This window comes from Phocoena sinus, chromosome 4, assembly GCF_008692025.1.
Source record: "Phocoena sinus isolate mPhoSin1 chromosome 4, mPhoSin1.pri, whole genome shotgun sequence".
In the NCBI taxonomy this organism is placed as follows: Eukaryota; Metazoa; Chordata; class Mammalia; order Artiodactyla; family Phocoenidae; genus Phocoena; species Phocoena sinus.
The window spans coordinates 143,120,720-143,261,121 of NC_045766.1; the positions used below are offsets into that span (position 1 = coordinate 143,120,720).

At 52.0% G+C, this 140,402-nt stretch overlaps 3 protein-coding genes and 1 long non-coding RNA gene across 20 annotated transcripts in view; 1 reads left to right on the plus strand and 3 right to left on the minus strand.

The window, feature by feature from the left end:
* Positions 1-8,247: 8,247 nt before the first annotated feature.
* On the minus strand, positions 8,248-28,255 carry LOC116753691. 5 transcript variants are annotated; one of them, XR_004349793.1, is made up of 10 exons: positions 27,848-28,255; positions 27,571-27,664; positions 26,892-26,945; positions 18,963-19,075; positions 12,708-12,837; positions 11,996-12,306; positions 11,654-11,770; positions 9,683-9,825; positions 8,416-8,547; positions 8,268-8,315 (listed from the first exon to the last, which is right to left on the minus strand). It is a non-coding gene; the product is annotated as an uncharacterized LOC116753691 (long non-coding RNA). The 5 variants fall into 5 exon arrangements; XR_004349796.1 differs by having other exon boundaries at positions 8,248-8,547; positions 27,562-27,664; XR_004349792.1 differs by having other exon boundaries at positions 8,248-8,547; positions 27,848-28,254.
* A 287-nt stretch (positions 28,256-28,542) lies between these two features.
* PKNOX1 (PBX/knotted 1 homeobox 1) lies at positions 28,543-78,465 on the plus strand. 7 transcript variants are annotated; one of them, XM_032630050.1, is made up of 12 exons: positions 28,556-28,694; positions 47,354-47,422; positions 48,377-48,483; positions 51,964-52,091; positions 54,110-54,281; positions 56,024-56,194; positions 59,956-60,055; positions 60,948-61,045; positions 66,715-66,843; positions 70,511-70,587; positions 72,745-72,917; positions 75,244-78,465. In XM_032630050.1, the coding sequence occupies exons 3-12, from the start codon at positions 48,433-48,435 to the stop codon at positions 75,453-75,455; spliced, it is 1,311 nt and encodes a 436-aa protein (XP_032485941.1). In that variant the 5' UTR covers positions 28,556-28,694; positions 47,354-47,422; positions 48,377-48,432; the 3' UTR covers positions 75,456-78,465. The 7 variants fall into 7 exon arrangements, with proteins under 7 accessions (XP_032485944.1, XP_032485941.1, XP_032485940.1 ...); XM_032630049.1 differs by lacking the exon at positions 47,354-47,422 and having other exon boundaries at positions 28,582-28,694; positions 75,244-75,335; positions 77,498-78,465; XM_032630054.1 differs by lacking the exon at positions 28,556-28,694 and adding an exon at positions 29,169-31,017 and having other exon boundaries at positions 45,999-47,422; positions 59,959-60,055.
* A 14,128-nt stretch (positions 78,466-92,593) lies between these two features.
* Positions 92,594-123,129, minus strand: CBS (cystathionine beta-synthase). Of its 4 annotated transcripts, none has more exons than XM_032631219.1 (16): positions 123,032-123,129; positions 119,204-119,411; positions 115,874-115,971; positions 113,799-113,933; positions 112,353-112,432; positions 112,139-112,273; positions 111,531-111,600; positions 110,176-110,267; positions 109,295-109,420; positions 108,550-108,634; positions 108,117-108,222; positions 100,334-100,411; positions 100,038-100,172; positions 99,218-99,326; positions 95,325-95,409; positions 92,594-93,410 (listed from the first exon to the last, which is right to left on the minus strand). In XM_032631219.1, the coding sequence occupies exons 2-16, from the start codon at positions 119,401-119,403 to the stop codon at positions 93,265-93,267; spliced, it is 1,680 nt and encodes a 559-aa protein (XP_032487110.1). In that variant the 5' UTR covers positions 119,404-119,411; positions 123,032-123,129; the 3' UTR covers positions 92,594-93,264. The 4 variants fall into 4 exon arrangements, with proteins under 4 accessions (XP_032487110.1, XP_032487108.1, XP_032487112.1 ...); XM_032631217.1 differs by having other exon boundaries at positions 115,865-115,971; XM_032631221.1 differs by lacking the exon at positions 100,334-100,411.
* A 15,848-nt stretch (positions 123,130-138,977) lies between these two features.
* Positions 138,978-140,402, minus strand: part of U2AF1 (U2 small nuclear RNA auxiliary factor 1) — a 12,953-nt gene continuing 11,528 nt past the window's right edge. For all 4 annotated transcript variants that reach the window (XM_032630740.1, XM_032630737.1, XM_032630739.1 and 1 more), the window contains 2 exons: positions 140,279-140,371; positions 138,978-139,258 (listed from right to left, as the gene is read on the minus strand). In XM_032630740.1, the coding sequence (XP_032486631.1) occupies positions 139,120-139,258; positions 140,279-140,371 (232 nt within the window). In that variant the 3' untranslated portion in view covers positions 138,978-139,119. The remainder of the gene's footprint in view (positions 139,259-140,278; positions 140,372-140,402) is intronic.

A 140,402-nucleotide genomic window follows, 5' to 3' on the forward strand; every position in this document is an offset into this window, starting at 1 on the left:
CGGGAGAGGCCACAGTGGTGAGAGGCCCGCGTACCACAAAAAAAAAAGAAAAAAAGAAAGAAAATGGAAAATATTAAGATTACCTAAAATCCCCTCTGCTAACCCAACCATTATTAACACTGAACAGGTTTTCCTGGTGGTGGTGGTGGTTTTGTTTAGATATGACCATATAATGTATGTACAGTTTTCTATCCTTCTGGGGCTTTTTTTCATTGGATAGCTTGCTTCTCACACTGGCCCACAGAACCCCTGTGCTCTGTGGTGCTGTGAGGGGGGGCCATGGACTCTGATGCCACGGAGTGTGTTTCCCTGGGCTGTTAACACCACGGAGAGTTGAAGTTCTTTTTACATAAAAACCAGTCCAAATATATTTTAAGTTGCATGAAGCTCTCCCTTGGAACCAGTGCTGTTGGGCTCATCTCTCAGTGTCTCTGGGAGTTTGGTTCCCTCTGCCCCGCCCCCTGGAAGGGCTTCCCGCGGCCACGATAAACAGCACCAGGTGTGGCTCTGTCTTCAGACCCCCGGTCCTCCATCTGGGGCCAGCACCGTGCTTCCCCGCCACGTGCAGCGTTTTGGATTTGTGTAATTTCCCGTGTTCTCCTTTAAAGAGCGCTACCAGAAACATCTTTGTGAATGTAACGCATTTTGTATTTTGTATTGTTTCTTGAAGATGAATTTCCAGAAGCCGAGCTGATGAGTATATTCAGGAAAAAACGCATATAATCACACCATAAGTGATTCATGAACACAAGTATTGCTCTCATTTCTGTGAGATTTTTAAACCGGCTTAATATGTTTTTGAGTTCAATAAGGTAATGATTCTACCTCCTTCTATATTTTTCCCATCACGTCACCTGAACTCTGACATCTTCCTAGATGTTGGTTCTCTTACACCTGTTACAACACATACCCTGGGACCGCAGGAGGCTGTACAGAGACCCTAAGTCCAGGCCCTGCTTATTGTGGACCCTGGTTCTGATGCTTACTGGCCGCTGCTTAACCTGAAACTCAGCAGGTTATCGTGTGGCTTTTCTGATGCTGCTTCCAAGCCCGAGGTTTGTGTTTTGATAGTTTGTACGTTCTATTTGTCTCCCACCCCAAGAAAGTGCTCAGCGGCTTCCTGGCTCAGCCCCAGCGCTGGGTGACCGTGGCCCCGTTCCCTGCGCGCTGGATGCAGGGAAAGGTTTGTAACGTGAGTTCGCCAACGGCACGATGTGCCTCACCCTGCAGGGAGGCTGCATGAGACAGAAACGATGCACACCGACTCAGTCTGTTAAAGCAGGGGGTGGCACGCTTTTCCAGAAATGGGCCGGATGGTAAATATTTTTGGCTTTGACACATACAGTCAGTGCGGCTCTCATTCTTTTTTTTCAACCCTTTAAAGATGTTAAAAACCATTCTTGCTGTGGGCCTTACAGAAAGAGGCAGAGAGCCGGGTTGGTCTGAGGGCCGCAGTTTTAAGTGTTAATACCCCAGTGTTATGAGGCGGCCACAGATCATTTGATTCAGTGAAAGGCCAGCTAAGTGGTGTTCTCCAGTGCTCAGCGCCCCAGCTCTACTGCCCTCTCCCCTGCCCTCCTTCCCTCCGCCCTCCTCTGGCCTTTATTCTAGAAGGGTCTGAAACAGAGACTAAGATGTAAAATATTAACCACCGAAGTGATGCTCCTTTGGGAGTAGTTTTCTCTCTTGCCGGCCTGGAATCAACATCAGTCTAAATGTCTGCTCCATGTTGGGCTCGGGTCTGGGCCTTGGGTTCACAGATGGTAAAGGCCGCCGGCCTCTCCCGAGTTCACAGCCTGAGAGAGAAAGGAGGCATGTGAGGCACATTGTAGGCCACGTGCCGAGTCTCATGATATGAGTCAGCTGTCTGGAGAAGAGGTGAGGGCGGGCGTTCATCAGAGGAGGCTCTGTGGGGCGTGATGTCTCACCTGAACGCTGGAAGGGGGCCAGGGACTCACCGGTGCAGGTGTAGCTGGTGGAGGGAGCCCTGAAGGTCGGTCTCCGAGGCACGGGGGATGGGGGGTGTGATGCACGGGCCTGGATGCTGGAAGAGCGTTGTGTTTTCAGGAAGCTGTAAGTCCTTTGGCATTGCTAATGTGGTAAGTGCTGGTGCTGAACCAGGCAGCCAGGCCTCCGCCTGCCACGGCAAAATGCAGCAGGTTCAGTGGCTAAACCACGCCCATTTACTGTCTCACAGTTCTGGAGGCTGGACGTCCAAGATCAAGAGATCTTGGTGCCGGCTGATTCAACGTCTGGTGAGAGCCCTCCTCCTGGCTTGCATGTGTCTGCCTTCTCCCTGTGTCCTCACATGGCAGAGTCAGAGAGTAAGATTTCTGGTGTCTCTTTTTATAAGGGCACTAATCCCATCTTGGGCCCCCTACCCTCCTGGCCTCTCTAGTCCTAATTCCTCCCATCACATCCGGGGTTAGGGCTTCAACATATGAATTTGAGGGGGACACAAACATTCAGTCCACAACAGGCTCTGTCCTGTAGGAGAAGAATTTCACCATCTGGTTTTATATTTTTTTTTAACTGGTAATTTGTTTGAAATATTCTGACAAAAAGTATGGGAAAGGCTGAGCTGCAGAGATGATAAAAGAATGGGAAAATGATAATTGCTGAGCCTGGGTGATTGACGATTCTGTTCTCTGCAACTTATTAAGTCCTTGGGAACTTTCATAATAAAAAGACTTTTACAGGGCTTCCCTGGTGGCGCAGTGGTTAAGAATCTGCCTGCCAAGGCAGGGGAGACGGGTTCGAGCCCTGGTCCGGGAAGATCCCACATGCCGCGGAGCAACTAAGCCCATGTGCCACAACTACTGAAGCCCACGCGCCTAGAGCCCGTGCTCCGCAACAAGAGAAGCCACCGCAGTGAGAAGCCCGCACGCCGCAACAAAGAGTAGCCCCTGCTCGCCGCAAATAGAGAAAAGCCCGCACGCAGCAATGAAGACCCAACACAGCCACAGATAAATAAATAGATTTATTAAAAAATAAATAAATACATTTCCTTTTCTCTTTCTTTTCCATGTGTTTGGACATCTAGCCTTCGGTGATAGCACTTCCGTCTGTCCCCACATCTACCATCTTCTAACTCCTTTCTCCAGACAGCATATCACCCCGCGCCCTTGGTGGGAAAAAAACTAGGCAGTGAAATCCAGGCGCTCGGAGATGAATGAGCTTGCTTCTGACCCAGGGATTGGAGAGCGCAGAGGGGGCCGGGCTGAACACACAGCCCCAATGCACAGAGCTAGGACAGAGCACGCGGTCAGGTTGGCAAGACAACGGAACTGTCAGGAACCCCGACTAAGGAAGAATCAAACAAGCCAAGGGGTCTGGAGGAGGCAGGGGGGTCGGGGGGAAGCCTGAGAGGGTGACTCAGCTGGACCTTCAGAGCAAGTTAGCTGGGGCCTAGAGCAGAAACTTGGAGAACAGCCACCGGGCTCTGCAGGGCTCGCATGGGCTGTTTCTTGATTCAGTGGGATTTTTAGGAACCAGTGTGTCTTGAAAAAAAATGTGTTTCTGAAAAAAAAAAAAAAATGTGTTTCTGACGTTTAGGAACTCCTCTTTTACTTCAATTTCTTTCCATCTGTTAAAATTTAATGCTTTTTATTTTTGAAAGTGTCAGATGAGTTCTTTTATGTCTGACAGATTCTTGTACAGAAGAGACTTTTTAAATTAATATTAAATTTTTTAAAAAAATATTTTAAAATTTAAACAATTTTTTGAAAACATTAAAGTTTTTAAAATACAGTATTCTTAATAAAAACCTAATTTTTCTTAAAGCATTTTTTTACAAGTCTCAGTAACTTACTTATAAAGTCCAATTTTAACAAACATTTCTAAACTTATAAAGTAAGTTTTTACTGGATATGTATTTCTTAGTGATTTGTATTGAAACTATTTTTTTCAATTAGTTCCTATATCCATGAATGACTAATACTTAAGGCTAGAAGAGGTTCAATGAAAATTAATAGAAAAAAAAAAAGAGAAAGTATAGCGCACTCTTGAGGATTGATTCAGGTTTTGTGGGGCCTAAATCTGACAGAATATGGAGCGCTCTTAAATAAAAATAATGCACAATTATGAATTCAAAATTAGGTATGAAAGTGATATTATTTAGAATGAGGAAAAACTAGCTTACAAATTTTAAAATTTGGTAGATACCGTAAACCTCGCAAAATCCAGAAAAATAACATATTTTGATAATGGCTTGACATACCTCTTTATGTGTCAAGCAGTTAATAAATAATTTTTGGTTGCATACTTTTTGAATCCTTCTTCACATGGCATTTTTATAGTACTATTTTGATAGAAGAGAAAGATAACTCAGTCTTTCCACCTGCAGGGTTGATCAAAATTTGTTTTTAGTCTGGACACATAAAAATTGTGACGGCACACAGACATCCTCGCTGTTTGTAGCACTGCTTCAAGCACAGGAATTCTGATCAATATAATTTCACATGATTCCCATCAAAAAAGAGAAAGCGGGCTTCCCTGGTGGCGCAGTGGTTGAGAGTCTGCCTGCCGATGCAGGGAACACAGGTTTGTGCCCCGGTCCGGGAAGATCCCACATGCCGCGGAGCGGCTGGGCCCGTGAGCCATGGCCGCTGAGCCTGCGCGTCCGGAGCCTGTGCTCCACAAAGGGAGAGGCCACAACAGTGAGAGGCCCGGGTACCGTAAAAAAAAAAAAAAAAAAGAGAAAGCAAGGCCTATGTTTGATTGCATGTACTGTATTATGGAGTTTGTTTCCCACAGAGAGAAGTTCTGTTTGTCTAGGTATGGAGGGGAATCAAATCTGATGCCATATTTCATGATTTAAAGAATTTTCCATGACTAGTTTCTGGCTCCCTGCATTTCAAAATTTTGCTTCTCAGGACTTCCTTGGTGGTCCAGTGGTTGAGGCTCTGCCTTCCAAAGCAGGGGACTCGGGTTCAATCCCTGATCCGGGAACTAGGATCCCACACACCTGTGGGGCAACTAACCTGTGCGCTGCAATTACTGAGCCCACATGCTCCAGAGCCCATGGGCCACAACTGGAGAGAAGCCTGTGCGCCACAAGGGAAGATCATGTGTGCCGCAACTAAGACCCGATGCAGCCCAAAATAAATAAATAAATAAACGTTTAAAAAGACAAAAACAAAAACTTGCTTCTCCTCCTTCCCCACCTACCACTGCTGCCAAACCTCGCAGGACGTGGTCACAGCTCACGTTCACATCACATGTTTGTAAGCATGCTACATGTTCACGGTCATGGGACATGGTCATAGCACGTGTCCGTGACGCTCCCACTGCAATCTCCCCTCTGGTCACCACCTTCACATCCGCGTGCCTGGCGAGTTGGCTCGGTGGGAAGCAGGAGTGTCCCCGGAGGCCGTGCCCACGGCAGACAGCTCTCAGTAGCTCGGCCACACCGGAAGTCGGTGTGAACCCATAGACATGTCTCTAAACCCAGACAAAGTGTGCCCCGACAGCCACTCCAAGCCGGCCAGGAGGGGAAAGTGATGGAGGACCCTGGAGTGGAAAGAGGCTGTGGTTTGGTTTTGTTTTTTTTGGCACATGGGATCTTAGTTCCCTGATCAGGGATCGAACCCGTGCCCCCTGCAGTGGGAGTGCAGAGCCCTAACCACTGGACCTCCAGGGAAGTCCCAAGAGCCTGTGGTCTTAAGTGATTGTGGTCAAATACCCTCCTTTTGCAAGTCTGACGCCACCTGACTGTGTGAAGCCTTGGCCGGCCCCTCCACTACTCCCGGGAGGGTCCTGAGGCTTGTCCCCTTAGCCATGGGAGAGCCGCCCCTGGGCTGGGGTCAGCGTCCAGCTTGCACACGTGCCATGATGATGGCCGAGTGCATCTTCACACAAAAGCCTCAGCACTTCCCATTAAGCTCATTTAAATATAACACACACTTTCGTGCAGGCAGGAGTGAGTGAGAGTAGGCAAGATTGCCCCATGTCAAAAAGAAAAAAGAGTGTGGATTTATAGTAACCAGTTACCTTTCGGCAAAAATCAGTGAATGTTTTCCCAAGTCTGGAGAACACGTGAAACATTCAGTTTTCTCCGGTATCTGTTTCTTTTACTTGAGGATGTTACCTTGATCTGTCAGAAGTGAGGACTTCTCCCCGCCTCCTTGAAATCATGAAAACTGTGCAGCTGAACCCCAGTTAGTGAGAGCACTCACCACACACTTCCTTGTGGGAAACGTGCAGCAGGTGCCCCAGCATCCCACAAATCGATCTCCGACCTGCCAAAGGTTATCGCCTGGTTATCGCCTGGAGTCGTACCCTTGAGCCAGGGGAGGGGGTCTGACTTTGAGTCTGCTCTGCTGTCTGAGGACCCTCGTCCTTCTTCCCTAATCGGAGGTGGAAGGGGCACAGCTACATGGGACCACTGCTTTCAAGCCCACCCCCCCCCCAAATACCCAACGTCGTGACACAGGCCATAATGTCTGTGTCTAATGCTACATTTTGTTCATAACAGAAATACACATATAAGCCCAGGGAAGATGGGAGCCCCACTCTGCGGTCCTAGGGCCTTGATTAGTGGGGCGTCCTCTGACATTGCGAGTTGTTTCTTTGAGGGGTGCCCCGGAGATTTCTTTTTTTTTTAACATCTCTGGGATGATGTATCCGAGCAGTCTCCCAGATAAGTGAGAAGCCAGCCTTTCTTCTGTGGGGGGAACAGGGCGCTGGTGAAAGGGGAGATGGACAGGGCAGGCACCCACCACAGGCTTCTCCAGACATCAGGGCACAGGAAGACCCAGGGGAAGGTGAGGGGTGCAGACTCTGCCCTCCAAACCACCCATGCCCTGTGCCCCGAGCAGTCCCTGCTGCCCAGCGCATATTAAAATACCTTCCATTTATACCGGGTTTGACACTTACAAATCAAGTATTAACCTAAGTAATATTGGAAATGAAACAGTAAAACCAAATCAGCTCCTCGGCCACTGCGGGGCTGGGTGGTGGGGTACCTCGGCCGGGCAGAGGGTGAGGACGGAAATGGGTGTCCCAGAAAGTGGGCTGCTCGGGACCTGGTTAAGCAAGGTCTACCCACACTCAAGGAGAGGACCTTCCACAAAACAGATACTAGGGCAGCATGAATGATTAGGTCCATGTTAGAACTATGCCTGTGACAGATGGAGACGTGGGTTGGAACACAAATTCTCCACGTATGTTCCTTTCATCCATTTGGATTTTTGAAGTATGTGAACTTATTACATACTCAAAAATAAAATTTTAAATCTTTGGAAAAAAATTTTTAAAGAAAGAAAGAAAGAAGCAACTCTTTTTGCCAGTTGAGGTTGAAGCTGTTTCTTCTGTTGACCCCGCCTGCTGAATCCCCAGCTGAGCAGGGATGTAATGGGTGCAACAAATCAGGGACAGGATATGGATGGCCAGGCATAGCCGTGCCCGTCGAACGTCTAAAACAGGCAACCCGGCAAACACATTAAGGGGGCAAACTTGGGCAGCCTGGAGAGAAGCTTCTTTGCACTTTCTTAGGTGGTCGAGGCCAACCGACCACCTGCATCCCCTTGGCAAGGGCTGCCTCCAGGCTCTGAGGGCCACGGAGCGGCTTCCTGGACCACCACGCTCTGTCCTGGGATGCCAGCCCCGCCCCGGAGCGGGACCAGCCCTCGAGGGATGGAGTCCGACCTGTCGCCTGGGCTCCCCCAGTCCTTTTTTCTCTCTTTTAAGCACTGGTGTTAAAACCTTACAAAATCCAAACTACTCGGAGGCCAGGTTACAAGTATATCTTGATGTCTTTAGTTCATCAGAAGCCTTGCCAAGGTTTTTAAAGCGTGGGGCTTAAAATACATCATCCTCTGCTCCGAGCCAGCTGGGGGAAGCCAAAGGAAAACACCGTCTCCCTCGGAGCATATGGCCAGTCGCTGCTGCCAGCATAGGGAGAAATCAGAAAAGAAAGGATGCTCTGGCATGAAATTAAAATGTGGGTTTATTGCATGGAAATAGACAAAGCTTCATGCCACCAAACGCTGTTTTCAGAGCGAATTTTTTTTTTTTTAAGCTGAGATTTCTTTTTTTTAAATTTATTTATTTTTGTCTACACTGGGTCTTCGTTGCTCCACGTGGGCTCTCTCTAGTTGCGGCGAGCGGGGGCTACTCTTCGTTGCGGTGCAGGGGTCTCTCATTGTGGTGGCTTTTCTTGTTGCGGAGCACGGGCTCTAGGCGCGTGGGCTCAGTAGTTGTGACTCACGGACTTAGTTGCTCCGTGACATGTGGGATCTTCCTGGTTCAGGACTCGAACCCGTGGCCCCTGCATTGGCACGCGGACTCTTAACCACTGCGCCACCAGGGAAGCCCTTCAGAGTGAATTGTTAAATGACAGAGTTAACGAGAAACGGAAAGGGGGAAAGGCATTGCTGAAACCTCACTTGGGCGCTGGCGACCTGACCGTCCTACCTGAGATGGCGACCGGGAAGGGAAGGAGATGGATCTGGATAGAGTCAACGTGTGCACACTGCACAGAGAGGTTTGTGGGCAGGACGAGCTCCAGCCTGGGCCTCGTGGTCCTCCAGGGAGATCCTTTTCTTTCTTTTTTTAAAAAATTTATTTCATTGAAGTATAGTTGATTTAAAATGTTGTGTTAATTTCTGTTGTACAGCAAAGTGACTCAGTTACACTTATATACACATCCCTTTTCACATTCTTTTCCATGACGGTTTATCCCAGGAGACTGGATATAGTTCCCTGTGCTCTAAAGCAGGACCTTGTTGCTTATCCATTTGAAATGTAATAGTTAAGCAGGTCCTTCTCTGGCTCGTGGCTTTCAGGTCCCACCTTCCCCGTTCTCACTGTGCCACCGGGTCCTTTAAAGCATCGTGATGGCATCACCAGGTGTACTGCTGCAAACGAAGGTCACCTGCACACAGGGGACAGCTTAAAGAGCTTGAGGTGCTTGAACCATATTTAAGGTTAATTTTTCAGCATCCTTTGACCCTGTATTTCTGCTCAGTCTTTTGGTTATTTAATCTAAAACGCATAATTCTCTTTTCCACACTTTTAGCATTCCTGGGGTTCCCACCTCGCTCTCCTCCTTTCACTGAATGTTAGACTTGTCATTGTTATTAAGGATTTGACAACACAGAAGGAGGAAATTTTATGTAGTGTCACTGGATAGTCAACGTTTTACTATTGGAGTTGGAGCGTCCTTAGGAAAATATGTGTGCAACAAAAGACTGTTGGTGGTGTAATTGTAGAGGTATTAGGCTAATATATAATGCATAAGTCTGTGTCATGGATCGTTTTTATTCATCATAAAATTTTCAAATGGCTCGAGGAGGCGTGGCCCTCGCAGCTGTTCCCCAGCGCTAACGGCCTCGGGCTCTGACTCAGAGAGGAATCTGTGCCAAAGCACCTGGCGGCCAGCACAGTCCTTGGGATACTCCCAGGGAGATCACTCGTTGTCAGCAGGGGTGATGATAACAAACCAATAAAAGGCTGCATGGGGAGGACCTAGTGGGGAGAGACGTCTGGGTCCCTGGGGAGTGAAGAGGCTGTTTTGACCCCAAAATGCTTACCGTTGATTTACTTACTGAAATCAGTTTCTATTTACAAAGTCTGATCTTTGCCCCCTGGAGCAGATCAGAGAGGCCTGTGAACACGAGTCCGAGGACAGACCTGCATCTGGAGAGCGGACCCCCCAGCCGGATGCTCGCGTGCCCCTCACCTGGCCGTGCAGTGTCTGTCTGAGGTCGGACCGTGTAGCCCTCAAGATGCTCTGATGCTGCTGCCTCTAGGGCTGAACTGCTCAAACTTGACCCCGTAGTAATCGCCCAAGGGCGCCGGTGACTCCTGGGCCCAGGGTGGGAGCTGCGGGGACAAAACAAACGAGAGTGGAAATCGATTTTATTCAGGCTGCTGAGGTAAGGGGACGCCCGAGATCAGAGCTTCTCAGCGGAGGGGGCCTGCCTTGGGCTTTACAGGCAGGGCCATCAAGAGACGGCTCAGTTCGCTGAACAGAAATGTTGGTCTCTGTGTCCAGCTGGTTTCACAGGGACAATTCTAATCTCAGCCCACCCTTCACAAGACAGAGAATGGGACATTGGACGGCCTGTGTGTAAAAGGGCATCTTCTAGAAAAAAAAAGGGGCATCTTCTGCGAGTCCTACGGGGGTCGTGAGGAAGCGCGGACTTATCTAAGTCGTGTGGGGCAGGGGGGTTTCCTGGGGCTCAGCACCAACGGTCCGCACTTTAGACAAATGCTCAGTGACTGAGAGGCAGGTGGGACTGGACCAGACGTTGAGAAACTCCGCTCTGGAGCATCCAAGAGAGGGTGGAGGGCCCGTGTTGCCCTGGTAGCACCTTCGCCATCTCCTGGTCCTGTGACAACCTGAGACACCGGGGTGCAGGTATCCCGGCCTCTCCAGCGTTTGCTGCTGTCGGCCCATGAGGCGGGTCTCCCACGTCTGACACTGGGGAGACCCCAGGCCCACGATGGAGGAGGGGCCTCCCCGTCCCCGCCGCACAGAGGGTCTGCCAGCCTAGGGTATCTGCCCTCTGCCCTCTGTGCTCAGTGACCTTTGCAGGCCTGCCCCCTCTCACCCCAACCTGGTCGGACCAGAACCACCCGGGCTTCCCCACCATGACCCTCAGTGCTGGGCGGATGGCGGCTGCTCCCACGGGGCGTAGGCTGCTTTCTGCTGCCCCCTCCCTGTTCCCAGCGGGACACAGTCCCAGTCATCTGAGGACACTTCCTGCGGGCACTGGCTGCGAGCTGGGGCCAAGGGACGAGGCACCGCTGGTTCCTCACATGGGGTTGGTTATCGAGAGTTGAGAGCCCCCAGAGGGAGGCCAGGGGAGGGGCGGTCCCAGAACCGGGGAGGCAGGCGGATGCCTGGGGCTGTGACAGCGGTCGAGGACCCTGCACCCACGGTGACCCAGGCATGACCGCGCGCTTTCTGCCGACCCTCTGCCTTCTGAAGGTGGCCACATCGGCCAGCCCACCCGGGAGCCAGCGGAGGATCCTGGGGGCAGCCAGTGCAATGGCCCCTCAGGGCACAGAGCAGGAGGGGGCAGGGGGAGGGTTGGGGGCGGGTACAGCATCCCCGCCTTCCCTGCGGGAACCGGGCCGGCTTCCCCCTTCTCCCCTGAAAAGGGCACCTCTTCCAGGGCACGGCGACAGCCCATGGGGACACTGGGGGTATTTTCATTTATCGGCGTCTATATTTTTGTTTGCTTCTATATTTGAGCTATCAACGACGTGTGTTATTCGATAACAAAATCTACTACAACTGGTCCGTTCCCAAACGTACACGAAGCGGCGACTGGGGGGAAACGTTAGGGCAGCTGGCCCTTCCCCGCGCTCGCGGTGAGGCTGGAGGTACTGCCTCCTCTTAGGGCGTGGCCCCCAGGCCCCCGGGGTGCCATGTTGAGATCTGGGGGTGGTCGCAGGACAGATCTGGACCAGGCGCCTGGGCCCAAGGCGAGTGCGCTGGGGTGAGCGGTACGACTCTGACACCAGCTCCGGGCTCAGCACAGACCCTGCAGGTTGAGGACACGGCCCCCCACAAGACCGTCCTCACTCCGGACACCAGCTGCACTTCGGGGGTTCCAGGCCCCTCGTGCTTCTGACCAACTGGCTACAAATTTGGGGGTTCCCGGCACCCCCTCCAGTTCCATCGCTCGCCAGAATGACTCACAGAACTCAGGAAAGCAGGTCCCGATGACTACAGGTGAAGTCCGGGAGGGCCCTTGGGTGCGCCCTCCGCCCATCAGCACAGCCACGTGATCCAGACGCCCATCTGAGTTTCCAGCGCCTGGAGTTATTAGGGGTTTGTTACATACGCATGATTGAACTCTGATCTTGTGATTGAATCCAGTTTCCAGCCCCCCCCACCCGCCCTCCCTGGAGGTCAGAGGTCAGCCTGATGTCACTCGACACCAGGTCCTCACCCTCTAAACCCAGGTCTTTCTGGCACGATGGGCCCCCCCCCCCCCCCCCCCCGCCCACCTGAAGCTTTCAAGGGGCCACGGTTAGTCACCTCATTAGCATAAACTCAGGTGTGGTCTGAGGGGTTGAGCCGGAACCGGAGACAAAGACGGCTAAATTCTTGTTGTACAACAGCTGCCCAGGGGGTGCCTCGAGGCGCCAAGGAAACTCCTGAACTGGCCTTCTCGCCTCTGGGAGCTGCCCCGGAAGCCCCACCCTTGTGGGGAGGCCGGAGGGGGTGACGCGTCTGGCAAAGATTCCTCGATGCGGCGGCATCCAAAGCTCAACAGAAAACCCCAGACACTCAAGATGTCTTGGCGGGAGATGGTGTTTGCTGTCATTCTCCTCGCAGGAACGTTGGAGCTGCCAGTGCAACAACAAAAATAAGTATTTTTAGGGTTGCAGTTAAACAAAAGGTCACACATTTATTCTTTATGGCTCCATATGTTTGGATTTTAAATAACATTCTTCTGAGTAAATGTAATTTGGGGCGTTTAGCTTCCTAGTTATTCTTTAGAGGGACTCCGATTTTTACTTTCTGGAAGTAAGCTCTTAATTTATTTAAATAGTTGTGGGCTGAGATAAATCTCTCCATGTGATGGATCTGGTTGAAGACCTCTGTCCCAGCTGACACTGTGTCGTGGGTGACATGCTCTCTCCATGTCCGAGTCAATCTGTGTGTGGGATGGCTGCGTCAGTTTTCAGGAGCACAGTTAGGACAGGGGGAAGTTGAGGACCGGGGGAAGTTGGCTTCTGGTACCTACCTTCCCCCACAGACTCAGTGTATCATTCTGGGCGATACTTTTCAGTGCTTCTATTTTCCCATAAAGTGGAATTATTAACACTTGCATCCTACTGCAGTGAGATAGCACGATCTCTGGGATTTGCTTTAAACTATGTAAGGGGAAGAAAGGATGGGAAATAGGTGAAACAAGATTGGCAAAGTATCGACAGATGAATGGATAAAGAAGATGTGGTGTATATATACAATGGAATACTACTCAGCCATAAAAAAGAATGAGATGATGCCATTTGCGGCAACATGGATGAACCTAGAGATTATCACACTAAGTGAAGTAAGTCAGAAAAAGAAGGACAAATACCATATGCTATCGCTTATACGTGGAATCTAAAAAAATGATACAAGTGAACTTCTTTACAAAACAGAAATAGACTCACAGACATAGAAAACAAACTTATGGTTACCAAAGGGGAAAGGGTGGGGAAGGGATAAATTAGGAGGCTGGGATTAACATATACACACTATTATATAAAACAGATAAACAACAAGGACCTGCTATACAGCACAGGGAACTATATTCAATAACCTGTGATAAACCATAATGGAAAAGAATCTGAAAGAGAATATATATATATACGTATAACTGACTCACTTTGCTGTACACCAGAAACTAACACAACATTGTAAATCAACTATACTTCAGGGAATTCCCTGGTAGTTGGTCCAGTGGTTAACACTCCACGCTTCCACTACAGGGGGCACGGGTTCGATCCCTGGTTGGGGAACTAAGATCCTGCAAACTGCATGGAGCGGCCAGAGAAAAAGAAAAGAAAAAAACCCTGCAATATGGGCTTCCCTGGTGGCGCAGTGGTTGAGAACCTGCCTGCTAATGCAGGGGACACGGGTTCGAGCCCTGGTCTGGGAAGATCCCACATGCCATGGAGCAACTAGGCCCATGAGCCACAACTACTGAGCCTGTGCGTCTGGAGCCTGTGCTCCGCAACTAGAGGCCGCGATAGTGAGAGGCCCGCGCACCGCGATGAAGAGTGGCTCCCGCTTGCAACAACTAGAGAAAGCCCTCACACAGAAACGAAGACAGCCCAAAAAATAAAGAAACAAATGTGGGATTAAAAAAAAAAAAAAAAAAAACCTGCAATAAAGGGTTGTTTGTTTGGGGGAAAAAAAAGAAAGTCTTAAAAAAAGATTGGCAAAATGTTGGTAATCTTACAGCTGAATGATGAGTCCACACAGGTTCACGATACTCTTCCCTCTACTTCTGTGCATGCAAAAAATTTCGTGAATTTTTGTGAAATTTTCCAAAATGAAAAGGTTAAAAGATAACAGTAATACCTGCCCCTGTGTACGGCACATGAGCTGTCCTTAGAGCACCTTGCTTCCCTGGGAGAAGGATGCCTCGTGAATACAAGACCGAGTTACTACTCCGTGGCCCTCAAATTATTGCATCACACCTTGAGGTGTTGTTGACAAGGAGACAGAAAATAGATTAGACCCCACGGGAAGCATGGCCATGAAAGAGGAAGGTAAACTTTCAAAGCATCGGATGCTACAAGGAAAGAGCTCATCTTCAATTGACAAACTGGAGGGCCATCTGGGCAAATGGTTGACGTGGGAAGTACATTTGCAATACATCAAAAATATGTTTCCTGGTCGCTGACAGTTTATTTCTGGAGTTCCATAAATGTAACATTTCCGATCTTGTAAATAATAAATGTTTATTTATAAATCACTGGTTCCCAGAGGCGGATGAGTACACAGAATAAAGACAAGCTGCGGCAGCTGGTTACTTCCCACCAGCCTGACTCACGGTGGGGATTCATGAGCCCGCGGGAGAGGCCAATACGTCCAGGAAACCGTGCTCATCTCAACACCAAGGCTACCAAGCGTGGTCGGCGACACACAGAGCATGAGCGTGCGAGCAGCAGAGGAACGCATGTCCTTGCAGATCAACAAACCTGCCCCTGCTTGGAAAGATGCGGACCGGGGCACGAAGCCGTGTCCGCCGCATCGGCAGGCGGACTCTCTCAACCACCGCGCCACCAGGGAAGCCCCCTAACTTTTAAAAACAGCTAACGTGCCTTTGGGAATGCAGGAGGGCTGAGGATTGGAACAAGGCAGGAGTGAAAGCTAATCTTGGTTAGCAAACCTTTTGGCCAGTGAGATAATAAGATGGTGTAGATAAGCCTATAGTGGAATCAGAATAAGTAAGAAATGCTTCATTAAAGGCTTTGAGAACTTTTACATACAATTGGCAAAAGCTTAGCTGATTTTAAGTGATTCCACCCCACTGCTAAACAAGCCTTCTGAATCCTTACTAGGGAAGCGTTTGTATTCTTTGTTCACTCTGAAGGCAGTTAGTTAAGCCCGGGATGAGGGCCCAGCCCGGCTTCATGGCCCTTCGGGACTGCTGGGAGCCCTCAACTTGTCCAGTTTTCTTCCCATAAAAGGACCCAGGGTTTCCTTCCAGGTCTCTAATTACATGAGCACTTTCTGTTCTCGGGTAACAAATCTATTCTTTAATCTTTCCACTGATCCTGACTAATATTTGCACGGAAGAAAAGTGCATTTACATAGCACAGGGAGATCAGCTCAGTGACCACCTAGAGGGGTGGGATAGGGAGGAGGGAGGGAGACCCAAGAGGGAGGAGATATGGGGATATATGTATATGTGTGGCTGATTCACTTTGTTATAAAGCAGAAACTAACACCATTGTAAAGCAATTATACTCCAACAAAGATGTTAAAAAAATAAAGTAAAAAAAAATAAAAGTGCATTTAGATAATGTCATACATGGTGACGCAGCCAAACAAGGGGCCACCCAGCCCAATGGGCAGTGAGAGGGCGGCCCAGCCCACCACCCAGCCAGGCTTGGTTCTTTCTTTTCTTCTCATTGAAAATATGTTGTGGAAGCAGCAGCTCTGTTCTCTGACGTCTCAAGAGATGGTAAACATTAATTTCGGCAAGATCAGGAAGACAGCCAAGAATGAGGCGGCAGGAAGAAAGAGAAACGTTTTTTTCATTTTCATGCTCCTTTCTGTGCTAATTTCGTGCCGTCCCGGGGGCAGGAGGACAGCGTGCCAGCTCCGCCTCCCTCTCCCCTTGGGCCTCCATCATCAGCCTCCCCGATGAGCCACAGAGACGCCAGGCCCTGCAAAGGCCAGTGCAGCCAGCCGGTGGGCAGGGGTGGGAGAGGGGCCCGCAGCTAGGCCACCATCTCTCTGTCCCCCCTCATCCTCTCTACCCACCCCCGCTCCTCCTCAGGCAGGAGGGCACCCTTCCCAAGGACACGGATGGCTGTGGGCAGAGAGGAAGCAGGACTTGAAAGCACGTCTTCTGAGGCCGAGCCTCGGCTGTATCACTCCTGTAGGAAGAACCTGGAGCTGAGCCTCCCAGGGTCCTCCCACGGCCACCTTGCCATCCACGGTAGGGAAGGACGAAATGGTGCAGCAAGTAAATGGAGCCTGCCCGCTCTCGTGGTGGCCTCAATGTGCCATTCTCAGGGCCTAACTAGAGACAGAAAGGGGTACTGTCTTACTCAGGGGTCTCCAGAGAATCAGAACCAGTAGGATGGAGAGACAGACAGATAGATAGATACAGACACACACATAGAGAGAGACAGACACAGAGACAGAGGGAGATTGATTTTAAGGAAGTGGCTCATGCCACGTGGGTACTGGCAAGCCTGAAGTCTGCAGGCAGGTTGGCAGGCTAGAAATTCTGGTAAGCAGTCGGCTGGGAGAATTCCTTCCTCCTCAGGGAAGCTCAGTCTTCTCTCTAAAGGCCTTCAACTGGTCGGATGAGGTCCACCGCGTTACGAGGGTGCTCGGCTTTACTCCAAGTCAGCTGATTCAAACGTTAATCACATCTGAAAAATACCTTCACAGCAATATCTAGACGGGTATGTGACCACACAACTGGGCACCCCAGCACGGCCACGCTGACACAGGAAACTAACCATCCCAGGTGCCGAAGCCCAGGAAATCCTGTCCTGACCCAATGCAGCTGAGCCCATGCCCAGTGCCAGCTGCATACACTGGGTCATCTCACAGCTCTCGCCTCTGTCTTTCTCCAGCCTGAGGGCGTTGTCTCTCTTTTAAAATGAAGCACAATTGGGATTCCCTGGTGGCGCGGTGGTTAAGAGTCCGCCTGCCAATGCAGGGGACACTGGTTCGAGCCTTAGTCCGGGAAGATCCCACATGCCGCGGAGCAACTAAGCCCGTGCGCCACAACTACTGAGTCTGCGCTCTAGAGCCCGCGAGCCACAACTACTGAGCCCACGTGCTGCAACTACTGAGACCGCGCACCTACAGCCCGTGCTCTGCAACAAGAGAAGCCACCGCAATGAGAAGCCCGCGCACCGCAACAAAGAGTAGCCCCTGCTCGCCACAACTAGAGAAAGCCCGTGCGTAGCAACGAAGACCTAACGCAGCTAAAGATAAATTTAAAAAAAATAAAGCAAAAGTATTATTCAGCCTTACAAGGGAAGGAAATTCTGACCCATGCCGCAACACAGATGAACCCTGAGGACACCGTGCCCAGTGACATAAACCAGTCAGCAAAAGATGAGTCCACTCAGATGAGGCCCCCGAGAGGCAGAGACAGAAGGCAGAACTGTGACCCCCAGGGGCTGGGGGGTGTGCGGGGAGCTGCCCTTCCAGGGCCCAGCGCCTCAGCTTTGCAAGACGACAGAGCGCTCTGGATGCGCGGTGATGGCAGGACTACAGCGCGTGTGCGCCAGGCCACTGACCTGGACGCCTGCAAACAGTCGGAAAGGCAAACCTTGTGTTCTGCGTATTCTACCCAAGTGTGTAATACGGTTTCCAAATATTGGGGGTTTCCCATTATCTCTCTGTTACTGATCTGTAGTGTAGTTCCATTGTGGTGGGAGGACGGGCTTTGTACGACTGGAATCCGTTTAAATTCCCGGACACCTGAGCGCACTTGCTGGCTTGCTCCGTCCTGCTGTTGTTGCCACGTTTCCACTGCTCAGTGACCTCCTCAGCAAAGGGTCTCTTACAGGATTACAGAATCGAGTGACACGCAGAACAATTGGAGCGGACACGATATGACGATATTTGTACGGTTCCCGGCGTGTGGAGGGAGAGGCCCTGGAGGGGTGTATGAAACGTGGGCTCCGCTCAGAATAAAAAGAGGGAGCGTCACACCGATCACTGAAGACCCGCACGGGACCTCACACCCCGTGGGCTCTCAATTATAGGACAATAGCAGGTGAACGATGGAAAGGAGGAAAAGACGACGCTGAAGAGGTCCTGCGGGGAACTAACTAGTCTTCCGTGCGGCACGCACGTCTAACCAGCTTCTCTCAATGTGTGGCCCATGGGCCCCAAGTGCCCCCAGACCCGTTCAGGGTTCAGCAGTTCAGGGTCAAAGCTACTTTTTTTTTTTTTTTTTGCAGTACGCGGGCCTCTCACTGCTGTGGCCTCTCCCGTTGCGGAGCACAGGCTCCGGACGCGCAGGCTCAGCGGCCGTGGCTCACGGGCCCAGCCGCTCCACGGCATGTGGGATCTTCCCAGACCGGGCCACGAACCCGCGTCCCCTAGCATCGGCAGGCGGACGCTCAACCACTGCGCCACAAGGGAAGCCCATAGCTACTTTTAAAAATTAGGAGTTTGGGATTAACATACACACTACTATATATAAAATAGGTAAACAACAAGGACCTACTGTATAGCACAAGGGACTATAAATAACTTATAATGGCAAAGAATCTGAGAAAGAGTAGATATTTGTATAACTGAATCACTTTGCTGTACACCTGCAACTAACACAACAGTGTAAATCAACTATACTTCAATTAAAAGATAACTGGTATTAAAGAAAACTGCTTTTCTAATAATACTAAGACAGTCCTTGCCTTCTTGTGGGGACACAATGGTATATATATATATATATATCGCCATCTTTATCCATTCATCTGTTGATGGATACCTAGGTTGTTTTCACATCTTGGCTATCATAAATTATGCTACCATGAACATTGAGGTGCATCTATCTTTTGAAATTAGTGTTTTTGTATTCCTTGGATAAGTACTCAGATATGGACTAGCTGGATCATATATGGTAGTTCTAGTCTTAATTTTTTGAGGCGTCTCCTTACTGTTTTCCATACTGGCTGCTCCGATTTACATTCCGCACAACTGTGATTTTTAATATTGTCTAGTGAAATGGGTCAACATTTGGAATAACTGCACAGTTCAGTGAATTAATATTTTCCAAATGACCAAATGGCCATGTTACCAAATCATGTGTGGGTAATAGATCCATCCAAAGTGCCAGAGAGACCAGTGGGTTTTAGTCTAACAGCAGGAAAGGTCCATTGCAGTGCTGCTGGAGTCCACATTGCAATGAACCTGTAAGGAACATTCACGTGTCAGTTTTGGTGGAGAACCTATATAAACGCTCCTCCATTTTCCTGCTACACATCCCTGCGAGGTCAACTTTTCTTCACAGACATCAACTAAAACAATATATTACAAGAGACTGAACACAGAAGCAGCTATGAGGATCCAGCTGTCTTTTATCAAGCTAGACATTAAAGAGATCTGCAAAAATATGGAACAAGTCCCTTGTTCTCACTAATCATTTTTTGAAAATAATGATTTTCCATAAAATGTTATTTATTGTTGAGTAACATGGAATCGGTTTCTTATTGTAGGTTTAAATGAATGAATAGAAATCTTTTAAAAACAATCTTTTAGTCTTAATTTCTAATATTGTATATGTTTTCATGAACCCAAAGCCAGCTGTGAAGTGAGACAGGGCAGGCTCTGGCTGGGAGAATTCAGGGTGGTAAAAAGGGACTTATTCCAATCCCTCTGGGAAATGTAAGTCTAAACCTCCCAATTCTTCATTTTTAGGAATTTCCTTATCTTATACATTTAACCTCTTAAGTATTTCATAAGGTAGGAGGGGAGAGAAATTGGGAAGCAAAGGAGTCTTAAAAATCACCGATACCGCCTCACGCCCAAGAGGGTATAGACCCAAAAGAACTGAAAGCAGGAACTCAAACAGATATTTGTACATCCATGTTCAGAGCAGCCTTACTCACACTAACCAAGGGGTGGAAACAACCCAAGTGTCCACTGAAAGGTGAATGGATGAACAGGATGTGGTCTATCCAGACTATGGAATATTATTCAACCTTAAAAGAGAAGGAAGTCCTGTCACCTGCTACAATGTGGAGGAAAGTTGAGGACATTGTGCTTGGTAAGATAAGCAGGGGTCTTCGAGTAATGTTTAAATCAGATCCCTCTTCACAGCAAACAATAAAGAGAAGTTGTTTTCTGCTTATTAGTTCCATTTCTCAGACCAGGAAGTGGATGCACAGCCTGGCTGGATGCTTCGGGCAGAGGTAGGCTTCACCCACCCACCACCCTGGACCCCCTACCCCGGTGGCAGCGATCAGAACAAAGTGAGCTCGGCCCTGCGAAAGCTCGTGTTGCCATTACTTTTGTAACTTCAACGAGAAACAGATTTTTACATACGTGACATCACAGACCATGCCTCTTGACCGTTACCCGATTTAGAAACTGGCCCGATCACAAAGGAAGCAGCTGCTGGTTTGGGAAAGTCGCCGGCTGCAAGCGAGCAGCTGGGTCTCTGTGCCACTTGCAGCTGCACGGCCCGAGGAGGCCTGTTCTGGTCCCGCTCAAAAAAGTCGCCACCCGGCTCTCCTCGGGAGCAGTCAACTCCAGAACCTGTGGTCCGTCTGAGGGGTGGGCAGCCATCATGGTGTGACCCACAACGAGGCCAGGGAGAGGGACCGCTGGGAAATAGGAGCTGCGGAACGAAGCGTCGTGCCATTGGCACAGCTGCACTGGGGCAGGTGGTTGGAACAAAGCTTTCACTGGCAAAGTTGTCCAAAGGCTGTGCAGTCAGGGGAGAGCCAGGAATCGTCCTCTACCACGGTGTTTCGTACTTTGTTTTTTTAACTGGACAATATAGTTTAATGTAGCAAAAATCTAGGGAACGAGCCGGTATTTCAGTTAAGGCTCTGGGTGCCTGAAAATGATCAACAGAAAATTGGTTTCACGGCCTAAAAACAAGAGGTTGCATCAGGGAACGTGTTTATGTAAATAAGACTTAGTTTAAAACCTTGGTTAATAAAAGGTCAGGATAAAACCAAGAGGAAGTTGGCTTTTCACTGTAGCATCTGCTGTTTGTTTTGACTGGTATCTTGTATCCTTGGCTTCATCTCAGGGGAGCATGCCTGGCCAGGAGGCAAGCCTGGGAGACAAGGACCACTGCAGCGTCCCTGCCCCCAGAATGCCTCAGGAAACATTTTCCTGATGAGCAGATTTTCAGTTAGTGACAGAGAGTCACCCCAAGCCGAGTCATTCTGGTGCCAGGGCTGAAGCCCACTGGCCAGGAGAGGCCTTGGTTTGGAGGTGTGGTGACCAATCATAAAACGGCCACGGGACCACGCTGACCTATGGGTGGGGAAGGGACCCACACGGCACGGACCTGGTGCGATTTGATGCTGTGACCAGAGCTCAGGCCCTAGTCCCCCTCACGATTCTGCCTGGCCAGCTGTGTTTCCAGGGTAGGATTTCCTGGTGTGAGGGTTGGATTGTGTCCCCCCAAAATTCATATGGTGAGTCCTAACCCTCAGGACCTCAGAATGTGACTGTATTTGGAGATACAGGGTCTTTATCAAGTTACAGTGAGGTCACTGGGGTAGGCCCTAGTCTAATATGACTGATATCCTTACAAAAGGGGGGAAACTGGGCACCCAGAGGCACACAGGGAGAACACCACGAAGGCAGAAATCAGGGTGATACTTCTACAAGCCAAGGAATGACACAGCTTGCCAGCAAGCTACCAGAAGCTGGGGGAGAGCTTGGGACAGATTCTCCCTCTCAGCTTCAGAAGGAACCAACCCTGCTGACGCCTTTATCTCGGACTTCTGGCCTCCAAACTGAGAGAGAATATAACTCTCTGTTGTTTAAACCACTCAGTCTGTGGCACTTTCTTACGGCCGCCCTAGCAAAGTAATACACCTGGTGTAAGGACACCTGGAATAAGCAAAAACGTTGGCTGGGCGTCTCCAGTGGGCAACTACGCATTCTTTAGAGCTCACCCTTCTGGGTTATCTGATTCTAGCTTTTCCTTGCATTTGAGCTATCTTATGGTTGTAGAGAACGAGTGATGATGCAAATTATTTTCGTCTATGGACTCTGTGATGGAGGGACAGCCCTCACCCCACGGTCCCCAAATCCTCCCACCCAAAGCCAGATTTGCACAATTTGCAAGTTCCCGCCAATATTCCTGCCTATATAGGTGTGTGTTCTTTGCATTTTCCTTTGAACTGGCTGGAACGTCTTACCAGTTCCCTCACTCAACTAACAAGCTCAGGAAGCTGCTGGCCACCTGCTGATTACATGTCTGCCTGAGAGTCACAATTCCTTCTTTGGTCAACACTATCTTTTAACATTGGCCATGGCTGCCATGTCCCTGTTGCGTTGTGCTGGGATCCTTGAGGAGGAACCGTCACAGCTGGGGGCAGTGTTTCCCACCCTGATCTTTTAGGGACTTAATTGTTGGAATTGTCCTCTTTAGAAAACCGGGGCTCCGGGGGGTGTTGGTGGGATGAACTGAGAGACTGGGATTGACATATATACAACTAATATGTATGAAATAGATAACTAATAAGAGCCTGCTGTATAAAGTAAACAAATAAATAAAATAACCAGTGGCAAAAAACTCCCCCCAAAACAAACAAACAAAAAAAACCCAAATTGCTGACACAGGTGAAAGTAAACAAATAAAATTATTGTTAATTTTTTAAAAATTTAAAAATAAAATAAATAAAAACAAAACCACGAGCCATGAAATAGAGAGAGACAGAGAGAGAGATAAGTAGATAGATAGAAAGATAGGAACGCACATCTTTCTACAGCATTCTAGTGACTGATTCCTCTCCCTTTCCCTTCAGCCTAGGAGTTCACAGTGGTTTGTTGTTAATTAGTCCCCTGGATACTTAAGTATCTTTTTAAAATAGTACTTTCATGAAACCGCTCTTGAAATCTTCCTGATTGATACAACTCCCAAACTTGTATCTCTACCTATAACCTCTCTCACAAACTCCAGATTTGTTTACAAAACACTCACTTGTTATTCTCAGAAGTCATTTTGAAAATACCTCAAAATCAGCATGCACAAAACTGAACTTTTGCATTTCCCCCAAATACCATCTCTGCCAGAGCCTTCCCCATGTTATTTAATGGCAACTTCATCTGGGAGTTGCTTTAGCCACTCATTATATCTTATGATCCAACAATTCTTTTTTTTTTTTTTTTTTTTTTTTTTTTTTTTTTTGCGGTACGCGGGCCTCTCACTGCTGTGGCCTCTCCCGTTGCGGAGCACAGGCTCCGGACGCGCAGGCTCAGCGGCCATGGCTCACGGGCTTAGCCGCTCCGCGGCACGTGGGATCCTCCCGGACCGGGGCACGAACACACGTCCCCCGCATCGGCAGGCGGACTCTCAACCACTGCGCCACCAGGGAAGCCCCCAACAATTCTTTATTAGATGCACACCCCTGAGGAGTTCTTGCACGTGTACCCCAGGAGACATGCAAAAGAATATTAATATCATGTCTATAATCCTTGCAAAGAACAGTCTAAATCTCATTAAGAGTAGATTGGATAAAATGCTGGAGAGGGTGTAGAGAAAAGGGAACCCTGTTGCATTGCTGGTGGAAATGTAAATTTGTACAGCCAGTATGAAGCTTCCTTAAAAAACTAAAAATAGAACTACCATATGACCCAGCAATCCCACTACTGGGCATATACCCTGAGAAAACCATAATTCAAAAAAATTCATGTACCAAAATGTTCACTGCAGCTCTATTTACAATAGCCAGGAGATGGAAACAACCTAAGTGCCCATCATCGGATGAATGGATAAAGAAGATGTGGCACATATATACCCTGGAATATTACTCAGCCATAAAAAGAAATGAAATTGAGTTATTTGTAGTGAGGTGGATGGACCTAGAGTCTGTCATACAGAGTGAAGTCAGTCAGAGAGAAAAAAACAAATACTGTATGCTAACACATATATATGGAATCTAAAAAAAAAAAAAAAAAAAAAGGTCCTGATGAACCTAGAGGCAGGACAGGAATAAAGACGCAGATGTAGATAATGGACTTGAGGACACAGGGAGGGGGAAAGGTAAGCTGGGAGAAGTGAGAGAGTGGCATGGACACATATACACTACCAAATGTAAAATAGACAGCTAGTGGGAAGCAGCCGCATAGCACAGGGAGATCAGCTCGGTGCCTTGTGACCACCTAGAGGGGTGGGATAGGGAGGGTGGGAGGGAGATGCAAGAGAGAGGGGATATGGGGACATATGTATACATATAGCTGATTCACTTCGTTATACAGCAGAAACTAACACAACATTGGAAAGTAATTATACGCCAATAAAAGTGTCAAAAAAAAAAAGGGTAGATTGGATAAACAGTGGTTATACAGATGGAATAGTATACAGCCCTGAAAACGAGTGAACCTCAGTACTGTGCACTCATAAATGGATGTCTCAAACCAAAGATTAGGTTAAAAGAACAAGACTCAACAAAATTCAAATATTGTTTTAAAACAGTGAAAAGTAAAATATATATATATTATTTGAGATTTCAAATCTAGATGGTAAAACTATAAGGAAGGGCAAAGGAATTACAAAACAAAAAACAGAAGTCAGGATATGTTTATTTCTGGTTAGAGAAAAAGAAAAGCATTTAAGAAAGGGGACAGTGGGTTTGAAAGGTAATGGCAGTGTTCTATTTCCCAAGATTGATAAGTGTATTTATATTCCTTTTATTATTATATAAATGTACGTATATGCTATCTGCTCCCTTGCAGATAGATAATGTTTCATAATAAAAAAGTTACACAATTAAAAAAAAACGGGGCTCAGGCATGAAGAACCGTGGTTCCTCCAGTCTCGGCCCTGGGCACCCACTGTGTGCTGGGAGCCTTCCACACGCAGCTCATTGCCTCCTCTGCAGAATCCCCTGAGAGATGTACGAAGTCCCCACTGAAGGCAGGGAGCTGGATCTCAGGGAGGTTAAGTGCCCTCATCCACATTCACACGGCAAGTGGCAAAGCCAGACTCCACCCCCAGCACTGTGGACTGCAAGCCCAGGGCTCTTCTGACTACACCACAGTGCTCTCTTTTACACAGAAAAAGAAATACCACTTGGGTGGGCCCTAAGATGGCCCCGGGGCATCCTCTCTTCCTGTGACCCCCTCCCCTTGTGTGTGGGCAGGACCTGAGACTTGCTTCTAACCAAAAGACTAGACAAGGGTGATGGGAAGATGCTTCTGGGATTACTTTACATAACAGTGCAACTTCTGTCTGCCTAGCAGACTCTGTTCCTTGCTGGCTTGGATGAAGCAAGCTGCTGTTTTCCCCTCTGGACAGGTCCACGTGGCAAGAAACCGAAGGAGCCTCCAGCCAAGAGCCAGCAAGGACCAGAGGCCCTCAGTCCATCTGCCACAACGATGTGTGCTTGGACGTGGATCCTTCCCCAGTGAAGCCTTCAAATGAGACCCCAGCCCTGACGGCCACTCGTGACAGGCCCTGAGGCAGAGGACCCAGTCAAGACACGCCCAGATCCCTGACCCACAGAAATTTGAGATAATGTATGTTGTTTTCAGACACTAAGTTTGGGATAATTTGTTATGAAGCAATAGCTAACCAATACACCATGCCTCAGAAGCACTCGTTCACGCATTCAACAAATATCTCCTTGCCAGGCACTAGTACAGGTGCTCGGTATACATCAGTGAACAAAACAGAGTAAAATTCTTGTTCTCCTGGAGAGTAGATTCTAGTGTTTATGTGTGTGTGTGTTGGGGGTGGGAGTGTTGGATGATAGGCATAATAAACAAGTTACATGGTTACATAGTTACATCATATGTTACATGTACCTACACGAGTACCACAGAGGAGGAAGCAGGGTGAGGATAGGGAATGGGTTGGGAGTTTGCAATTTTAAACCTCTTCTGAGAAAGTGATGTTGAGAAAGATTTCAGGGAGTGAGGGAGAAAGCCATGCAGATATCTTTGGGAAGAGTGCTTCAAGCATAGGGAATAGGCAGTGCAAAGGCCCTGAGGCTGAATCATGCTTGCAGAGAGCAAGGAGCCACAAGGTGGCAGACTGGAACAGAGTGGGTGACGGGAAGGGTGGTGGGAGCTGAGGTCAGAAGTGCAGAGGGGAGAGAGATCCGGGAGACCCTCAGGGGCTCTGCATGGACTTTGCCTTTGCTCTGAATGAGATGGGTAACACTCGGAGGGGTTGAGCACAGCAGTGATGAGGTCTGACATATTTTTAAAAGGATCATCCCCTACTCGTCGCTGGTGACTTCCTGCTCATCTATGCAAGCTGAAGCAGCTTACATACATCAGCCACACTGGCCACCATAACAAGCCAAGAGACTTGCCCTTATTTTTAGGTGTTTTTCTCACTCGTTTTTCTTACCAAAGCCCCAGATCCCAGCCATCCTCTGAGGATGGCCCAAGCCCTGCCTGCCCCCGTCACCTCCTCCAGCCTTTACCCCGTAATCTCCCACACACAGTGCAGCTCCCTGCACCCCATCCAGGCTGCCACAGGCTTTGTGCACTGGCTCATAAGCTCTGCCAGGCAGGGCCCAAGGCTCGCCTTTCTCCTACATTCTCCCCAACCCGCTCCAGCTTGAGACAGCGCTGCACAGAGCGGGGCTCTGTCAGGCTGGCCGGCGCCTTGGCAGAGTTCTTTCTGCCTTTCCTGTGGGTCCCTCAAAGCGTTCCTCCACCTCCCTGCCTGCGCCCACCTATTGTGCCCTCCCCTCCTGGCCTCACAGCACCTACTGTCATCTGGACAGCTCTATAAACAATTATATGAGGCTTTTCATTTCACACACCTAGACGTGGTCCTTGGGAAAATAGTAGCAAATCTTTATAAAAAAAGAAATTGGAAGGAAAGTACTCAGAAGAGCTGCTTGTGCACAAACGTTCCTTTACTGTTAGTAAACCACCCTGGTGCCAATACTAGGGGGCAGGCTGTGGAGGGAGGCAAATGGAAGCAAAGGAAGCCTTGCCCTCCGTGACCCCACTTCTACCTCATTTTGAATTATTTTTCCTAAAGAGGGCCCCCAAATGTGTGAGCCTTAGAGCCGCAAACCTGGAGGGGATCACCGACGGCACTTGCAGCTCTTCCTCTTTTCTGGAGATGGCCCTGTAGAGAGAAGGAAAGAAAGAGCAGGCAGATCATGGGGGGCACAGGTAGAGGAGACCAGGCGCAGAGGCCAGACTGGGGTGCAGGGCCTGGGCCTCATCTGCCTGGTGACTTGTACCTGGCTATCAGGGGGCTGCACACCCCCAGGTCTTCCTGGTCCGAGACCCCTGCTGCCTCACACACTTGATGGGAACCAGGTGAAAGCTTCAGCCCTGGGCCAGCACTAGGATGAAGCCAGTGAGGCCAGGGCTGCTGCACCGCACCTGTGACCAGTGCAGACGGTTGGGCCCGAGCTTCGTATAATGCTCTGCTGTCCCTGCCTTAAAATTCTTAATATCCTTTGAACAAGGGACCTGTATTTCCATTTTGCACTGGGCCCTGCACATATAGGTAGCCGGTCTGCATCGCTGAGATTCTGGGGTCCCCCTCCCTCCAACTTTCCACTTGTCAGTGGCTCACTGGCCTCCCCTGAGCCCAAGCGCTGCTACAACCTACTCTCTGGAAAACAGAGCCGTTCTGCAGGGCCACACAGACTGTCTGTGGCTTCCTGGTGTTGGTGGAACCCTGAAGACTTAGAGGAGGGATGTCCTGACGAGCTGTTCACAACTGAACCCACCCCAGGCACCTTTCAGCCACGTGTTCCCGTCCTGGGTCTGCTTCTTCCCGGAGCAGCGCGGAAGCCCTTCTCCAGACAGCGATCCCACACAGGAGGAAGGTTTCTGCAAAAATGGACAGTCAGCCAAGCCCCGTGCCTCTGCACTAGGGAAGGCCTGCCCTTCCCTTAACGTCTTGGAGCGCATGGCCACCGGCGGGGCCCGCGGGCGCAAGGCAGCACCGCCTTTGAAAGTCCACCTTGAAATACGACCACACTTTCCGGGTCGCTCTAAGGGAGGCCACTTCACCTGCAGACTGGGCCTTGCGTGGATCACCGGGGGACAGGTGCCTGAGGGCAGAGCGCGAGACCAGAGGCGAGCGTGCTGCGGTGGCTGGAGCCCGGACCAGGGCTAAGGGCGCCCGGGGTCAGGCGGGTCTCCGAGAACAGCCGCCGCACTCGGGACGCACGTGCGCGTCCGCGGGGAAGAAAGCGGGGGGATACCGCGGGCCTGTACACAAAAAGGGCGCTGCGCAGAGTAGGGGCCTGGGCGCCAAACGCCCGCGCGGCCCGGCCTCCGAGGGCAGCCCGGGGCTGGCCGGGCCCCGCGGCGCCCTGGCGCGCGAAGAGGACCCGAGGCTCCTCCCGCGGATGGTACAGCCCGCCCTCCCCGCCGGACCGTCGCGAATGGTCTCGCCCACCCGAGCCCCCACACACACCTCCCCCGGCCGCTGAGGAGCGAGCGGAGGGGGCGTGGCGAGATCAGGCCACGCCCCCATCTGCGTAGTAGTGAGGCGGGGCTCGCGGCCAGTGGGGTGGGCCTCTCCTCGCGCCGCGGCGCGGCGGTCGTGGGCGGGGCCCGACTGGGGAGCGAGGCGGGGGTGGGGCCGGCCGCCGCCAGCCCCCGGCTCACTCTCCGCCCCCGGCGCCAGGCCCCGCCCCCGGCCGCCGCGGCGCCGGGACGGGGCGGGGCCCGAGCCCGGAAGGCCCCGCCCTCTCTGTGAATATTGATGCGGCGCGCGTCGGCGTCGCCCTCCTCCCATTGAGCGAGGCTGTGTCGCGTGGCCCAGCGTCGGCGTGACGGTTGGACGCGGGCGCGGCACTGCGGGTCCCGATTGCTGCAGCCGCTTGTCAGTGTGATGAAGATTGGCACCCAGGTAAGCTGTCACTCAACCGCTCTGCCGCCGCCGCCGCTCCGCCGCCCCGTCACTATCAATCACGCCGGCCTGCAGGCGCCGCGGCCACCGCCCCGCCGCCGCCGCCCGGGTCTCCGCGGGTTGCCGCCGCCCGGGAGGGCCGCGCCAGACCCGCCGCCCGGGGCAGGGGGCGGGGAGGGGGCTCGGGTGGGGGAGGGGAGCCGCGGGGAGGGGCGCTGTCCGCCGGGCCGGCGCGGGGGCGCGCCCCGCTTGTTTTTCGGTGTGGGCTTAGGGACGCGGAAATTTCTGGAAGGCTCCGCCGCCGCCGCCGCGCGGGGCCCGCGGTGAGGCGCGCGCTCCTAACCGTCCCTCTCGGAGCGCGGCGCGCGCCCCTGCGCGGGCGGGGCGGGGGGCGCGGGGGCGCGCGGCGGGGGCGGGGCCCAGGCTGAGGAGGCGCGCGGGGGCGGGGCCAGGAGCGGGCGCGCGCGGGAGCGGGGCCGGCGTCGCGGGGGCGGTGGCGGCGGAGGGGGTGCTTCGGGGGGTCACCGAAGCCCTGCGTTGGCCGTCGCCGAGTCCGAGGCTGGGAGGGAGCCGGGTGCCCGGTGTCTGGAATGAGTGACAAATGCGTCGCGAGTAATAAACAGCCGATGTGAAGTAGAGGCCTGGGCGCGTCGGGCACGGTCCGGCCACTCGCTGGAATTCCACATTCCTTTAGAAAGAGATCGTGAGTCACTTCAGAAAAGGCAGGGAGCGTTAGTCTGCTTTATATCATCGTCAGGGCTGTTGAAACGCCGTTTTGTTAGCGGTTCCAGGCCTCGGCCAGCCAGGTTCTCCTTCTTGAAGTTTGACTCCTAGAATGCGTCTCACCGCGTGCTGCTGGGGTCGGAGTCCCGGACGGGGGCGGCGCGGGGCGGGGCGGACTGGGGGCGCGAGTAAGGGCAGAAGGCAGATCCTTGCGGGGGGGATACCTATACATGCGCGAATATGCATTTGGTAAATTTGATCGCACACCTGCAACCATCCAGGATAGATTTGCCATTCGCAAGAGGGTTGAAATTAATTTTGATCCCAAGACTTAGGTTTTTTTGTTTTTGTTTTTGTTTTTTTGCGGTACGCGGGCCTCCCACTGTTGTGGCCTCTCCCGTTGCGGAGCACAGGCTCCGGACGCGCAGGCTCAGCGGCCATGGCTCACGGGCCCAGCCGCTCCGTGGCATGTGGGATCTTCCCGGACCGGGGCACGAACCCGCGTCCCCTGCATCGGCCGGTGGACTCTCAACCACTGCGCCACCAGGGAAGCCCCAAGACTTAGTTTTTAATAGAAACTACTGGTTTTTCCTTAGGAAGGGAGTGCTTTCTACTTTATGGTAAATGAAACCCTCAGCTTTCGTTGGGTATACTTGTATGATTTTTCCTGACATGTTGGAAAGGGATTTATGTATTTATATAATACATAATTTTATATAAAGTATTTTGAATATTGTATGGAAGAATCGAAGTGAAATGTAAAAATTTTGCCAGTACAGTTATTGGTGATACTCTCAAATCTAGTTGTACATGCGTTTGGAAGATGGCTCACTGACTCAGATCTGCCTTGCATCATTTTTTTTCTTAATTTACCGAGCGTGGAGAGTGGTATGTAGATCGTTTAGTTACAGTATTTGGTTGAATCAGCGATGCACGGCTGTGTGATATTGACTGACACACGGCTTTCCGAAGGCAGCAGTGGAAGGACTCTTCCTGCTTCAGAGATTTACAAGTGGGAATTGAAATATGGTAGGTGAAGTACGACTCGGAAGATTAACGTTCTATGCTGAGGATTTAAGTGTCAGCACTGATGGAATTGGGTGTAAACAGCTGTCCTCAGTGTACTACATTTACATTTCCGTATCAGTGTGTTGTAACTTTAGGACAGTATTACTTAGGATTAGTGAAAGGTAACGTTCTGGTTATAACTTTCGCTTTTGTTTCAAACTAATTGAAACTGTTTGGAAGAAAACCTTGAAACTTCTGGACTGATGCAAATCATGCGCCCCAGAGGACCTTTCCCTGCGCTCTGCTGGTCTCCAGACTCCTCCTCTCCTCCTACAAACGGTTTAGAAAAAATAAGAGAGGATCAAGAAGAGAACCGATTACACTGAAATACAGTTATCAAAATACTGAACCAAACTGGTGATAAATTTCTTTCCATGCTTTGTAGTAGCTCACTTAGTAACAGATTGAACACTGGCTCTAATCATTTCTTCTTGAGTATGTGATGCTAATGCTTTGTGCAGATACCTGCAGTTTCTGTTGGTGAAGAAGTCACAGGTGCTCTCCAGGATTTCACGTCTGCCGGTGGAATTGAGTGAGTGTTAAATTTCAGCCAGATGTTATTGCAAATAAAGATGTGATTTTTTTTCTCATTCAGGTTCACAGAGACCAAGTTAAGAACCTCTGCACTGGAAGGCTGTTTGCTCTCAGCCCATCCCTTAGTAGGAATATGGATGTGCCTCCTTTTTCCTTCTTCAAATGCTTATACCGATGGCAAGGGTGACGAGGAAGTAAAAACAGTGCAGCCGAGGGAACCCAAAGCTTCACAGTATGGGGTCATAGTGGGGTGAGGCCACGTGGGTTTACTGCCTGACACCAGTTGTGATGACTCACAACTGTGGTGGGTTACTGTTCTGTCTTGTACAATCTGTTTAGGAAGACGTGGAAAGTGAAATATAGTGTAGAAAAGGTTCAGTTTGGAAATTGTTAGAATAAACATTCAAGGGCTGGGAGGCATGGTTGTTTGGTTGGAAAGGCCTGGCTGCAAAGGGCCCCATCAAATGAGGCCCCTCCGGCCGTGTTGTCTGCCCTCCAGCGAGTGGACAGGGTGCCTAGCTGCTGGGTGCCCTCGCCAGCAGCCGTGCCTCGTGTCGGTGTGTCAGCCCCACTGGTCTAGTCACTGTTTCTGGGAGTTTCACTCACAGAGGGCCTGGTACTGACCCAGCAGACCTGCTGTCTGACGAGGTGGTTTCAGACTCCTGATGCAGAAGCACTGTGGCTCTGAGGACGTGTCTGGGGGACTTGGGGAGGGGACAGAGCAGCTGCTTCTTTCCATGTAGGATTCCTTGGGCAAAGGGTCCTACAGCTTTGTCAGAATCTTGGAAAGTACTGATCAGTCACGTTGCAGGGTTGAGGGCCAGTGAGTTGGTGAACCCTTCAGATGCCCTTTGTCTTGAGTCTTCCCTTCAGTGTTGGCGTGTGCTCGTCCTGGCGGGTCCAGCAGAGGCCTTGTCATCCCTCCGCTCAGGGGGAGCTGCTCAGTATGGGGTGATGCGCTCCTGTCTGGGGGGTTATTTCTGTTCAGGGCGACCCTGCCACCCAAACAGTGTGTGTCATTTGGTGTAACCTCTGGCCTAGCAGAGCCTTGCTGGTGGCAGGCTGCAGGGCACGTGGTGGGAGTTGCCTTTATCGTTTGTGTCTGTCTTTGATGGACGCCTGGCTGTTGCAGTCAGGCCCCAGGACGGCAGGGAGCGGGCCGACTTCAAGTCCAGGGGTTTAGGGTCACACAGGAATAAGGAAAAAAGGAATCTAGCGGGGTCCAGGGACCAAGGTAGTGCTGGGCCTTGGGGCTGATGGAACTGCGGCTTGGGCCCTGGCGGGATCCGGCTTCCACCCTGCTCTTGACCTTCCCCGTTGACGTCCACTGTTGCTCTTAACCACTGACTGCTTCTGCACACTGTCTGCTGCATGTTCTCCGTTTCCCAGCTCTGCCCACCTCATCCTCTTCCTGTTTCCCAGCGGACATCCTGGAGACAGGGTGACAGCTCTGTCGCCTTCCACCGTGTCCCCCAGGTGCTGACCTGGGCGCCAGGGGCTCCTGGTCCCCGAGCTTTCCCCAGGGACGGGTGGGCTCCTTTCAGCAGGGTCTGCAGTGGTGGGTGGGGTCACTCGGAAGGGACTGTGGATGGTAGGAATTGTGATCGCAGCTTCCTGAACAGTCTGATCAGACTTGCAGAGGTAATGCCTTCACGAGAGTTTGGCAAGCCCTCACTATATGTCACATGTTGTCTGAGACGTTTTACCAAAGTTTGTATTTTTTTTTTTTTTTTTTTGCGGTACGCGGGCCTCTCACTGTCATGGCCTCTCCCGTTGCGGAGCCCAGGCTCTGGACGCGCAGGCTCAGCGGCCATGGCTCACGGGCCCAGCCGCTCCACGGCATGTGGGATCTTCCCGGACCCGGGCACAAACCCATGTCCCCTGCGTCCGCAGGCGGACTCTCAACCACTGCGCCACCAGGGAAGCCCCCAAAGTTTGTATTTTTTTTGCATTAAAAATCAGGAATTTAACTTTGCGATAGTCTAAGTTCAGTTATGTGTTTGTGCACAGTTTTTTTAAAAAACAAATACGTGGGCTTCCCTGGTGGCGCAGTGGTTAAGAATACGCCTGCCAATGCAGGGGACACGGGTTCGAGCCCTGGTCCGGGAAGATCCCACATGCTGCAGAGCAACTAAGCCCGTGTGCTGCAACTACTGAGCCTGCGCTCTGGAGCCCGCGAGCCACAACTACTGAGCCCACGTGCCACAACTACTGAAGCCCGTGTGCCTAGAGCCCGTGCTCTGCAACAAGAGAAGCCACCACAATGAGAAATGAGAAGCCCGCGCATCACAACGAAGAGTAGCCCCCTGCTTGCCACAACTGGAGAAAGCCCGCGCGCAGCAACGAAGACCCAACGCAGCCAAAAATAAATAAATAAAAAAGAACCCTATAAAACAAATATTTATTTCAGTACGATTTATTGCAGCCTAAGTGAAACACCCCTGTGATCCTTTACGGCAGGCGTTCAAAGCTGGGGCCCCGCTGACATTTGGGGCTGGGTACTTCGTGTCCTGTGTGTTGTGGGATTTTAGCAGACACCAGAGGGACCCCCACCCCCAGTTGTGACGACCAAAAATGTCTTCAGATATCGCCAAGTGTTTTCTGGGGGACAAAAATCCCCCCTGGTCGAGAAGTACTGACCTAGAACGGCATTTCCCAAAATGCCTTGTGTGGAACCTGAGTTTAATGGGATAGGCATAAATTTTTACAAATTCATCAGTTCAGCTCCTTTGAATTGTGTTTTTAGTCAGTGTTATTACATATGTTTTCATGTATTTACATAATTGACACATTTCTCATTTTAAATATTTGCCTACAGTCTCTTTATTTTCTGGCCGTGCCCGGTATTGTGAAGCCTTTCAAGCATTTAGGTCTTGTTGTTTCCCATGTTTATTTGATCATCCTCTGGGCTGCCAAGCTGAGCGCCAGCCCGATCAGGATAGGGATGGTGCTGCCAGGCCGACATCCACGGTGCTCTGTCCCTGAGCTCAGACGGTGCCCTAGGGAAAAGACGGTCCCAAGGAAGAGCCCTTGCCTTGGAGGGTTGGGGTTCCTGTTTTTCCTACAACATATTCATTGACCGTCAGTAGCAAGTATGTCATGAAAGTTTTAAATGGCAGTGTTTAGTGATGCTGGTGATAGTCATGGCCCTAAAGACAAAGCTGTGGTGTGAATCGAAATTCTATCAGCTGTGAAAGGCCGTTCAGCCCAGAATTTACTGAAATGGGTTCTGAAACCATTAAACACCTTTGTTGTTAGAATTTTGCTGTGTCTCTTGAGGACGTAGGTGGTTGGCTTGGAAATATTTTGGGGGGATAGATTTTAACAGGATTTAACGTCTGATTTTATTTGAATATTAAACTTCAAGTGGTACCTCCCAAAATCTTGCTTGAAAAATAAAGTGATATCTTGATAAATGTTTTCCTCAGAATGAGTTCTTGACTGAACACCTCCCTGGGATGGGACATGGAGCCTGGACAGAAGGCAGGGGACATTTGGCTGGTGTTCTCGAGTGGCAGTCACCTCAACCCTCCCACACACACAAGGAAAATTGATTGCACTGGAGTGACGTACAACTGGTGTCCTGCAAGGTGTCTTGGAAAGGATCTGGTTTTTTGAATATAGAATTTTGAGAGTCTTGGGTTCCTTGACAGCTTTCTTAGCTTTATTAGTACACAGGTTTGGTTTAGAAAAGGATCATCAATTAAATGTTTTGGGAAAGATAAGTAACTGCCCCCTAAAATCTAGAGATATAGTTTGTATTGTCTCCCAGCCCTTTTCTGGCTTCATAACCGGCTCTCACAGCCACTAAGACTGAAATTACCCCAGAATTTCCTGTGTTTCTCGGTTAGTGGAATTGGTGGAACTCTTAGAGCAGCTTCCGAGAGCAGCTGGGGAGGTGCCCTGCTGGGAAACTGAAGCCTAGCTGGGTGGGCGTGGCAGCCTGGGAGGGAGGGAGCTGCCTGGACGCACCAGCATGTGTGTGGATTAAATGAAAAGTGCAAGAGACTTGACATCACCGAAACTGAGTTAGAGAGTGCGCTGTAGCTGGGGTTATATTTGTGAAGTGTAACATGTCTCTTGGGACAGCTAAACTTTAGGCCTGGGGTTGGCAAACTGCAGGCCTATGGGCCGTGTCCCACTGTGGCCTGTTTTTGTACAGCCCTAGAGCCATGCATAGTACATTTTAGAGGAAAAAGAAGATGGGGACCTCCCTGGTGGTGCAGTGGTTAAGAGTCCACCTGCCAATGCAGAGGACATGGGTTCAAGCCCTGGTCTGGGAAGATCCCACATGCCGCGGAGCAACCAAGCCCGTGCGCCATAACTACTGAGCCTGTGCGCCTAGAGCCTGTGCTCCGCAATGAGAAGCCCGTGCACCTCAACGAAGAGTAGCCCCTGCTCGCAGCAACTAGAGAAGGCCCACGCGCAGCAATGAAGACCCAATGCAGCCAAAAATAAATAAATTAATAAATTTAAAAAATAAATAAAAAGGGATATGACTACAGATATGAGAATTTTACAAGTAAGAACATCCATGTACAATTTGAAAAGCTGTGGATAGTTTATGAAGAAGATATAAATGATCAGAATTGACCTTGGAGGGACTTCCACGGTTACACAGTGGATAAGACCCCGAGCTCCCAATGCAGGGGTCCCAGGTTCGATCCCTGGTTAGGGAACTAGATCCCACATGCATGCTGCAACTGAGAGTTTGCATGCCGCAGCTAAGGAGTCCGCCTGCCACAACTAAGACCCGGTGCAACTAACTAACTAAATAAATAAGAATTGAACTTGGAGGTAGAAAACTTGTACAGACCAGCAACTTTAGATGAAATGGAGAAAGGTAGTCAAGATTTATCTTTTTAAATTTTTTTTAGTAATTCTTTTTTTAAATTTTTTATTTATTTATTTTTGGCTGTGTTGGGTCTTTGTTGCTGCGCACAGGCTTTCTCTAGCTGTGGCGAGCGGGGGCTACTCTTTGTTGTGGTGCGCGGGCTTCTCATTGCAATGGCTTCTCTTGTTGTGGAGCACGGGCTCTAGATGTGCGGGCTCAGTAGTTGTGGCTCGCGGGCTCTAGAGCGCAGGCTCGGTAGTTGTGGTGCACGGGCTTAGTTGCTCTGTGGCATGTGGGATCTTCCCGGACCAGGACTCGAACCCGTGTCCCTTGCGTTGGCAGGCGGATTCTTAACCACTGATTTATCATTTTAAAAAGGCACTGGCGTGAGTTAGGTCAGATTTTCATGGAACAGAGGCTTACTGTGTTAAATGTGACAGCCGTTCACTAACAGAATTACTGTGCACCTGCTGTGTACCAGACATTGCCGTGGCGGTGGGGAGCGTAATGGTGAACAAAAACGGACGCGGCTCCTTCCTGCCAGGAAGTAGTAGAGGCACAAGTTAATCCGAGGCCCATCGGAATAATGCAAGATTACAGCTGTAGGAAAGGCTGTAAAAGGGAGGCATGTTTTGCTCTGAGATGTGGGTCAGAGGTCAGGGGCAGCTCTTGTAAGATGGGGATGACTGATGTGAATGGTCCAGGGGAACAGGAGTGGGCGAGGGGACGAGGATTAGGGTGACCAGTCCAGATGGGGGCGGGAACTGTGTTCAGAGGCTTTGGGGGTTGGGGGAAGCCCAGGGCTCTGAAGAACCTAGAAGGGCCTGGTATGCTTGCGGTGCGGGGAGTGGGGCGATGGGGGGCGGGGAGGGAGGAGCGCAGTAATGACCCAGTCATGCTGCGATACAAGTTATAATCTGTATCTTGTAGGCAGTGGGGATCCTCTGAAGGGTTTTAAGTGGGTGTGTCTTGATCAGATTTGGGTTTCCAGAAGATCCCTTTGACGACTTGGAAACACATCCATGTCCACAGAGGGGCTGGTTAAGTAACTGCACTGAGTCTGCTACACCTGTAGTACTCACTCTGCAGCTGTAAACAGGAGTGAAGGTGATGACAGCCTGCTGGGAAGCACCTTTAGGATGTGGTAAGTGAGAAAAGGAAGGCCCAGAGCTGAGAAGAGTGTGCACTCTTGTCTGAGAGAGGGTGTAACTATTTGCTTATGATAAAAAAGCTTAAACCCCAGGCTAGTTAAAATGAGGTTCCTTATTGGCGAGGGAGGGGACAGGGTTATAGATTAGGTTTCTAAACGTATCTTCTATAGTCAAATTAAATCAAAAGGAGGGGGGAGGACTACCTAAAAATTAAAGCAAAATGAATCAAAAGAATCTAACTAGGGCTTCCTTGGCTCCTTGCTTCTAAGATGACCAAGAAAAGAAGGAAAAATGGTCATGTCAAAAGGGGCTGGGCCAGCTGTGCCCAATGCATGCCCAAGAATAAGCCCATTAAGAAGTTCGTCATTTGGAACATAGTGAAGGCCGAAGCCGTCAGGGACTTTTCCGAAGCAAGTGTTTTCGACACCTGTGTGCTTCCAAGCTATATGTGAAAGTACGTTACTGTGTGAGCACAGCATGGTAGTCAAGAATGGTTCTCGGGAGGCCGGAAGGTTGGAACACTCCCACCCTGACTTAGACCTGCGGGTGCTGCCCCATGGCCTCCACCAGAGCCCAAGTAAGGAGCTAAGTCTTTAAAGACTGAAGAAATACTATTCTCTGAAAACACAATAACATGGAAATTATACTTAAAAAAAAAAAAAGGAAAGAGGACTTCCCTGGTGGTCCAGTGGTTAAGAATCCGCCTGCCAATGCAGGGGACATGGGTTCGATCTCTGGTCCGGGATGATCCCACATGTCCCGGAGCAACTAAACCCGTGCACCACAACTACTGAAACCTGTGCACTTAGACCCCGTGCTCTGCAGTAAGGGAAGCCACCACAATGAGAAGCACAAGAACCAAAACGAACGAAGAGTAGCCCCCGCTCGCCGCAACTAGAGAAAGCCCACGCACAGCAACAAAGACCCAGCACAACCAAAAAAAAAAAAAAGAAAGAACAAGAACCTAACTAGGAATTGAATTGGTGGCTTAAGTACACAGAGAATTATTATTTCCAGTGACTTCAAAACAACTTGGATTGTACATCTATCCTAGTGGGATAAATCCTAAAGACAAAGGAACTACAAAGAAATCTTAAACAATTTTTAGTACTTGTATTGTTAGTAGTAATATTCATATTATTTTGAAACTATATATATATATATATATATACATACACACACATATATAAAGTGATAAATAGGTCATTATGTTACTGTCATTTGGAAATCATTTTCAGGGTAAGAAAAGAGATATACAAATATTAATTTGAAGTAAAGTAAATACCCTGTAATCCCAAATTTGAATTGGAGGTATCAGTGTTAATTTGTACAAAATTTTTATGAGAAAACATTTCTTATCCCTGTCCATTGGAAAGGCTAGAAACAGTGACCAACCAGTAGCAATGAGCACACAGCACCTAGATTGTGGTTTCTACGTATCATTTCCCATTGGAATCAAAGCCCCTTGGATCAATGGCAAAGTCTGGGTTTGACACAGAAAATAAACAATATGAGCCTGCAGTATCTCGTTTTACCTGAAAGCAAGAAAGCTATCAAGAATTACTAGAGGACTTCCCTGGTGGCGCAGTGGTTGAGAGTCCGCCTGCCGACGCAGGGGTCACGGGTTTGTGCCCCGGTCCGGGAAGATCCCACATGCCGCGGAGCGGCTGGGCCCGTGAGCCATGGCCGCTGAGCCTGCACGTCCGGAGCCTGTGCTCCGCAAAGGGAGAGGCCACAACAGTGAGAGACCCGCGTACCGCAAAAAAAAAAAAAAAAGAATTACTAGAGTGCATTAAAAGCTGTAGGAGGTAACTGAAGGGGCTTACATTGGAAAAAGATGGGATAATTTGGAACATCAGAAAATATATACATGTATAAAAAAGCTGTACTTATTTTTTTTTTTTTTTTTTTTGCGGTACGCGGGCCTCTCACTGCTGTGGCCTCTCCCGTTGCGGAGCACAGGCTCCGGACGCGCAGGCTCAGCGGCCATGGCTCACGGGCCCAGCCGCTCCGCGGCACGTGGGATCTTCCCGGACCGGGGCACGAACCCGTGACCCCTGCGTCGGCAGGCGGACTCTCAACCACTGCACCACCAGGGAAGCCCTGTACTTATTTTTTACATGTTTAAACCCGTGGATCACAGCCTCACTGGTCACTATTTGAGAACACTCGGGAACCAGCGCGTTACTCTGCAAATTGATCCCAGAGGGAAAGCAGCAAAGCCTTAAGAAACCCCATCGCTGGGGCTGCAGTGTGGAGAGTGGACTTGGGGGACGGGTGGGGTTGGCAAGAGTGGCCATGGGAGAGAGGTCTGGAGGCATTATGGGGAGCTCAGGGAATGGAGGTGTGATGGTTGGTGATTGTTTCTGTAAGCTTAGTTGTTGAATCAACACCACCAGATGGCTCTTCTCCAAAGTGAAATTCTGGAAAATAAACTTTACGGTTGCAATTGGTGTCTTCATTGCCCAGCATTTCAACTCTTCCATGCTCATGGGTAGTATCGTTACCATGTGCTGGCAACATACAGTGGCTGCATCATGTCTTTCTCATACGTGTTGATCGGGCAGGAGGGAGGAGTTCCTTTCCTTTTCAGTAATTGTTACGATGTTTTGGAGATGTCTGACTTGCAAACCTTGGCTGTTACTGGGAGATGCCACTTGTACACTTAGCACCAGGCCGTCATTTTCTTTAGACTCGTTAATGTTTGCAAAGCAGAGTTACCTGTGTGTGCAGCGTTGAACGTTACATGACTGAAGGTCATTTGTGGTGTGTGCCTGGTGGTTCGCCTACTTCATCCATTCTCTTAGTGTTTCCCGTTTTGAATGACACTATAATTCATAGATTGAATTGATGTAATGAACGTTTGTAGGCATCAGAGTTGTCAGATTGTCAAACATTTGCCTGATTTCCTTGTGAGTTCTACAGTTATCTCAGAAATGGTTGCCATAACACAGACTGCTGGTTACTTCTCCAGCAAAATTGGGTTTATTCGGGACCAACGAAGAATTGAAATCTGGGGTCTGCAACCATGGGGCACCCGTGCAAGTCCCTGCGTGGCCAGGAGAGGAGAGCTCTTTTAAAGAGCTCTCGACTCTGGAGTCGAGAGTCCGCTGGAGGAATGGGGTCCATCCGGCGGCTTTTCACTGCTGGGCTGGGCTGGGGCAGTGTCTCCTTGGCTGAGGCCTTGCCAGGCGGGAAGAGGAGTCTGTCCACTTTCTGTCGGGCGGCCCTACCGTCGGGGCGTGGGAGTGCGCCTGCTGGCCTCCCAACTCTATTTAATTAAGCGTTCTGTTTATTAATTTTTACAAGACGGAGTTCTGTTGTGTTCTCTGAAATAGCACATAGAGGGAATGGCAGGGCCTGGGAGCCAGACAGATCGGCCTCTCAAAGGCGCTCCACCTCTTTGCACCTGTTTGCTCATCAGCAGGGCTCCAGAGACTGCCGAGCGCTCCGGTCCCTACTGGCGGGGGCACAGGAGGCCGCACACCTCACTCTGCTCACGGGCCTGGAGGCCAGGAGTTTGGAAGGGCTGCGGTGGGAACGGCCCGTCTCTGCCCCACAAGGTTGGGGTCCTCAGCTAGGAGGGCGCCGGGCCGCGGATGGCTGGGTGGCTGAGGGCTGGAGTCTTTTGGAGGGCTTTTCTCAAATCTGGAAGTTGCTGCTGCCTGTTAGCTGGGACGTGAGCTGGGCTGCTGAGCCCAGCACCTCTGCGTGGACTCTCGCTGTGGCCTGGGCTTCCTCACAGTGAGCGCAGGGGGCGCTCTGTTTAGTCAGACTTCTTACTTCTCGGGGCTCCAGAAGTGTGTCCCGGTGAACATGGCGGCGGGAGCTTCCGCAGCCCTGGAGTCACACAGCGTTGCTCCGGATGCGCTCTCCTGCTTCCCAGCAAGTCGCTAAGTGTAGGCCACGTTGAAGAGGAGGGGACAAAGACCCCCATCTCGGGAGGAGTGTCGCAGTTTGGGGATGTGCTCTAAAAGTGCCTCACTTAGGTCTGCACATATATAGACCCTGGGAAGATATCTCCTCCCTCGTTTTCCTTCCTGCCCTCACTAAGCCCCGCTGTGATGCTGGCAGTGCAAAATGAAGATGGACCTTCCTGGACCAGTTCTCTGTGCGTCTCTGCGTTAGCGTGGGCCCTGTAAACAGGACTCTGATGCAGAGCTCTGATCTTGCGGGAGCTTCTGCTTGGACCGCCCAGGTGGCCGAGAGACCGCGTGCCCGTGGCTGAGTGGGAGCGCGCGGTTGACCACGTACAGTGTGTGTGTGGAGCAACACCAAAAGCCCGCGTTCACCAGCACTTCGCAGCAACTGATGAGTTCAGAGAGGTGTTTGTAAAAGCATCAAAATTCCAAAGCTTTTTGCATCTTTGGTACTTTTCCTTCCAGCCCTGACGAGTCCAGTGTCTCATTTATGCTGTTCCATTGGCCTGTTTACCTGTTCTTGTGCCGTTACCCACTTCTTAGTTGTTACCTGTGGCCTTGTGGGATGTTTTGAAAGTTTTTGAGTTTTTCAAAAACAGCAGGAATCTTGATTGGGATTGCATCTGCGTGTGCTGAGAAAAACCAGTAGGCTCTCCATAAGCTGTTAGGGATGTTGGCGGGTACGAGGTTAGCCTGCACAGACTGGGGGCATTTCTTACCCAGCAGTCCACCAGAAAGTATAGTGACAATGAGATACTTTTGACAGTAGCAAGGAAAACCATGACGTGTTTCAGGATTAATTAACCAGGGCTACAGAAGACCTCCACAGAGAGGACCATCAAACTTTTTAAGTTTTATTTTTTTAATAAATTTATTTATTTTTTATTTTTGGCTGCGTTGGGTCTTCGTTGCTGTGCGCAGGCTTTTTCTAGTTGCGGCGAGCAGGGGCTACTCTTGGTTGCGGTGAGCGGGCTTCTCATTGTGGTGGCTTCTCTTTTGTTGTGGAGCACGGGCTCTGGGTGCACGGGCTTCAGTAGTTGTGGCTCGAGGGCTCTAGAGCGCAGGCTCAGTAGTTGTGGTGCACGGGCTTAGTTGCTTCGCCGCATGTGGGATCTTCCCGGACCAGAGCTCGAACCCTTGTCTCCTGCACTGGCAGGTGGATTCTTAACCACTGCGCCACCACGGAATTCCCCGGACCATCAAACTTAATAAAGGATGTAGGAGAGGACCCCATGCTCTTGGTCCTAGAGAGCTGTCTCTTCTCCCCACATTAATTTCCAAATACTTTTTCAACATTGTTGTAAAGTCGTTTCTTTTTTTTTTTTTCCCGGTACGCGGACCGCTCACTGTTGTGGCCTCTCCCGTTGCGGAGCACAGGCTCCGGACGCGCAGGCTCAGCGGCCATGGCTCACGGGCCCAGCCGCTCCGTGGCATGTGGGATCTTCCCGGACCGGGGCACGAACCCGCGTCCCCTGCATCGGCCGGTGGACTCTCAACCACTGCGCCACCAGGGAAGCCCGTAAAGTGTTTCTTGACAGCAGGGACTGTGTTTGGTTTGCTGCTCCATACCCAGCATTTAGAACAGAGCTTGGCCCAGAGAAGACGTTCAGTAAATATTTGTGGATTGAATGAACGGCACAGTTACGTGCACAGCAGATTGTGTGCCCTGCTTTTCCACTTGACAGCACCCATGAGACTTTTTCCTTGGACTTAACCTCCATGTTCGTGGTTGATGGTCGGAACCGTAATGGATTTCACCATTCCCCTACGGATGACGTGTAGGTTCTGTTTCTCTTTTCTATCAATGTGGATAAGAAACATTATTTGCCTCTGACTTTCTTGCCATGAGTTTTTTTTTTTTTAAAAAACAAAAGGCTTCATTCTTTTTTTTAAATTTATTTATTTTATTTTTGGCTGCATTGGGTCTTCGTTGCTGCGTGCGGGCTTTCTCCAGTTGTGGCAAGCGGGGGCTACTCTTCGTTGCCCTGCCCAGGCTTCTCATTGTGGTGGCTTCTCTTGTTGAGGAGCACGGGCTCTAGGCGTGTGGGCTCAGTAGTTGTGGCTTGCGGGATTCAGTAGTTGTGGCTCGTGGGCTCTAGAGCATGGGCTCAGTAGTTGTGGCGCACGGACTTAGTTGTTCCGCTTGCCGTGAGTTTTTTTGTTTGTTTGTTTGTTTTTGCGGTACGTGGGCCTCTCACCGTTGTGGCCTCTCCCATTGCAGAGCACAGGCTCAGGACGCACAGGCTCAGCGGCCCAGCCACTCCACGGCATGTGGGATCTTCCCGGACCGGGGCACGAACCCATGTCCCCTGCATTGGCAGGCAGACTCTCAACCACTGCGCCACCAGGGAAGCCCCTTGCCGTGAGTTTTTAATGCCCTTTGAAATGAGGCTTTTGAGCTCTTCTCTTTTGAGAAGAGATTATTTGAGGTTATTTTTATATTTTTTTTATTTTTTATTTTTTCTCTTTTTGCGGTACGCGGGCCTCTCACCGCCGTGGCCTAGCCCGCCGCGGAGCACAGGCTCCGGACGCGCAGGCCCAGCAGCCACGGCTCACGAGCCCAGCCGCTCCGCGGCACGCGGGATCCTCCCAGACTGGGGCACGAACCCGTGTTCCCTGCATCGGCAGGCGGACTCTCATCCAGTGCGCCGCCAGGGAAGCCCTGAGGTTATTTTTAAATCAATATTTATTAAGGCTACAAAGCTACAGCCCTGTTTTTCTCTCTATGCTTTTATGTTAGAATTTATAGATTTCATTGTTCTCTTTATAAGTTTAGTACATTTTGCTCTTTCACCCGTAAGACAGCCCTCGATCACCTCAAGACGGTCGACTACACGCGCCATTTTTAATGATCAGTCCCATATACAACTTAAATCTCCGTATGTGTTTTGAACCCTAGTTCTAAGTTTAGTAGATACACTTTTCGTTTTAAGCACCTTAAATATCTGACCAAATAAATAAAACCTTCTCAGTAGATCTAGTAACTTAAAATTACACATGTAGTGAATCTCAAGTTCTCAAACTTTCCAGACCTTCTACCAGGGAGTGACGTTCGTCGGATGAGGAACTTGCTTTTGCTCACTGCTGCACCCTCAGGACCTAGACTAGACCCTGGCAGTCGGTAAACTTGCATAAATGAAGTAATGTTTACAATCTTAGTAAATTTCTTGTGCCTTTTCACTAAAAGAGAAATGTGTAAAATCAGTAACTCAGTTATACTTTTAAATTGGAATCAAGGCTAAAACCTAAGATTAATTTGCTAAAATTTCTTGCGTACTGCACACAACTTAAATGTCAAACATAGATTATTCTGAAGCTAAACACAAAAATATTAAAATCTAAATCTCCCACAGGGCTTAGAGACACCACTAAGGCAGGAAGGAAGTCATCTCAGGCGAGTCGGGCTTCTCATCTGGGGGACCACGTGGGCTGGGACGAGGGGAGCTGGGGTGCTGCTGACCTGGGGCCCCCTCCACCGTCTGACCCGCATGCTGCACCTCCTCTTCCTGTCTCTGCAGACTGAGCCGTCCTGGACCTTCCCGGACTCACCGTCTGCTCTGAGCAGGAAGGCCTTCTCCACCTGGTGGGACTCAGCCAGTCTGTCTGCCTCTGGCTCTTCCCTGACTTGTCAGTTGTCCTTGACTAGATGCTTAGAAATATTGAAACGCCTGCCTGTTAGATTTGGCTCACCTTTCATCTTTTTGTCTGCCTTTCAGGTTGCAACACTAACGCTGTCTTCTTAGCTGAGTTTGAGAAGAGTGTAACTTTTTTTTATGGGTAACTATACATATGGTCAAATCGCCTTCCAAACCAATTACACGGTTTGTGAGACCTAGGATTCCTTCAGGGTGCTGGGTGTCACTTCATCTTTGCTAGCAAAGTGGCGCGTTGTCGTTTTAAAGTTAATAATTGCTAGCTGAGAAAGGATGTATAATTTTAAATTTTGTATTTCTTTAATTACTTTTAACGTTTCTGTACATGAAAATTGGAAAGTTGTGTTTTCTTCATTTGTGTTAGTCTGGCTGGAACTCTTGAAAGGGTACCAAAGTGACAGTTTCCATAAATGTGTTCTTTTTTAACTGGATGAAACTTGTAGAAATAAAATGGACAAAAACCGTGTCTCACCCTTAAGCACCATGGTATTGTTAAGTCTGTTGGATTGGCAGTTCTTTGGCTTGGATTTTAGAGCCTCACGTGACGTTAAGAATTGAAGACAGTTGGAGGAAAGGGAACCCGTGTGCACTGTTGCTGGGGATGTAAAGTGGTGCAGCCACTATGGAGAACAGTACGGAGGGTCCTCCAAAAGCTAAATATAGAGCTACCATATGATCCTGCAGTCCCACTCCTGGGCGTATATCTGGAGAAAATGAAAACACTGATTCAAATGTCCATAGCAGCACTGTTTCCAGTAGCAGAACTACGGAAGCAACTGAGGTGTCCATCAGCACATGAATGGGTAAAGAAGTGGTATCTATTTACACAATGGAGTACGACTCAGCCGTAAAAAAGAGTGAAATCCTGCCGTTTGCAACAACATGGAGGGACTTGGGGGGTGTTATGTAAGTGAAATAAGTCAGAGAAAGGCAAATACTCTATGTTTCCCTTATATGTGGAATCTAAGAAATAAACTAGCAACTATAACAAAACAGAAACAGACTCAGAGATATAGAGAACAAACTAGTGGTTACCAGTGGGGAGAGGGGAAGGGCAGGTAGGGGTAGGGGATTACGAGACATAAACTACTAGGTATAAAATAAGCAAGATACAAGGATATATTTTACAGCACAGGGAGTATAGCTAATATTTTTTAATAATTATAAATGGAGTATAACCTTTACAAAAAGAAGTGAGGACACTGGTGTTGCGTTTGAATATAATAGAAGCTTACTTTTCTATGTAATGGGGGAGAGAATTAGGGATTAATTGATTGTTTAGAAATCTCAAGTTAACCTTAGTTTTCATATAATGCCTAAAAGAAGAGTTTTTGCTAAACAAAGATGAGCCTGCTGACCTTTCATTCTTGGGTTGGATGCTTTATTTCCCAGTTAATGGTAGGTTTCCCTTCGTTACTCAGGTTCTGTCTTGGGCCTGCCTTGGCCAGGGACGGGAGGGCCTGTAGCTGAGTAGCTGAGGTTGCCAGAGGCCTGGACCAGGGCGCACGCTTCCTCCCGAGCCCAAGCAGCTCTGCGGGATGTGTGACCCTGTGAATTCTGCTGGGGACCAGGGCACGCGCTTCCTCCCGAGCCCAGGCAGCTCTGCGGGATGTGTGACCCTGTGAATTCTGCTGGGGGCTGTCTGCCTGCCCGCTTGCAGGTGCCAGGCCGTGTTTCTGCCCCAACATGGAGGACCATTTTGCTGCAGCCTGGAATTGGGCACCTGCGGACTTTGCAGATAGATGGCTGCCGGCGGGCCTGGACCACCCTTTCAAGCGGACAGCGCCATCTGCTGGCAGCTTCTTCCAGGCGCCTTCGGTGTCCTGCGGGAGTGGGACCTTGGCACTCTGTCCCCATCTTTTTACTCAACAAAATGTTAGTCGTATGGAGTTGCCTTTTTTTTTTCCTTATTTTTCCACTTCCTTGCGTGGTGTTCCATTGTAGAGAGAGTATGTATTTTCAAAGCTTTTGACGCAAATTTCAAATTTTTTCCTTTAGAACAGTTGTACCAAGTTATGTCAGATATTGAAGTTTTAACCAGGTTGGTAGAGAGAAGGACTACACGTCTATATGTTTTTAGAATGAAACGTTGACTTGTCCCCACTATTTATTATGGGCATTGTGAAAGCCCTCAGAGTTGGAAGAGTGATCCGCCACTGCCTAGATCCCGCGGCTGTGGGCTCGGCCGCAGTTGTCATCTCATGGGGTGGGCCGGCTGGAGGCTGGAAAGTAATCGTGGAGAGTTGGCCCCCAGCCGAGACCCACGTGGCTGTGGCTCTGCCTTCTTGGTCTAGGCCCGTCCAGGGCCTCTGCTGTGCATTTTGTTCAGGTCAGCTGTTGGGAAGCCACTGTCAGGTGGACGCCTGTAGGTGAGCAGCTCGGGCCCCTCCCGGCGCTGGGCTCAGGACCGGCTGGCTCTGGGTGTCCTCGGCCTGTCTCAGCACCACTCCAGTCTGCTTCGGATTCACACAGGTTCACGTGGCCACCCCCTCGTCACCTCTCCCCTCCCCCTCTCGGCAGGACACGCCTCTCGAGACCCCTAACGTGATTACCCCTGTAAAGACCCTGTTTCTAAGTGAGGCCCCACTTGCAGGGCCTGGGGGTTAGGACCTGGGCTATCTTGGAGGACACGTTTTCACCTCTGCACGTGCTGGCCACGCCCTGACGATTACCGGGCTTGTACTGGTGGCCCAGACTCGCTCGTTCAGAATTCCCTCGTGGGTATTGAGAAGCGTCTCAAACCTTCAACGTCCCATCTCTCGCTTTCTCCTCCCAGGCCACAGACCCCGCTCCCCGCCGTTGGCTCCACCTCGGGACATGCGGCTCTGCTCTGCCGGTGGCTCAGGTGGGAACTGTCAACCCTCCCCGGACCCACCCCCCTGCCCATCCCGGGCCATCTGCACACCCTGTGCTCCTCCCATCGGCCCCCCGGCCACACGGCCTCCGCCCTCCTCAGCCCTACAGTCCCTCACCTGCCCCGCACACTGTCAGAGGGACCGTCCCGAGCCGGGAGCCTCAGGGCCCTTCTGGTCAGACTTTCCTGGGGCTTCCCTCCCCCGCCCCAAGAAGGCGCACAGTCTCCACGTGGCCCATGAGTGGGTGTGACCTGCTCCCGTGTCCCCCGCTGCCCCCCAACTCTGCCGTCCCCCTGCACGTGGCTCCTCTGTCCTGTCTGCGGGGGGCACGGGTGGCATCCCCACCTGTTTCTCCCGTCTCATTTACCTGTGTGCATGGTGACAGCTGAATGACAGCGTTCCCACCTTTGCACCGTGTGCAGATGTGAGCCGACGCCCAGCGCAGCCTCCCTGAGCTCACCTGTGTCCTTCCTGCCTGAGGTCGGCCTCCCCAGGCTCAGTGTCAGTGCACCTGCCCCGCCCCGCAGCCGTGTGCCCCGCCAGCTGCGCGCTCACCCTCTGTCGTGTCACCCTGCCCGAGCGCCCCTACGCCCTCCGTGTGCTGCCTGGCCTTCCTCTTCCTTGTGGCCCAGGGAAAGCCCCAGGGCCCAGGACAGTGTCCCGCACGTGTAGACATTACTAGGTGTTTGCTGGGTGAGTGAAGGAATAAACCCAAATGCCTGGAGACGTGATAATGCGTCCGGGCCTGGGGCAAGTACAGACACGCAATCGCCAGGCAGGTGCGGGGCTGCTGAGTAGGATTTGTCTTGTACCGTAGTGTGAAGGACGGTTTTTACTCTCCATGTGAAGATATGTATTTAAAAAGGTATACGGGTGCTGTGGAATAAGGGGACAAGAAATGCTCTGAGTTATTAACCGATGCTTCTCTGCTTTTGTCTTCCCAGACACCATTTGCTTTTGACTCAAGATGATTTGATGTTTTATAAAGAACTCACTCACCATGATGGCTACACAGACGCTGAGCATAGACAGCTATCAAGATGGGCAACAAGTGAGCGCTGGTGCTCTGTTCCACATCCTAAGTAGTCAGCCGACCTAGTACTGAAACACGAACAGTGCCTTGTGTATTCACAAGCTAGTTTCCGTGAGGGTGCAGGTTCAATGTTGAACGTTTGGTGCATTTATTGTATCTTGGTGCTCAGAAAGATTAGGGGTAGAATTGTTCAAGTAGTTTCCTAAATGACACCGAGATTGCCAGTAATTCTGAGTCCCCTAAGTCATAGTTTCTTGGGAATTTACCTTTCTAATGTCAGTGTTAGTAAGTATCGTTGCTCTTAAAGGTTGTGGTGATGATCATAGACTCCCGTGTTGCCCAGTTGCTGGCCTGGGCGGGAGCTGTGCGGTTTCGTTCCCCTGCATGTGGGTGGCAGAGGGGACCGTCCGATGGCACGTGGGGCGCAGCTGCGGTGCTGTCTGTACGTCTCCTGCCCCTGCAGGAGACGGTCATGATGCCCGGCTCCCTGCTCAAGGGTTTAGGGACACCCGCCCCAGGCCTGGGGCGCCTCGCCCACCTGTCACTCCCCACTTGGTGAGACTCAGGGGGTGTGTAGGACCTGAGCTGCGACCCTGTCCCCTTCCCAAGTCGGGTCTTTCCTTGATGGACAGTTTTGTTCCATTCCTGGAATGTTTCCTGTTGCAGTGATTTTGGTTTTGTTGATTTAAAAAAATGTTTTAAGTGTTTTTGCTTCTTAGAGGTAGGGAATTGTATTTCAGGCTGCTCTCTTCACCAGGAAGTCCTCTGATATTTCCAAGAGATTTTGTTTCTCAAATGCACATCTAACGATGTCCCCGCTGTCCCTGGGCCCTGCGGTGGCTCCTCGTGGACTCCCTGCCCGGAGGGCCCTACGACCTCACAGGCTCTCACCTCTGCCTGCCCCGGGGCCCTGGCTCTGGTTGCCCCTTGGCTCTGCTCCGCTCTGTCCTGCAGGTCTTTGCTTCACCCCGCTTTCTGTGAGGACCCCCCCACCGGCCCTGGTTACCCCCACGGCCTGCTCCCCACCTGCCACCCGCTTCCCGGTCCCTTCCTCTGATCTTTGTTCTCCATCCGTGGCAGTGATCACCTTCCGACACACCCTGTTACGTGTCCGTCTCCCTCCAGCTGGTCCCTGCCCTGATGCAGGGAGTCCAGGGCAGGGCTGGGCGCAGTGGGGGAAAGGCCTCGCTTGTAACAGCTCAGCACTTCCCGTGACGTGGAGAACCGCTTGTGAGCATTCCTTTCAGTAAGCATTTGATCTTCTACAGTACAGACAGACCGCATTTACTTAGCCGGTTCTCTGAGGTTGAACATTTAGATTCCTCTTTTTTCGCGATCATTTTTTTTAAATCCTGAAATAAATCCTTTAAGGCTTTTTTTTAATAATACTGTCAGACTTCTCTCCAGAAGGACTGTGTTTGATTGGGCTTTAGTCAGTTGCTTTTGTTTTTTGGTTTTTTTTTTTTTGTCTGCATTGGGTCTGGGGCGAGCAGGGTCTACTCTTCGTTGCAGTGCGCAGGCTTCTCATTGCGGTGGCTTCTCTTGTTGCGGAGCACGGGCTCTAGGTGCACAGGCTTCAGTAGTTGCAGCACGCGGGCTCAGTAGTTGCAACGCGTGGGCTCAGTAGTTGCGGCACGTGGGCTTTAGGTGCGCGGGCTTCAGTAGTTGTGGCACGTGGGCTCAGTAGTTGTGGCTCGTGGGCTCAGTAGTTGTGGCTCGCAGGCTCAGTAGTTGTGGCGCACGGGCTTAGTTGCTCCACGGCATGTGGGATCTTCCCGGACCAGGACTTGAACCCATGTCCCCTGCATTGGCAGGCGATTCCTAACCACTGCACCACCAGGGAAGTCCCACTCAGTAGTTGTGGCGCACAGGTTTATTTTTTTAAGAGAGAAGCAATTCCCAAGTATACTGTTCCAACTAAAGGCAGCAGAATGGAAATAATCTGCTCACTCTGGCCTGTTGGAGAGTTGAGAACAGGGCCCGAGCCCGGACCTGCAGGGCTGCTCTCTCTGCTGCAGCCCCGAGCACCAGGCTGGGTTCCTGGCAGGATGCAGGCTCTCCCATCTCCGTGGATGAGCTTCCCCCCACCCCCCGCCCCACCACAGGTTCCCCAACAGGCTGCTTCCTTGAGGGGCGGGGGGGTGGCAGTTGTGGGCGGGGCAGGTGCATCCCAGATACCCCAGTCCTGAAGAAGCCGAGGAGGGCGGTGATCTACTCAGGGATAACAAGAAGTTTACTGTAGCGATTTTGTTTTATTTGTAAACTGAATTCTTTATGTTGAAGGATTTAAATACTTTTCCCCCGACGTTACAAACAACACAGCCAGTTTAAAGCAATTTCAGTGGTAATATCTTTAAGGCTTCCTCTTACGTTTAACACTGTTTCTTTAAACACAGCTGGTCTTTGCTTTCTGGATGCAGTGACTTTCCTTAACATTTTTTAAAAAAATTTTATTATTTTCGGTTGCGTTGGGTCTTTGTTGTGGTGTGTGGGCATCTCATTGTGGTGGCTTCTCTTGTTGCGGAGTGCGGGCTCTAGGCACGCAGGCTTCAGTAGTTGCAGCACACGGGCCCTAGAGTGTGCAGGCTTCAGTAGTTGTGGCTCGCGGGCTCTAGGGTGCGCGGGCTTCAGTAGTTGTGGCACGTGGGCTCAGTAGTTGTGGCTCGTGGGCTCTAGAGCACAGGCTCTGCACGGGCTTAGTTGCTCCGCGGTGTGTGAGATCTTCCCGGACCAGGGCTCGAACCCATGTCCCCTGCATTGGCAGGCAGATTCTTAACCACTGCACCACCAGGGAAGTCCCCGTAACATTTTTATAGCTTGTGTATTCCTGAGTTTAAGGATAGGTAAGGGAGAATTTCAGCCCCGTCACAAATATGGAGCATCTTGGGTTTGAGTTGTTTTTGTGACAAGATAAGAAAACTTGGATTATTTGTTTATTCTTCTCTTCCTGCAATGTTACTCAGCGTGAGGACAGGTAACAAGGAGAGGCAGACAAGAAAGACTGCATGTGTACCAGTTCCCTTCAGGGATGTAGAGTTATTACAGTTTTGAAAATCATAAGCATTTCACAGATAGTGGTCCTCTCAATTTTTAAATGTTTTGGAAATTTGACCTTTGTTTTAGCCATTTAGAAGCACATTAAGTTCAAAGGACTTTGTTGGTAGTATTCCTTCCGTATTATTGCCTGTCATATAACCGTCTGGCAGATTACCATTCCACTGCATTTCTGTTTGAGAATAGAATACAGCAAGTCCCCTGCATACAAACGTGTTCCTTTCCAACAGCAAGTTCATGTCCAATTTGTTCATAAGTCCAGCAAAGTTAGCCTAGGTATCCAACTAACACAATTGGCTATATAGTACTGTACTGTAATAGGTTTATAATCTGTTCGCATCTTTGAAAGTTCACAACTTGAAGGTTCGTATGTAGGGGACTTACTGTACTTGGTAGCAGCTTATTTTCTTTTTAGTAACAAAAGTTCTCTTCCTCCTTTCACAGATGCAAGTAGTAACAGAGTTAAAAACGGAGCAAGACCCCACCTGCTCTGAACCAGATGTGGAAGGAGTGAGCCCTCCCCCTGTGGGGTCCCAGACCCCGATGGATGCAGACAAGCAGGCCATTTATAGGTAGCAATGCGATGTGAAGCGTGTGGGTGTTCAGAGGAGTAGAGAGAATGGAAAATCTGGTTAAATGGAACGTGAGCTATTACCCAGACAGAGCAGTGAGGCGTGATGTGATAACTACTGGGGTAAAGGTTTTCTCAGATTACAGTGTTATTCCTAATATCTTTTAAAAAAAGTTTTGGAATGTAAATCTACATTTTAGTCAACCTTACGAAAAGCAGTCTTCAGGCCCAGATAGTTGTACTGGAGAATTCTACCAAAAAGAAGGAAAAGCAGTAAGTCGACACAGTCTCTTCCAGGAAGTAGAAGAAGAGGGAATGTTTCTGAACTCATTTTATGAATTGAACATCACTCTGATACTAAAGCCAGACAAAGACAATATAAAAAAAAAACAACTAAAGACTAGTATGCCTCATGAACTTTGGCATAAAAATCATTCATAAAATATTAACAAGTAAAATCCAGTAACGTGTAGAGAGAAGACTATGTAGTGACCAAGTGGAGCTTATCCCAGGAATATGAGACTGGTTCACCATTCAGAGATCAACCAGTGAGACGCACAATGTGATCATATCAAGTGATGCAGAAAAGCATTTGACAGAAGTCAACAGCCAGTTATGATTAAAAACTGTCAGTGAAGCAGGAATAGAGGGGAACTTTCTTGGCCTGATGTAGGGAAACTACAAAAGAACCCTGCAGCTCGCATCATACTCAATGGTGGAAGATGGAATGTTTTCCCCCAAGTTTGGGGATAAGGCAGAGATGTCCACCCTGACTCCTCCTGTTCAGCTCTGTAATGGACGTTTAGCCACTTCACTGAGGCAAGGCAAAGAAAGAAAAGGCATATCCGGTTAGAAAGGAAGAAATAAAGCTGGCTTTATGCACAGCTGATGTGATTGTCCACATATAGAACAGCCCAAAGCGTGTACCAAAGAGCTTCCAGAACTAAAGAAGTGAGTATAGTTAGGTCACAGGTTCCAAGGGCAACACACGGAAACCAACCCTATTTCTCTACCAGTAATGTACAGTTAGAAACTGAAATTAAAGAGAAAATACCACTTTCGAGAGCTCCAAAAAGATGTAGGTATAACTCTAATAAAGCACATACAAAACCTTTATGTTGAAAACTGTAAAATGCCAATGGAAGCAGTCAAAGGAAACCTAAATAAAGGGCATACGATGTTCATGGATTGGAAGACTCAACATGGTAAAGATGTCATTTCTCCTAAAATTGCTCTAGAGCAATTACAATTAAAGTTGTAGCAGGATATTTCTGTACATATAGACAAGTTATTTCTAAATTTTATATGGAAGTCGAAAGAACTAGACCAGCTAAAACAATTTTGAAAAGAAGAATAAAGTTGGAAGAATCAGTCTACCTGATCTTCTCAGTGGAGAAAAGGTGGAGTTTCCAGCAGATTGTCCAAGTTGGAACAATTGGACATCCACATGCAGAGAGAAGATCCTTGACCTAATCTCACATCCTTTACAAAGATCTACTCAAAATGGAGTATGGATCTGAAAGTAGAATTTAAAACTGTCCAACTGGTGTTAACCATACAGTGAAATATTATGCAGCCATAAAGAAGCGTGAAGTGCTGTTGCATGTTACGACACTGATGAGCCTAGGAAACATCATGCACGTCAAGTGAAAGAAGCCAGATACCACAGGTCACATGGTATATGACTCCATTTATATGAAGTGTCTAGAACTGGCAAATCTGTAGACACAGAAAGTAGATTAGTGGTGGCCTGGGGCTGGGGTTGGGTGGAAAACAGAGAGTGACTGCTAATAGTTACAGGGTTTCTTTGGGGGATGAAAAGATTATAAAATCGACTGTGGTGATGGTTGCGCAACTCTGTGAGTATACGAACACCCGTTGCATTATAAACTGTAAATAGATGAATTGTGTGGCGTGCGAACCATCTCAGCAAAGCTGTCGTATAAAACATTGCATGCCGTACATACTAGAACATTTTCATGCAAGTGTAGAACACATCTTTAAAAATTCTCCCCCCAGGCATCCGCTGTTTCCGCTATTAGCTTTGTTGTTTGAAAAATGTGAGCAGTCCACACAGGGCTCGGAAGGCACCACTTCTGCCAGCTTTGACGTGGACATTGAGAGCTTCGTAAGGAGGCAAGAGAAGGAAGGAAAGCCCTTCTTCTGTGAGGATCCAGAAACTGACAACTTAGTAAGTAACCTGCATGTTCTTAATTTTTATTTCTTCTAAATTTAATCTTTTCGATAAATTTTAAATTTCGAATTAGAACTTCAGGTTGTTTGCGGCTCTGCCGAAGGGGAGAACTGTACAATTCGTGAGATAATTTTCCGTGTGTGACTTGAATGTCGCCAGGTCTCCAGCCTTCTCTGTTGACCCCGTCCTGTAATAACCCAACAGGATGGCTTGAGCCTGCACCCTGAGTGGGCTGGGGGTTCAGTCCCTCCCGTATGTTCAGGAAGGTCCACTGGGGTCGGCGTGCCCTGTGTCTTGCTTCCTGGGAACGTGTCTGGGCCCAGCTTCAGGTGTTGGCTCTTCCCCGATCGTGGACCACAACTTTGTTCTCCAAGACAGCTCTGTCTGGAGGCTGGCACTGGTGGTGGGTGACAGACTGTGTGACGACTCGGGGTGGCCTGTGAGCACAGAGCAGGGACGGGCCTATCAAGGGACCGACACCCCTTACGGCCTCCCTTAGGCTTCCTGTCTGAAGCCAGCCTGGCTCACGCGGGTGCCCCCCTCCCAGGTCCAGTGCTCCAAAACCCTGGGTTCTCTGTGCTTCCCGACAGCGATGGAGAGTTCGTTGGGCTGCCATCACTGCTGTGCCCAAGGGGAGCGGCATCCTTCAGCACTGGGCAGCCCTGGCAGCCTGTGTCTGGGGCTGGATTCCCACTAGAGTTGGCCAGCTCCCAGACCAGAACCCTAGGCCCCTTATCAGCAGGAAAGGGTCTTTGGAAAACTTTTCCCTGAATAAACTGCCTTGGTCTTAGATGTTACTGTTTTTAATGCTTCATTAATATTCAACCCTTACAGCCAAATAGATTTTATAGGTGAGTTGTCTGACTTTCAGTCTGTCTCCTCGTCTTCGAAATGGGACCAACAGGGCCTGCCTTTTGGGGATGAGGGCCCGATGCTCTCTCTGCCTCCGCATCTCTGTATGCGGCCATCAGCAAGGAGGGAACGGGCGTAGCCAGCATGGGCCAGGCCGGCAGGGACCAAGGCTCTCCTGCCTGGTGCCCTAGCACAGGGCCTAGCAGAGCTTGGTATGTGGTCATTCTCACTACTGGCTGGCTGACGGGTTGATTCCACAGAGATGTGTGAACTGTCACCACCAAGGTCACGGGGAAGGAGCTGAGTCTTAGGTTGTTCATTCACAGGAAGTGGTGTTTATGGTAATGGTTCATCCCCAGTGTCAGTTATCTGCTGCTGGGAGACGAATTACCCCCAAATGTAGTGACTTTGTATAAAACCGACGAACTTCTAGAAAAATTGTAAGAGAAAATCTTTAGGATCTGGGGCTAATCTAGGGGTAGGCATGGTTCTTAGACTTGATGCCCAAAGCAGAATCCATTGAAGGCAGAGTTGGTAAGTTGAACTTCTTCAACATTAAGAACCACCCGGGAGGTGCGTACGGATTCATCCCCATTTACAGATGAAGGAGCAGTAGCGGGGCGAGGCCAAGGTCGAGGCCCGGCGGCTCCGGAGCTGTGACCGCCTCTGTCCCTGCAGCCACGTGGAGCCGAAACAGCAAGCCACAGGTCGGTGGGGCTGGAATACTTGGTGGTTCTGCATAACATCTGGTGTCCTTCTCCTCCTGTCACTGGCGGTACAGGTGGCCTTGGCTGGCTCATAACCAAGGAGAGTCGTGTGGTGATAATGATAACTTACCGTCATGCTCCCTTTTTCTGGTCTGAAAGTCTTCATTTTCTTGCTTCTAGATGGTAAAAGCAATCCAGGTTCTGCGTATTCATCTTCTTGAGCTGGAAAAGGTTAATGAACTCTGCAAAGATTTCTGCAGTCGCTATATTGCTTGTCTAAAAACGAAAATGAACAGCGAAACTCTCCTGAGTGGGGAACCTGGCAGCCCGTACTCCCCTGTCCAGTCCCAGGTATTTACGGCGGGCCCTGTGCTCCTGCTTGGTCCCTGCAGCGTCGGCAAGGGTGAAACGTGCTGATGTCTGAGGCCGCAGCCCTTTCAGGATTGCGGGGCTGTCCTCGGCTCTCCTGCTCTGAGGATCCTCTGGGTCCCTGAACGTGGCCTGTGCCGGGAATGTGTTCTCTCAGGCCAGAGAGAGAGCCCACCTGGGCTTCCTGCCGTGAAAAAGGGAGGCTTCGCGCTGTGTCCTGGACCCTGGAGCCCATGTTTCTGGAGGCCAGAGTACCAGTCATTTCTTTCTAATTCTTTTTTTTTTTTTTGATGAATTTTTAAGATTGTGGTAAAACACACATAACACAAGACTTCCCATTTTAACCCTTTAAAGTACACAGCTCAGCGGCACTAAGCCCATTCACGTTGCTGTGCAACCGTCAGCACCGTCCTTTCCAGAACTTTCTCACCTTCCCAACCTGAGACCCTGTCCCCCTGCAGCACTGACTCCTCACTCTCCCTCCCCCTCCGCCCAGCCCCTGGCCCCCACTGTCCTGCGCTCTGTCTCTGACCTTGACTAATCTCGGTACCTCATGTAAGGGCAGTCATACCATGTTCGTCCCTTCGTGTTTGGCTTATTTTCCTCAGCATAATGTCCTCAGGTTCATCCATGTTGAAGCACTGCAGTACTTAGCCATTCTGAAGGGGTGTAGTGACATTTCATTGTGGCTGTAATTCGCATTTCCCTGATGGCCAGTGGCGTTGACCATCTTTTCATGTGCTTATTTCCCATCTGTGTATCCTCCTTGGTAGAAGGTCTGCTCGTGTCTTCTGTCCATTTTCTAATTGGATTTTTAAAAATGGTTGACCTTTGAGAGTACTCTAGATGCAAGTCCCCCATTGGATATATGGTTTGCCAGTGTTTTCTCCGAGTCTCTAGCGTATCTTTCCATCCTCTTAACAGGGTCTTTTGCAGAGCAACCCTTTTTCATTTTGATAAAATCCCATTTATCAAATTTCCTTTTATGAGTCATACTTGCAGTGTCAAGTCGAAGAACTCTTTGCCTCGCCCTAGGTCCCAAAGATTTTTCTCTTATTTTTTTCCTAAAAATTTTACATTTAAATCCATGGCCCATTTTCAGGTTTGGGTTTTTTTGCCTAAGTTCGTCCATTTGCTCCAGCACCATTTGTTGAAAGGGCTGTCCTTCCTCCGTGGAATTGCCTTTGCGCTATTGTCAAAAACTAGTTGGTCATATTTGTAGGCCCTGTTGCTATGTTCTCTGTTCTGTCCCATTGATCTGTGTATCTAGACCGTATAGTCTTGATTCCTGTGGCTATATAAGTCTCAAAATTGGGTAGACGGATTCCTCCTACTTTATTATTTTTCAAGATTATTTTAGTTATTCTAGTTCCTTAGTCTTTCCACATGAATTTTAGAATAATCTCGTCTATATCTGCAAAACAATGTTACTGAGGTTTTGACGGGAGTTGCGTTAAACCTGTGTGTCGTCTTGGGGAGAGCTGACACCTTTACTGTGTTGACTCTCCCAGCCCACAGTCACGGCGCTCTCTCCACTAGTTTACTCTTCTGTGATTTCTTTCATCAGCGTTTTCTCGCTTTTGACATAAAATTCCTGCACACGTGGTTTTAGAACTATACCTAAGTATTTCACTCTTTTGCACAATCGTAAATTTACTATACTTTTAACTTCAGAGTCCATGCCAATATGTAGAAATCCAGTTGCGTTTTGTATCTTTATCTTGTATCCTGGGACCTGGCTGAACTTCCTTATTGGTCCGAGGAGATCCTTTCTGTAGATTCTTTAGGATCTTCTACCTGTCTAGTCTTGTCATCTGCAAATAGGGACAGTTCTGTTTTGTCCCTTCTGATCTCTACACTTTCTGTTTCCTTTTCCTGCCTTACTGCTCTGGCTGGAACATCCAGGACTATCTGGAATGGGATTCAGGGGACATCTTTGCCTTCTTCCCAGTGTCGGGGGAATAGTGGTAGGTTTGTTTTTTTTTCTGGATGCTCTTTATCAGGTTGAGGAAGTTCCCTTCTAGTCCTATTTTTCTGAGAGTTTTTATTACGCTGAATTTTGACAAATGCTTTCCTGCATAGATTGATATGTGATTTTTCTTCTTTCATCTATTAATGTGGTAGAGTTACACTACTTGATTTTTTTGAATATTGAGCAAGCCTTGCATTCCTGAAATAAACTCCACTTGGCCCTGGCACGTAATTCTTTTTGTATAGATTCCTGAATTTTGTTAAGCATTTTTGTGTCTATATTGAGGGATATTCGTCTGTAGCTATCTTTTTCGGTACAGTCTTTGGCTAGGTTTGGTATCAGGATAGTGTAAGCTTCATAAAATGAATTGGAGAATGTTCCCTCCTCTTCTGTTTTCTGGAAGAAATGTGTAGAATTGGTTAATTGTGTTAATTCTTCTTTAAATGCTTGGTAGAATTCTCCAGTGACACTACCTAGACCTGGAGGTTTCTTTTTTGGAAGTTTTAAAATTACTAATTCCATTTCCTTATTAGTTATGGGGCTAATCAGATTATCTGTTTCACGTTGGATTTTGTCTAAGACGTCAAATTTACGTGTGTCGAGTTGTTTACAGTAGTATTCCTTTTTCATCTTTTGATATCTTCAGGGTCTGTAGTGATCTCCCCTGTTTCATTCCAGATATCGGTAAGTTGGTTTTTTCTCTTTTTTTCTGTCCGTCTTACTAGAGGTTTGTCACTGTGTTGATCTTTGCAAAGAAGCAGCTCTTATTTCATTGATTTTTCTGTTTTTCTATTTTCGGTTTCATTGATTTCTGCTTTAATCTTTATTATTTCCTTCCTTCTTGCTCTGGTTTCATTTGGCTCCTCTTTTTCTAGGTTCTTGATGTGGAAGCTTAGAATACTGATTTGGATTGCTTAATTTTTATTCTGACCAAGTTTATGTAGCAAACTTCACGTAGACCTACCAAAGCTTATACGTTCAAGTGGATGTGATCGCCCACAGGGTAACTGTCTTTGAAGCATGTCTACTTAGGCCATTTAACCGCTCAAGCATCTGGGTGCCTGCTGTGTGCCAGACCCTGTGCTGGATGCCGGGTGCAGAGGTCCGCCCCTCGCCGGCTCCCAGTCCAGCCGTCACAGGAAATGGATACATTGGCCCATTTGCATCTGACCTCAGATGGGTAGATTCTCCGACATGGTGTTTACGGACATTTGCATGGAGCCTGCAGTAGGCCAGGCCCAGACCCAGCACCCCACAGACGTGGACACTGGGGGCTCCGGTGTGCTCTGTGCTGTGGGAAGGGCAGGTACGGGCTGTGCCCCCGGGGGGGGACTCCCCAGCCTGTGGCATCATCTTTTGAATAGCTCATCCTGTCCAGGAGGCTTTGGTTCTTGGAAGGCTCTGAGCCAAGTTGAATGGAGAAGGTGTGTGACTCGATCAGGTAATTTTAGTCTTCCTAGTTGTACCTCCAGGGCTGTAGGGTGTGTTTAGTATGCTGATGAGGTGAAAGATGATCTTTTGGAAGCTAAGCTGAAACTAGTGTCTCAGTATTGATCATATCATATTTAACACGCAGTCAGTCTGGCACCTCTTGCTTCCAGACGCGTCTGTAACGCAAGCCTTGCGAAGGCTTGTCCTCTGACGACGCTCTTTGCCTCAAGCGTCTTTCCTTTACTGATGATGCCATTATGCCACGTGTTTTGGAGTTTTAAACATGTGTTTTCTGTTTTCTGATAACATAACCCGTTCGCTGTGTGTTTATGACTTACAGCAGATTCAGAGCGCCATCGCGGGCACTCTCGGCCCCCAAGGAATCGTGGTGCCGGCATCCGCTCTGCAGCAGGGGAACGTCACCATGGCAACAGTGGCAGGTATGGCGACAGAAAAAGGGACACTTTCCTCGAGCTTTTGCAGAAAGAAGTCCTTTATATTAGAACGAAGAAGTGCATCAACATGGTTTCTAATTAATGCCAGTTCCCGATACAGGAGTGTCAATGTCTAGAGCTCTTTGAATGCCTGGTTCTTGTTCATTCTCAGTAACAGATATTTTATACAAATTGTGTTTCCCTCTCAAAAATATTGGCAGGAAAGGTTTTATATGGGAGTTGAAAATGTATAGCAAAAACCAACAGAAAATTTCAAATAACATAGTTTTTAATTGTGCTCTTAGCAGCACCTGGAAAATCTTAAACAGCGTCATACGTCGATGATAAGCAAATGAAAATGCAGCCTTAGTGTTAGTATTACCTGTCTTGGATGCACCAGGGAACTCTAGAATCTGTCCTCTTCCTGTGATGGTTTTTCTTATACGTTGCACATACAGAACCATCGTGAAAATGGAATGGGCACAGAAGGAGGGGGAGAGAGTAAACTAAAACCCTCCACATAATCACACAAAGGGAAACCTCCGCAGGAAGATGAAAGCACGTTGGATGAAAAAAATAACTAGAATAAAAATATTTGTTATCTAACACCTTTGGCCAAGTCCTTGAATACGTGCCAGGAAATGGAGGCGAGCAAAGGAGAGGACTCACAGACCACCCCCCAGCCGCCCCGCCCTGTGCTGTCTCATGAGGAGCCATGGCTTATGCGCCTCGCCCCGCCGCTGAAGTGAAGAGTCAACTAGCCAAGTGCTGTTGGCCGTTCGAAATGATTTTCAAAGCTCATAAGCTACAGATTTTGTTCTTTCGGTGAGCACGCCAAGAAGAGCGGTTATAATTGCTGGGACTGGAGAGTGATTCAGCTTTTCGTGTTCCTTTCTAGGGGGCACAGTCTATCAGCCGGTCACAGTCGTCACTCCCCAAGGCCAGGTAGTGACACAGGCGCTGTCGCCCGGCACGATCCGGATCCAGAACTCCCAGGTCTGTGAGCTGGCCCCGCGGGGTGCTTGGGGGTGTGTTAGCGCAGGTGCGGGGGCACAGGCGGCCCGGGCTCCAGCCGTCCCCTTGGCGTGAAGGCCATTCGGGCGGTCTCCAGTGAACCTGAATGTCGGTGTCATGCGTCTTCTTCACGGTTCATCTTCCACACTGTTGCAGAGTTCAGAGAAGCCTAAGGAAGGAGGAAAAGGTCCCCCAGGGTCCCTCCCCGCGAGGGGCCACTGCTGTCCCATCTAACGTGGGGCTGTGTGGTTGTCTCCACTTCAGTAGGGCGGAGGCTGTGTAGACGCACCCTGCCCGGACCCCCGGAAGTTCACCCCGACCCAGGCCTCCAGCTGAGGGGGTGGGCTTGGGCCGGCAGAAGTGCCAGCGCTGGCAGTGCCGTGATGTGCCCCGACCTGGGGGTCGTCTCACCCTCCCTGTGCCTTTGTGGTAACGTGAGACCAGTCCCCTCTACGTTCTAGGGATACACACACACATTTTTAACATTTTTTACACTTACTAGGTTTAAATCAGAAGCAGTGTTTTCGCCATCAGTTCTTACTGAAGACCATTGATTCATTCTTTATGTTGTTCTTTGTCTTTGGCCTGCACAGATGCTTTGTACATCCTCATCAACCACTTTGAGGCCCGGCCTTGGGGATGTCAGTGTGTTCTTAAATCAGAAGCAGGTGTGAGAGGGCCTGGGGCAGGGGCCGCCTGGGCACACCTGAGGCCAGGATACGAGGTGGCCCCCAGGCCCAGCCACCCAGCGCCGGCCCGCCATCCCCAGCCAGCCCGCCGTGCCTGAAGTTTTCCATTTACAGTGGCTGGGAACAGAAAGCTGGTTTGCAGAGCGTTTCCTGGCCTCACAGTGAACTGTTTTTAGCGGAAGGAAACACTGTGAAGTCCAGTGCTTACTTGTACAGTGGAGGCTCATTCGTTCTGCTGTTTAAGGAAGAATTTCACCGAGTTTACACAGCAGACGTGCAGAGTTTGGGTCACGTCTGCGGAGCCCCTGCTCCCTGAGGCTGCTGGCCAGGAGCCGCCTCTGCTCTGGTCCTCGGTGACCCCGCAGCCCACCCTGCACTTGTCCCCGCCCCGTCACAGCCCCGGCGTCTGTCCCTTGCAGGGTGGCAGGGCTGGGGAGCTGGAGAGACAAGCCCCGCGCAGGGCGGGCGGGGGGTTTCACGGACGAGTAAATGGACCGGCTGGGGCCCGGCTGGGGCCTTCTGCGACCAGGGAGCCCGCGCGTGTAGGTGCGTGATCCTGCAGGGCTGTTGTGGTCACTCCGGGCGTTTTCCTTCTCATCCGGCCGGCGTCTGGGCTCTTGCTGGGCTGCAGGTGGTTACAGGGTGAGTCCCTCAGCAGTGACGGCTTCTGTGTTCTAGAAACTGGAGGTCAGGAAAGCGCGTGGTTGTCTCTGACGGCGCACGGCGGTGGCCAGCCCCTCCCCGCGCCGGGCGCATTGTCCACGGGGGCGTTTTCTGACCGGGCGCCAGCCACACGGAGGAGCCGGACGCTCTTCCTGGGCTGGGCCACCTCTACAGAAGGGTCCCCCGTTGTGCTCGCAGTACATACTCATTTAAAAGCATTTTTTTCCGAGAAAATAAGAAGTAGCCAGGGCAGTGAGATTCCACTGATTTCTCCTCGCCCCACCCTGTTCCCCTTTCCCGGGATAGTCTTATTTGTACAAAACCGTTATTCGTATGAGTAGGGGTTGTGCTGTTGTCTGACGTGTGACAAGTTTTCGCCTCCTTTTCGCGATTTACAGTGATGCTTGACTCTGGTATCCGGTCGCCCTGTGCCCGCGTTGCTGAGAGGCCCAGACCAGACTCAGCAGCTCCCAGCCTCACCTTCTCTCCCCTTGGGCGACCGCTTTCAGGCCTCCTGGCCATTCCTTCTGCTGTTCCCTCCGTGTTGGAAATAAAATCCCCTCCCCTGACTCACCCGTACAACCTGTAGCTTGGGCTTTCTGTCCTGCTGGGGGCTGTGCTCTCTCCCGTCCCCTCCCTGGCCAGGATGCCGTCCATGTAGACACAGTGCAGCTGATGCGTTTTCATTGTGAACATCCTCATGAGCGTGTAAATGCTGGTTTCTGCTGAGCTGCGTGTGTAACCGTGATCACACTGCCCGAGTTAGCAGCTGGGTCCCCCGTCCCCCATCCCCCCCCCCCCCCCCCCCCCCCCCCCCCCCCCCCCGCGCACGGTTTCCATGGCGTCGGCGGCTGAATCCTCACGGATGCCTAGCATGCTTTTGGTGTCCCTGTCAGGTAGCTGGTCGGGGCCGCGTGGCCTCGAGGCTCTCGGCCTCCTGGTCTCCACCTCGGCCGGGCGTCGCACGTCGGGCATCCGGCGCCACACCCTGAGGAGCCCCTTCTCCGCGAGCCCACGTCTTCTACTTTCTAGGCTTCACTGCCCCTTCGAGAACTTGCGGAGAAAACGTGTGTGGGAGGTGCCTCGTGTTGGGACTTAGCAAACCTAGAAGTGACCTGGTCTCATCCTTGACACGCAGTTGGTTTGCATGTACGATTCCAGGTCGGGAAGGGGCTCCCCGGGCGCCGTCAGTGTGTTCCAGCAGCCGCGCTGCCTTCGAGAAGGTCAGTGTGAGCTCCGCTTTCCCGTCTTTGGTGTTTTCTCCTCTGTCAGACGCGTCTCTTTCCCGAGTTTTTGGCGCGGGTCTTGTTTGTCGGCTGCGCTGGGCACTGCCGGGGACCTCGTGTCCTTGAGGCTGGGACATTTTCCTGAACTCTCTGTGACAGCCCTGCCCCCGCCCCCACCCGGCACATTCTCTCCTTCCAGAGCCCTTACTGATCGGACGCTAGACCTTCTGAACCGAGTCTCCTGATTTTTCTGTATTTTTACATTTGTATTCCCATTGTCTACTTTCTATCTACTTTCGAGAACTTGCCTTTTATCTTCCAACGCATCTGTTAGGTTTTACATTTCAGTGTGGTTGTAATTTCTGAGGCTCCTCTTTGCCCACTGTACTCTCCTACTCTTGGTTCATGGATGGTTTATCTTCCAACGCATCTGTTAGGTTTTACATTTCAGTGTGGTTGTAATTTCTGAGGCTCCTCTTTACCCACTGTGCTGCTACCCTTGGTTGACGGATGGTTGGCGTGTGCTTTGCTTTCTGCACTTGCCCTGTTTCCCGCACGTCATACCATTCATTTGCTTTGCTGTTGGCTTTTTGTGATGGAGGCGTTCAAGTGTTCGGGGGCAGTTGGCTGTCCTTCTAAATGTAAACACGAGGCACTGGAATGCTCTTTGGTGCTCGTCAGGTGCTGCGCTTTGGCGGGCCGGCTCCTCTGTGGCCTGGCCTCCAAATTCTGCGCTCCCTCAGCCTTTTCTTCCTTCATTTCCCCAGAGCAGGACTCTGATCTCTGGCTTGGGGCGGAAGCATAGTTGCAGGGGCAGGAGTGGGCGGGGTCTCCCACCTTGTGTGCAGATCTTCTTCACCCTCATTCTGGCCTCGCCCCTCCTCCCACCCTCGACCTATGCTCGGTCTTCAGCCTCTGGTCTGTTTCTTTGGGAAAGAGACCCCGAGTCTCTGCAGGGCTGGGGGCAGATCAGTCACCCGCAGAGAATGATGGGGAGTGGTATGGGGGCCCCACTGCTTCTTAAATGGGTTTTCACCCAGTTTCCTAGGCTTTTAAATCCCCCTGCCACGCGCAGGCTCGGCCTTGCTGGAGGGCGGTGGGCCGGTTGGCCGGTCCCCCCGCAGGCCCTCGGCTTCGTTGGCCTCCCCAGGCCCCCTTGGTGGCATCTGTGAGGTCGAGTCACGTGGCCAGCTGTCACTTTCCCTGTTCACGGTCCACATTTGTTTTAACCCTGCACAAAAAAAGCAACCCTAAAACTGGAAAACATGTCACATTGCATGAAGAACACTAAAACTGGAAAACATGTCACATTGCATGAAGAAGGTCATGTATTAAATTGCGGCAAACGCGGACAGGTTCCCTTTTGGCCCTAGTGGGTCTAGTTTTAAAAGCCCATTTTTCATTCTTTTTCCTGTTGCACACAAGTGTGAGCATACAGGCGTTTGCTTAGTACTGTTCAGTCCTCGGGGCTTCCCCGGCGGTCCAGTGGTAGAGAATCCGCCTTCCAGTGCAGGGGACGCGGGTTCGGTCCCTGGTCGGGGAACTAAGATCCCACATGCCGCGGGGCAACTAAGCCTGCGTGCCACAATCACTGAGCTCGCGTGCTTCAACGAGAGAGGCTGTGTGCCGCCAACTACAGAGCCCACGCGCCCTGGACCCTGCGCGCCCCAACCAGAGAGAGAAAACCCGCACGCCACAACTAGAGAGAAGCCTGAGCGCTGCAACGAAAGATCCCTCATGCCTCAACTAAGACCCGACGCAGCCAAAAATTAATCAATCTTTAAAAAAAAATACTGTTCAGTCCTTTAATGAACAAACACATGCATTCCAGAAAACGGTTATGCCCTTAGTGATAATCTTAGGTTTTAAGAAATTTTAGGTATAGTTAGTGGTTGTAATGTCTCCTTTAAGTCATAAATTCTGTCTGTTTAGATGTTGGTGTTCAGTCTTTTAAAGAATTATCCAAAATGATGTAAATCTAGAGGAAGAACAAATAATAGATACCTCTCCAAAATGAACTTCCAAATCCTGTAAATTATGTTTATGACTCTATTATACTGAAACCGACCTACAGAAGTTGATGCTTACTTACTTTTATTTTTTAGCACATCTTTATTGGAACGCAGTTGCTTCACAATGCCGTGTCAGTCTCTGTTGTAGAACGGAGCAAATCAGCCGTATGCACACGTGCACCCCCATATCTCCTCCGCTTGAGCCTCCCTCCCACCCTCCCTGTCCCACCCCTCTAGGTGGTCACACAGAAGTTCTAAGGTAAAGCATGGATCACAGTGGAGAGGCCCTGATGTGTCTGTGTGGAGGCCCCAGCGCGGGGGGTGTTGGTTTTCTCCCTGGTCTGGGGGATGAACGACGCTGGCACCATCTCTGCAGCCCCTGGCTGGACGTGTGGGGCGTGATGCTCTTTCCTCGTGTTTGTGTGAGCGGACGGCCGCTCATCTAAGGGGAGTTACACACGTGTCCTCTCCTTCCGAGATGGAATGAACAGGCTGTATCTCAGGCTCTTCTCAGGGTGAGGGGGGCAGTGTCTTGAGTGGCCGTGGAGCCGTCTGGGCAGAGGTCATCGCCTTGGCCCCTCTGCTCTGTGGTCGCTCTGTCCGCACTTTGTGTGTTTCTTTCTCTCCTGGACGGGCTCCTCTAGTTAGTGGCCCTTCCAGCTTCCCTGTCCATCCTTGTCGGTTGCTTGAATCCTGCTCCAGGCCAGGAAATGGGCTGTTGTCTCATCTGTCGCCAGAGGAGACAAGCTGAGGACAAGTGTGTGTGAGGGCGGGGCTCGGCTGCGTGCAGGGAGGGACACTCGGGGCTTCTCGGTGCCCGTCCCACCTGCATCGCCAGACGGGGCCCCTGCGCGGCTGAGACGCGAGTGTAAAGGGTTACAACGCGAGGGGCCACATCCTCGGAAAATCAGCCCTACAGGATCCCAGTGTTTATGCCTTTCCTGTAAATAAGACATTTAGCTGTAAGATCCTTGGTTATTCTCTACACCTGCACTCATAAGCGACTTGGATATGTCATCATTTTCTATGCTTTCTAACGTTATTTTTCAATTGTTTAAAAGCTTCAGTTACAGTTAAACCAGGATCTCAGCATCTTGCATCAAGATGACGGTTCATCTAAGAACAAGAGGGGGGTCCTGCCGAAGCACGCCACCAATGTGATGAGGTCCTGGCTCTTCCAGCACATCGGGGTGAGGACACACGTGCTCTGCAATTAGCCAGACCTCCGTGATGCTTTCTTTCTGGCTTATTTTCTAGAAAAAATGGACTTATGTGGGCTGGTAGGCCTGGGTTTAAGAATCGGTGTTCTGTTGACTGTCCATGATGGGTCGAGCACAGGACAGAAGGGAGGGTTACCCAAAAACTGGTGACAGGGAGTAAGTTCAGCTGATGTTAACGGTACGCGCCCGTGAGAGAAACTACCCGTGGAGGGTGCCTGCAGGGAGGTGAGGTTGATTAGAGAAGTGGGCAGAGAAGAGGTGCTCTGGGGCAAAACCTTGGAAAGTAGCGATGTTTGATACGTTGGATTTGGGAGGGAGATGAGGAGTCGAGCTTGTGGACGGAGGGGCGGCACGTGGCCGTGACCGTGAAGGGGAGCTTGGTGTGCCTTAGGCTGCGCGCCCCCTTTCCTCACCTGGACCTCGGCACGTCCCCCTGAAGCCGTCCTGTCTCAGGGTGCACGCTTGTCCACCGATTTCTGGGGAAGGCTGGCTGGTTCCCCGCCTGAGCCCCAGTCCCCACGCCCCCGACCTCGGCGGAGGGTGTGACCGCGAGTAGCTTCCAGGAGTGACAGCCTTCTCGCTGCTGCTGCGTTGGGAAGGACCGGGCTTGCCCCGGGGGGCGCGGTAGGATGGAGGTGGGAGGGTGGGCACACCACTGGGTTACGGCCTGTGCGGGCAGAGGGAGGGGCCCAGGCGGCGTGCGGGCGGATGCGGAGGTCCAGAGGGTCTGGAGGGCCGGGAGGGAGAAACCCCTTTCCGCGGACCTGTCCATCCGCAGCCCCGGCCCGGCCGCTCCTGAGGGCTGAGCTGGTCGGCCCGGACCTGCGCCTGGGCGTCATTGCTGCCGTCACCCGCTGCGGCCGCGTCCTCACTGCCCCGGCCTCCCCGCCTCCACCTCGTGCGCCGTGGTGCCCTCGGGTCTCCGCGGCGCCCCTTTGCCCCTGGGGGCGCCCCCCGCCCGGGCTGCGGCCGCGTCCGTGCTTGGGCGCCCGCCTCCGTCCTCACCCGGCTGTTGCCTCCAGTCCCCCTGGGGTTTGGCCCTGGTCGCTGCTGAGACCCCTTCCTCTGCCCGGAGCTGGGCTCTGCGGGCTGTGCCCCGGCCCGGAGGGGGCGGCTCACGTGCCGCGGGAGAACGCGGTGGTCATCGGCAGTGCGACCCCGCCTAGAAGCTGGTCCTAGCGAGGGGCACGCGCAGTGGAGACGTTTAGGATCAATGTGGCAGTGCTGTTTGCTGCCACGATGGGAAATGGGTTGGTGTGTGCGTTAGAGAGGTTGCACAGCGAGTTAACGCGATAAGCGAGGGCCAGAAGCACTAGGAAGCTGTAGGTACGTGGACGTAAGTGAAAAAGTAGAACGTACGTGTTTCAAAATACATTGTGAGTATTACAACCGATAAATGTGTCTGTAATGTAGTGATGGGACTACAACACAAGTAAGTGATGGAATTGGGTATTTTCCTGTTAAGTTTCCTTTAATGTTTTAATCATTTCTAAAATAGACCCTGCTCAGAGGTTCAATTAAAATGCCTTTTTTTTTTTTTCCTGTGAAGCATTTCCTGTGTCTTCTTCTTGACCTCATTTCTCTGAAATACTGTCCTCTGCTTGTAGTTTTCCTGACACTCTAGGCAGCACTCATTACTCTTTTGGTGGGTTTTTTGTTTTGTTTTGTTTTGTTTTCTGGTTTGTGTACTTGCTTCCTGCCCCCTTTTTATTTTACGAGCTTTTTTTTTTTTCAGTACGCAGGCCTCTCACTGTTGTGGCCCCTCCCGTTGTGGAGCACAGGCTCCGGATGCGCAGGCTCAGCGGCCATGGCTCACGGGCCCAGCCGCATCCGCGGCATGTGGGATCTTCCCAGACCGGGGCACGAACCCGTGTCCCCCGCATCAGCAGGCGGACTCTCAACCACTGCGCCACCAGGGAAGCCCCTATTTTACGAGCTTTTTAAAGGACAAGAACAATATTTCTGTTTCCATAAACTCTCCCTTGGGGCCAGATGCTCACCTGTAGAATGAAAGTGAGTCACTGTGGGTTAGTGTGAGGAGTGGGACCACTGCTGTTGAGATAAATGCGGTTATATATCCCAGAAGGCATAGTGCCCTTCCGGACGCATGGAGTGTTCGCTTAAAAAGCAAAAGAGACCCCCACCTCCTTACTTTGTCGGTGCCAGTCACTCCCTGGGGTCCTGCTCGGTGCAAAATAAGGGCCTTCAGCGCGTGCAAGTTTTAGAGTGAATGTCGTACTGGTTTCTACAGGCAGATGGTAACCGACCTTGGAGAAGTTGTTTATTACTGCAGATAGAAATTGTTTTCCTCTGGTGCGTCTGTGAATTTTGGTACAAGCATACTGCACTTTGTTGCACTTCTCAGATGTTCGTTTTTCACAAACTGAAGGTTTGCGGCAACCCTGCGTGGATCACATCTATCGGTGCCATTGTTTCCAACAGCGTTTGCTTACTTTGTATCTCTGTGTCACATTTTGGGAATTCTCTCAATATTTCAAACTTTTCCATTATTATTATATTTGATATGATGATCTGTGCTCAGTCATCTGTGACGTGACTTTTGCAAGAAGGCTCAGATACGGTTAGCATTTTTTAGCAATAAAGTTTTTTAAAATAAGGTATGTACATTGTTCTATTAGATGTAATGTTACTGCACACTTCATGGACTACAGTAGAGCCTAAACATAACTTTTATATAACATTTTTGGAAACACAAAAATTCGTGACTCGCTTTATCGCAATATTCGCTTTACTGAGGTGGTCTGGAACTGAACCTGCAGTATTTCCTAGGTGTGTCTGTATTTATTATACTTTTGGCTTTTTCTGAGTGAAATATTTCAGTCATACGTGAAATGAAGAGTAAATAGCAGACACCCCGTCCCCAGCCCTCAGTTCAGTTCTCTGCCAGCCGCACACGCGAGTCTGGCGACGCCGTAGGTGACACCCGTGCATCCCAGTGTCAGCTCATGCCGGCGCTTCCCGTGACGGAAACGTGTCGCCTGAATGTGACGGCCTGGAGCAGCCCCATCTGCTTCCTGCCTCCTCTTGTTCAGCCGGCCCAGGATGCGGGGAGGGTGTGCACTGCCCTGCTCAGTTTCCTCGTCGTAGCATCAAGGTGGCGGCAGCTCTGTGACCGTGAGGAATCAGTGAATCTCCGTAGGGTGTACAGGGGTGACCTGCACGCTCTGTCTTGCTGTGGGTCGAAACTCAGCCATTTATCTGCTTTAAATGGATGCGGTTTATGGTCCTTGAGTTACACCTGTAACGTTGATACAAAAGCCATAGGTTGTGTCGGGTGCTTAGAGCAGCAGCTGGTGCAGCCCAGGAGCCCTTCTGCGCTCCCCGCGCCCTTCCCTTCGCCGTGGCCTTTGAGCGTGCGGACTCCTGTCTGCGTCACACCGCTGCCTGGGCTTTCACTGGCTGCTGCCACACCTGTGCTCTTGGGCCGCTGGGAGGAAGGCTTCATTTGTCTCAGGCATTTCTGGAAAACATGATGAGGCTGAAGTTGGTTTTAGCTGCAAGCACCCTCGATGCTGGTTTTTACTGACGACTGTTTGTGTGCTTCTGTTTCACCAGGATGGTCTTGAGTTCCTTCTTAAAAGCTGGAGCTCACGGTGACCCTTCTTTTTATTTTCAGCATCCCTACCCGACAGAAGATGAGAAAAAACAGATTGCTGCTCAGACAAATTTGACACTACTCCAGGTTAACAACTGGTAAGCTGTGCCTGCCTTCTGAAGCGGTGCTGTCCGCACACAGAGCACCTGGCGGTCCTGACGCCAATAGGTAGTAAATTTTGGTTGAAGCACATGAGTTCTTTTAACTAGCGTTCCTGTGTTATCGGAGGCTGGAATCAGTGGCAGCCAGGTAAGCATAAATCACACACACTTTCACCTTAAATTTTCAATGCTCGGTACCCCACTAAGGGCCTTTTGCCGACATCCCCCCCCTCGATTAGAGATGGGTTTCTCCAGGGCATTAGCCAGCGCCCCTCACCCCAGCCTCCACTCAGAAACACCATGTTTCTGTGGACGAGCTCCTCTGGGCGGTGGACGGCCGAGGTGAGTTCCCCTCCCCGCTGGGGGCCCCTCCGCACCCCTCACACCTTTTGAAACCCGTGTCACTTGTTCAGCAGTGACTGGGGGAGGGAGTCCCACGGCCGGCCGGCCGCGCGGTGGTCCTGCCCCACAGCAGGCCTCAGGGTCCTGAGAGGGAAGTGTTTCTTTATGAAACACCCTGTTCCGCTTCTTGTGTCACATGGCAGTGTGGACGCTCGGACCCTGACCGTGATGGTTTTTCCCTTACGTAAGAGGCGTTCACACCACTAAGCGGCGGCGTTGAGGTCTAGGTGTGCACTTGCATTCTGCCTGGCAGGCATTTGCCTCATTTTTATCTACTTCTTATTCAGATGGAGGAATTGATTTCAGGTTAATGAAACTGGCTCGTGTAAAAGAAAAGGAAATACAGATTCTACCACTTGTAAACATTGTTATCTTTTCATTTTAACTGTTAAAATTTAAACTTGAAGGTCAGGTGAGTTCCAATATAAACGATAAAATCTTCCATTTTGGGCAGTTGTGTATGCAGGAGGTATGCTTTGGCGTTGCATCGAGTATTTCTAGTATCTGGCGTTTGGCCCAGTATTTTTTACTTAGGTAGCCATAATAGACCATACTCTTTGAATTAGCTCCTGTTAGATCTTTTAGATAGAGTGTTAACAAGAGTTCAAAGGTTTCGAGTACCGTGTAGCTGTGAGTTTTGTAATGTCTTAGCGTGCTCTCCGTTATTTTCACGCGGTCCCACGTAGAGACCGTGTGTGGTTTAGTGATGGATGGATTGAGGGATGAGAGACGCAGAGGTGCATCTCTGGCTGTTCTGATGTGTTTGTCGCCCATCAGCCTTCCCTCGCTATTTGTTCCTCATTCGTGGGCTCCCTGCCCTTCCCTAAGTTGTTCCTCTGCTGTCTTAAGAGAATTGTCTTATCTAGAAGGTTTGACCTCAGCTTTTAATTTTGAAATTCACCACAGTTTAAAACATGACTTTTATAAATTCTAAACTTTCTAAAGTCTTTTAGTTAATATTTGAAGCTATTTTTCCCTCTTGTGACTTTCTTTCCTTTTATATTTGCAAAAATTATATCTTGGAGCGAGATTGGACAACACTCATCGTTAGCTTATGCCTCTGCCTCGTAGCAGCTTTGACAAAGATGGATAAAGAGACAGATTGAAAGGTAGCAGCGGGTGTCCCTTCCCAGGTGGCGCTGGGGTCGGCGGTGAGCTTCCGGGGAGTCCAGCTCGCGCTCAGCTGCAGGGACCGGAGATCGACGCTGAACGAAGCTCTGAGGCGCCAGCCCAGTCACTTGTATTATTAGAATATGTCCTAGTGCAATTGTAGATGTTTTTGAATCTTAGGACTTTGAAGTTAGGCAACCTCAGAGCCGGACATCTGTCCACACTCAGGGCTCGGCCGGGTGGGGTCCTCAGATAAGAGACGCACAGCCTGCAAGGCCTCGGGCGTCACGAGACTGCAGGGCATGTAGTTTTGCTGCTTTGACCTTTCTCTTCCTCAGAGAAAATCATGCCACATTCACAACTTTGACAGTATCATCAGTGTCATTATGAATAGCAATTTCACCAACAGGGAAACATCGGTTAAAGTGGAAGAAAGGCACCGTGGAAGAGTTGGTCTTTACTCAGATGAATCTCTTGAAAAGCAGCCCTGTTCTCTGGACATTTAGATAATATGCGTGTCGTCACTCGGAGTGCTTCTCCTAACAGGGAATACATGTTTCTGCTCGTGTGGTTTGTCAGGCGGGCCTGTTACTGCCTTGGGCGGCCTCGGAAAGGCCGTTTTGACCTGTTTCCTGCACGCAGGTTCATCAATGCAAGAAGACGAATCCTGCAGCCGATGTTGGATTCCAGTTGCTCAGAAACTCCAAAAACAAAGAAGAAAACTGCTCAGAACAGACCCGTCCAGAGGTTTTGGCCCGATTCCATCGCCTCAGGAGCCGCACAGCCAGCTGCCAGCGAGCTGACTGTGTCCGAAGGTGGGAACCGGGCCTGGGCCTGTGCCCTCGCAGCCAGTGGGCGGCCGCTGTCCTGGGGGCTGGGGGTGTGTGAGGCTGTGAACCAAGGGCAGGCAGTGGTCTTTCTGCATCTGACCCTGAGAGAGCACTGGTCCGGGCGCTTGTTAGGGGTGCAGGTGTGCCCGGGAGAGCTGGGTCCAAGGCCGGTCCCCCGAGGTCCCTCCCGCCTCTTTCTGTCCCTCCTGCTTCGGTGCAGGGAGTGGACGTGTCGTGCGCTCACCGCCTGGCGCTTCACCCTTTATGTCCCTGCGGCCCTCATCCAGCTTTTCTTCTTCCCTTTGACCTGCGTCCCCTCATTATGAGCCGCTCTTTCTGTGTTTAGTTGACGAGCATCTTCTGTGTGCGTGAGTTCCTCACACTTCAGATGGTTGCGTGTGTGTATTTTTAAATGTAATAAGTTGTGTTATTATCGCATTCTTACCTTCTCGTTCTCCTCTTACGTTTTCCACTCAGCACTTTACTGTTATTCAGTTGGGAAAGTTTGGGGCCATTATTTCTTCAAATATATTTTCTGAGCTCCCCTCGCCTTGTCCCTATGATAGGGCGTTACAACTCACACAGTTACTGCTGCTTTCTCCAGGATTTTGGATTCTTCTTCTCTGTTTCATCCTGGGTAGTTTCTCTGTTTCTATTCTTAAGCTTCTCCGGTCTCGTGTTCCGTGACGTTTAATCTTCCGCTGACCCCATCCCTGTGTTTCTCCTGTTGGACGTTGTCTAGAAGCTCCATGGGAGCCTTTGTATCTTTCGCGGTCTACTGAAGTTTTGAACAAACAGCACACAGTGGCCAGTAACTGTTTTGATGACCTCCTCTGCTACTTGTAACATCTGTCAGCTCTGGGCTCGTTTCTGTTGACTGAATTCTCATTATGGGTTGTTTTCCTGCCTGTTTGCGTGCCTGGTAATCTTTGACTAGAGGCCAGACATTGTGGGTGTGACCTTATCGGGGGATGGGTGTTTCCCTATCGCTCTGGGTCTTCCTGAGCTATGTTCTAGCAGTTGGGTTACTCGGCACTCTCTGATCCTCTTGGGCTTTGCTTTTGCAATTGGTTCTTGCCTGGTGGTCCCGGCAGTGCTGGGTCCTGGCCTGCTTTTCCCCCTCGACAGAGGCAAGACCTGTCAGTGCCCGGCCCAGGGCCTGTGCTTCAGGGTGTGTCCAGTCCAGCTCTGCCAGCTCTGGACACTGTGCTCTGTGATCTTTGGGGCTGATTCTCTTCCTGGCCTCGGTTGTTTCCTGCGCACATGCGCTCGTCTGTCCTCTGCCAATGCTCAGGGTGTCCCAGAGCCGGGCTGGCTGTGGGCTCGGAATGGGCCCCTCACGGGATGTGCCTGTAAAGCTTTGGCTTCTTTATTTGGGTTTTGATAGGCAGTGGTTTTACCTTCATACTTAAATCATTTGTATTTTCCGTTTTTGTTTTCCTTTTTAATTCAAGGATTAGTTAGAAAGGTTTTTTTCCTCTCTCTCCCCCTCCCTTGCCCCGCTCCTGGAAAAGGCAATACCTATCTACTGGGGAAGAACTTCAGGCAAGGACATCCAGTGAGAAGTAATCTTTCCTCCACCCTGGCTTCTTATCTTCTCCAGAGACAACCCTTAGTACCAGTTTCCCATGGAGGCTCCCAGTGCATGTCTGATGCCGTGGTCTGTGCACAGACAAGAATGAATGCATGAATGAATCATTTTTAAAAGTTTCCTAAACGTAACGCTACATGAATTATGTAAACCACAGATGACATCTTCTTGCTTTCTTCACCCGCTGGTGCTGTGCAGATTTTTATGGACGGGCACGTGTGACCCACCATGTGGGGTTCCCTAGCGCAGCACCGTCCTCGGCCCAGCGTGTCTCATCGGCGTCCCGCTCGCGGGCCCTTGGTGCTCTCCCCCCTCCGCTGTTGGCTGGGGGAGCAGGAACGCGTGTCGCAGGTTCTCCGTCTCCGTCTCAGACCGGCCTGCCTTCCTCTGACCCAGTCCTCCCACCCTGTCTCCCCGCTTTGTTGTCTCGAGGCCTCTCCCACGTATCCCGGGTCTCTTGTCCTCTGTGTGGCGCTCGCTCTGCGCCCCGGGCATCTGTGCCCTTTACCGTCCTGACCCTCGGACCCTCTGTAGACTGAGAGCTTAGCCGCGCAGGGTCTGGGGCCCATCCTAGAGACACGGGTCCTTAACTCCCTGCGGATGGTCCCAGGAACGTGCAGGGGGCTTCGCGGGAGGTCGGGCAGCCCGGCCCCACAGGTCGAGGGGTAACAGTTGGCATCCGAGCGCCGATGGTGTGGTGACAGCCGCCTTGTGCCGCAGGAGCCGTCGTGACCATCACCGCGCCCGTGGGCATGAACGTGGACAGCCTGCAGTCCCTGTCGTCGGACGGGGCCACGCTGGCGGTACAGCAGGTGATGATGGCCGAGCAGAGCGAGGACGACTCGGTGGACAGCACGGGGGACGGCGGGGCGGCGCTGGCGCCCGGCCACCTGGGCGGGCTGGTGCTGGAGAACAGCGACTCCCTGCAGTAGGGCCGCCCGCCCCGCGTTTTATAGTTGGCACAGCAAACATTTTACACAGTTTTATTTCTAATATGTTTTATATGTAGGCATAGAAGAGTGCACTTTTGTATTTCCTAGTAAGCTTCCAGGGCGTCTTTGCTGGTGCAGCGACTTCTTTCAAGGTGTGTGTGTGCGTGTGTGTGCGTGTGTGTGTGTGTTTTTAAGGAAATTCTTTCAAGGTTTAACGCTAAAAGTATGATGAATGACAGACCCCCTCCCCCGCCCCCTGGACCCCCGACTAGATTAAGGAATAGTGCTGCCATTTTTTAGAAAATCATGCAGTTTTAATTTAGCTCTGTGGTGAAAGCAGGTCTCAGTGGGCTGGTTTATTTACGGAGCCCGTGGATTAGGAAGAAGCTTCTGGCCCTGAAAACTGCCACGGCGAGGCGGATGACAGCACACAGCAATAAACCGCGTGCGACCCGGTGGCGAATGTATGGCGAGTCAAATGTGGTTCCGTTCGCTCGTGTTCCGTGAGCCTGTGTCATTTGCTGTATGTGAAAAGAAACTCCTATTTTTACCTTGCTGGAATTATTGGATAAAAAGCTATTTTTATAAATTCGTTATGAATTGGATTATGACTATATCGAGGATAAAACTTCTAGAGGAGAAACAGTACAAGCCCACTGTCTCAATCTGGAATGTTCTGAATTGACCAAATTTGACGAACCTGCCCAGAGTTAGCTAGCCTTCCATGGCTCTCTGCTGTCCCAGGGTAGCGATCTACATTTACTCCTATGAAAGAAACAGCCGTGTAATGAAGTTTTGATATCTTCAAATTTTAGTCTATCCGTAAATGCTCGGATTGCATCCTACACTTACCTTAAACATGCACCTAAAGGTACTTGCTAAGTAGAGCTTAGGTAAGTTAAGAAATGGTAGCCAGTGGTCAGTTAAAAGCTCTTACTGACATATTTCAGTCTAATTTAAATTTGACCACAGTTAAATGGTTAGTGTACCATGTTAGCTGGGTGTTGTTTTAGAATTTTTTAGTCAGCCATATGTTAACGTGTAGAATGTTTATGATAAACTAATATGAAGTGTCCTCTATCCCGCTGGCTCGGAGCCGGGGTAAAGAGCAAGCCCTCGGCTTTGTTACACGATTAACAAACATCCCCTGCGGGGCGGGAACGAGCGGGGCCTGGAGGATGGGGTGACGGTGGCCCTCCTGCCGCCGCGTCTCACGCTGGTCCTGGGGTCGGTGTTCTCTCCTGCACGTGGTCCTTCCCTCTGACTTGATCACATCAGATCTGGAGTAGTGTTGGGACTTCGGTTCCTGGTGACCAGACGAACCGCAAGAGCAGACTGGGTTTGTTTCCTTGGGTTTTGATTTGTTTCCGTTGGTTTGCTTTCGAGTGGGGCTTTTCCTCAGAGAGGAAACGGAGGCCCTGGTTTCACGGAGGAAATCTTTGTGTTACCGTCAAGCTCAGCGCACTTCTCAAGGACGGTCTTACGGTCGGGGAAGGTCGTCAGTTCCTGAGAAGCAGTGACAGTAACTGGTTGTGGACCAAGGCTGCGTGGGGGTGTTCTGAGCTGGTGCGGGTTGTTTTCTGGAACTGACTTTCCCCCCGAAATTATTAATAATTACAGTTACTCATAGGAGAGCACTTCCTAGGTAACTCATGAAGGAAGCAAGAAACACAGGAATTTCTTTTAAAATATTTCAGGAGATTTAAAAGAAAAACTTGATTCTCGACTCTTTTGGGGGAGAAAATAACATTTTAAAGCAGCTATTGCGTCCCTCATCTGTAAACAATTTCAAATGTTTTAAGTCAAGTCTACACCAGTTTAAAAGATCATTTGAAGTCCAACGAAGTTAGAATTTAAGACGAGGCCCTGTGGAAGCCGGCCAGCCCCTCCCTCCCACCGCCTCCCTCCCCCCGCCCCCCCCCCCCCCCCCCCCCCCCCCCCCCCCCCCCCCCGCCCTGCGCCCCGCCCCATCCCTCTGCCCTTGGGCTCAGATCAGTGACAGGGGCAGGTGGTCGCTCCAGATCCGCGTTTCCCCGCAGCAGAAATCCTGTCCCGGGATGCGTGCTGCACAGGCCACGGCAGCGCTCACGCGGGGCCGCGTGGGGGTCCAGCCGTCGGTGCCCGGGGTCTCGGCCACACTCCCTCCAGCCGAAGTCTGCGTGCTGCTCGCCACAGTCAGAGGACAAGGATGAAGCCCACTCGAGAGAGGACGCTCTGGACACAGCCTGAGGTTCCTTTAAGCCCTTCCCCTGAGTAACCAAGGGGATTTTAACCCGACAGGCAGACTGTTAACCGCTGCCCGGCGTATTGGTGGTCACTTGGTGCCTAATAAATACCCGTTTTCCAGCCCTCGGATTTTTGAGAGCATCGGTGAGAGCACGACCCCGTTGAGCTTTCATTTTAAATGAACAAGTTCGACCTTGACTTTGCTTTTGGTAAATTCTTTCCCTGTGAAGGATGCTTTTGACGGTGGTTTGAGACCCAGGTTAAGCGCGGTGTGTTACCTGCTGCTCAGCTCGTGAGCCGGTAGCGGACGGCTGGTCCGTGCCCTGGCCACGCTCCAGCTGCTGCACTAACGGAGCTTCCCGTGTTTTGATTCCAGAAATAAGACAGTGTAAGCATTTATCCAGCATGCAAAGTGAGATGGGCCCCGGCCCCAGCTGGCTCACAGACCACAGAGCCCTGATGCTGGAACCTCAGCCCCGAGGGTCCCGGGAGTCATCTCTGCATAAACTGCCCGTGACCCGACTCTTACCTGGGCGAGAAAGTGTTGGAGCACTATTTCTTTTAGACAAGCTCAGACATCCCCGGAAGGTGAGAACGGCCCACCTCTGGCAGTTAGGGACAGGAATAACTCCGCCATCCTCCCGTTTCAGTTGTTTGGTCTGTGAACTGACAATCTTTAAATGTGAATACTGTAACAATTGTTTTCTTGGATTGTTGTCTTTGAAAGGGATTTTTGTGAAGCAACTGATTTATCAAAGCAAAAAAATTAAAAACAGAAACATGCTTCATGGACGTTTTATTTTCTAAAGTTCGTGTCACCGCAGCTGCTTTTCCATTTTAAGAGCAACATTCAGATGTTGACATGTTTGCTGGTGGCACTTGGGGTCCGTTGTGACCCCTGCACATTCTTAAAATTAGGATTGCACCGCCCTGGCACATTCAGGCCCATTTACATTTTCAAGAATCTTTTCTAAGTTTCTTCAGGTCGTCATTGGTTTTCCAGGAGAAAAACTGGAAAGTTTTTACTTGTTTTTTTATTGTAGCTCACCACAAATCTAATTATTTTGATAGTAATGAGAAAATGATTCATTAGTAAGGTATTGCCTTCGATAGTTCATGTTGTCACATTACCCGCCAGAGCAGTTCCCGGACATACGGAAGGGGGTTGTCCACTGAAACAACTGTCAGAGAGTTTTAACTCCCAAACCGTTTATACTTACAAGCTAAAGTCAGCAGACTTAAGTGATTTTGTAAAGTGCATCTGAAATCGTGAACTTGGCTGGAATGAGGTGTGACAGCTATGAAATGTGTTGCTCCAAGACATTGTTCGGATCCATTTGACAGAGAAAGGGAGTCACCCTCTTCTCTCTCCAGCTCTTTTGAGGTCAGAGGTGAGAGGGTAGGCGTGAAATTTCACCAGGTGAGACCTTGGCTCAGCCCTGGGCCCCTCTGGGCTTCAAGGGCTTCATTTGTAAATGGGAAGAAGTTGGTTTATAAAAGGAAGAAATTGGTTTATAAGATTTGGTCTAGCTCAAAGTAATACTTGATGAATAAAATTCTACCTAGAGAGAGGTGAGTGAATAAGTAATGAGCTAGCAAGTCGTGAAAATAAGAACTGAATTTGGACCAAATACCCAGTGTTTTTGCATCTTGCTGCATTATGAGATGTCCTGAATAATGTATGTATTATGTTTAGCCCACGTGCTGTGTTACACACACTCTTAAGAAATTCTTAGCACAAGTTAGTTTTGCCCTTTTACAAACAGATCCTCTTATTTTCACTAAGACCTAAGGTCTCTGTACCATTTTAAAACTAAAATTTGCAAAACAGTAGAGCTATAGCTTAATCACTTAATGAATGCTGGCCTAGGGGGCGGGCACCTCCGCCCAAGGCTGGGAGCCTGTGCTACTCATCACACTGACCCCCCCCCAGGCCCGGCCTCTGCAGAGGAGGGTCCAGGGCCATCCCAGCTCAGCAAGATCTCTTCCAGCTCTTCTCTGTTAGTCTATGAAGGACTAGTTAGCGTTGCTTAATGAAATAATTGGTTAAGTATTTTACATACAAATAGTATTGAGAAGGCGTCTCCCGCACAGATGTTTCCATTTTTTTATATCACTGTTTAAACGAACCCAAGAGCGCACCCTATAAAAGCCAATAATGGCTTTAATATACAGGGATAAATCAGGAATTCTTTTATCCCAGTGTCTTTGAAAAGGAACATTTTAGTGATGTTGATGGCTCTAGTTGCTTACACATTTTTAGAAAATGGTTGGGAGAAAAAAAATCAGGTATATTTAAAAAATATTTTGCTTTATGTTAACTCAGTTTTTTTTTTTTTTTTGATATTAACACTGCAGTCAATCCAAGTAAGTGGTGAAGCCCTTTGTAGTTTATGCTCTGAGTGTAGACCTGAGTTTTGCAGCCAGAGAGTTCTGTTGCAGGAGGACAGCGCTGGAGCTGCAGGAAATGCTCCCCGGCATCAAGCCAGAGAAGCCAAGGAAGGGGTGTTTCCAGGAGGAGCGGAGTGTGGGGACGTGGGACGGGGCCCCAGGCACCCAGCCTCAGGGACGCGGGGCCCAGGCCGGACCAGGCGGCCGGGCTCCCAGGGCTGGTGGCCACGAAGCCAGCGGAAGCTAATGGAGGAGCTCACCGTCATTACCACAGGGCGAGGAGGAGGACCTACGAGGCCGAATGCATGAGTCAGAGGACGAGCCCTGGTGGACGCGGCCAAATCAAAAGGGCGACAGCCTGGACCGCCGACAGGCGACACTCGGGGAGAGACGCTGCTCCCTCGCTTTCTCTGTTAACATCTAAAGCTGACAAGGAGTTCGTATTGAGGGTAAAGGGAGGATTCTTGGAAATCAAGAGAAAAGGGCAGAGATCGTAAGTCAGTTCACCGAAGGGAAAACCCGTGCAGCCAACAAGCACATGAAGACGTTCTGGGCCTCACCACCATCAGAGACTAGATCAAGACCACGATGAGGCTGCCCCTTGCCCAGCAAAAGTGTGGAAGGCGGCACCGAGTGTGGGGGCTTCACCGGGATGGCTGTCGTGGAGCCCTGGCAGCCCCCAAGGAGATGGAGCTGGGCTCTGGTCCTACAGGCTCTGCCAGAATTCCTCTGCAGGGTCACGTGAGGACCTGCAGAGGTGCCCGCGGCCGTGCTGTCCGTGGCGGCAGGAGTCAGGGAAGTGCCCTGGAGGGGTCCCTGCCGAGTGGAGCGGCCGTGCGGTCCGGGCTCGGACAGGGACGGGCGGCACGTGGACACTCTCGGGGCTGGTTCTGAGGACGAGGGGTTGTCTTCTCTTTGCCGCGTGTCTCATGCTACGTGGCCGAATGCCGGACACTTTTTGTAGAAGAGCAGAGACCAAAGCTGAGAGGCCTCGCGCGGAAGTGGGCACAGCCAGCGGCAGGCTTGCGGTGCGGGGCTGAGTCCATCTGTTGGGCCCTCGTGCTGGGTTTGGGGTTTAGTTTTGTCGCTGCTTTCGTGGCCTTCAGACTCCTCCTGCCAGAGGGTCTCCGTCCGTGTTCCTGCCCGGCCTCCAGCTTTCTGCCTGCCCACGGCCGGGGTGGGGCGGGGGGGGGCGGGGGCGTGTCTCTCTGCTCTGTTCCCCGCCCCCCGCCCCGCCCCCCAGGTGGAGGCAGGTGTTCTCCTGGTCCAGGCTCGGTCGCAGGCAGGTCCTGCGTCCTGGGGCCCAGGGGTCGGCCTTTCCAGCCATCCTGCCCCCTCCCGCCTCTGCCGCAGCCTCTGCCTCGCGTCTGGGTGTGGTTCGGGGTTTGGGGGCGTCCCTGGGGCTGAGAGGCTCCCTGCTCCTCCCCAGAAGCAGCAGCCTTCACCTGGGTGGGGTCGGGGGGTTGTCCCGCCCCCGCTGGATTAAGGCTTTGCTTCGAAGGAGGGGAGGGTCAGGGTGGTGGGTGGCGTTTCACTCCTGCTCCCCCGGGGCACCGGGCTGGGGGTGGGGGGGGAGGTCTCCAGCCCCTGCCCTGCTCCCCGGCACACGGTGGAGAGAATGCTCGCCGGCCGAGGCGGTGCCCTTTGCAGCTGGGCTGCCGGCTATGCCAGAGGGGAACCAGCCTGCAAGCCCGCCTCCCGCCTTGGGGGGCTTGTCCCTCTTTCGGATTCAGTCACCTGCTCGCCTTCCAGCCGCAGCTCTCTGAGCTCAAGCAGCATTAAAGATGTTGTAGATTATCCACTTTTTCTCCTTGATGGGCTGTGAAGTGTTCTCATGGCCTCTACATCCAAAATGCAGCTGGGGCCCCAAAATGGTTACTTGAAAACAAGATTTTACGATCGGTTTAAGTGGAGAAAAAGGAAGTGGAACAAGACCTGTTTCACCATTTAGGCACATGGGAAATGTAGAAAACACTGTTTTTCAAGGATACGTTTCTTTTTGAAGGTCCCAGGGAGGATGCCTGGGACGGAGGGGGGAGGGCAGGCGTTAGGAGTGGGTCCTGAGGACGAGCCCGGCTCACATGAGGTGGGGCCTTGTCCAGATGGGGTCGGAGTGCACAACGAGCTCTCTGCACCGCAGGTCAGGAATTAAAAATGGGAATCGGGAGTGGGAAGAACTGTGCCTAGAGACTGTTTTTATTGGGAATTTAAGGGGCTGTTCGGTCGCCTCCCACCTTACTGTTGAGCGACCTAAAGCCGTTCCCGTCCTGCTTCTTTGCCCAGCAATGTTGGTTCGCGGCAAGCCTTGGGGTCTCCACAGGTTAATTTCCCCGCAGCGGCCACAGCAGTCTTTCTAGGCCCATGTGCTCTTCTAGAACTTTGTCCTTCGAGCAAGTCCCCTTCTCTAGAAACTGGCTGAGGTCTGGCTCTGCCTTGCCGTCGGGCAGGATGCGTGTCTGTGACGCTGGTGACTGAGGTTAGAACAAAAGTGGACAGCGTCCCGTTGGCGCTGTACCACTCGGGACGCGTGCCCTTGTAAGGAAGCCCAGGCCACGTGCAGAGGTTCCAGCCACGGCATCAGCCTCCTGCCACGCACGGGCGGTGGCCTCGCAGACGCTGGGGGCTGCGCCGTGAGGTGGGGCAGCTGCTCGACGTGGGAAGTGTGAGCAGGTAGATGTCGTCGTTGCCCGATGCTGCTGGGGGTGCCTACCTGAGCAGCCCCGGTGCCCGCGCTCCGCGGGGCCCCTTCTCCTTCACCACGTCAGGCACGGGACCCAGGAGAAGACAGTGAGCCGCGTCAGTTTTGATGCTGGTCTGGATCCAGTCACTAACCTTCCCCCCACTTTGATATGGGGCCCAAGGAGAGGCACTGAGAGGGGCTCCAAGGGCCCGTCTTGCAGGGACGCCGCCCTCCAGCAAGTCACCTGCCTTGTCCAGGGTGCGGAGCTTACGACTGGCCCTGCGGTGGGGTCTTCAGCGAGGACAGGCATCTGGGGCTGTGCAGCGAGGGGCTCAGCTTCCCACCCGCTCCCTCCCGACTGGTATGCTTGTAACAACCCTGCCTGCTGAGAGCCTCCCAGCCACGGCCTGCCCTGGGGCTGCAGGAGGCCGGCCCTGCCTGGGACACTCCTGACCTGATGGAGGAGGTGGATGTGGCGATCCCCACGTGGGCCGGCCCGGTCCCACCGGGGGACATGGCTGGGCTAGATCACGGAAGCCGGAGGCGTCCATGAGAAGGCTGAGCCATAGACTGCAGAGAGACCAGTCCTGTCGCTAAAACGCACAAGAAACGCGCCAGCGGCAAATCAGGTGTCCCGAGGACGGAGGCTTTAGGGCCTTGTTTAAATGACGGCCCGTCTGTACGAGCAGCCTGTGCGTCCTGGCGGTTAAGTGCCGCTGCGCGTCTGAAGCGATGATGCGTGTTCTCGAACAGCCAACGGCTGCACAAGTGCGCACGTGGCCGCCCTCCGCGGACCCCCCAGTGCCTGCCTTGCCCAGGAGGCTCCACGTCCTGCAGTGGCGGCCGCAGCAACTGGGGCTGCGGGCTGCCCGTCCCGCGAGGTCACGTGCCCGGCCGGGGACGTAGGCACCAAGGGCTTGCCTGAGCCAAGGCCCCTCCCCGGGTGGGGGAGTCACTGCCGCCCCCATCCCCAACGTCATGGCTGTAGGGAGGGGCTGGGGGCTGGGGGAGCCCCTCAGCAGCATCCAGGACCCCGGCTTCCTCCTTCTGTCCTGCCTTGGGGGCTCCCGCAAGACCCCGGCCAGGAAACAAGGGGACGCGGTGCCTCCGCGGGGGCCCCCCCTGCATCGCGTTCCCCTTGCTGCAGCATCACACGTGGAGGGGGTAGGTCTGATGGTCCCGCACCACTTCCTCGTCTCCTCCCCAGCTGCCCCCCTTCGGGGTGTGTTCGTCCCCTCGGGGCTCATCAACTGGCCTTTGACGGTTCCCATAGTCTTCCAGTGGCACACGTGGTTCGTCCATCTCCCCCTTTCTTTCAAGTTGTAAACCTTCAAGTAAATAACGTGTTCCAAAATACTGCACTCTTCAATTTTACCCACTCAGTTAAGATAAAAATAGCTGACATGTATTTGTTATTATTACACAATACTGAAATGCTCACTTAATTTTAAATTTCAAAAAAATTAGAGAACAAGTTCTGAGGAGATCGACTCACAAAGGCACGCCGCCCGCCCGCCTTGCCACGGTGACTCAAGGGTGGGGCTCCTGGACTCGAGGGAGGTGTGTCCACTGGCAGAGCCCACGCGAGCATCCTGCCCGGGGGACCCTGGGGGGCACACTGAGCCGTCTGAGCAAAGCTCCAGTTCCACGGCCAGCTTTTAGGGACCCCGGGGGGGGGGGACCAGTCTCTGAGGCAGGGCCAGCCTTCATACAGAGCCGACCTCATCACACCCACTGGCTCTCCCCAGCTCCCAGACGCCAGGCTGTCTCTCCCTGCCTGGCCCTGCTCACGGCCCGGCCTCCCTCTCTGCTCCCCTGCTGTCCTCCCGGCCATTCTGGTAAAGCATCAGTCCCCAACCTTTTTGGCACCAGGGACCGATTTCGTGGAAGACAGTTTTCCCACTGATGTGGGGTGGGGGATGGTCTAGGTGGTGATGCCGGTGGTGGGGAGCAGCAGTGAAGCTTCGCCTTAATGCCCGCCGCTCACCTCCTGCTGTGCGGCCCGGTTCCTAACAGGCCGCGGCCCCCAGGGGTTGGGGACCCCTGTGGTAAAGGATTGAGGAGGAGCTGGCGATGCAGCTCTGACGACGCCTGCCAGCCTGGACCCCTCCTCTGTTCTCGTGGTTTTGTGGCCTCTGCTGTAAGAACCGCATCAGGAGGTGCTTGGCAAGACCTCTGCACACCGTGGACTTGCCCTGTCCAGAGCACCGGCACACACGTGCCAACACGGGGCTTCCGTTCACCAAAGAGCCGATGTGAACTCCACCAAAGCCAGCCTCTGGTGGGTGCGTGGCTCAGAGCAGGGCAGACGTGCTCCTGCAGGAAACAGAGCACCAAGCCAGAATCGACGGGCCACCTCAGCTGCGGGGCTGCCCTCTGACTCGGCTCTGAACCTGCTCCCGCTGCACACCTGGTCCCTCGGCCCGTGCCCTGACTTGGAGAGCATCTCCTGCCCCAGGGCCTTTGCACCTTCTGTACCTTCAGCTTGCTGGGCTCTTCCCCTGCTGTCCACCGGGCAACCCTGCCAGTCTGTTGGGAAACGCAGCCACTCTGCCTCCCAGAGATCTTCAACCTTTCCTTGCTTTTTCTTTCTTTTTAAAATTGCGGTGAGGGCCTCCCTGGTGGCATGGTGGTGAAGAATCCGCCTGCCAACACAGGGGACACGGCTTCAAGCCCTGGTCCGGGAAGATCCCACATGCCGCGGAGCAGCTGAGCCCGTGTGCCACAACTGCTGTGCCTGCGCTCTAGAGCCCATGAGCCACAACTACTGAGCCCGTGTGCCACAACTACAGAGCTCACAAGCCACAACTACTGAGCCTGTGCTCTAGAGCCTGCAAGCCACAACCACCAAGCCCGTGCCCTAGAGCCCATGAGCCACAACTACTGAGCCCACGTGCCACAACTACTGAGCCTGAGCCACAACTAGAGCCTCTGCTCTAGAGCCTGCGAGCCACAACTACTGAGTCTGGTGCTCTAGAGCCTGCAAGCCACAACTACTGAGCTCACATGCCACAACTGAGCCCGCAAGCCACAACTACTGAGCCCACGCTGTAGAGCCCACGAGCCACAACTACTGAGTCTGTGAGCCACAACTCCTGAGCCCATGTGCCACAACTACTGAGCCCACGAGCCACAACTACCGAGCCCACGCTCTAGAGCCACAAGCTACAACTACTGAGCCCGTGTGCCACAACTACTGAGCCTGCACTCTAGAACCTGCAAGCCACAACTACTGAGCCCGCGAGCCACAATTACTGAGCTGCGAGCCACAATTACTGAGCCTGTGCTCTAGAGCCCGCGCTCTAGAGCCCACGCGACACAACCACTGAAGCCTGTGCGGCTAGAGCCCATGCTCTGCAACGAGAGAAGCCACCGCAATGAGAAGCCCGTGCACAGCAATGAAGAGTAGCCCCCACTTGCCGCAACTAGAGAAAGCCCGCGCGCAGCAACGAAGACCCAAAGCAGCCAAAAATAAATATATTTAAAAAAACTGTAGTAAAATACACATATCATAACGTGTACCATCTTAACTATTTTTAAGTGCACAGTTTATTTCATCTTCCCAAACTGAAACTCTGTCCCCGTTAAACACTCGTTCCCTGTCACTGCCCCCCGCCAGCCCCGGGCCCCCACTATTCTCACTTTCTGTCCCTATGAATCTGACTCCTCTAGGGACCTCTGTGAGTTAGGGACCATACAGTACTTGTCCTTGTGACCAGCTGATTTCACTCGCATAACGTCTGCAGGCTCACCCACGTTGTGGCATGTGTCAGGATGCCCCTTTTCGAGGCCAAATACTATTCTACCACGTGTATAGACGGCCCTTTTTATCCATCGTCCGTAGGTCTCTTGCTTTTTCCTGGTGGCACAGATCACCTTTGCAGCTGTTTTATTTCTTCTTTGATTCCTCCCACGAGCAGGGAGGCCCCGGTACCTGATCAGTGGTGGGACCTCAGTGGCTGGTGAGCGAGGGAGTGAATGAGGGAGCGTTTTAAGGCTCCTGCTCTCAAGCCGCCCTCCCCGGGGGTTGTCCCGGTTTGATTTGCCCTCGTCGGGCGCTGGTGGAGGCCCACGCCGGGTGGGCGGGGACGCCCAGCACCTCCCGCGGCCTCCTCTCTAATGCTGACCGATTTGGTAGATAAAACAGCCTCGCTCTGAGCCTGCAGGTCTCTGTGTACACGTGGAGGCACGTCTCCGAAGGAGCGTGGGGCTGCTGACGGTATTTCAAGCTGAAGAGCTCTATTAACGGGGGTAGGAGTCTTCCCGGCACCACCGAGACCGCCACGGAGGACAGCTGCTTCTTTCTCCAGCTGGCTTGGCTCCGGGAAGCGGGAAGGGTTCTGGAACCCACTGTGCGCTCAGCTTGAGGGAGAATGAGGGCGGGATGAAAACCCAGCCATCCCTGGCGGCAGTGGAGGGGACATGTCCCTGCTCAGGGCTCCTGCTGCGACCGGCACAGCCCCGCGGCTTGTTCGGCAGAAGGGGAACTGTCAGGGGGGCCTGACTGATGGCCACGAAGTGGGAGGGCCAGGCTCAGGCTGGCCACCCACCCATGGCTGGTCACACCAGGGATGGGGAGGGGGCCACGCTGCTGCCACCAGTGGATGGGACGGCACTGCCCTCTGCATGCCGGCCGGACCCTGCAGAGAGGCTCGCCGTCCCTCCTCCCTCCTGGTAGCCCTGGCCCCGGACCTGGTCGGGGTGGCGAATCTCATCCTCCAGGCGTGTCGGGGGGCCTGCACCCTAGCTGCAAGGGATGGTGCGGGAGTGGCTGGCGCTTCTGGCCCAGAGGTTGGGAGGTGGCCTTTGTCTCCCCCCAGGACTTGAGTCATGAGATGAGGCAATCCACAACCCAGGAAGACCCCCTTCCTGCTGGGCACGGCCAGGCATGACCCGTGTCCACCACCCCAGCTCGGGGGAGGGAGGGCCCACCAGCCACGTGGGCTGACCATGGGTTTGGACCCAAGGAGCTCCATCCATTCGCTTGCTCTCTGGGACACCAGTGTCCTGAGCCAGCTCTCTCTGTCATTTGGGTTTTCATTAAAAAGGGCACCTTGGGAAGGGGTGAGGGTATGGCAGAAATTGAAACCGGCACCCAACTTTTACTTTTTCTTCTTCCTTAGGACTTCCTTAGACAACCCCCCCCCCCCCCATTTTAAGCTGAGCCTGTGGCCACGGAATAAATGTTCCACTGCCCAGCCTCCCTTGCAGCTAAGGTGGGACACGTTCCCACATTCAGGCCAGTGGGCAGGGCAGCCTCCTGTGCTAATACTGCTGTGGCCAGAGCGAGGGTGTGGAGCAGAGGGTGAGGCTAGCTGACTCCCGGCCGACCTCTGCTCACACTAGAGGGTCCCCAGCACAGGCCTGCGTCCTGGGTCTGCCTGGAGAAATGGCAGCGATGGACTAATTCACCATTTTTCCAATTTGCACAAAGGCACTGTCGCCTTGCCAAGCTGTGTGCCCCCGGGGCTGCATCTAGCAGAGGGATTGCCTTTTTCAAATTCCCCCAAAGGTACCCTGTGTGCTGGCAGCTGGATCAGCCAATAGGATCCAAGTGGAGGTGTCGGGTATGACGTCAGAAGTGTCAACAAAGGGATGAGGGCAGGTTATGTCGGGGGCGTCAGGGGCTGACTGCGTCCCCTCCAAATTCATAGGTTGAAGTCCTGACCCAGCACCTCTGAACGTGACCTTATTTGGAATGAGGTAGTTATAGATGCAGTTAATTAAGATGAGGTCATTAGGGTGGCCCTAACCTGATGACTGGGGTTCTTATAAAAAGGGGTGACTTGGAAACAGAGACACATGCAGAGGGAGGACGCCACGTGAAGATGGAGGCAGAGGTCAAGGTGATGCTTCTCCACCCCAGGGAAGCCCAAGAGTTGCCAGCAAACCCCGAGAAGTTAGGAAAAAGCCTCCAGACGGAACCAACGCTGCCCACACCTGGATCTTGGCCCTCTTTCCTCCAGAACTGTGCGAGGATTAACTTGTGTTGTTTAAGCTGTCCAGTTTGGGGTACTTTGTTTCACCAGCTCTAGCTAATGCGGGGTGGGGGGCGGGTGGCAGCTCTAGCTAATGCGGGGTGGGGGGCAGGTGGCCGTCTATCTCTGGAAAAACTGAAGACACCGTCACTCCTAGCAGCCCCCCTCCTCCTGCCCAAGCATCCCAGTGAGGGTCGGGCCCAGCTAGCTGTAAGTAGCACAGACCCAAAGTAACAGTGGCTTATGCAACAGAGGAATGAGTGTCTTTCTCTCTCATAGAAGTCTAGAGGTTCAATCACGGGACTTAAACTGAGTGAGTACACGTGAAACGCTTAGAACAGTGGCCAGTTCATAACAGTGATCTGTAAGGTTTAGCCACTGCGTTCAGAGATGTTTGTGGCCGCGTCACGTGTCACAGTAAAGCACTGGAAACAAACGCCCGTCCGTGTGGGTGGGCGAAGCGGTCGGAGGGAAGATGGCACGGCCGGAAGTGGACGAGCCGGTGCAGCGCCATCAACGCACACCATCCTGAGAGCGCGGAGCTGAGCAGAAAAGGCTGGCGGCACAACGGTACCTAGGATACCGGTAACACGCGCCACCTAGGGACACACGCGTGTGTGGCGAGACGACACAGGCGCCATCAGAACGCCACGCGGGGCTCCAGCTGCCGTTGTGAGGTTTTATTTCTTCAGTGGGGCGGTTACTGTTCTTTCCTTCCTCCTGTTTGTATGTCTGAAATATTCCCTTAAAATCGGAATATTATGCTGAGTGAAAGAAGTCAAATGCAAGAGAGTATAACCGGATGAGTCCACCGATACACTGGGGCTGCTGAAACAAAGCACCACGAACAGGGGGCTGAAAGCAACAGACCTTCATTCCCTCCCAGTCTGGAAGCCAGGAGTCTGAGATCAGGGTGTCACAGGGCCGTGCTCCCTCTGGAGGCTCTGGGGGCGGGTCCTTCTGGCTCTTCCAGCTTCCAGGGCTCCAGGCATCCCCGGCTTGCGGCCGCATCCCTCCCATCTCTGTCTCCACGGCCGCATCCTCCTCCTCTTGTCCGTGAGTCTCAGGTCTCCGCTCACCTCTCCCCCAGACGGACCCTTGTTGGCACACACGTGAGGGCCTTTAGGCCTACCTGGATGACCCAGGATAATTGCCCCATCGCACCTGCAAACACTTCCAAAGAGGGGAACATTCTCAGGTTCCAGGGATTAGGACCTGATATTTCTCATTTGTCCTACCACAGTTCTACTGAAAAATACTTTTTTGAAAAAACTTCCCCATCCTCAGTCAAATCATCAAATGAGTCCCCCTGAGGTCAGAGCACATCTCCCGCCAGCTCTGTGCAGTCCCAGGCCCTCCTCGGACCTGGTGGGGAAGGCCTCCGCCTGCCGGGTTGTCTGTGGGGACCGGGACGGCTTCCCGCACAGCCCCCGGGGGGACGGCGGCGTGTGGCCTGCTCGCGGCTGCCGGGGGCCCAGGGCTGCAGAACACCCGGAAGGAGCCTCGGTCTTAGAGACAAATAGCTGACAAGTAAGAAACTGGCCGTTCCCAAAAGGCACACCCAGCTGTACCCGGGGCTCTTTACAGAGGAGTGAAGCCACGTCCACGACAGGAGGCCCTTCCCGGAAGGTGGATGGAGCGCGGCGGCCGGGACAGGGTCAGGCAGCTGTGAGCACCCCGTCCACACAGCCCAGCCCCGCCAGAAAGCCCCTGAGGGACGGTGGCCTCTCCCGTCGAACCTTCGGCCTGCCCACGTGGTCTGAGGCCTTGGAAGGGGCCGTCTCCGGCGTTTAGGAAACAAGAGTGGGCCCTCAGGGCTGCGTCTTCAGCATGTCCTGCACGCTGTGTCCGTCTATCGAAATATCTATGGCTGCCCAGCCCTGTTCCCCGTCACTCTGGGGGTACCCGTCTTGATGGCCTGCTGGGGCCCTTGTTTTCCCCCTTCATTTTGGTGTAGTGCATCTTCCAGTGCTCCCCTGGGCCCGGAGGCCACCTGCCTCGGGGGAAATGTCTACATCCTCCCTCCAGGGTTAAGGGAGAGCGTGCTTGCATCCAGGATTCTGGCCCACGTCCCTTCTTTCAGATGTTTTGAGTCTTCGCTCCCTTGTCTCCCAGCCTCCACATGCTAGAGATGGAGAAGCTGGATCCCCTTCTCATTCCCTAGACTCTCTCTGTGAGCTGGATTTCCCCACCCCTAAGTGGAAACTTTTTCTGATCTTCTTGTCCCAAGTGAACTAACATTTCATGATGATGTTCCCTGTGTGGGTCTTTCTCCATCTGTTGTGCTGGGTACTAGGTGGAACCTTTCAATCTACAAACTCGTGTCTTTCAGTCTGGGACAGTTTCTTGAATTATTTCACTGGTGATTTCCTTCTCTCTTGTTTCCTCTTTTCTGGAACTCCTACAAACCAGATATTGGAACCCAAGAAGCTCAACGAATTCCAAGCACAAGCAACATGAAGAAAGATACATCACGATTTCCAAAACAATACCGAACATAAACAAATCCAGAGGACTCACACTTCTTCTTTTTTTTTTTTTTTTTTTGCGGTACGCGGGGCTCTCACTGTTGTGGCCTCTCCCATTGCGGAGCACAGGCTCCGGACACGCAGGCTCAGCAGCCATGGCTCATGGGCCCAGCTGCTCCGCGGCATGTGGGATCTTCCTGGACTGGGGCACGAACCCATGTCCCCTACATCGGCAGGCGGACTCTCAACCACTGCGCCACCAGGGAAGCCCGACTCACACTTCTTGATTTCAAAACGTACTACAAAGCTACAGTAATTAAAACAGTGTGGTACTGGCATAAGGACAGACATATAGACCAGTGGAACAGAACCAAAAGTTCGGAAATAAACCCATACATCTATGGCCAACTGATTTTCCACAAGAGTGCCAAGACCATTCAATGGAGAAAGAATGTCTGTTCCCCAAATGGACAGCCATATACAAAAGAATGAATCTGGACCCCTGCCCCACACCATGTACTAAAATTAGCTCAAAATGGATCAATGAACTAAACGTAAAACTATAAAACTCTTAGAAGAAAACATGACCTTGGATTGGCAAGGATATAATACCAAAAATGAAACAAAAGAAAAAACAGATAAATTGAACATCATCAAAAACAAAACACTGTTGTACACCAAAGGTCATTATCAAGAAAGAGGAAAGCTACCCCACAGAACGGGAGAAAATATTTGCAAATCACGTGTCTGATAAGGCTCTGGTATCCAGAATATATAAAGAACTTCTACGACTGAACAACAAAAGGCAAACAACTCAATTTTAAAATGGGCAAAAGGACTTGAATAGACATTTCTCCAAAGAAGATACACAAATGACCAAACAAGCACATAAAAAGATGCTCAACATCATTAGTCGTTAGGGAAATGCAAATCAAAACCACAGTGAGATAACACTTTACACCCACTATCAATCGTGGCTATAAAAAACAAAACGCAGAAGATAAGCGTTGGTGAGGATGTGCAGCAACTGGAACCTTCATGCACTGCTGGTGGGGATGTAAAATGGTGCGACTGTGGGACACAGTTTGGTGGCTCCCCCAAAAATCCATCATAGAATTATCTCGTGGCCCAGCAGTTCCAGTCCTGGGTGTAGAACCAAAAGAACTGAACACAGGTGTTCAAACAAATGCCTGTACACGAAGGCACTACTAGGCACAGCAGCCCAAGAGTGGAAACAACCCAAATGTCCATCAACTGATGATGGATAAACGAAACGTGGTCTGTCCGTATAAGGAGTACTGATCAGCCACAAAAGTGAAGCACGGACTCGTGCGGCAGCGTGAATGAATCTCAGAAACATCAGACGAAGTGAAATAAGCCAGACACGAGAGGTCACAGATTGTCTGATTCTTTTTATATGAAATATCCAAAACGGTAAAGCCATGGGGATGGAAGGCAGAGTAGTGGGTGCCAGGAGCGGAGGGGAGAGGGGAGTGACTGCTTGATGGGGGGATGAAATGTTCTGGAACTCGACAGAGGTGGTGGCTGGACGACCTCTAATAAACGCTACTGAATTACACATTGAAAAATTGATCATTTTAGGTTAAGTGGATTTCACGTCAATTAAAAAACCCCAAACGCTCAAGCCACTCCAACCAACCCATCCCCAGGTGGACCACGCTGCTGGGGGAAGGGCCACAGTGCCGACGCACGCTTCCTGGGTCCCTTTCCCCTGCTCCCCACTCTGGACTCCTGGGAAAGGCACTGGCCTCTGTCTTCAGTCCCCCTACCCCAGTCACGGCAGGGGTCCATCCGCCTGGCTGAGTTCTCTTTGAAAAGATCTGCTTGCCGAAACATCTTAAGAGAAAGTTAGTTAAAGAAAAACACATCTAATCGAATAAATCATGTATAGATTCATTTAGGTGGCCAAGTGTTAATGACGGGGACCTACAATATCTCTGCTGGGCCCGGAGTGATGCCCAGTGCCAGGTGGCTAAAAATCACGTGTTTGTTTGTTTCGTGTTTATGAAAGCAAAAGAGAACAGCCACACGGCCCTGGGGGGTAGTCAGAGCTGGGCTGCGGCCCCGGCACCTCCACTTCCCGAGTTCGTCTTCTGGTTCCGCTCGCGGGCGGCCACGAAGTTCAGCAAGTCGATGGCAGTGACGACTCCGAACACCATCTGCCTCTCAGTGGACTCCCCGTGGCTGTGGTCTGAGGGGCGACAAGGCCGCAGGTTCAGAGGGGCCTTCATACGGAGCGGATCTGAGGCGGCCACACCCCCGGGCACAGGGTGGCGGGGGCGTGCGGGGAGGATGCCCCGTGTCCACAGGCACCTGTGTGCCCTGGCGGCCCAAGCACAAGTGCCGTCCCCGCCCAACGCAAGCCACTTGGGCGAAGCTGCAGAGAGCAGGGCCCTGACCCCTCTGAGCCACGCCCACCAGGGACGCCCGAGGGTCCCATTCATTCAGAACAGCCGGTGGTCGCCCCTGGTGCCCAAGGCCCGAGTCGTGGCATGAAATTCCAATCCTGCTCACGCCCAGCACCACCGGCTCACATCTCTGGCCTACAGTTCTGTGTTCAAACCCATGCCTTTCTCTCAGGCTTAGAATGGGTGCAGGCCGCTGGCCCCCTGCCCTGCCGCCCAAGGGCAGAGAGGGTGATGGAGACGGTAAATTTTACATTTCAACTCGACTGGGCCATGGAGTGCCCCGATACTGGGCGAACATTCTGGGTGTCTTTGGATGAGATCAACTCTTGTTTGGATGGACCTAGTAAAGCAGATTGCACTCCCCAGTGTGGGTGGGCCTCATCCAGTCAGTTGAAGGCCCAAATAGAACAAACGGGCTGACCCAACGCGAGTAAGATGGAAATGTCCGGCTTTGGACTCGGAAACATCGACTCTTGGGGCCTTGAACCTGGCCACTAGCCCCGCAGGTCTTGGGACTTGCCAGGCTATAAGCCATTCCTTAGAGCAAATCCCTGTGTACACACATCCTACTAGTTCTGTTTCTTTGGGGAACCCTGACCGACAGCTGTTGTGAAGCACACAGCGGGCCGGGCAGAGCTCAGCAGCCAGTGGCAAGTGCCCAGGTCGCACCCCATTCCACCAGACCCCACTTCCCTGTCTGTCCCTCACGCCTTTGAGGGCAGAGGTCACACAGGGTGGGCTGCTGGAGACAGGCCAGGCACCCTACTGGCCGGCTCGGAGCACCTCAGGAAAAAGCAAGGGGCACCCAGAAGAGATGAGGGGCTTCTAGGCAAAGGGGCAGCTTTGGAGCACTGAGCCCCACGGGGGCGGGCAGTCAGAGCGGTCTCCAGGTCCCCCGGGAGACTGGCCAGAGCTGGGTGGGCAAACTTTCTGTAAAGGGCGGTAGGGTCTCTGTTATGACCCCTCAGTTCCGCCCACACAGCACGAAAGCGGCCGCTGACCGTGCTTTCTGACAGGGCGGTGTCAAAGGAAACTTTATTTACAGACCCTGAAACCGGATCCCACATCAGGGTGTGTAGATGTTCAAACACGAGTGTGTGACACAAGAAGGGGAGCCTCCCACCCAAACTCGGGGTCCGGGGCCTGGACGCCCTCCTTGGCACTTGGAGGCTGCGATGCTGACCACAGTGCCGCCCCCCAGCTCGAGGGGTGGGCGGGGCGTACACACCTGCAGGTCCCCCCCCACCCCCAAGGCCAGGTCCCACGCTGAGGAACCGAGGATGGGAGAGGGTTAGGTGGGGGCGCCCAGGCCCCGGGACCAGCCCTCGGCGGGCGGGAGGGCGGGCTCCAAGGCCCCCCCCACCGGCCCCAATTCTCGGGATTTGTATAACCCTCGTCCTCTCCCGGCACCAGAATAACATCCCGGGCCTCCAGAGATGTGGCCAGGAGGTCCGGGAAGGGCTTTATGAGCAGGCTATAAAGCCCTGTGATCTCACCGCGAGCCGGTGCCCAGGTTGGCGCACAGCGCGGTCCCTCTGAGATCTGCACCCAAGGCTGGGGATCAGCTTCTCCAGCTCCCAGGGGCCCTGTGCGCTCACAGCAGGAAAGCGCACACACAAGCCTGGGCCGGGGGCCCGGCGGCCAGCACCCCACAGGGCTCACGCCCCCACCCACAGCCCGCAGAGGGCCCCACTTACACTGGATCTGCTCATGGACCACCAGGGCGAAGTGGTCCATCTCCAGGATGTGCGAGAGCTTGCCCAGAGGGTCCGTCAGGTGGATCTGGAAGGGAAGCCGTGGTCAGCGCTCGCCAGGGCAGCCCAGCTTGGCCGGAGCCCGAGGAAAGGAGCACAAGGCAGCAGGAGGGGCCGGCGTCCCTCCAGAAGGTTCTTCTGGAGCCTCTTGCTGACTTAGAGACTGAATGAGCCTTGACACACGTGAAAGGACACTTGGATGACCTGGAAGAGTCCGTATGTATCACTCTGCAAAGAGCCAGCAGGACGGCTTCCCACAGTATGATCCCACCTCTATGAATTTCCGGAAAAGGCAAAACTAGTCAGATTGGCGGTTGCAGGGTTCAGGCGGTGGGGAATGGGTACAGGGATCCAGGGCACGTGGGGCACATACACTACTGTGTGTGACGCTCTAATGGGTACAGGTCACTGTACATTTGTCAAAACCCACAGAGCTATAGAACCCAAAGACTGAACCCTCAGTAAACTAGTGACTTTAGTTACGAACAGCGTTAATATTCGCCATCCATCGGAACAAATCCTACATCAGTGCAAGATGTGACAGTACAGGGCGTGGTGAGGGGCGGGGACACAGGGCCTGGTGAGGGGAGGGCAACGTGAGCGCCCACTCTGGGCCATCTGCTCAGTAGACACACGATGAGAGCTTCCAAGAAAAAGAAAACAAGGACACTTGGGTCCATCTTTCAAACCCCAAGGCGATCTCCAAAGCGGTGAGCCCCACTGGAACCCCTTCTAGGTCGGCTCTGGCAACGGAGGCAAGTCCCCTGGGAGAGGACGCAAGCTCGGGGGTGGGAGGAGAAGCGCCAGCAGTGCCTTAACCTGTGTAAGGAGGGTTGGGCACCACTGCCCGCCAAGCACTAGTGCAGCCGAGCGGTACACAACACAGCGGCCCCGGGCTGTGGAAGCAACTTCCCCCATGCTTGCCTTTACGAGGTCAGACGCTGGGCGTGGTCAGTAGACCACGGGGGTCAGGATTTCTCCTCTCCGCCGGGAGAACAGGGCGGAAAGGGGGCGCCACAGCTCCATGGGCACCTCCCCCTGCTGCTCACGGCCGGCGGCCAGACCCCCGTGGCGGCAGGAAGGGGCAGCCCTGGATGCGGAAGGTGTACCCAGGAGACAGGACCCACCCAGGTTTCCTCAGGGCCCCGCATTCTCCTCGGGACCCTGTCTGCACCAGGGATGCCGGGGACCCTGCTGAAGGACGTCCTGTGTCCGCTTACACCCACCGCTTGGTTCCTGGAGCAGAGCAGGCACACACGGCCCCACCCAACATCTCGGTGGCAGGGCGTCGAGACCCCTGAGGGCCTGGATGGCACTAGAGCCCAGGGAACTGGGGCTCGGCTACACCTCGGGGGAAGGCTGCAGCTGGAGTTCAGCCTCGGCCACTAAGGGGGGTGACCTAGTGGAACAGGGAAGAGCCAATCCTGACTACAGGCTGCATCTGTTTCTTTTACTTTAACCTTTGCTTCCCGTTGCTTTTGTTCGCTAAAAGGACAGCCTGCCTCGGGGAACCCCGCCCCTCTGCCTAAATGTTAAACCCAAGTGCCTTTGTTCAGGGAAACGTCCTGACCCTGCCCACCCGTGGATGGCTGCAAGAAAGAAGAAGCTAACACATCCCCTCCCCGAGGCTGGCCATTCCAGGGGACATTTGCGTATCTTATGGCCTTTTTACTTTACTTCCCCACCTCCTCCCCCTCTCCGTTCTGTGAAAGAAACTGGCATCCAGACCCCGGGAAGACGGTTCTTTGAGACATCAGTCTGCCATCTTCTCCGTCTGCTGGCTTTCCAAATTTTGGAAAAGTTGTATTCCTAGCCTCGACACCTTGTCTCCCGATCTACTGGCCTGTTGTGCGGCGAGCAGAGCAAGCTTGGACTCAGTAACATTAGAGCGCTCGGCTCTTCCCTGGGGGAGGGGAGGGCACACACAGCAGAGAGTCAGCAGGAGAGGCCAGAGACACACCAGGACTGGACTCAGGCACGGGAGGGGGTGGACAGCATGCACACCACACCTCGGAGGGACCTCAAAACACTCTGCTGGGCTTCCCTGGTGGCACAGTGGTTAAGAATCCGTCTGCCAAGGCCGGGGACACGGGTTCGAGCCCTGGTCCGGGAATAGCCCACATGCCATGGAGCAACTAAGCCCGTGCGCCACGACTACTGAGCCTGCGCTCTAGAGCCCGCGAGCCACAACTACTGAGCCCGTGTGCCACAACTACTGAAGCCCTCGCGCGCCTAGAGCCCGTGCTCTGCAACAAGAGAAGCCACCGCAATGAGAAGCCCTCGCACCGCAACAAAGAGTAGCCCCCGCTCGCCGCAACTAGAGAAAGCCCGCGCGCAGCAACGAGGACTGAACGCAGCCAAAAAGAAAAAATAAATTTTTATAGAAAATAAAGCACAAACCACTCTGCTGCATGAAAGAAGCCAGACAAGGGTACACACGGTGGGGCTGCGTGTGCACACGAGCCCGGGGAGGGCGCACAGTCTACGGGACTGGATAGACGTGCGGGGAGGGGAGAGGAAGCCGAGGTAGAAGTGGGGGAGGGGGTGGATACGCTCACTCTTGACTGTGGTGTCGCGGGTGTGTGTTCTTTTCAAAATCATCAAACGGGACACGCTATGTTCAGCTCAACGCAGGGAAGAGGAGGGGCAGAAACTTCCAGAAATGCTGGTGGGCAATGGCATGGGCGGAAAGGTTACCCCTGCTCAGCCTGGCTGGCCACCCACATGCATGTGACGCCGGGCCCTGTGCTCCCCACTCAGGGGCCACGGGGCCAGGATAGCCTCTTGGAGCTTCCACCGGACTGGGGGGCAATAAGTGCTCCAAGAACACACCCCGTGTGCTAGGTGCTCGGGGCCTTGGGGTCAGAGAAGCCGAGAGGAGGGGACGGGGGGGTGGGGGGCAGGAGAGCAGAGACAGCCGGTGCCAAGGCAGCAGGAAGGGAACGGCCCGTCTGAGAACCAGGGCAGGTGGACGGCAGGAGTGGAGGCAGCCGGGGTCGCAGGGCCGGGACCCTCCCGGCTGGGCTTGGCAGGAAGGGGCAAGACCCCACCCACGTCTCCTGTGGTCTCTCCAGCCGCAGAGAGTTAGGGCCAGGAGTGAGGGGCCGTGCAGGGACCACGCTAGAGGCGATGGCAGCGGGGTGGATATGGGGAGAAACACACAGATGCTGGTGACATTTCGGCTACGTGTGAGGTGGGGAAACAGGAAAATCAAATCCATTCCTAGATTTGGGCTCCACCTGCTAGCCTTTCAAGCGGGAGACAGCCAGCGACCCAGCACTCCCACTCATTGGGGGTCCGAGGAGAAAGGAAGGGGCTGCGGAATGCCAGGAGACCAGGGAGAGGGGCTGCCCTGACCCCAGGCACCCTCGGGGACGCAGAGTCGGCTCTGCCCTGGCCCATCACAGGGTGGCCATCATCTCAGGATGACCACGGGGTCTGACCAGCCCCGGCTCAGCCCCCAGAACGTTCTAGTTCTTATTAAGTACTTAGGCGCGCCAGGTGGTCTTAACTGAGGTGGGCACAGGACAAAATCAGGGCCCGGTGCCCTGGGAATGGTCATGCTGGCAGATGCCCGGCTCGGCTGGGATGACGGTCCCTGGGCTTGCCAGTGACCACAGGCGTTGCCAAAGTACGGGCGTGGCTGAGCCCTCACCAATGCTGGCCTTTCCCCACCTGGGGCTTCTCGCTTTGTGAAGCTGGGGCGAATTGTCAGATTTAGGGGTCTGATGGGATCTGGGGTGGTGTCAAGGGTCAGGGGCGAGGGACGCGTGGCCCCGCCTCCCGGGACAGAGCTGGTCTCAGCACCGACTTCTCAGGCCTCGCGAGGATCGTACCTGTTTGAACTGCTTGTAGATGACTTTTCGAACTTGGTCCGAAGGCTGAACCTTCCCCGCGAGCAGGGACGACAGCATGTTCCCCAGGGTCACCATCCCCAGGATCACCCTGGGGAAGCGGAGGCGGTGCAGGAGTCAGCACTGGTGCCTCTCCCGCACTCTCCACACCCCACCCCACCCCCTGCCAAGACAGCAGAGTCCAGCACAGCCACCCTCAGGGTCAAACCCAGAACTCCTCTTAGAATCAACCACTATCTGCCCAGGGTCTCTGTGTGGCAGGAGCCGAGCAGTGACCAAACACCCTGCCCTTGGAGCTGACCGTCCAGTGCAGGCAACGGTAAACCAGTGAGTCCTCTGGGCATCTCCATTCTGACAGGTGTCAAGGGTGACCAGCTGGCCAGTGTCGTGGGACATGGGACTTTCGGTGCTAGAATTGGGACAGTCCCGGGAGAGCCCTGATGGTGGGTCACTGTCACCAGGGCACGTCTGTCACGGCCTTCCACTGTCAGGCACATGCCCAGAGCCAGGGCAGGACCCTACACCGGCCTCCTGTGCACAGGCTGGGTGCAATGGGCTGGGACCAAGGCATTAAAGCCCAAAGGGTTAATATAAGCAGTCCCCATCCTGGCCGGTGCTCAGGGACCAGCCGTCCAATACTCTGAGCATCTGAGTGCAAAGTGACCAAGGTCAGCCGGCCAGCTGTGGGGTCCACTGGGCTGCCCCGTCCAGCACCGCGGACACAGAGCAGCGTGGAGCACAGGCTGGAGGCGCCCAGCAGGGCCCTCTGAGGGCAGAGCTCTGGATGGAGGCTGAGACTGACCCCGACTCGTCCACCACGGGCGCCTGGTCAAAGCCCTTCTCCCGGAGGATGTCGATGGTGTGCTCACAGGTGACCGTGGGCAGCACCGTCAGCGGGGCCGACAGGCTCAGCTCCTGAACTCGGAGGTGCCACCACCTGCAAGAAGAGGGTGGGCGGGAGGCTGAGTCCAGGACAGGGAGACCGCAGGGGCGCCCAGCCAGGTGCAGGACAGCACACGTGCCCTGGGTACTAGGAACGCAAGTCCCGAGCCACACGCGTGTGGTTGGGGAGACATCTCTGCTCAGAGGCGTCCTCACCATGGCTTCTTCACCAAGAGGTCCTCCTCCTTCATGAAGCCCTTCTGCAGCATCCACTTGTCGCTCAGGAACTTGGACCTGCGGCACCGCAAGTCACCAGGGTCTCACCACCACCTCTGCCCACACTGAGGGTGGAGGTTCTCAGAGAGAGAAGGCCCAGCATCCCTCCCCAGACCCCACGGTCCAGCAGAGACCCCAAAGGGGCTGGCTGGAGGCTCTGCGAAGAGGCCTGAGAGCCAGATTCCAGAAGACCCCCTAGGGAACTGTGGTCGACGGGGGCATCTGGTCAACCAGGGCTGAATGAGCTCAGAGCACAGCAGAAGGTTCTGTGGTACGCTGGGACTGGGACCTGGGACCCTTTTCTGCAGGGCTTGCACCTGGACAAACGTCTTCTCAAGCAACAGATACAAAGGGACTATAAGGGGCTAAACAAACTGCATGCACAGCACAGCTGGGGCAAATTAAGGACAACAAAACAAGATAGAAAAAAACCCAAATCCCAACTGCCACTTCTGAGTTGCTGGGAGCAAAAGCAGGGTCCTGCAAATGCCCCATGTACACAGTACCACAAAGGGGGGGGCAGACCACCTAAGCCACCCCTCCTGACCCCTGGACCCACCCCTACCCTCACCCCACTTAAGGGACCAGCTCACCCCCTCCTCAGCGAGAGAGCAAGCGAAGCTGTTACTTGTTTCCACTCCCGCCTGCTACAGAATGAGTCCCAATAAAGCCTTGCCTGAATTTCTTGTCTGGCCTCTTATTAATTTCTATTGATTAAAGAGTCCAAGAACCCAGGTGGGTAACAGTTCTGTCCCGGATCCTGTGCCGTCATGTCCCCTCGGGGCTCCTGGGTGGCCTCTTCCCTGGCTGTCCTCATGTCTGCTCTGGCAGAGGGGGATGAGGGACCCCATCCCACCTGGGGTCAGAGGACACCAGACCAGGCCTTGGGGTCTGCCAGAGACCTGCCCTAAAAGGGCAGATGAGAAAGCAGCTGACAAACAGCTGCTTAGGCCTGGAGCTACAGGGGCAGGCTTGGAGGGAAGACCCGCTGAAAGCCCAGAGTGACTTCAGTTTAGGGGTGAGGAAACTGAAGCCCAGAGGGCAAAGCAGAGTTGTTGACCCTCACCAGCCATGTGGCTGACAGCGTCTCGGTGCTCCGGCCGGGTGTCAGGCCTGAGCCTCTGAGGTGGGAGAACCAAGTTCAGAACAGTGGTCCGTCAGAGACCCTCGTAATATCAATCGGTAAGAGCTCTCCCAGAGATCCCCATCTCAAAACTAAGACACAGCTCCACCCAACGGCCAGCAAGCTCCAGTGCTGGACACCACATACCAAACAACTAGCAACACAGGAACACAACTGCACCCATTAGCAGAGAGGCTGCCTAAAATCATAAGTTAACAGACACCCCGAAACACACCACCAGAGGCAGTCTGGCCCACCAGAAAGACAAGATCCAGCCTCATCCACCAGAACACAGGCACCAGTCCCCTCCACCACGAAGCCTACATGACCCACTGAACCAACCTTATCTACTGGGGCAGACACCAAAAACAACGGGAACTACAAACCTGCAGCCTGTGAAAAGGAGACCCCAAACACAGTAAGTTAAGCAAAATGAGAAGACAGAGAAATACGCAGCAGATGAAGGAACAAGGTAAAAACCCACCAGACCAAACAAATGAAGAGGAAATAGGCGGTCTACCTGAAGAAGAATTCAGAATAATGATAGTAAAGATGATCCAAAATCTTGGAAATAGAATGGAGAAAATACAAGAAATGATTAATAAGGACCTAGAAGAACTAAAGAGCAAGCAATGATAAACAACACAATAAATGAAATTAAAAATTCTCTAGAAGTAATCAATAACTGAATAACAGAATAACTGAAGCAGAAGAACGGATAAGTGACCTGGAAGATAAAATAGTGGAAATAACTACTGCAGAGCAGAATAAAGAAAAAAGAACGGGGCTTCCCTGGTGGCGCAGTGGTTGAGAGCCTGCCTGTCGATGCAGGGGACATGGGTTCGTGCCCCGGTCCGGGAGGAGCCCACATGCCACGGAGTGGCTGGGCCCGTGGGCCATGGCTGCTGGGCCTGCGTGTCCGGAGCCTCTGCTCCACAACAGGAGGGGCTGTGGCGGTGAGAGGCCCACGTACCACAAAAAAAAAAAAAAAAAAAAAATGCAAAGAATGGAGGACAGCCTCAGAGACTTCTGAGAAAACATTAAACGTGCCAACATTCGAATTATAGGGATCCCAGAAGAAGAAGAGAAAAAGAAAGGGACTGAGAAAACATTTCAAGAGATTATAGTTGAAAACTTCCTTAATATGGGGAAGGAAATAGTCAATCAAGTCCAGGAAGTGCAGAGAGTCCCATACAGGATAAATCCAAGGAGAAACATGCCAAGACACATATGAATCAAACTATCAAAAATTAAATACAAAGAAAAAATATTGAAAGCAGCAAGGGAAAAGTAACAAATAACACACAAGGGAATCCCCATAAGGTTAACAGCTGATCTTTCAGCAGAAACTCTGCAAGCCAGAAGGGAGTGGCAGGACATATTTAAAGTGATGAAAGGGAAAAAAACCTACAACCAAGATTACTCTACCCAGCAAGGATCTCATTCAGATTCGACAGAGACATCAAAACCTTTACAGACAAGCAAAAGCTAAGAGAATTCAGCACCACCAAACCAGTTTTACAACAAATGCTAAAGGGGCTTCTTTAGGCAGGAAACACAAAAGAAGGAAAAGACCTACAATAACAAACCCAAAACAAATAAGAAAATGGTAATAGGAACATACATATCAATAACTACCTTAAATGTAAATGGATTAAATGCTCCAACCAAAAGACACACACTGGCTGAATGGATACAAAAACAAGACCCGTATATAGGCTGTCTACAAGAGACCCACTTCAGACCCAGGGACACATACAGACTGAAAGTGAGGGGATGGAAAAAGATATTCCATGCAAATGGAAATCAAAAGACAGCTGGAGTAGCAATTCTCATATCAGACAAAATAGACTTTAAACTAAAGACTATTACAAGAGACAAAGAAGGACACTACATAATGATCAAGGGATCAATCCAAGAAGAAGATGTAACAATTGTAAATATTTATGCACCCAACATAGGAGCACCTCAGTACATAAGGCAAATGCTAACAGCCATAAAAGGGGAAATCGACAGTAACACAATCATAGTAGGGGACTTAACACCCTACTTTCACCAATGGACAGGTCATCCAAAATGAAAATAAGTAAGGAAACACAAGCTTTAAATGATACATTAAACAAGATGGGCTTAATTGATATTTATAGGTCATTCCATCCAAAAACAACAGAATAGTCTTTCTTCTCAAGTGTTCATGGAACATTCTCCAGGATAGATCATATCTTGGGTCACAAATCAAGCCGTGGTAAATTTAAGAAAATTGAAATCATATCAAGTATCTTTTCTGACCACAACACTATGAGACTAGATATCAATTACAGGAAAAAATCTGCAAAAAATACAAACACATGGAGGCTAAACAATATACTACTAAATAACCAAGAGATCACTGAAGAAATCAAAGAGGAAATTTAAAAATACCTAGAAACAAATGACAATGAAAACACGATGACACAAAACCTACGGGATGCAGCCAAAGCAGTTCTAAGACGGAAGTTTATAGCAGTACAATCCTACCTCAAGAAACAAGAAAAATCTCAAATAAACAACCTAACCTTACACCTAAAGCAATCAGAGAGGGAAGAACAAAAAAACCCCGAAGTTAGCAGAAGGAAAGAAATCATAAAGATCAGATCAGAAATAAATGAAAAAGAAACGAAGGAAATGAAAGCAAAGATCAATAAAACTAAAAGCTGGTTCTTTGAGAAGATAAACAAAATTGATAAACCATTAGCCAGACTCATCAAGAAAAAAAGGGAGAAGACTCAAATCAACAGACTTAGAAACGAAAAAGGAGAAGTAACAACTGACATTGCAGAAATACAAAGGATCATGAGAGATTACTACAAGCAACTATATGCCAATAAAATGGACAACCTGGAAGAAATGGACAAATTCTTAGAAAAGCACAACTTTCCAAGACTGAACAAGGAAGAAATAGAAAATATAAACAGACCAATCACAAGCACTGAAATTGAAACTGTGATTAAAAACCTTCCAACAAACAAAAGCCCAGGACCAGATGGCTTCATAGGCAAATTCTATCAAACACTTAGAAAAGAGCTAACACCTATCCTTCTCAAACTCTTCCAAAATATAGCAGAGGGAGGAACACTCCCAAACTCATTCTACGAGGCCACCGTCACCCTGATACCAAAACCAGACAAAGATGTCACAAAAAAAGAAAACTACAGGCCAACATCACTGATGAACATAGACGCAAAAATCCTCAACAAAATACTAGCAAACAGAATCCAACAGCACATTAAAAGGATCATACACCATGATTAAGTGGGGTTTATCCCAGGGATGCAAGGCTTCTTCAATATACGCAAATCAAACCATGTGATATACCATATTAACAAATTGAAGGATAAAAACCATATGAAAATCTCAATAGATGCAGAAAAAGCTTTCGACAAAATTCAACACCCATTTATGATAAAAACTCTCCAGAAAGTAGGCATAGAGGGATCTTACCTCAACATAATGAAGGCCGTATATGACAAACCCACGGCCAACATCATTCTCAATGGTGAAAAACTGAAACCATTTCCACTAAGATCAGGAAGAAGACAAGGTTGCCCCACTCTCACTACTATTATTCAACATAGTTTTGGAAGTTTTAGCCACAGCAATCAGAGACGAAAAAGAAAGAAAAGGAATCCAAATCAGAAAAGAGGAAGTAAAACTGTCATTGTTTACAGATGACATGATACTATACATAGGGAATCCTAAAGATGCTACCAGAAAACTACTAGCGCTAATCAATGAATCTGGTAAAGTAGCAGGATACAAAATTAATGCACAGAAATCTCTTGCATTCCTATACACTAATGATGAAAAATCTGAAAGAGAAACTAAGGAAACACTCCCGTTTACCACTGCAACAAAAAGAATAAAATACCTAGGAATAAACCTACCTAAGGAGACAAAAGACCTGTATGCAGAAAACTATAAGCCACTGATGAAAGAAATTAAAGATAAAACAGATGGGGAGATATACCATATTCTTGGACTGAAAGAATGAACACTGTGAAAATGACTTTACTACCCAAAGCAATCTACAGATTCAGTGAAATCCCTATCAAACTACCAATGGCATTTTTCACAGAACTAGAACAAAAAATCTCACAATTTGTATGGAAACACAAAAGACCCCGAATAGCCAAAGCAATCTTGAGAAAGAAAAACGGAGCTGGAGGAATCAGGCTCCCTGATTTCAGACTATACTACAAAGCTACAGTAATCAAGACAGTATGGTACTGGCACAAAAACAGAATACAGATCAATGGAACAGGACAGAAAGCCCAGAGATAAACCCACGCACACACGGTCACCTTATCCTTGATAAAGGAGGCAAGAATATACAATGGAGAAAAGACAGCCTCTTCAATAAGTCGTGCCGGGAAAACTGGACAGGTACATGGAAAAGAATGAAATTAGAACACTCCCTAACACCGTACACAGAAATAAACTCAAAATGGATTAAAGCCTAAATGTAAGGCAAGACACTATAAAACTCTTAGAGGAAAACACAGGCAGAACACCCAATGATATAAGTCACAGCAAGATCCTTTTTGACCCACCTCTTAGACAAATGGAAATAAAAACAAAAACAAACAAATGGGACCTAATGAAACTTAAAAGCTTTTGCACAGCAAAGGAAACCATAAACAAGACCAAAAGACAACCCTCAGAATGGGAGAAAATGTTTGCAAACTGAGCAACTGACAAAAGATTAATCTCCAAAATATACAAGCAGCTCATGCAGCTCAATAACAAAAAAACAAACAACCCAAACCAAAAATGGGCAGAAGACCTAAATAGACATTTCTCCAAAGAAGATATACAGATTGCCAACAAACACATGAAAGGATGCTCAACATCACTAATCATTAGAGAAATGCAAATCAAAACTACAATGAGGTATCACCTCACACCAGTCAGAATGGCCATCATCAAAAAATCTACAAACAATAAATGCTGGAGAGGGTGTGGAGAAAAGGGAACCCTCTTGCACTGTTGGTGGGAATGTAAATTGATATAGCCACTATGGAGAACAGTATGGAGGTTCCTTAAAAAACTAAAAATAGAACTGCCATATGACCCAGCAATCCCACTACCGGGCACATACCCTGAGAAGACCATAATCCAAAGAGTCATGTACCACAATGTTCACTGCATCACTATTTACAATAGTCAGGACATGGTAAGTGTCCACTGACAGATGAATGGATAAAGAAGATGTGGCACATATATACAATGGAATATTACTCAGCCATAAAGAGAAACGAAATTGAGTTAGTTTTAGTGAGGTGGAAGGACTTAGAGTCTGTCATACAGAGTGAAGTAAGTCAGAAAGAGAAACAAATACCGTGTGCTAACATATATATGGAATCTAAAAAAAAAAAAAAGTTTCTGAAGACCTAGGGGCAGGACAGGAATAAAGACGCAGACGTAGAGAATGCACTTGAGGATACGGGGAGGGGGAAGGGTAAGCTGGGACGAAGTGAGAGAGTGGCATGGACATATAAACACTACCAAATGTAAAATAGATAGCTAGTGGGAGGCAGCCGCATGGCACAGGGAGATCAGCTCGGTGCTTTGTGACCACCTAGAGGGGTGGGATAGGGAGGGTGGGAGGGAGGGAGACGCAAGAGGGAAGAGATATGGGAACGTATGTATATGTATAACTGATTCACTTTGTGATACAGCAGAAACTAACACACCATTGTGAAGCACGTATACTCCAATAGAGATGTTAAAAAAAAAGAAAAGGCAGACGAGGACCAAGAAAGTGGGGAGCAGGGAGGACCCACAGCCCCCCAGCCTAGACGTGTGTGCCCGAGACATGATCATTCAGTCACACTCTCGCCATTTCTCTCCCACACACACAGGCAGGAGTGCGCACGCACAGCAGGCCGGCCCAGCCCACGGGGAGATGGCCGTTCTCACGCGCCGTGCGGTGTGAGCGGACGGCCGTGCTCAGGGCAACCTGGCAGTGGACGCCCAGACGTGCCTCACCCCCTGCTGGAACGGGCACCCACCAGGGGCAGCGGAGCTCACCCGAGGTATGTAACCTGCCACTCCTGGGCCAGGGAGGAAGCCCACGGGGCCGTGGGGGAGGTCTCTAGCCCCCTGTGCCCTTGTTCCCGCACAGCAACCCTGGCTCTTTCGGCCGGTGGCCCCAGACGGGCGCCATCGGCCCAGAGGACGGGAACTGGAAGCAGGAGGACGCGAGCTGCCACCTGGGCAGGTGTGCAGATACTCAGCACCACTGGACTCGAAGGGGCCTCGGAGGCCAGCAGGCAGGCGTCGCACAGCCCGTCCCCGGGGCTGCCGAGCCCAGCCTGGGTCTCGCCAGGTTGGGGCTGCGTGTGAGCGTAGCAGCAGAGCCGATGCTCCCTGCAGCGGGGGTTGCCGAGGCGTTCTTAGGGCCGCTGCGTCCTCCTCCGCGTCCCCCGCGGCCTCACAGACCCCCACGCCCCCTCCCTCCTGCTGCCGCGTCTCGGGGAGGCCTGGCGGGCAGCAGAGCCGGCACAGGCGCCTGGGGGGCGGAGTGCGGGCAGCCGAGGAGCCGGAGGGACCGCTCCTTACATGTAGTTCCGCACAGAGTCCGGCAGGATCACCACGCAGCGCTGCTCCTCCCTGAGCTCCTGGGCGGCCTTCACGGCCACCGACATGGCACTGCCGGCACTGCCGCCTGCCGGGAGGGTCGGGGTCAGACCCGCCGGGGGCGGGGGCGTGCGATGCGCGTGTGCGTGCCAGTGCGTGTGCACGCCCCAACACGCTGTGGAGGGGTCCTCGGTGGAGGGACCGGGCTCGGGGTGCTGGGAGGACCCCCGATTCTCACTGTCCACCCACATTCTCCTCATTACCACCGACTGTCACGACCAAACCCTCCCCGCATAGAACCTCCAAGCCCTGCAGCAGATGGGGTGCAGGTGGGCCGGGCAGCCCCAGAGCGAGGGTGTCCTTCCGGCGCTGGCCCAGCAGCTGGCAGAGGCCGAGTGCCCGGCGCCCCACTCACCGCACAGCAGCCCCTCCTGCGCGATCAGCATGCGCGCGAAGGCGAAGGCATCCTCGTCGTTGCTCTTGAACCACGTGTCCACCACCTGGGGGGCCGAGGGCAGGCGGTCAGGCCGGGCAGCGCCGGGCGCTGGGCAGCGGGGGTGTGGCGGGCGTGGGCACCACCGCCCAGGTTGCAACCTCACAGAGGACCTCGGTCCGGGAGGTCGTGACCCTCCAGGGATGCGGCCCAGCCCCTTGTCTGGGATCCAGGACTCGCATCTGCAGACCTAGGTCGCGCCCCACCCCCTCCCCCCGGGTCCAGCGCACCGTGCACGTGGCCAGTAAAACCGCCCAGCAGCCCCGCTGAGGGCCATACTTCTAGTCTAGGTCTCTGACCGAAGCATCCTTTAGGGTCCTTAAAAGGAGCCTTCTCTGGGGTCCTTAGCTCTCCCACGTCGGCCTGCTTCCCCGCTCCAGCCACCCGGCTCCCTCCCCCTGCCGGGGTGGTCTGTGCCACCCGCCACCCCCCAACGGCCTCTGTGTCTGCCCAACAGGGCCGTGGTACACGCTCGCTCGTCAGGTACAGTACCGCGAGTCACCGTCATGACCCCCGAGACTACTGCCCCGTGCAGCGCGGAGCTCGCGTCTCTGTTCCCGCTCAGCCAGGCGCCCCCCACGCCGCGCCACCCCCCCCCCCCCACCCCGTGCCCAGCCAGGCAAGGCTGTGGCCTGAGGGCTGGGCTTGTCACTGCTGCCCCGCCTACCGTCCTGTCCAGCACGGTGGGGATGAAGTCGTAGCCGATCCCTTCCACCTCGTAGGCCGTCTGCTCCGTCTGGTTCAGCTCCTCGGGCTCTGCAAGGATGGAGCCTTCGGGGTCCACCCCGATGATCTGCAGAGTGGGCAGCCTTGGGGCTCAAGTCTCACCTGGATGCACCTGGCTGTCATCCGGGCGCGGGCCCCGTTCCCGGACCTCGGGCACGAGGCTCGAAACCCACTAACCCAGGCCCGGGCGCTGGGAGATCGCAAGGTAAATAAATGTCCACCTCAGGGCACTCAAGGGGCAGCACGAGGCTGGGGGAAGTGGCGTCCTGGAAAGCTCCTCCTGCGGGGGGTGCCCGAGGACAGCCCCGAGAGACGCCCCGGGACAGCGGGAGCCTGGGGCGAGGGGGGTGCTAGGACTGACCTCTCCTGGACGGCGGAGAGGGGAAGGGTGCGCTCGGCACCTCCAGCGGGGGTCTCTCTGAGCCCCTCCCCAGGCTCAGGTGCCCCTCCCCTACTCTCAGAGCCCCGGTGGGGCAGCGGTAGGACCTGAACCTGAGAGCTCTCGGCTTCTGGAATGACCCTTGGAGGCCACCCAAATGGACTCTCCCACCCCCAGCTCATCTGGGCGTCCAGGTTGCTGGGTCCTTTATCCCCGGGGCAGGCATAGGTACAACCCCCCCATACAAGATGCAAGGCCGTCTATGCAGAAGTGTCAGACATGGGAACTTCCGGCTCTAAAGCAGAGGCCACTCTGTGGGCCCAAGGCCAAGGAGCCCAACAGTTAAGCCTCCAGCTGCAGTTCAGGCCGTAGGTGGGAAACGCGCACACGTCCAGGCCCACATCTCCTGGGCGGGGCAGGGTGGCGCCCTCGCAGCCCCTCACCTTGCATCCAGGGCACTTCTCCTTCAGCTTCCTGGCGATGCCTGTGATGGTGCCCCCCGTGCCCGCCGACGCCACCAGCATGTCCAGCCTCCCTGACAGGGGAGAAGGCATGTCAGGGAGAACATCCTCAGGCAGGAGCGGCCGACCCCCACTCTTTTTTTTTTTGAAGCATCTTTATTGGAGTATAATTGCTTTACAATGGTGTGTTAGTTTCTGCTCAGCCCTCCACTCTTAATAAGAAGCAAGAAGGTCTTCAACCACAACGAAGGCAAGTTACCAAAAGGGGCAAAAGCAAACCTATTCTCAAATTTAAAGCCTCTCATCACAGTCCTCCATCTTTGAGACACAGTCATGGTAACAGAGCCCCAGGGAGCCCCATTTAAGGCTAAACGCAGCCAGTCCCTGAAATCCCTATTTGTCGTGAATCGTGAACCGTGAACGAGGTGACTTCCTGCAGGAGGTGGGCCCCAGGTGGCTGAGGGCTGAGCCCAGGGAGGCTCTTCACACTTCCTTAAGCTGTTTGGTTCAGACGACGTGGATAAGTGAACTGAATTATCAAAGGGACCAGAATAAACCGCTCAGCTTGGCTCAGACGTTGTCTGGGCTCTCTCAGTGTCCGGTGGCCAGCTCAGGCGCCCGCAGACAAGTCAGCGCGGGCACCCGTGCTGAGGCAGAAAGGCTGTTTTTACCGAATGAGAGGATTCTCACACGTAAGACCTGGGTGAGCAAATGCCTGGACTTTGCTGCCTGGCTCCTGGGCACGGAACGAGGGCACTTAAGCCAACGCTAGGCACCAAACAGGAAGCCAGGGGTGCCAAGCCCCTGGCGACTCTTCCCGAAGACCTCTTAGGGAAACAGCCTGTCAGAAAACATCGCAACCCCCTCGGCCTTGGCACCAACTGTGCGGAGAGGTTCCAAGCAGCCTCAAGTCTGTACAGAGTAAGCTAATTGCAGATGTCACCACCCCAGTTCTGCAGATGAGAAAACCCCAGTGTTGAATTCAGTGCCCAGGCTGGGACTTGAGGCCAAGTGCCGTCCAGCAACGTGAAGCCCCAGCTGTGAGCCCAGAACCAGCGTGGGACACCCTTGTGCCCTGCACTCAAGAGCTCCTACAGGTCTGGAGGAAAGACTGCTAGGTAAACAAATACAACCACATGACATGTTTGGTGCTGTAGGAGAGGCACGGGCAAAGTCCAAGAGGGAGGAAACCGCTCTAGAGAAATGTTCTAGAAAGCACTTCACGGAGAGGGGACATCTGAGCTGGGTTTTGAAGGATTAAAAGGAGTTTACGAAGGAGCGGGTAAGTGACTTGTACACTCCCAGTCAAGATGGACAGCAGGGTTAGAAGTATACACCGTCACACTGCTGCAGGATCTCCTCGGCCGTGATGTCGTAGTGAGCGAGAGGGTTGCTGGCATTGCGGTACTGCAAGGAAAGAGAGCAAAGGAGTCGTGCTGAAGTCGAGGCACAGAACCGGCAGCGGCCCCAGGGCACCAGGCAAACAGCTCAGTGCAAAGCCAGAGAGGATGCTGGCAGCTCGGGGAATGGCCCGGGCACTCAACAGACACCAAGCATGAAAACCAGCTCTCCACAAGATGCGATTTCTGAATTAACCCAGATGTGGAGTGAGTGACAAAGAAGAGCTTCCAGTCAAAAGGTCTGCATGTATTTTATGCCTGTAGAGAGCTTCCCGGGTCCTCTGCAAAGGGCGTTCCAGCGCACTGAGCTGAGCCCTCGAAGCCGGCACACAGACAGCACAGCCAAAGGCTTGGCCGACCCTGCCGGCCACACACTGGGCTGGGAGAGGCCAGTGACCGCGTCCCAGTGCGTCGGTCCCTCTGCAGCCTCTGCTCCTGCTGCGGATGTGACACCACCCCCAAGCCCCCGGCGGACATCCCCCAGGGAAGGCCCCACTTGGTCCCAAGCCTCTGGGCACACAGTCGCCCCAGGGCCCGGCCCTCACCTGGTCCAGGATGTGAGAATTGGGGATCTCGTTCCTCAGCCTCCAGGCCACGCCCACATGTGACTCAGGGGAGTCGAATCTGGCGTTGGTGGGTGTCCTCACGATCTCGGCCCCCAGGGCACGCAGGACGTCCACCTGCAGAGGTACATGGTGGCCTTCACCTCCCCACCGGGCCTTCAGCGCAGGGGCAGGGGCCGGGGAGATGCCCGCCTACCTTCTCAGTACTCATCTTCTCTGGCATCACGATGATGCAATGGTAGCCCTTCACCGCGGCAGCCAGGGCCAGCCCGATCCCTGGGGACAGCACATGCAGTGAGAGGGGGCCACGGTGCCCCCGAGACCCCGCTTCCAGCCCCAAAGGCCCAGGGGAGAGGGCGCTGCAAAAATGCCCTACATCATCCCCTTCTGCCCTCAAATGAGGGGATAAGAGGAGAATGTGGAGGCAGAGATAAAAAGGCAAGTGTGCCCAGAGAAAAAAGCAGGCTGCCCACCATGAACCCCAATTCCTCCAGCTCTTACTAGGCGCCTGGGAGGTGACAATAGCAGCAGACGTTGTGGAGCCCGCGTGTTCCCGTCCCCAGCCCCACCACGGGGCTGGGGCACAGGCCCGGGCCGGACGCCTCCTCCCTGGTTCCAAAGGGGTCGGGGCCGCTGCCCAGGGCTGAGGGGAGGGGCCACCCCAGTTAGTCTGAAGACAGAACACGGAGCCAGAGAGGAGGGTTCTGGAGCCTCAAGATCTCCTGGAGTTTGCCCCACTCGGCTTCGGACCTGCTTGGGACCCACGACCCCTTTCTGGGTTTGGATGGGAATGTCTGTCCTGTGCCTGGCCTGCCACTGTGCTTTGGAAACACATAAATCGTCCGGTTTGAAGGTTCGCAGCCGGAGGGGAATTTTGCTTCAGGAGGAATCGAGCCTCAGGTCTCATCCACCTCTGATTTAGGTGATCCTTAGATGAGACTTAACGTCGGTGCTGGAATGGGTTCAGACTTTGGGGGGCTGTTGGGAGGGGGGTGAATATACTTTGCATTCGAGAAGGACATGAATTCTGGGGGCCAGAGGGTGGAGTGTTACGGACTCAACTGTGTCCCTCCAAAATTCATCTGTTGAAGTCCTACCCTGCAACCCCCCTCAGAATGTGACTCTAACTGGAGATGGGTCTTTGAAGAGGAGATTAAGGTTAAACGAGGTCATATGGGTGGGCCCTAACCCTGTATGTCTGGTGTCCTCATAAGAAGAGATCAGCACACAGACACACACAGAGGGACGCACGTGAGGACACAGGGAGAAGATGCCCAGGAGAGAGGCCTCAGGAGGAACCAGCCCTGTTGACACCTGATGTCAGTTGTCCAGCCTTCAGACTGCGAGATAATAAGTGTCTGTTGATTAAGCCGCCTAGGCTGTGGGATTTATTACCGCAGCCAAAGGAAACCAGGACAGATTTTTACTACAAGGTGTAGTTGCCCACATAACAGACTCCAACATCACCAATGCAGCTGGGACGGCAAGATATCAGAGAAAGCTGGGCTCAACCACACACCTGCACACAGGCGTCAGGTGCCGAGCAAAGTGCGTGGATGGAAGGGAAGGGCCAGCCGGACAGACCAGCGCGTGCAGCCCTGGGTCACCCGGGCCGGGAGCTCTGGCCCGTGGCAGCGCCCACCTGTGTTCCCCGACGTCGGCTCGATGATGGTGTCCCCAGGCTTCAGGGTCCCCTCGCGCTCAGCATCCTCAATCATTCGCAGGCTGATGCGGTCCTTCACGCTCCCGCCCGCGTTGAAGAACTCACACTTGGCCACTGGAGCCAGAGACGCATCATGAGAGAGGAAGAGGACCCTGATGCTAAGGGATGCCTGCCGTGCCGTCCCCTCCCCAGCACCCGATACGCCCAGGATGCAGGGACAAGCTTCAGTGGTCCTGAAAATCATCGCCTTTCCATTGTCACCTCCCACACCTGACGTGGGTGAGGGTGCTTGCCCACGGGAGCTTCTGGCACCTGCCCGTCCCACCCCCCATGGACCACGTGGCAACTCCAAGTGCATGAGACAGAGCAGCCTGAGGAGCCCCCCCCCAACTGGATGGATGGAGCAGAGGCACCCCCGTGACGCAGCACAGTCCCGAAGAGACTTGCTGGGTGTGCAGCGGGCGGCCGACTGGAGCCCAGGCTTAAATCAGGGCAGACAGCCCCACCGTACCCAGCGGATCACGACAGACGACCTGATGTCCTGAAGCCACAGCTCGCCCGTCACACCCCCAGACCAGGACCCACACACCTTGCACACCCGCCATCTTCCCCACCTAGCAGATACGACGCCCTCTCCTGTGCCTAAGCCTCTGCTTCTGCTCTTCTTTCCTTGGGGGAGGACTCCCTCCCACCTCTCAAAAACATGCAGTGTTCGTAAAAGGGGGAGAGATGGCACCAAATGTGATTGAAGGACCAGGCCGGCCTGCAGCACCCACAAAACAAGCTCCTCCTGCTTTGTCCTGGTTTCTGAAATCCACAAGACCCAGAGAGGCCCCTGCCGGGACAGTGAAGGAGGGGCTCTTGAATGTCTGACCGCTGAGGAGCCCCGCACCCCAGACTCTTGTAGGTCACACACTTGAATTACTTGTTAGAAAATTCTAATGAGCCCATGGGAAAGCCAACAGAGACGCAGGGATTCAAGCTGATCAGCCGTGGGCAAGCCAAGTAACCAACCGGAGGCTCGGTTTTTCCATCTGTAAAATGGACACAGTAAAACCTACTTCAGGGGCTCCTGCCAAGTTGAAGTGCATGCAGCAGGCCCATGCCTACGGGGTACTAGTTACTGGTCTCTGTTATCTGACGGAGGAGCACAGAGCAGACGATAGCTCTCCTGGGTTGTTCTGATACACCCCCAGCAGCGCCTGGGAGTGCGTACTGCTTGTTGCTTATGAGAGAATTCTTCACCAGAGGCGTGCGCGGGAAGCCTCTGATGGTGATGCCTCTGGGGTGAATCGACCACGTGGCCTCGGTCCCTCCCCTAGGAGGTGTTGACCCCCAAGGACCCCCACGCTCTCCCCTCCCCAGCTCTCTCTGCCCCAGCAGCACCAGGCCTGGTCCGCCCCAGGGCCTCTGCACCTGTCACTTCCTCTGGGACAAGGCTGACATCTACCTGGGCTCCGAGCTGGGAGAACAGTGGAGGTGAAGAAAGCCCCCCACCCTCCTGTGTTCCTGGAAACAGCCTCCTGCAAATTAGTCCCTTCTCCATAGGACTTGGATAAGACTCTCGGGTGATCCCCATGTGTACCAGACACAGCTCCCAAATCCCCACTCTGTGTCTCCTAAGTGAGACGCGAACTGTCTGTCTGAGCACCGGGGCAGCCAGTTCCTGCCCGGCTGATGGCTGAGACCCTCATCACAAAAACCGCCCCGGCTCTCAGGTCAGCCCACCCCAACCACGGCATGGCTGCCCCTCCCTACGTGAGTCCGAGTCCGAGACAGACCGGCGCCGCTCTGCTTCTGCAGCTGCCGGCTTAGAGCACCGCCTTCCCGGCTCGGGTTCTGCCCCCAACATCTGCCCGGACACGCTTCCCTCCACAATCCAGGCCTCGGCTCACAGGCCGCGGCCTCCCTTACACCGACTCCGGCGAGGGCTTTCTCACCCTCTCCCGACCTCACCTGACGTGGTCAAACACCCCTCCCGCAGGGTGTGAGGGGCCCACCCGCGCCCCCGGCCTGCGAGCCGCGCGCAGGAAGCCGGCACTCACGGAGCTCACACTTCAGGCCGAAGTTCCTCCCAATCTTGTTAATCCTCACCATCGGGGTATCCCCAATCTTCTTCAGGATGTCCGGCAGGATTTTGGGAGATTTCTCCCTAAAACAGAGGAGTCCACGATTACTCAGAAAAACAAAATGGTACCAGCCGTGGCAGGCCAGCACATTCTTTTAAATAAATCGAGAAGTAAAGCAAAGAATTGCCTTTCATGAGGAACCGGGTGGCAAGTACACAAATCCACATTTGCTAAAAGGTCACACACATACGCACGGGCAAGTACACCTCAAAACCTATGAAAACGAACGCAGTTTAGTGAACAACTGCACCAATGTTTCCGGGGTTTGAAAACTCACTGTGGTAACAGATGGTATCAGTGGGCAGGTGGGCGAACGTCCCCACGACCTCTCGGTATGATTTTTGCAACTTCATTTGAGTGTTATTTCCAAATAAAAAAGTTAAAACAAACAAACACTGATTTCAAAACATCACGTCCTGGTCCACCTTTTTAGGTTTGTTTTTTTTTTTTGGCATATGGGATCAAACCCGCGCCCCCTGCACTGGAAGGTGGAGTCATAGCCACTGGACCACCAGGGAAGTCCCGATCTTTTTAGGTTTTTGATCTTCAGTTCATCTCCTCTCTCAGCACCTGCCTCCTGGGATACCTCCCTTCCTTTTCTTGGATGAAAAAACTGGTGGGGACCGCTGGACAGAGACCCCCTCAGACGGTCTGGCCACCGGGCAGTGACAGTGACAGTGACTGCAAAGAGCCCACCCAGGCACCTGGCATCACTCAGAGTGTCTGGCACAGGTGGCAGGAAGCCTGATACTCAGACCAAAGAACAAAGGCCTCTGGCAGGTCATCTCTTGTCCTTGGGGCTAAGGTCAGGCGAATTCCCAGGTGGGCCTCCAGGCTCAGAACGGGATTCGCTTCTCATGGACCAACTGTCCCCCTTTACATTCGAGTGACTGCCCCCCCCCCCCCCCAGTGGTTCTTCCAGCTGAGCAGCCGGTGACAGGTGACAGGAAGGTGTGGGACAGCTCAGCCGCTGCTCAGCTGTGCACGCTGTGATACCTGCATTTCCTGAGTGGCCCCCACGATGTTGCCTCCACCCTCATCCTCAGGGACCGACTATTCATCCCGGAATATGCAAAACTGACGTGAGTTCCAAGAAACTCAATGGCTTCCTACACCCTGGATTTCTCAGGTGCCATCCCCACGGCTCTCACGCTTGCGTGAGCCGCGTTCCCCACTGCAGGGACCCATTAACCATGTAGATTCCTCCCCGCTCCCAAGGTGGTGATCCACAGCTCCCCGGGAATGCCGCCTTCCGCCCCGGGGCCCACACAGGCAGCAACATGGCCTGGCTGGAGCCCAGCTGCACCCTCCAAGGTGGCACGGATGCCCCAAGCCCCGCCAGAGGCAGGCTTGGCCAAGAGAGGTGCGGAAGTTGGGGTGAGGGGAGAGCCGGGGCGGGGGCAAAGGGCTCCTGACCCCAGACTTGGAGGGAGACCAGGTTCTAGGGGCGACCTCGGGGTTGACTTATTAACTAGTTAAAGTCAAGGCAGGAGGGGTAAACACCTGGGAAGGACTGGAGGGCGGCTGAGTCATCCACCCCCAGCAAAGGTTGTAGCAGCCTGAGAACCGGGAGGCCCAGCCCGCCCCTGCGGAGAACTCAGGGCTCCTGACTCAGCACCAGGGCCGGGGGTGGGGGGTGGGGGTGGGGGGCAGAAAGTCACCTGGGAAGCTTGCCTGAGGTGATCGGGCCAGGCCTGGGGAGGGAATTTAACACCTTATCTCAGCTGCTTTCCCCGTGACAGCCCAGGAGGCTTCTGGGAGCAGAGCCCTACAGCCCCCTGGAATAACCTGAAACCCCCTCGCCTGGCAGGGCGCCTGGCTCTGCTTCCCCTCCGCAGCCCCTCCCCTCCCTCTGCTGCTCCCATTCTGTTCCTCGTTCTAAGCCCACCCTACCTGGGAACCGTCTGGAACCCCTTCCCCGGATACCCACAGGGCTGGCACCTCCTGCCCATCCAGGTACCGGCTCTGAGGTCTCCCCAGGCCACCCGGCCACATCACCTGTCTCATCACCCCTGTGCTCTCACCACCGGGATCGCCTAGGCTGCCTCGTCCAGGGACCCGGGTCCAGCGTCCTGACAGCGGGTGAGCCCCAGAGCCTCAGGCCCGGGCCCAGTCCTCATAACCTGAACTGGGACAAGCAGTTTCACGATGGGACAGCAACCCCGCCAGGGCGTTTTAGGAGGGTCAGGCCACCACGTGAAGTGCAGGTGTGATGCTAGGTTGCAGCCTGGATAGGATGGTGTCCCAGCCACCCCAGGCCCAGTGAGAAGCTCACGGAGCCATTTCACCCTCTGCTTTGTTCTGGAAGCAGGGGCTCACGCCCTATGGCCGGCGGCCAACTTGGCCTCCTGAGCTCCCAGAATCGAGGTATGTTTAACGCCGGGAGCTTCTGGGTTTGTAAATGTTACTTCGGTCCATTGGCCCCAGTGAGGAGAGCACCCCTCCCCCTCCCCCTCCCCCTCCCCCTCCCCCGTTCTGAATCGAAAATCAATCATCATAAACGTTGGTACAGCAGTGTATGAAGGATAAGAGCCAAACATCCGAAAGGCATGTTCTTCCGACTCCCTTGTCATACTTCTGGGAGATAACACTAAGGAAATAGAGAAAATCCTAAGGTTTAGTGAACTCAGTTCGAGTTTCATGATGGGTCAGGGAGTTTTGCCTTTTTTTTTTTTTCCCCACTGGTTGATCTGACGGTGCACTAGAACAGGGCACACATATAGCAGGTGCTGTGACGAAATGAACTGCATTTTCCACTGCAGTTATTCACAATGAGATCATTGCAGACACATGAATACCCAAGAGAGGGCTTAAAGTCGTGGTTTATTCATCCAACAGTCTCAGTCCAACCACAAAGACCCCACTACAGAAAAGTATGTCACAGCCTGGAGTTAAGCAGAGAAGGGCAGGCATGATCCTAATTACAAGAGTGTGCAACCGGACGGATCTGGATCCGAAACCTCCCCCCTACCTGTCACTCAGAGCGTGGGACCTGGGCACATCCCTTTATTTACTGAGCATCTGCTCTTGGGAGGCACTGAACTAGGTGCTGCGCTACAGCACAAACGAGCCTTGGCCTCTCTGAGCCTTGGGGGACTCAGCTATAAAATACCTCCCACCTCAGCTCACCATCCATCCAGAGTGACTGCAAGGGACGGGGGTGGTGGGGTGGTGGTTCACACCCAGGTCCCTGTGGCTACCCGGCTTCAGGTAACAAACGCTTCCCCCCATCTTATGGTCATAAAGGGGACTCACAGAGCAGTGTGGTGATGTGGAGAGTTGGTGGCAGGTCTGCCCAGCTGCCAGGAGCACCTGCTCGGGGCATCGGGACGGATCCACAGGACCTCTTTGTCTCCCGGAGGCTCCTTTTCCAGGCTTCCTTTCCCCAGGTGTGCCCCTGAGAGGTGGGGGCACCCTGCAGCCCTCTCTTCTGCTTGGGGTGTCTCAGAAGGCATGGTGGGATCTGTCAAAGGCAAGGGGAAGAGATGCCGTCAGTTCGGGCAGTTTCCAAACACCTGCAGAAGGGCCTGCTTCTCTGTTGCCTGTCCTGGGAACCCTGCGCGCCCAGCCCCCTCTGGGCGTGGAGCTCCATTCACTCAAGTAGCTCGGCAGGAAAAGGCATAACTACGCAGGCACCAGCTGCTGTGGACAACAGCTGGACAGCTTCTCAAAGGGTTAAGCATACAACTACCGTGTGACCCGGCAATCCCACCCCTACGCGTATAGCCAAAAACAATGGAAACATACAATATGTGCCCACCGCATTCCTAACGGCACTATTCACGATAGCAAAAACCTGGAAACAAACCAAGTGTCTGGTCAGCGGATGAATGTATAAACAGAATGTGGTTTACCCATACAGTGGAAGAGTATTTGGCCATGAAAAAACAATGAAGTTTTAAAATCTTCTCAACATGTGAGCGCACGCACACACACACAGACACACGCACACAGCAACTATGTAGGGGTGATGAATGTCATTCATTTTGATAGCTTGACTGTGCTGCCTTTTCGTAACGTATACATAAACCAAAACATCACGTTGTACACCTTAAATATACATATGACCTTTACATATCAAAGATATCTCAATAAAGTTGTTTGAAAAAGACTACATTTAGGGACTTCCCTGGTGGTCCAGGGGTTAAGACTCCGCGCTTCCAATGCAGGGGGCCCAGCTTCGATACCTGGTCAGGGAACTAGATCCCGCATTCCATAGTGAAGATCCCGCATGCTGCAACTAAGACCCGGAGCAGACAAAGAAATAAATATATATATTTTAAAAGACTACATTTATATGATGGAAATAACAAGAGGAAGATGAAGAGGTCAATACATATATTTTTACCCTAAAAAAGAAGGAATGAAACATTCTGCGAAGTCAAATAAGCCAGAAGAATATTGCGTGACTCTACCTATATGAGGTAGCTAGAATAGGCAAATCAGAGAGACGTGAAGTGGAGCAGAGATTCCCAGGGGCAGCGGGAGGGGAGTCCCTGTTTAATGGGTACAGAGTTATGAGGAAGAAGTCTGGGGTACAGATAATAGTGATGGTTGCACAACACTGTGAATGTATGTATTGCTACTGAATTTACACACTTATGAATACACAGTATATTACATGTATTTTATCAATTAAAAATCTCATGGAACCTTAAAATAGATGACAGAAAGAAAGAAAGGAAAGGGAATGGGCACACTCAAAGAAGAGGCTGCAGCCCCGCCCAGCTCCTTCTGGTGACAATGAGCAAACGCCCACCTCTCAGGACTGAGCTCAGCCGCTCGGCTGCCGCCCTGTGATTTCCCACACGGAACAGAGGACCGGTCCACGGCCGGCGCGGAGCCATCACTCACCAGGCTGATGACCGAACACTCACCACGGCTCCAACTCCGTAAGGAGCAGTGAAAACTAAATGGAATGAGGTGTCTTGGATGGAATCCCAGAACAGAAAAGGGTATTAGGGGAAACTAAGGAAATCTAAATAAGTAGGGACTTTAGTTAACCATAATGTTCATTAATTGTAAAAATCGTAAGATGGTAATAATAGGGGGAACCGTGAGTGTGAGGGGGGAGGTACGTGAGAACTCTGCTCTCTTCTCAACTTTCCTGTAAACCTAAAGCTCCCCCCACCCCAAGTCTCTGGAGCCCTGTAGGTCTGGTAGGTCCCTGCGAGGAGCTCAAGGTAGGGGATGTGGCTCGGGGTGACCTCTGAGTGCAGCCCTCACCACTCCTCCAGCCCCCAGCCTTGCCCCTCTGCTCCCCAGGACATTTCGGCAGGCAGTTTGCTGTGAAAAGGTTCGGTGGCCCAGGCGGAACTGGGCTGGAGGTGCACATGGAGGCTCGTGGACCCGCTGGATTTCTCCTCGGGAGCGGCCCCATCTGGGTACCGCCACCATCAACAAGGGCAGAGGCCGCCCCAGCTGGTTCCCTGTCCCCCAGCGCAGGGCCAGGTGCAGACCAGCGCCCAGCAGGTCGCCCCAGATGCCCAGGCCGGAGCCTGAGCGCAGGGGAAGCGGAGACCCCCACTTGGCAATCACATCCGTTTCAAATCCACGAGGCCCGCGGCGCACGGCTTTCCGGGAGAAACCAGCCTCCCAGCCGATCTGCCCCCAAACGTGCCTAGAGCAGAGGTTCCTTCAAGTCTTTGGATCAGCAAGTACTTTTTCAGGCGTTCAGTTCCCCTCGTGAAACCACGGAGGGACGTCCCGCGTCCTTCTTCCACCTTTCAAAAAGCCCCCGTGGTAAGCGGAACACTGCCTTCGCTCCGCGGTGCGCCCACGGGTAGGTGGTTCTTCCGTCGTGCAGAAGCGCCCCTGTCGTAGACCTCTCTCCCCATCAGAGGCCGACAGGCCGGCAGCCCCCTGACCAGGACACCCCGCAGACCGGCCACGCAGACGCAGGCAGCCCTGCGCCTCCTATGTGGCGACTTGCCTCGCCTGTAGCGACCTCCCGAAAGGTAAGGGGCTGCTGGGAACTCAAATCGAGACCGACAGAGCCTCCGTGGAACCCACAGGCACTCGGCGGGACCCTCGCTGGGCGACCCGGGTTCGAACCCGCGGATTCAGTCCAGCGCAGCCCGTCTCAGCTCCCAGCGGGCACAGCTCCCCGCGGGCACAGCGCCCAGCGCGCCGACGCACGTGCGTGCTGGGAAGGCGGGCTCCCCTGGCGCGGTCCTGCTGGCTCCTGCCGCACCCCAAACCCCAAGACCCTCCTGGGGTCACGCCCCCCGCGCCCCCCAGCGCCCTGCACGCGCGCACCAGTCGGCCCAAGGGGGCCAGTTAGGGCCAAGGGTGCGGAAGGTAGTAAACTCCCGTTTCAAAGAGAGACTTTTCAGGCGGGTAATTGAGACGCTACAGAGGATCTGGAGACCGCCCGGTCACCTGGCCTTTGGGAGGGGCTTTTGGGGATACCGTTTGGGATAAACACCCCCAGGTAACTCTTGGGAGGCTAAGTTTTGCGCTCCCGCTCCTTCCCCACTACCCCTCCCCATTCTCCAGCTCAGCCATCCGCCTAGCCTAGGGCTCGAAGTGAGGGTCTCAGGGCACCCTCCCACATCCCCTTAGTACGTGCTGGAGGCACGGCCCTGTTTGCCGGGCGCGCCCTGCGCTCCCTCCCACCGCGGGCAGCCACCTCCCGTGCAGCCTACGCAACTACATCAATATTTTACACCCCGCTCCCCCCCGCCCACTCCACAGAACTGGCAGAAAAGAGCAATTTTCGAGACAACAATTTCCCATCCAAAATGCAGCGAAAAATCAATGATGGCACCATTAGAGCGCATCTTCCGAAAGTCTCAGCTCGACGCCCACCGGCTCGCGCCCCCTGCCGTCCCCTCCGCAGCCGCAGGAGTTGGAGTGGAGGCCCTGGGCCACGTGGGCGCGGAACCCCCAGCTTCAAGACAGTCGGGACTCGCGATAAGGGGAGGGTCCTGGACGCGGGGGGCGCGGGGCCAGCTCCGCGGCTGGCAGATGTGGATGATGCAACGCCGGCCCAGCGGTTGCTGAGGCGGGGACCCCATCCCAGACCCCGGCCAGATCCCTCCGCCTAGGGGTGGGGCGAGTCACGGTCCGGCAAGTGCTCACCTGGACCGAGACCGGGAAAAAGCGGCGGGCTGGGCGCCTCCGGGAGCGGCGAGCGGTGACCCGGAAAGCGCGACCCCGGGGCTGGGTGGCACCCCGGGGACTGGGCGGCCAGAGTGGAAGGAAGGCGATTGGCCGAGAGGAAGGGGCGGGGTCCGGCTTCCGGCCAATCCCGAGTTGCGGATCGCGCGGCACCACCTCTCTCGTACCCGCCTCTCGCCACGCCCACCCGCCACGCCCCCATCCCTCCCCCACTGCTGCACCTTGGGTCAAGACCCCACCCCCATCACCTACTCTCTTTTGACGCAGCCGTGGGCCGGTGGCCTCTGTCCCCTCTTCTCCCCTCACTCCCGGGACCCCAGCACGCTCCGCCTACCCCTACCCTCTCCCCACCTCCCGCCCCGGGACCCCAACCAGAACCCCGCATCCAGGGGTGTGCGAACACTCTGTACCCAATGTCCCGATTCTAGTTTACTTGGGTAAATCCTTGCTTTGCGGGAGTGTAATAAATAAATATTGATTGATGAGTTAAAAACGTGCGGTCTGGAGAGAAGAAGGACTTGGAAGGCCCTGAGGATGAGCCTCAGCACGCATCCCGCCTGCTGGGTCCCCTCACGCTGGCCCGGTCCCGCGACCACCGGACACGGTTCTGTCTGGTCGCGGGACCCCAGGGGGCTGAAAGCTGCGGGCGGACCCAGCGCGCAGACAGTAGGCGCTCTGCACCTGGGCTTCGGATCCATCACGGCGGGTTTGTCCCGACTTATTTCCTGCCCCTCACGGTCCAAGGGCCCAGCATACACAGTGCTTCGCCGGCCGAGCCCCTCTGTCTGCCCAGCCCGGTGACCGCTCCCATCAGGGAGGGAACCTGAGCGCACGTGGACATGGCCAGAAGCCACAAAGCCGCTGGGAGCCGGGCTGCCGGCAGGCTCTCACGGGCGCCAAAGGCGCCAAAGGCTGACGGCCAGGATGGCCCTGGTCGCTGGGAAGGCGACCGCTAATAACAATATTCCAGACTGGGTGCTCTCGACTTTTAAAGAGCCTGCCTGCCTCTTGAGGTTCCGAGCTGAATGGAGAATCCCTGACCCTTGAGTTTCTCCTGCACCGTAGTGACTAAGTGAAAGGCGGAGCCGCCAGGCTTGGGCAGACATACAGGATGGAGTTACTTGGCCCAGCACCCAACTGTTTAGTGCGCTGGCCACGTGCCCGCATTGCTCCCAGCGCTGCATGGGAAACAGAGCAAGCTGAAACAAATGGCCTCTGCGCCTGTGGGGTTGCTGTTCTAGGGGAGGGGGCTCAACAGACATCACTTCATAAAAAACTTCCACTAATGAGACTGATAATAATGACACAGCGGGGAATGGAGAAAGACAGGAGCGGCAGAGTCCCAGATCAGGTGGTCAGAAGTCTCTGTGGACAGGTGACCCTTGAGCAGAGAGCTCAGGCACCACATCTTGTCCTGGAGAAGGATGTCCCCGGCTGAAGTTAGCCAGTGCAAAGGCCTGGGGCAGGAAGAAAGCAGGGTGTCCGGGGAAGCAGGGAAGGTCACTGTGGCCAGAGCGGAAGCAGGTGCGGTCAGAGGTGGGAGGGGAGGCGGAGTCCAGGCCACGATCTGGACTTTAGCCTCAAAGACCTGGGGCGCTTGGGAGGGTTTCCAGTGGGGAGTTTTAAATTATGCTCCGAATTATGTTGGCATAATTTCAGACTGCCACAAAAGTGGCGGGAATAGTATAAGAATTCCCAGCTACTCAAAGATTCCCAGATGTTAAACTTTTACTAACCCCTGAATCTTTGAGTGTGATCTTACTTGGAAATAGGGTCTTTGAGGATACAATCAACTTAAGATGAGGTCATAGTGAGTAAAGAGGGGAGCTCTAAATCCAGTATGACTGGTGTCCTTACAGGAGGGAAATTTGGACACAGACCCACAGAGGGGAGACGGCCATGTGAAGACAGAGGCAGAGACTGGAGTCATCCAGGCACAAGACAAGAACACGCAAGCAACAGGAGCTGGAGAGGCAGGAATGAGCCCCGCCAGAGCCTCAGAGGGAGCACGGCCCTGCGACGCCGTGATTTTGGACTTCTGGCCTCCAGAGCTGTGAGAGACAATGAACTTGTGTTGTTTTAAAGGGCAAGCATAAAAATTTAAAAAAAATTTTTAACGTAATTTCAGAATGTCAGAAAAGTGGTATAGTATATATATATACTATATATATATATAATAGTATATATATAGTATATATACTATACCACTATAGTATAGTATATACTGTAGTGGTATAGTATATAGTAAAATAGTATAAAGAATTTCCAGGCGCCCTTCATCCAGATTTTCCAAATGTTAAATTTTTATTATGTTTGCTTTACACTTCTCTCTCTGTGTGTGTCTCTCTCAGATTCTTACATATAAAATATGTATCTAAGTCTTTGTCATCAATTTATCTACCATCTATCTATGTTTTTTCTGAATGGTTGAGAGTAAGTTGGAGATACAATGTCCCTCTACCCCCAACTACTTCAGTGTGTATTTCCCAGAAACAAAGAATTGTTTCCTATAACCATATTTCAACTGTCAAAATCAAGAAGTTAAGCTAAAACTGCTTTTAAAAAATTAAAGACTTTAAAAAACAAACAAAAAGTTAACGTTGATACAAAACTATGATCTAACCAACAGATCTTCCTCAGTTTGCCAATCATTCCAACAGTGTCCTGCATAGCCAGTCCCTGACCGTATGCCACATTCAGTGGCTGAGTCTCTTTAGCTATTCTTTGTATTAAGACATTGACATTTTTTCTTCCTTCCTTCCTTCCTTCCTTCCTCCCTCCCTTTTTTTTTCGGCTGCGCTGTGTGGCTTGTGGGATCTTAGTTCCCTGAGCAGGGATTGAACAGTGAAAGCGTGGAGTCCTAACTACTGGACTGCCAGGGAATACCCAGGACACTGACATTTTTGAAGTGCACAAGCCAGGGATTTTGCAGAATGTCCTTGGTTTGGTCTAATTCCACCCAGGGGATGCACTCTGGATGGAGACCACGGGAGTGGTGCTGAGTCAGAGTCTCAACTATTGTTTCTTTACTGATTTTCCTGTGTTCCTGCATTCCCTCACTTCCCCAAAGATCATTAATTACTGAGACCAGTTTAAGGGCAAGCACTGTGGCCAAGCTTAGATCACAAAGTGGCTTAGGGGACTTCTTGGGTGGCACAGTGGTTGAGAATCTGCCTGCTAATGCAGGAGACATGGGTTCGATCCCTGGTCCGGGAAGGTTCCACGTGCCATGGAGCAACTAAGCCTGTGCGCCACAACTACTGAGCCTGCACTCTAGAGCCTGCGAGCCACAACTACTGAGCCTGTACGCCACAACTACTGAAGCCCGTGTGCCCTACAGCCTGCGCGCTGCAACTACCGAGCCCCTGTGCCGCAACTACTGAAGCCTGAGCACCTAGGACCCGCACACAGCAACAAGAGAAGCCACCACAATGAGAAGCCTGCGCACCGCAATGAAGAGTAGCCCCCGCTCGCCACAACTAGAGAAAGCCCATGCGCAGCAATGAAGACCCAATGCAGCCAAAAAATAAGTAAATAAAATACAATTTTAAAACAAAAGCAAAAACAAACAAACAGAAAAAAACAAAGTGGCTTAGGCCAAAAATGGCTTCTCTTGTGTTGAGAAGGCCATGCCTGGTTCTCTTTCTCCAGGGACCCCCTACCCTATCTGCTTGCACAATGTGTCCTTGTTATGGGCTGAACTGTGACCTCCTCAAATTCATATGTCAAGTGCCACCCCCCAACACACACCTAAGAATGTAACTATATTTGTGGATAAAGTCTTTGAAGAGGTGATTAAATGAAAAAGAGGCCTTTAGGGTAACTAAGACTCCTTGACCAAACCTTGGTCAGGCTCCTCTGAGCCCTCTTCTCCACTAGCATCCCCCCAACACCTTGTCTTGGGCCTGCCTAGGCCACTTTTAGCAGGAATCCTGCTAAGTCAGTTTAGAGAGACTGCCCCACCCCATATCTGATCACCCTTGACATTCGATCAAGGTCCCCCCTCTTTTGATGTAGAAGTCCCTGGCCTGCCTCTAGCAAGAACTCTACAAGGTCTGTTTATCAAGAATCTCCCCGCCTTAGGGCTTCCCTGGTGGCGCAGTGGTTAAGAATCTGCCTGCCAGTGCAGGGGACACAGATTCGATCCCTGGTCCTGGAAGATCCCACATGCCGTGAAGCAACTAAGCCCGTGTGCCACAACTACTGAGCCTGCGTGCTGCAACTACTGAAGCCCGTGTGCCTAGAGCCCATGCTCCGCAACAAGAGAAGCCACTGCAATAAGAAGCCCGCACACTGCAATGAAGAGTAGCCCCCGCAAGCTACAACTAGAGAAAGCCCGTGTGCAGCAACGAAGACCCAACGCAGCCAAAAATAAATTAAAAAAAAAGGAATCTCCTTGCCTTGATGTCTCCTAGTAGTTTTCCATCCACTGAGCCCTCACTCTGCTCCTCGGCAGCAAATACCCGGCTTCCTCCTTGTACTTGGAGTTGAGCCCCATCTCTCTCTCCTATTGCAACAGTCTCAAATAACGTCTTCTTTGCCCTTTTTACAAGTGTCAGAATAATTTTCTTTAACAAGAGTAGGGGCTCGGCTTAAACAACAAACATTTATTTCTCATAGTTCTGGAGACTAGAAGCACAGGATCAGCCTGGTGAGGGCTCTCTTCCTGGCTTGTAGACGTTGGGGGAAGGAGCAGGGGACAAGCTCACTTGTGTCTCTTCTTATAAGGGCACTAACCCCATCACGAGGGCTCCACCTTCACGACCTCATCACCTCCCAAAGGCCCCACCTCCAAATACTATCACATTGGGGTTTTTCTGGTTGGGGGACGGGGGCACAAATATTCAGTCCATAGCAGGCTGGAACCCAATCTGACTAGTGTCCTTATAAGACGAGGAAGAGACACCAGGGATGCACTCACAGAGGGGAGACCACATGAGGACACGGGGAGAAAGCCGTCATCTGCAAACCAAGGAGAGAGAAACCAATCCTGCAACAACCTGATCTTGGACTTCCAGAACTGTGAAAAAATAAATGTCTGTTGTGGAGGAGTTTGCTGTCCCTGCACCCAAGGGCCCTAGGGGCCAGCAAAAGGGCTTGCAGCTCAGGAAGAGGCAGGACATTGAGGCAGATGAGGGTGAACTCCCCTGCGGAGGTGAGTCTGGGTGGCAGATGGCTGGCTGGCCCCTCCAGTTACAGGGCAGGAGGAGGAAATGGTTCTCATCCACAGGGTGACAAAGCAAACGCAGGAGAAGAGCTAATGGTAGAAGCATTACACAACAATGTAAATCAACTATACTCCAATAAAACTGGAGTCTCTTTCCACCCCCAGTTCCAGGTCTCAGAGACAATTTATTTGGCCATTTTCATTTCATTTCATTTCATTTCATTTCATTTATTTATTTTTGGCTGCATTGGGTCTTCGTTGCTGTGTGCGGGCTTTCTCTAGTTGTGGCGAGCGGGGCCTACTCTTCGTTGCAGCGCACAGGCTTCCCATTGCGGTGGCTTCTCTTGTGGAGCGCGGGATCTAGGTGCGTGGGCTTCAGCAGTTGTGGCACACGGGCTCAGCTGTTGTAGCTCGCAGGCCATAGAGCACAGGCGCACAGGCTTAGTTGCTCCGTGGCACATGGGATCTTCCTGGACCAGGGCACGAACCCAAGTCCCCTGCATTGGTAGGCGGATTCTTAACCACTATGCCACCAGGGAAGCCCTGGCCATTTTTAAAATGGTATTCATCGCCATAATGTAGACAATATCCAGTATTTCTTTTTCTTGATTTATGAACTTTAGGCCATATCTATTTTAACAATAAAAATAAATGCTTGGGCTTCCCTGGTGGCGTAGGGATTATCTCTTTGTTAAAGAGATAATTCTTTCCCCATTGACTGGTCTTGACACTTGTCAAAAGCAATTGACCATAGATGTTAGGGTTTACTTATGGACCCTCAATTCTAAATATTTCGTTGATCTACACATCAATCCTTATGCCAGTACCACACCATTTTCATTACTGTAACTTTGTACTAACTTTTGGAATCAGGAAGTGCAAGTCTTCCAACTTCGTTCTTCTTTTTCAAGATTGCCTTGGCTATTTGGATTTCCTTGCAACTCCATAAAATTTTAGGATCAGCTTTTCCATTTGCACAAAGAGGCTGTTAGGATTGTGAGAGGGACTGAACTGAATCTGTAGATTGTTCTGGGGGAGTACTGCCATCTTAACAGCATTAAACCTTCCAATCTGTGAACAAAGGATAACTTTCCACTTAGTTTTTCTTTCATTTCTTTGCAATTTTTTTTGTCATTCTCAGTGTACAAATCTGGCACTTCCTTGATTAAATTTGTTCCTAAGAATTTTATTCTTTTTGATTTGGGGAATAAACTTTCTAGCCCATGAATGAACATGGGAGGTCTATTTATTTAGCTCTACTCTAGTTTTCCCAACAATGTTTTGTCAATTTCAGAGTATGTTTTGTACTTAGTAACTGCTTTTCGAAAAATTTTATTTATTTATATTTATTTTTACAAACATTTTATTGGAGTATAGTTGATTTACTTTGCTGTGTTAGTTTCAGATGTACAGCAAAGTGAATCATATGTCCGCTCTTTTTTAGATTCTTTTCCCATATAGGCCTGTACTCAGTAACTTCTTATACCACCTGTCAAGTCCTCACCTTGTAAAACAAGCCTATTAGGGCTCCTGGTTATTCCCCTGCTTGTCCTTCTCCATACCACCATGTCCTACCTTCAGCTACGAATAGTGTTACCACTAAAAACAACAACTAACCCTGCTTGAGCACTTACTATGTACGTGCCACTCACCGTTCGAGGAACTTTACCTAACTTTAACTAATGGAATCTTCGTAACGATCCTAGGAGGAGAGGTTGGGTGACTTGCCCAAGGTCTGCAGCTAAAGGGGAGCAGAACCGGGATTCGACCCAGGCAGTCGGACGCCTGCATCTCTGCTTTTCTTGCCCGTCTTGCAATGGCAATCAACCCAACCCTGGGACATGTTAGGTTGACCCACATGAAACTGCTGATGTCTCACCATTTTTAACCTACAAAAAAAATGGCAATTTCATTTGATTCAACTTGTTAAAAAAGAAATAAAAAGACCTGGGATTTGAAGCCGGTGCCTGAATGTTTATTCACCAGATGCAGGTGGGGATTTTCTGAGTTTAAGGCTCTGCTGTGTAAGGTTTGAGGACGCTCGCCAAGGAAGCTCCAGCTGGGAGTGAGCCAAGTTCACCTGGATGAACCTGGCATCTTCTGAGCAAAAGGCCACAGTCTGTCCTGAGATGGGGGCCCTGTTTCGGAGGTGAGAGCTCCTGAGCTCACTCTAACAGTAAGTCCCAAACGGGGGGGCGGGGCATGGTAGGTCCCCCCGAGACCCATACTGTGCCATCCACGTGAGTCATCCGGCCACCAGGAACCCGCCACCAGGGACGGGTGCAGCTCTTACGTCCCGGGCGGGGAGCTCTCCTGACGGGCCACGTGGACTTGCAGGGCTGTGTTTTCAGGCCCGTCCTGCTTCCTGGAACAGGTGCAAGGGAAGGCAGCCACCTGGTGGCCTCAGGACTGTTTGGTTGAGAAGCTTCCATTACATAAGATGCCATAGAAGGAAGAGACCTTGAACTTCAATGTCTTTGAACTTTATGGGGGAAGGTGATTGTGGCTTTGGACTACCCTCTCTTAGGGATTTGATGTGGGAGGAGGGTTACACTTTCTTAATTCCCAAAGTTTCAGATTGCTGGCTTTGTTCTCATTCGGTCTCCTGCACAGGTGCTGGGAAGCCTCTCTGGACAGTGGGAACGAGGCTCAGGGGAGACAGATGCTTAGGGAGTGAAGTTTCAGCCTTGACCTCAGGGCGGCCCTTGAGTTGATTACTGCACGGTTCTCACCTGCTCCAAACTTTCTTGGGATGAAGCCAACCACCCATCCGTGGAACGGGAGGGGTAGGGGTACTGGGGACATGGCCTGTGCGTAACGGAGGGCAGCCTTGAGGGATGAGTCCTCCCCAGCCCACGCTGGACCCCACCTGCCTCCGCCCAGGGAGCTGGGAGAGAGCTCTGAGGAATCCTGGGGTGGGAAGTGACGCCCCTTTAGCTCAGTACTGTGTTTCCACAAGGAACCAGCACCCATCACAGTGCTGCCTCCTCCCCTCTCCTCCCACGCCCCCTCCTTCCCAGGAGAGGAGAGTGGTGGTCTGCTCGGCGGAGGCCCTTGACTTGTCCGTTCTCTCCCGACTGCAAGACACTGATCCGTTTAAAAGGTGCGAACCCTGGGGACCAACTCTCCTGTCCCCTCCCCAGGCTGGCATTGGCAGCATCCTGGAGACTGTGCATGTCCTGCGGACACAGGCTGTCCCTCAGGTGGGCTGTCCCAAGGTCAAACCATGGATGGAGGTGGTAGTATGAGTTCTACGGGCCTTAAAACCCACATTCATGTTCTCCAATCAGCTTTATCAGTAATGAAATTGATAAAGAAAAAAAAAAATCTGCTGAGGTTAAAGCCCGTGGAGGCGACCTGGAACCTTCCCTCTGACCACATCTGACCACCAGCAGGTCCTATGGGCTCTCCTTCATTCTGACTATACGTGAGGCACAAGGAGGTACCCGGGACTGGAGAAGCTGGAAACGGACCCATCTACACGTGTGGTCACCTGATTCAACAGAGGCCCCCTCAGCTCTGCAGGGAAGGTTGTGGCTCTTTCCACAATAAAAGTTGCTGGAACGATGGGCTAACCCTGTAGAATAACAAGCGCCCCTACACCATACACACAAAACGATCAGAGAGCCATCCTGCGTGTACCCTAAGTGTGCATGCTAAGACGATAAGCTTATGGCGAGGCAGAGTATCAACAGGAACTCGGGGGCAAAGGTGTGTTAAACAGGACCCAGAAAGCACCGTCCACGGAAGACATATTGCTGAACTGGACTAGTTACGTGGGAAGACATGCGTTCATCCCACCACTGAGAGGGAAAAGGAAGCCCTAGACCGGGATAGATATTTGCAACCTTCAACAAAGGACTCAGACTGTGTAAAGAACTCCTAGAAATACACAGGAAAAAGACAAACGACTTGATTTTAAAATGGGCAGAGACTTGAGCAGGTCCTTCACAGGGACATGCAAATGGCCAATGGCACGAAAAGGCACCAACCTCATCCGTCCATTGTGGACGTGCCAGGTGAAGCCAGGGACCTGCCAACCTGCCACTGCAGCCACTGGAAGAGCTAGAAGACAAAGGGGACAGAGACCGTCTGTCCCAGACTCAACGGCCCCCAACACCTGCCACAGTCCAAGCTGCCCTCCCCGCCTGCCTGGACCACAGCAGTAGCTTCCACTCTGGTCCCCTTCCGGCACCCTGCGGTGAGACACTACTTCAGAAACATGAATCAGAATGTATCATCCTCGTGCTCAAATCCTTCCCACCACTCAACGAGCTCCAGGTCCTTCCCAAACTCACGGGGCCCTGTACAAGGTCGCCCTGACTCTCTTTCCCGTGTGCTGTGCCTTGAACGCACTTTGTCCACCCAGCATCCCAAGACCCCTCCCTCTGGCGCCCCTCCCACTGCAGTGCTGAGTGGCCTTGTGACTTGCTTTGACCCGCGAAGTGTGGAAGGAAGTTCACGTGTCTCTCTGATCAGAGTTGAAGAACCGGCAAGGGGTTTGCCTCCCTTTCTGTGCCCGCAGGCTGGCCACGCTCCATCCAGGTGGGGCTGCCCCACCAGCAGCCCCAGGGGAAATGACGGTGCTGGGAGTCAGAGCAGCTGGCCCTCGGCCGACACGTGGGGTGAGGGGGGATGAGGGCCCCGTGCTTCCACAGCACAGCCTAGAGCCGGTCTTTCCTGATCCAGGCATGTCCAAGCTCACTCCTTCCTCAGGGGACGCGTCCCCACCGGCCCCCCCTCCTCTTCCTCCTTCTGTTCCTCCAGCTGGCCAGCTGTGCCAGTAACAGGTATTAACTACTCGATTCATATGCCTCGAGCTGCAGTTTCAAGTCAGCGGCGTCCAAAAACATACTGAACGTTGCAGACAAGCTGAGTCAAAGCAAGGCAAGGCGATACATAATGATTCCATTTATATAAAAGTCAAAAACAGGCAAAACTGTAATGTTTGCTGAAGCCTATGTAGATTTTTTTAATTATTATTGGAGTATAGTTGCTTTACAATACTGTGTTAGTTTCTACTGTACAGTAAATTGAATCAGCTATACGCATACATATATCCCCTCTTTTTTGGATTTCCTTCTCATTTAGGTCACCACAGAGCATTGGGTAGAGTTCCCTGCGCTATACAGTAGGTTCTCATTAGTTATCTATTTTATACATAGAATCAATATTGTATATATGTCCATCCCAATCTCCCAAATCCTTCCACCCCCTAGATTTTTAGTTCTGTTTTTATTGAAGTATAGTTGATTTGCAATGTTTATTCTTTTTCAGATTCTTTTCCATCATAGGTTATTATATCGAATACAGTTCCCTGTGCTATACAGTAAGTCTTTGTTGGTTATCTATTTTATTTTTTTTTATTTTAAAAAATTAATTAGGGGCTTCCCTGGTGGCGCAGTGGTTGAGAGTCCGCCTGCCGATGCAGGGGACACGGGTTCGTGCCCCGGTCTGGGAGGATCCCACATGCCGCGGAGCGGCTGGGCCCGTGAGCCATGGCCGCTGAGCCTGCGCGTCCGGAGCCTGTCCTCCGCAACGGGAGAGGCCACAACAGTGAGAGGCCCGCGTAACGCATAAAAAAAAAAAAAAAAAAAAAAAAAAAAAAAAAAAAAAAATTAATTAATTTTATTTTTGGCTGTGCTGGGTCTTCATTGATGCATGCAGGCTTTCTCTAGTTGCAGTGAGCGGGGGCTACTCTTCATTGTGGTGTGTGGGCTTCTCATTGCAGTGGCTTATCTTGTTTCGGAGCATGGGCTCTAGGTACGCAGGCTCAGTAGTTGTGGCGCACAGACTTACCTGATCTGCGGCATGTGGGATCTTCCCGGACCAGGGCTCGAACCCGTGTCCCCTGCATTGGCAGGAGGATTCTTCCCCACTGCGCCACCAGGAAGTCTGACTGATTATCTATTTTATATATTTTGTATCTGTTAATCTCAAACTCCCAATGTATCCACCCCCCACCCTTTTCCTCTTTGGTAACCAGTTTGTTTTCTATGTCTGTGAGTCTGTTTTGTAAATAAGTTCATTTGTATTGGTTTCTTAGATCCCACATATAAGTGATATCCTATGATATTTGTCTTTCTCTGTCTTACTTCACTTTGTATGATAATCTCTAGGTCTATCTATGTAGAGTGTTTAAGATAATAAAACCAAATCGAAACAAGACGATGGCCACACATGTTGAGATGGTCATTTTCTTGAGGAGGGAGGTGCTTTGTGGCTGGGAGGCTGGTCTGGGCGTTGGCCGGTGCAGCTACGTCTTGACTGGGCAGGACCTACTAGGGGGTTCACCTCATAACACTTCTCTAGGTATTGTGCGGTAGGCATCACGCAGCTCATTAAAAATATGACAATTATGGAGCCGGCTAAGAGATACAACACAAATGTGACCGGGACTCTCCTAAGAAAACTTAAATAGAACAAATGAAATATTTGTTATCATTCATCCTTAATTCCTAGAATAAATCCCACTTAACTGTGGCATATTTAATATGCTGCTAGATTCTGTTTGCCCGTATTTAGGACTTTTGCATCCATATTCAGAACTGAGACTCCCCTGTAGTTTTGTGTGTGTGTGTCCCATTTCTTGGAGATTTTATCAGTACCGTACTCATTTCATATGAAGAATTTGGAAGCTATAAGCAGTACCAATTTGGGTCAATGAGACGCCAGGTGCTGGGTGTCCTGGGGGAAGGTGTCCTTGCTCTGGAACGTGAAGCCTGGAGAAGCTGAGGCAATGCAAACCCCTACGGGGTGGGGCAGGCAGACAACTAGAGCTGGAGCGCTGTGGGGACTTGCACGTGGCTCCTCACGGCTACAGACCCCAGTTGGATTCTCTGCTTATCCTGAAAAAGCCCATCTTTGCTGGAGAAATAACTGGCAGTCTATGTGTTTTGGGTCAACACAGCCAATACATGCTTCATTTTTGTTGATGGAACTAGCTCACCGTATCTGCTGTTACTTGCACTGGGACAACGTGCTCAATTTACCCGATTTCTAGAGCTGTTCCCTCCTCTCTCTCAAAAGGTTATGCAGGTCAACTGGGATAAAAAGCCTGACCCAACAAGGTGCCTTCTCTTCCTGCTTTGTTCCCTGCTGCCTGTGCCTGGATTGACAGGGACAGGAATTCAGCCTCCAGGGCTAGCTCCTGTTGCCACTTCCAAAGCCCTCCGAGAACCTAATCCCCGCGCCCCTAGACAGACCCCAGCCCTCTTCCCAAGTTGCTCGGCTGGACCCAAGAGTTCTCGGAGCACCTGGTCTTCTGAAGCGCCTCTTCTAGTTGAGCACCCTTTTCTCAAGTGTAGAGCTTTGCCTAATTTTTGCCCTGAAATGCCAGCCGAAAATGCCAAGTGCCAACAAGGCATTTATTCCACCTTGTTCACTTTTGGCTGGAGCACAAGCGTGTGTGCAAACACACACACACACGTCACAGCACCCTGATGGACGGTGCTGCTACACCCCAACCCTAGGAGATACAAAAGGAAAGGCAAGGCACCATTGGCTGATGGAGCCAAGCTTAGTCCGGGCTGTGCTTTCCTGAGGTGGCAGCACGGAAAAGTCCTTACGTTTCAGGGATGCAAACATTTTACATACACAAGGTTTAAGTATCTGGGGCTTCACCACAATTTCTCTATTTTTGAGTATGTTTAAAAAACTGAAATGCTCTTTCAGCAAATGATGGGTGAAATCTGAGAGCAATTTAAAAAGTCCCACTTAGCAAACCAGAAGCTGAGAATCTTATATTGACCACAATCCTATATTGTTTCTTTGGGAAATTCTAAATGGTCTGAGAACCCCCAAGACTGGGAACCACTGGACTAAACAAAGCCAACCTCACTAGGGCCAGCCACGCTGAGTCCCATGTGACACTCTGACTGCCAAGACCCCAGCCTGACTTTCCATTACAAAGGCTCTAGAAGCACATTTATAATACCAGTGTTTTCTGTGTTTTGAATAGACTTTTTTTTTTTTTTTTTGCGGTACGTGGGCCTCTCACTGTTGTGGCCTCCCCCGCTGTGGAGCACAGGCTCTGGACACGCAGGCCCAGCGGCCATGGCCCACGGGCCCAGCCGCTCCGCGGCACGTGGGATCTTCCGGGACCGGGGCACGAACCCGCGTCCCCTGCATCGGCAGACGGACTCCCAACCACTGCGCCACCAGGGAAGCCCCGGAATAGACTTTTTTTTAAAAAAAGAAAAATCATTTGCTGCTTCAACCCCTTTTGGTAAATAAGGACTCCTGAACTGAGAAGGGAGAAAGTGATACTGCAGTGACCACACCAGCAACCCTTTCTCCAGTATTATCTTGTTCAAAGGAAGTGAATTCTCTCCCATCAATAGTGGTGGTGACCTCAAACGCCAATGTGTGAAATATTTAAAATGATTTTCAACCATTATATATACACACATGCGTAGGGTAAGCTTGCTATACGTTGTGTCAAAACAGCAAGCAAAAAAACAAAGGCTGTGAAAGTTAATTGAAGTAATTCAACACAACTGTTGAATTAAATGTGTTGATACTGTATTTAAGAGTTTGTTTCAGCAGCTATTCTCTATTTGGTTTCAGTCTTAATATCCATCATGTAATATTCAGGACAAGAAACTTTTCCAGTAATATTTGGGCCCGTCCTCATTACAAATCAATTATTTCAAGTGGCTTTTTAAAAAAAAGTAGATTTATTTACTTATTTTTGGCTGCGTTGGGTCTTTGTTGCTGTGTGCAGGCTTTCTCTAGTTGTGGCGAGTGGAGGCTACTCTTTGTTGTGGTGCGCGGGCTTCTGGTTGTGGTGGCTTCTCTTGTTGCGGAGCACAGGCTCTAGGCGCACGGGCTTCAGTAGTTGTGGCATGCAGGCTCAGTAGTTGTGGCTCGCGGGCTCTAGAGCGCAGGCTCAGTAGTTGTGGTGCACGGGCTTAGCTGCTCTGCAGCATGTGGGATCTTCCCGGACCAAGTGCAGGGAACATCGAACCCATGTCCCCTGCACTGGCAGGCGGAGTCTGAACCACTGCACCGCCAGGGAAGCTCCCCCCCATTTTTATAAAATAAAAATCCCCTTGGACCTGGGTGCTACCACCTTTACTTGGGCTTATCTGCTGAGCTGCTCCTTGCTGACGTGGGTAGGTCCAAGCATGCCCAAACCAGCGGCAACACGGGGCAGCTTCAGGCCCAAACTGCCCTCAACGGCCTTTCACTCCAGACCTGCATTAGGGTGTGGAGGGCGGGGCAGCAGGGTTCCTTTCCCTTTACTTTGCAAGCTCCTCTTTCTGACTTTGGTGACAAAGTTTTCAAGACACTTAAAAAAAAAAAAAAGTCTACTTATTTTCGGCTGCAACGGGTCTTAGTTGCCGCACGCGAGATCTTTCACTGCGGCGTGTGGGTTCTGTAGTTGTGGCACACGGGCTCTCTCGTTGAGGCACGCGAGCTCAGTAGTTGTGGCGCGCGGGCTTAGTTGCCCCGTGGCACGTGAGATCTTAGTTCCCCGAGCAGGGCTCGAACCTGAGTCCCCTGCGTTGGAAGGTGGATTCTTAACCACCGGACCACCAGGGATCTTCATTTACTTTTGCAACTAGAGACTTTCACAGGAAAAGGTGACTCTAATCAAAGTTAAGAAATACAAATTAAAAATTCTGTCACGTTGCCTCCTTCAGATGCAGTGGAAATGACTCAGTAATTTCCACAACTCTGACGAAACTTAGATAGAAAATCTGAAGTACTGGTACTGACTCTTTTGCGAGTATGAAAACTGATTTAAAGATAACTTCCTAGACCACCGACTCAAAGTGCCACTTTATCCAAAATCATCTGCCTACTACTGCAAAAAACCCCCCAAAATTTCAAGACAGCAAACCTGAACAAAACTAACGTAATCACTAAATCACTTTTTATAATGTATCAGATAAAAGCTGACTTCCATGAAACAAACTGGTCAGGGAAGTGGTGTGTCTCCCCGCACTCAGCAGGCACACCTCTCAGGAATGGGTCAGAGGGTCGGACGCCTGCGGGCAACTGTGCTTGGGGCTGTCTTGAGGAAACACGCGGATGCCACGCAGTGCCGTGTGCTGGTCACCTGGACGCATGTTTCGGTTTGCCTTTGGGTAAGACATTCTCTTAAGAGAATCCCTGTGCTCTCAGCCGAGGCGCAGCCACGGCAGGAGCCGGGACACGACTCCACGGCTGCCCCGAGTCACACTGCCCTGCGTTGCCATGACGAAGATGGTTTGGGAAGGTGACACCAGACAGGAAGGTTCTGCCGAGGCAGATGTGATCACAGCGCTTGTGCTCCTGTCCCTTAGTGGTTTACGACGCAGCCATCAGTCGGTGAAACAGAAACGCGAGCGCCTGAGCGCATCCCCGTGTTATGTGCCACCCGTGTCTCAGGACACAAGGCAGCCCTTGGAGCAAAACGAGAAGCTCACGGATAAGAACCCAACACTGCAGGCTCCACGGACTGCGCTTGGTCGAGAGATCGAGTTTCCTGCAGACGTCAGCGCAGTCTGCGGGGCTTCCACTCCAGTCTGCTGCCAGCTTCGGAAGAGAAACACTGGATTACCTGTTAACATGCAGATCGCAGGCAACAGGCCTTTTTCGCACATGAATTTTCCCTTAACCGGTAGGTGTGTCGTTTATACGCGAAGTGACTGATGTAATACCTTCACCTCAAGGGCTGATGATGTATGCACAGGTCTGTAAAGGAAGAGACTGGAAACAAAGACTTGGCACAAGAAATCAGTCACACAGGAATTCTGTATCACTACAAATTTTATTCAGAAACCCATCTTTGTTTTTTTTGTTGTTTTTTTAAAAAAACTCCCATTATGAACTGGCTCGGTCAACCAACGACGGACGACACTTCCCAGCAGACACGCGGCAAGAACAGCACGGCTCAGAATCGTCCAGACCTCTCTCGGTCTCTCGACCGCCTCCTGTCGCGTTCCCGTCCCCCGCCGCCACCACCGCCGCCGCCGCGGCCACGGTCTCTAGACCGAGAGCGACGCTCCCGAGAGCGGGACCGCGACCTATGCCTGCAACCAAGGACAGGAAAGGACACCGTGGCACCCACACCGCAGCACGCAACATACAGGACGGGGACTGACACGTCTGAACACTGCAGCTCATCGCGCCGATGAGGCCAACAAAGGAAAAAAACACTGCCGATGAAGCCACAAGCTGGAGCTGTAAGATGTGCCCTCGTCTCAGACGTTAAGTGTCAGGGATAAAAAGGGGCACCTGAAGACTGAAGAGCTGTGCCACCTTCTCTATCATATCCTCCTGTGGCGCCAACTCAAAGGGCCAGGGGAAACCCTAATCCAGAGTGAACGGGACACACACACCCCTCACTCCACATCTGACCCCCGTCCCAGCCAAGCCGCCGCCCCGACACGTACGCAGCTCAGCGACGGTGTCCGTCGGGCCTACTGTGGGTGAGGGGAGGCCAGGGTTCTCTTTCTCCTACGCTTCTTTTTGTTGACAATGAAACAATCACCAATAAGGTCTGCATTTCCAAATATTTGTTTGACAGGAGAGGGACGAGAATCCCTCTGGGGTCAGAACTCAGTGATCTGAGTAGAAGAGACTCGTCACACTGACACCTTGGCCTTTTCTCTGCTTGGTGACATGACCACCTGCACTTAAGCAACAGGACCAGACACGTAACGGTGCCCAACTGTTGGTGGTCCATAGGGCGGTGCCCCCGCCCCCAGCCAAAGAAACCTGCCCAAGCCAATAAAAACCAAGAAACCCCAGTGGAAATAGGCAGCACATAAAGGAAGCCCAGATATCTGAGAACAAACACCGTGCAAACAAACCTAATTTTAGTGGTCACCAGCTTAACGGTTCCCTCAGTTATTAAGGTTTGATCTCGACCTGACAAGGAGGAAGCCGTGTGTGCGTGGAAAATGTCCTTCAAAGAGTACATACTATATTTTAAAATATGCACTACATTCTAAGCAGTGCCTTTTAAAGAGAAATGACACGAAGGCCAAGCTTTACTTGAAAACAGTTATTTTGGTTAAGAAACAGTCACGGTTCACTCGAGTACTCACTTCTTACGGCGGCGCCCGTACAACTCCCGCCGCAGCTCCCGAGAGATGGGCTTCAGATGCATGAAGTTGCAGAAGCCTCCCCGCGTGCACTCCCTGCGGGAGAACAGACGGCGTCATGCGGTGC

Excerpts from the sequence above, each read along its gene's own strand:
- CBS (XM_032631217.1), bottom strand. The coding sequence starts at position 119,403 with ATGCCTTCTGAGACACCCCAAGCAGAAGAGAGGGCTGCAGGGTGCCCC. Across the intron at positions 112,274-112,352 it reads AGAAGATGAGTACTGAGAAG|GTGGACGTCCTGCGTGCCCT; the intron begins GTAGGCGGGCAT and ends GTACCTCTGCAG. Across the intron at positions 95,410-99,217 it reads TCTACAAGCAGTTCAAACAG|ATCCACCTGACGGACCCTCT; the intron begins GTACGATCCTCG and ends CTTCCCTTCCAG.
- PKNOX1 (XM_032630049.1), top strand. The coding sequence starts at position 48,433 with ATGATGGCTACACAGACGCTGAGCATAGACAGCTATCAAGATGGGCAA. Across the intron at positions 61,046-66,714 it reads TCCGGATCCAGAACTCCCAG|CTTCAGTTACAGTTAAACCA; the intron begins GTCTGTGAGCTG and ends ATTGTTTAAAAG. Across the intron at positions 70,588-72,744 it reads CTACTCCAGGTTAACAACTG|GTTCATCAATGCAAGAAGAC; the intron begins GTAAGCTGTGCC and ends TCCTGCACGCAG.